Here is a 144179-nt window from a genome sequence, read left to right as displayed (position 1 = left end):
AATCTTGCACTTGATTATCCTCTAAACTGAATCAACATTCAGTGGTGATCAATATGATTTGTTATTTCACAACAGTTCAAGGTGGGTTATTAATCATTACCATGGTCTTTAATTGTTTTTTAATCAGTGTATTACAGGTTACAACCTCCGATTGGTGCGTCTTCTCCAGCACCTTTGATCTTTCACCCTCCTGGAACACTGGATCACTGCTGGTGCAGGGGAAGGCGCAGAGGACTGTAGTCTCCAGCAAAACTTTATTTTAGTCGTGCACTAAACAGCAGTTGTTGCTTCAAGTCAGGGACAAAATCAAAACAGGGTGGCTCCTGTGATCTGCGCACAAAAGAGAGTGCAGAGTGGATCTTCAATCCTCCCTCATCCTCTGGGCTTGTTTCATCCACCCGTCTCAAAAATCTGAGTCTTTTGGGAACCTGAGCAAACTAACTACATCCCTGTTAGATCAAATCCAGCCAAACATCGCTCCTCTGTTTCAATAAATAATTAACATAAAATTGTAGCTCATCATGAAAGTGAAAGTCTGAAAGTGAGAAGTCTGCAGAAACAGGTTCCGTGTCAAAAGTCACATTTGGTCCAGGTCTGCGATCCATTAACTACACGGTGTGTTTTCACAGAAATCTATGTTTTGGCTGATTGTCTTGCAAACGGGGAAGAATTATAAGAAGAAATATCCAAGACTGTCACCCCAGGTGTATTTTTGGGATCACCAGCAGTTTTAAGACTTGAATCAGGAAGGGCCTTTGAGGGTCCACATGATTCAATGACTTTCCACACTTATAGTGGCATTCACAAAATCAGCAAAAACTGAAAAACATCTAAAATTCTGTTCTGCATGAGTTGAGTCACGGAGTTCGGGACAGTGGTGGCCCAGAGGTCAGGAAGTTTGTAAGTTTGAATCCCACAGTGGACAGATCTCTACTGAGGCAGTTCACTGTATCCTATTACTAGGATGGGTTAGTTAGTTAGTTCATCAACTGTAAAGGTTGTCAGTCACCCAGATCAGGCAGAATTTAAATGTCACTGTGGACTTGCATTGGGTTTTGAAGATGTTTCCAGGCTTCATTAGAAGAATACCGTTCAGTGAGATTTTAAGAAGACTTTTGGTTCAATCTTTACTTTATTTCAATCTTTATTTCAATCTGAGGGGTGAGAAAATCTGCGGACGCGTTCATCATAGTTTAACGCAGTGTCAGTAGTTTCTCGTGTTGACAGTGCAGCAGAACTCACTGTGCTCCTTCAAGACCAGCAGGACACAGGTGAAGATCTTCAGGACCTCGGCCACCACCACGGCCGAGGAGGCCAGGTACCGGGGGCCCTCAGCCTGCAGGGTGCGGGAGTACCGCATGGTGAGCACCAGGGAGGTGGTCTGGAACACCAGCACGCCCAGGGAGAGGTACTTCAGCCGGAACGAGGCCATGGCCAGGGGGCAGAGAGGGCAGCTGGACACCAGAGGACACAGAGACCCCGCAGACTGAGACAAGGGCAGGAGCTACAGGCGGGACAAACCTAACGGGGGTATGAACAGAGAGGGGGCGAAGGAGCTTTGTTTTCCTCACCTGATCCTTCTTTTCGCGACGCCTTAAAAGTATAAATCGTGCCGCAGTGTGCAGCGTAAAGCTCTGCTGTTCCGTCGAGAGCAGGCTCAGCCCAGCTGTCAAAACAGCATCAAGTCCTGTCGTCCATCGACACAAACCGCTCGGCTCACAGCGCAACTCGCTCTCCCGCTCCGGTCACATTATCATCATCTGCCATCACGGCCGCCGCAGGCCAGGAAAAACAGCCCCAAACACACCGAGGAGGACCGAACCAGGAGGAAATCCGTGGAAAAATACCCATGCGTGTACAGGTACAGATCCTGGAGGACTTCCCTGTTCGCGTCTCTTCTTCAGCCGCTCACCTTCGAGCCGACACTGCTAGACCCAGCGCCACCTGCCGGGCCGGAGGAGTGCAAGCTATTTAATTTAATTTAATTTAATTTAATTTAATTTAATTTAATTTAATTTAATTTAATTTAATTTAATTTAGTGCAGCACTCATTCTGTAATTCTGTTCTCAATTGAATTATGACATCAAAAAGAATTAATGATTGCCATGGTTCAAGAATTCAGCCAATCATAAAGGAATCCTAAGGCAAAGTGCCACAATGTGAGTAAATAGGATGTATAGTTGTTTTTCAGTTATCACGAAAAGAATTTCCATCTGTTTTCTGTTCTACTCTATGAGCAAGTGTTTTGTTCTATGAGCAAGGGAAGCTATATTGCTCCATTCAGACACAAGGCATTTACAGTGCTTTACCAGGAAATAAAGGAAATATGTTAAAATAAAGAAATGAAGAATCTTAAGAATTAGACTCATGACACATACTAAGATAAAGTGATCAAAGAAAGGCATGGTAGGACAAGTAAGAATTCTATTAAGATAAAACAAATAAAATAAGTGAAAACTATTATATTATTAAGTTACTGGAAAACGTTTGACTCACAGCCCTTTGGCACACAGGTAGCTTGCACAGAGATGCACAGGTGGAATCTCCTCCACCCTCTCTGGATGAGGTGCAGCTGTCGAGCAGATTTTTCTTAAATTTCCGAAACCTGTGAACATACCACGGCAATACAGCATGGAGACTGGTTCAGTGCTGTGACTCCAGATGTTGTTTAAAATATATCTTTGAATTAAAATGTTTGTTATTTTTTTCTAATTAGTTTTATCATTTTCTTGGTCCACCGAATCAATAACAGTGACTTTGTGCATAGTGATTGTGGAGCCGCAGCAAGAAAATCTTTATGTTCTCTGTTTGGAGTTTGCATGTTCTCCTTGTGCATTAATAGGTTTTCTCCAGGTGCATCAGTGTCTTCTCAGTCAAAAACATGTATTTAATTACTGTATGTATTTAAATTGTACATAGTGTATTTGTGATGAGAGCATTCCAGCTGTTTGTTGTGCAGTGGATGTGTCCGATAAATGTTTCCTCTGCATTAGGAGGAACTGGATCACTTTCCTCTACGATCAGAGGCTCTCCATCCCTTGAATCCCTGCAGAGCTTTAGAGTTCTCACCCCTAGTAATGTCCAGACCCACATCTCTGTATTCACCTTTCTGAAAGGGTTTGTTTACTGTTTGTAGGTTAATTTCATGAGGACCCGATCATTTTTATCTTTATTTTATTTTTACTTTACTGAAAGGCTTAATTGGTCGCCTGTGTCTGCTTTATCCACTTCGTCACTGTAACAGCTGAGCAAATCAAGTGCAAAATATAAATAAAATCATGAACACAAAATGACACAAATTGATTTTTTTTTTTAACCAATTTCAAAGTTTTGCTTCATTTTCTTCCTGAAGTTCACCTTGAAATCCTCCCCTCTGTGATCCAAAATTTCTGAATCCTTCTTTTCTCTTTTGAACAACCCATGTTCAAGATTTGAACCAATCTGATAACCACAATCCACTCAGATTCCCTTTGAACTAATGGCTCTTGGGAGATATCAGCGTCAGATGGAAAACAGCAGTTACAGTTTTGGCAGTAACACTTCATTCTCGACAAATAAAAGTTTGCATAGCAGAGCTGACTTTGGGAGTTCCTCACACAACACGTGTTGAGTTAGTGACTGCAGGTCCTGACCTGCAGGTTATTCCAGTCCAGTGTTCCAAGAGCATGGTGCTAAGAGCCGCGCAGAGAGAAAATACCAGTATGTTAACAATATTCAGGAAAACATGGCTGAGGACTTTTTTTGTTGATGTACAGTAGATAATGAAGATAGCTGTGTGTTTAACCCACCCAAATATATTTACAACAATTGATGTAGATGTAGGAGAAAGAAAGCATTACGTTCATGTAAGTTCAGACAAATGTTGAATCATCTCATGATTTTTCACAATTGGAACACACATCTCAACAAAACCTGCAATCTTTTAATAAAATAAAAATTAATTAATAAAAAAAAAAAAACCCCGCTGAATTACTTGAAAGAGAAATGAGTAATTACTTTTCTCCCTCTCTCTTCACATCCTGTAGCTGTTTGGCACTAAACACAGTTTGCACATCTGGTCGCCACACTAACAGGACACAAGTACCAAAGACAGCAGTGCAGGTATTTCCTCAAGTCGTTGATGCATTAAGTTTATGTGTGGGAAATGTAAAAAGCATCTGTGCATTATCTGAGTCTGTTCTAGGGGATCAAGTGGAAAGAAGCTGTCTCTTCTCATGCGTTCAAAAAAATTAAAAAATTTTAAAATTCTCCTTTTTTTTCTTTTCATTGAACATTTTCAATTGTATTTAGATTGTTTTTCTTTTGCACTATGGGTAAATGACACAATTTCTGTCCCCAGTATGTATGTTTTTATGACAGTTCACTTAGCTGACATCAAATTCTGCTGTAAGTGGCCAAAGACTGAAAATTAGATTCACTACTTTGCTAAAACTCCCAATCCGATTTCAAAAAGTCCATCACTGTACAAAAACACTGTAAATGCACATTAAATACAAGCACAACATAAAGATCTGTTTTTTATTAGAGGAAACACATTTGGTTGATCACTTTTTTTTCCAACAAAATTTATTTATCAGTTTTCATTCTACCGTATACAAACATGGTGACGACTACTCTATATTGCATGTATATTAGAGGCTATTTGGTTAACAGAGAGAAAGTAAACATACAATATATATATATATACTGTATGTGTGTGTATATACATATATATATATATATATATATATATATATATATATATATATATATATATATATATATATATATATATATATACATACACACACACACACACACACAAAATGGACTCATAGCTTTGCTTATAGATGGGAGCTGACACAGTTGATGTGCAGCACTTGAGTGTAAAACTCTAGGGACATTTAAAGATGTAGAACAAAGTCCTGAAGCATTACACGCTGGGTCTCAAAAAAACAAGGACATTTCAGCTGTGTCACACATGATTCTTTCAAAGACAGTCTGTTTCTAACTTATGATACATGAAAAAAACTTTTGCCAACAAGAACAACAAAATTTGGACATGGTGTAAATATTTGGCTGACGTTTTAAAAAAATTGGTCTTAGAGACACAGATGTTTTCTTTTAAAAGGTTATGTGATGAATGATTGTCTGAGAGCGGTCACACAAAGCTATGCTCGACATCTACAACAAATAAAGGAAGACAGAAAAGCCTTTTTTCTCACTAACCTTCAGAACTTGGTTTATGAATTATGATCATTGCAAAAGTGCGAAAACACTGTGATTGTAGCAAAGCATAGGCGGTTATACAATTCTGGAAGAAAGACTACTTAATGAGGGCAGCTGAAAGGTAAAGGCTGCCTCTGTAACATTCAGAATCACCCAGGAAGTGCGAACAGTATAAAAACCATTAAAAAAAAAAAAGTCAATGTCATCTTCGCAAAAATGAAGCTCAGTTATAACATGCAGCATGTGCTCTAAGTGTATGTACAGTTCATCATACAACATAAAAAACCTGACGATGCTATAGTAACAAGTGACTCACAAATGATTTGTTTCTTGCATAAAGTTTATGAATGAATTCCTCAACAACTCGCGGTCTGTCTCTGGACAAACACCCACACAAGACTTATTTGGTTTTCAAATGATTTCTCTAAGAGGAACTGCTGAAAAACACGGCTGCAACCACAGCGTGACAGCTAAAAGCACTGCATGTCGGACAGATGGTGTTTAATTAGAAACACTATCAGTTATCAGCTGGAATCAAAGTACTAACAATATGTTTAAAATGTTCACACCAGAAGCTCTGACCCACATTGTAACACTCTGCCTCGCTGTGCATCTGTTCTTAATGTGTAGTTCGGTTGGTGTTTGTCGTACAGCCTTTTCTAATGCAAATCCCCTTTACATCAAGAACAAAAATACAAGGGAAAAAAACACAGACAGGCAACAAATGGGTAGTTCTGCTTTGACAATGACTGCACCAACAATCTTGACCCATCATAATAAAACAGTAGAGTAAGTGGTTTCAATGAGGAGTTAGTAAAGGCTGGTTTACCACACTGAGCAACGTGTGAGGATAGCATTTAGCACGAACAAGCAACAACGTCGTCCACAGCTCCATCTCAGTGTCCGTCTCCACAGTCTGTTTCTCTGAAGCAACACCAGCTGAGCACCATCTGGTCTGCAGCTCCTCCACGATCCGTCGATAAACAGTTTGAGTGTTTGGTGCCGCATGAAAAAGAGAAAAGTCTCGACTTGACCATCAGAGATCAGAGGATTTTGGGCTGGGATCAAACAAGCAACAATGCGAAGTGGCGTCAGCTGGTGACAGCCAGCTCTGAGCTCCTTGGTTTAGGATCGTACTCAAAAATGTTTAAGTAACTATACAAAGTTTCTTAAGTGCAAAAAGGAAAATATAAAAAGGGAGGCGACTGATTATTATATGGTAGGATAAACAAAGAGAATTAAAAGGGGCGGCGAGAAAAGCGTGGAACGTGTTACTATGTCTCGCTATTTAACTACACAGGAGCTCCAAACTCAGTCTGTTTGTGCTTTCCTCGGGCAGGCCTACCCAAACACCTGCATGTTTCCAGGCTGCGGCTGCTGAGACGCCTGCTGCATCTGTTGCGACTGTGGGTGCTGCTGCCCCTGCTCAGGAATGTGTGTGTGGTGGGACGACTGCAGTGCATGATGGGAATTCCCCAGCGGAGTGGGGCTGGTGGTGACGTCGGACCAGTCCGAGTTGGAGTGCGGCGAGGACGACGACCAAGGGTCAGGGGATTCGGGCGACGGGGTGAGATATGGGTGCTCGCTGGGCGGGTGGGCGGAGTGGCCAGGCGTGGTGCCCTCCGAGCCGGCGGTGGTGTAGCTGTGCTGAGACGGGGGCGTTGGGTATTTATCCACGGGGCTCTGCATGGGAGGATAGGAGGGCAGCGGCCGGGACTGGCCCTCGATCGCTCCGTGCCCACCCTGGCTGATGTTGTGCGGGTGCTGCAGGGTGTGGGGGAGCCCGTGCGTCATGCTCATCTGCTCGGGCATCTGGTACATCATGCCCTGGGCGCAGTGGAGCTGGCTGGGCCCCTGGTGGGAGTGGCTCTGACTCTGGCTCTGGCCCCGGGACTGTGTGACTGGCACCTGGCCCGGCTGCGGCTGCTTCATCATGGCCTGGCCGGCTCCGGGGGCCATCATCTGGAACGTGACGATGGGCGGAAGCTGCTCCCTGCTCATGGTGACATTCATGGGAGTCAGCATGGGGCTCTGGCCGTGGTGCTGGCTCATGCCGGGGTGGGATCCTCCCATCTGGTGCGGAACAAGGCCAAACATGTGGCTGCCGTAGCCGTGCTTGGTCACTCCCACCCAGCTCTGCTGCTGTCCCAGCATGTGGCTGACAGGGGGCAGCATCTGTCTGGAGGTGGGGCTGCTCAGGAGGGGAGGAGAATTTGCTGTAGTGGTGGCAGCTGCAGACACATCGCCCGTGTACGAGTGAGGTGACTCCAGCGAGTCGACAGGTGACATGGTGACGGAGCTCTCTGGAAGTCCTCCAGCTGCCTTGCCACCGTTACTGCTCCCTCCTGCTGCGCCTCCACCGTTTGCTCCTCCGACTGCCGCAGGCAAGCCCGGCGCTTCTCCCCCGGCGGGCTTCTTTCTTCTCTTTGCTTTCATGTCCTTCAGCTCCTTAGCGCTGCCTCCAACACCTCCCACCTTTGCTCCACCTCCACCCCGCCTGCTCTTTTTCCCCTGCGGTCCGGGACGCATGCCGATGAAGCCCGCCCCGTTGGCCCCGCACATGACCGAGGAGTTCCCTCCTCCACCCATATGGTTCGGCCCGTTGTGTGGACTGTGGACCAGGTTGTACTGGTCCAGTAGACGGACGATGTCGTGATGCATGCGCTCTTGAGCAGTGTCGCGGGGAAGCCGGTCCAGGTGATCAGTAATGTCACGGTTGGAGTAGTGATCGAGGAGAACCTGAGCTGCCTCGAAGCTGCCTTCTCGTGCCGCCAGGAACAATGGAGTCTCCTCCTGAAGGGAGCAAAACGAACGACAAACATTTTATGCAGCAGCGTGACTGAAGCACAAACTCAACAACACTCATATCAACATGAAAATGATGTTTTGGAGAGAGAGTATAGGTACATGAGTGAACTGAAGGGGCTTTTGCGGCTGTATATGTGTACTGAGAGACAGTGTAAACAGATGTATAAAAAGATATGAGAAATGATATCTGTCTGCATGGTATGGGCATTTTACCCTGCAACTACCACTGTGATGCTGAGGTTTTATGATCAAAACAACTTTAAGTCTTACTGGAGAGACTGAAAAATAACCAATGAATAGGTAAGAAAGTGTCCATGGGATTTGCTGTGTCGAATGCAGCTTTCTAGTCAAGCATGTCAAATATATGTACTTATTCGCACAACAATTAATTTTATCATTCCATACAGAGTAACATCAGAGACTGCTCTCAACACATAACCACTTTTGAAGGAGCAATAACAAAGAAGCAATGCTCAAGATCGCAACCTAGACAACATTAAAATCCACAGCCTACTCCACTGGTTCCTACGATTGGCATACAAACTGTGGAGCAGCAATTTGGGAATGGCATAGTTGTGTAAAATCAAAAGATGAGCATGCACCTTGTTATCTTGCATGTCACGGTTGGCTCCATTCTTCAAAAGCCCAAGCGTGGCCTCCACATTATTAACTGCAGCTGCCCAGTGGAGAGCGGATTTACCTGCAATGGCGAGACAATAAAAAGAAAACGGGAACAGTCACATTAAGCAGGAAAGCATGACTACCTTTAGCAATTTTTGGTGTTACAGCTTGTAAAAGCACAATAAATCTCTTTTTTAAATAAAGTAGAAAATAATGTATTACTGAAGGGGTTTCATGCTTGCATGCTTTACTAGAAGTCTGAATACAAAACAAAATCTTGACGACAGTGGTTTCCTGACCGTGGTCATCGACAGCATTGATGTCAGCATGGCAGTGTATCAGCTCCTCCACCATGCCCTCCACAGCCAGCCTGGCTGCCAGAATCAGTGGAGTAGTGCCATCATTCATCCTGGCATCCAGTTCTGTTGCACGGTTACGGATCAAAATCTGAGAGAGCAAAAATAAAAACACATCACACGATTTGATAATTAATGAGCACTTGATCCAATTATTCTTCGTTAATGACAATGGCTGTGACTGCTACAAGCGTCACCTTCATGAAGAACCTTGAAACCTCCGTGTGGTCAGACAGTGTTCTCACCTGAAAGACTCCCTGAGCATCAGCCGCCACAGCAGCGTGCAAAGGAGTTCGACCCATGTTGTCGTGGGCATTGGGATCTGCTCCAGCGTCCAGCAGCCTCTTGGCAGCATCAGCCCTGGCGTATCGCGCAGCCAGATGCAGTGCGGTTTCTCCGGTACGATCGGTCTGAGCCATCAGAGAGGCACCTTGAGCGATCAGGTCTGAAATAACGCTCGGTCCTGGTTCATCTCCTCCACTCTCCTCCTCCTCTTCTCCATGCAGGCTGCAGTCCGGGCCTCCACCATTACGCAGAGATGCTAGCATCAGAGGGGTAAAGCCATCTAAGGGGGAGAAATGTATTATTAGTTTAGATGAAGTTGTTAAAAACCTTGTCAGATCTAAAGATCTATGAGTAATCTTTTGCTCACCTGGTCCCTTGACGTTAACATCCAGGCAGTCTGCGTCCAGGTCGGCCTGCGGAGGCGTCAGGGTGATGTCTGCAGCTTTTCGATGCTGGAGGGTCCACTCCCTTCGGTCAACATCTGCATCCACCGGAATGGGAAGCAGTGGTTTGTCTTCAGTCTGCAACAAGCGACAAAATAAACAGCAAGTGAAAAAAAATCCAAAGGTACAAAACATTTTTTTTTTTTTCCAATTCATTCTAAAAAAAACTCCCACAAATGGTCATCTTTATTAGTCACTCACTCTTGGCTTTTTGAATGGCACTTCATCTTCAAGCCACCGCTGACTCTGACCTCCATCAATAGATCCATCCTGTGTCTTGAAATTTCTGATATGGGAACAAAAAACAGCAATGATTTTAAAAACTGAACGAGTGTTCCACAGCAGCTGTTTCTGGAAAGCACCTACATGCGCTTAACACAAAGTCATGTAATGATGACCCTGTGTTGTTCTTGCAGTGTAGTGTTGCAGTGAACTATCCTACAGCTTTTGAGGCAGTCCATAGGCCAGGAGGTCACTTACTTCATGTCAAAGTCGTCCTGTCCAACAGGCTCTCTCCTTTTGTCATTTTTAGTTGGAAAGAAGCCATCAGGCAACCACAGCACACTGTTTTTATGCTTTCTTTTGGCTGCTAGCATCCCGAGCACCAAGATGAGCAGAATAACAACCACGGCAACTCCAACCACATACATCAGAAACGGGTTGTCCGGTATAGGATTCGGTGGCTCGCCTAGACGATAAAAATACAGCTTTAAGTACTTCAAACTTTGATTTTGTTTTTTTGTTCTTCCTGAGAACAAGAAAGTAAAACTCCATTTACTTTTGGGTGCACTTACTTCTAACAGACACAAGGGGGTACGGCAATTCAGCCTTAATGTGTGCAGCTGCAATGAAGGACGCAGCCTCATCGGTTTTGGAGAAGCAGTGGACAGAGGTCTGGGAACATTCACGGTTATCTATCTCCAGGTACAACACAGAGCTGCCGGTGTATAAAAACGAACAAACAACCAAACAAAATCAGTTACTGATAAGCAAAATATTCATGACTCAACTTCAAATGACACATGATGATCTCAGAGACAAGTAATATTAAGAGTGTGCCGTTATGCATTTTCCCCTTACCCAATAACCTCTCTGTCTAGTTCCCGCCTGCTTCGACTCCTCCGCTTGTGCTCCTCCTCTTCTCCGTAGTAAGGGTACACCATTGGCTTCTTGTTGTCATCCAGCTTCACCTGCAGATTCGTGTGCAGCAGAGCTCCCAGGGCACGCAAGAATCCCCTTATGTCTCCGAGCAGCTCCACAGGCTGCAGCCGAACGACCAGGATCAACGTGCCGCCAACAACTTTCGGTGGAATCTCAAAGGAGCAGTCGAGGCCATCCCAGCCGCAGGCCTCTGTGTAGCAGCTCCGGTCACAGATTTTGTTTTGGTAATGATCTGCGCAGTACTTGTCATACCTGAAGACAAACGGTGCACAAAGTGGATGTTTAAGATTTGAAAATAATTTTGCAACTGTGAAGACAACATGGAGTGGAGAGTCACATACTTGCATAAGGAGGGTTCCTGACACTCAAAGCCATCAAAGAGGCACCCGGAGTTGTCACACTCCTTATCGCATTTTCCATTTTTGAAGCGATCCCAGCAAGCAACGCTGGCAGTGCAGTTCTCCCAAGGCTTCTTCCAGTTAAGCGAGCAGTCTCCTCCATCCCACTGGCATTCATGGTTGTTACACTGTTCATCACACACTCGATCTCCTGACTGCCCCTTGCAGTCCGGATAGGGGCAGGTTGGAGGGGGTGGCGTAAGCAGTTTGTTCTCACAGTATCGTCCGGAGAAGCGCAGAGGACAGCGGCAGCTGAACTGGTAGGGGTTAGATGGGTCTTTTACACAGGTTCCTCCATTTTCGCAGGACCAGGGGCATCTCTGTTCATTCTCACAGTGTGGCCCACTGAAACCTGGCTGACACTGACAGTACAGGTGGCCAGCGGATGACTCCACACAGCGCCCATTATTCTGGCAACGCAGTTTTCCACAGTTGTAACCCTCAATTTCGCCACAGCTGAATCCAGTAAAGCCCTTCAAAACAAAACAGGTTGTATAAATGTGACATGGTAATACAGCTCTTCATACAGTCCATAAAGAAGTTATAATGCTGGCAAATTGAACGAAATGTTTAACCGAGAAAAGAAAAAAAGAAAAAAGAACTGGTAGAGTAAGTTCACATCAAGCAGATCTGTTGTTAGTCTACCATACCTGAGCCATCAGATGGCCTTCAGAAGCAAGCATGAGAATAAATAGGGAGCAAGATGTTAGTGGAGAGAAAAACAAGCACAGAGTAAAAAACACAGGAGTGCTAGCAACGGGAAAGAAAATCATGTGTTGTGTACGAAATCTTAATCCCTCACTACAAACACATTCCGAACTTTAAGGCAATTAGACTCATGAAACACAATATCACTGTTAATAAGGATGATATAGAACCAACAACACTGTACAAGTGGCAGATTTTTGTAGCTACATGCGATTGTGAACCATGTTTAGCATTAGCGATTAGTTGTCCTTGAAATGTGACAATAACTGCCAGTCTCGTCAGAGTTATTTCCTTGACGCAACCTTTTGAAGACTTCAGTCTGCATACAAGCCATGCCTTGAACTTGCTGCCATATGGACAATGACAAAATAAAAATAAAAAGCAAAGCAGTACAGGCTAACTGTGACTTCAAAAACCAAGCAGAGCATGGACTTTAAGGGAAAGTGTTCAAATATGAGCTATAAGAATGGAAATGTAGCACAACACTGCATGCAAGCAGATGCATTTTGATGCTCGAAAAAAGCAATTATAGTGGGAGAAGAACGTGAACAAAAGGAAAAAGAGGAATTGGATTCTTAGCTTGACATGTTTAATGATAAATACTTACAGGAGGACAAGCGCATGTGTAGCCATGTACTGAGGACATGTTCATCGAGCAAACGGCCCCGTTATGGCACGGTTTAGACAGGCAGAGATCCACCATTGACTCACAATGACGGCCTGAGAAATCAAAGGAAAAGCACAGAAAAGAAAGTGTCACAGACAATAGTGACCGTAATCCTAAGTAAATATCAAAATAACAGCGACCGTGAAACACGGCTGAAAATATCCACAACCTGACTATCGGTGTAGCTTTCACATGTCCCTTACCTGCGTATCCAAGGCGACAGCGGCACTGGTAGTCATTGACCAGCTGAACGCAGTCAAGACTGCCCGGAGATTGGCAGGGTTCAGACAGGCATTCGTTGAGATCCCCCTCGCAGTGTTCTCCAACAAACCCGGGTGGGCAGGAGCACGTGTAACGGCCAATACCATCCATACACTGTCCTCCATTCAGACAGCGAGGCTCCAGGGAGCCAGATGTCGGGGTGCAGTCATCCACGTTCACTTCACACTGGAGACCTGTGGAGGAGCACAGACAGCAGAGGGGTGTCAACTCATGTAAGTAATACACATTTTACAAGACAGCCTTTTCTGAACTGAAAAATTAAAGAGTTTTTTTTTGGTTTTTTTGGTTTTTTTTGGATGTTTTTTTTTTGCCTCTCTTGGGTTTGAAACTGTTTTTTGGACATTAGAGGAACAGCTGTTAGACTATTCCTACTTCTTCTGGACTCACCATGTGTTCCAGGTGGGCAGGCACAGGTGAAGTGATTGATGAGGTTGATACATGTCCCTCCGTGCAGGCAGGGCTTCGAGTGGCATTCATCAACGTCGTACTCACAGTTCACTCCCTGGTAGCCCGGCTTACACTAAAGAGGTTCATAAGCGATGAAAGTTACTTCACCAAGATTAGGATTCGCCAGAACATGATCAAAGCGGGGAGACAGGAAAAGTGGCTTGAAATACTCACAAGACACTCATATGTGCCCTGATAGTCTTTGCATGTAGCTCCATTGCGACAAGGGTTTGACTGGCACTCATCAACCATCTCTTCGCAGTAGCTGCCCATATATCCAGGCTGGCACTGACACTGATGTGTATTACCGACATTTATGCATCGTCCCACATTCTTACACACATTCTCCACTTCCAGGCCTACAGGCACAAGAAAAGATGGACGAATTAAAAATACAGAAGGCAGTCTTTCCAGTTTTATGTTTATCAGCTTGTATTCACAGTGAATTGTTGTGAAAGACACTTATTTAGTCATTTTGCTCAGTAAACAGGATCTCCAGCTACAGGACACTTTGAAATGTTTTGTGAAAAGTAAAAATTTGATAGGAATCAAGCCGTTACCATTTCGGGCAGCATAGTCCTGGCAGGACATGTTGGGGACATCACAGTAACGTCCTGTCCAGCCCATTTGACAGCGACATGTCCATGATGTTGCAGTCTGAGAGCAGGAGCCGCCATTGTGGCAGCGGACCTGACTGCAAAGGTTCACATAGTTCTGCAGAGAAATAAGGGAGTGGAACAAGTGTTAAAAGTCCCTGTAAACACCTGGTTGTGTGAAATGTTCTCAGTTGGATGCACATAAAAGAACACTGGGATTTCATTAGGCTTAGATTATTTCAAATCGGGCAAAGGCTAGTGCTATCATTGAGGTGTTTTTTCTTTACCTGGCAGTTCTGTCCGTTGTATCCCACAGGACAGGTACAGCGGTAAGTGCCCACTCCATCAGTACAGGTACCTCCGTTCTTACAGGGCTGCGAGTCGCATTCGTTCTGCTCGTACTCACAGAATGCTCCATAGAAACCAGGGCGGCAACGGCAGGAAAAGGTGTTGATGCCGTCAATGCAGGTCCCATTATTCAGACATGAACTGGACAGAAAGGGAAGAAAAAATGCACACATTAAATGCTGTCTCATGATAACACTAAATATGCCACATACTAAGTCTAGGTTTAGGCAGCTATCTTCTAAAAAAGGATTCATGTCGAGTTTAGCTTGTTTTCCAATCTAGAAGCTCAAAGGAGAACTCAACTAGAGAGAATTAATAATGGAAGAAAAACTGATGAACAAAAACAAAGATGGATTGATAACTGAATAATTGGCTCACCTTTCAGTACATTCAGGGATGTTACGCTCACATAAGATTCCATAAAATCCTGGCTGGCACATACACACAAAGCTGTTGACGTGGTCCTGGCACACAGCGCCATTTTTGCAGGGCTGGCTGTCGCACTCGTTCACCTCAGTGTCACAACGCAACCCAATAAAACCTGGACGGCAGTCACAGGAGAAACCCCCAACATCATCCACACAAGAGCCTCCATTCAGGCAGTGGTCTGAAAAACACGACAAGAAAGAGAACAGAACCCAAACAAATTACTCATCATGGAATGACAACAAACTGAATCTTCAAGTAGGATTGCTGAAGTTGGTGTTAAATTCATTTTGAATACTTCTACTAGTTTCTTCATCCATCAATGATTTTCCTTCCCAGAGTGTGAAGTGCTCCTGCGCCGGAGAGTAGTGTGTCCTCCAGCCAGCTGATAAGATCATGGCTTGTCCGTCACCATGACTCTAATGTTACACATTTTGCTCCGTGGGCTTTGCAAATGGAGTTCAGCCGGTGATCTCAGTTTGAACATTTGATTTGATTACGTACTCGTTTACAGTCAGTGACAAAATTAATCACTTCTGAACAACATTTGGCTGAATTAGCTCATTGATAAGGGTCAATGAAACTGTTTCAAGAAACAGACTCATTGTATGCAGGTATCAGTGTAACGGTGTCACATAGTCATAACTTGAGATGCAGTGGGATTTAAGAATTCCCCGAAACTAAGTAAGTGAACTAATATCCAACACAGCCACAGACTGAGACTTTGAAAAATTGGTGTTAAAGTGGCACTCACTCAGTGAACAGTCGTCAATGTCAGTCTGACAGTTTTGTCCGCTGTATCCAGGCTGACATTTACACATGTAGCTTCCCGGGCTGTTGATGCAACGGCCGCCATTTTTGCAGGGATTCTTTTTGCATTCATTCACATCCTCGTTGCAACGTAATCCTACACAGGTGTAAATAAACAAAACAAACAAACAGAACCATTTATTCCAGCATTAGACTCAGAGACACATAGAAACTTAAAAGTTTGTGGACACACATGTACCTTGCCAACCAGCAGGACAGCGACATGTATAAGAGGTGTAATCTGCAGTTGGACGGCACACTCCTCTTTCACATGGATGAGAAGCACAGGGAACGAGCTCCACCTCACAGTGTTTACCTATTAAAATGCATTTAAAAAAAGATTAAAGTATGTAAAAAGAGGTTTTTACTAGGATAAGATTGACCCGACCCTAATAAAGTGTGGCTCTCCATTCTTATGAGTAACTATAGTTGGTGGATTCACATCACGCACCTGTAAATGGTGGATTACACTGGCAGGTGTAACTGTTGACTCCATCGATACAAATGCCTTGGTGCAGGCAGGGTCCAGACGCACATTCATCAATGTTCTTCTCACAGTTCACGCCTAATTAAAAAGAAGTGGTGATTAGATTATCTGACTGTTTTTGTATTTTTTTGGGGGGAAAAATCTGCAAAAACGTGTTCAGACAGTTTTTCTCTTGCATGGCGGAGTGTAAACTGTCAAATTACTAGACCAAAATACAAACTGCACCAAGATGACAGACACTATTTTATAACAACTGTCTATACACAAAACCTGTCCTGAAAAAGGGTTGCCAGATAGGTGCAAACATTCCGGTGAAAAGAACGTTCAAACCTGCGATGTCACCCATTTGTACAAATATTCTGGGAAAAGGTAGAAGTAGGGTCAAAGTTCAATTAGTATTAAATTGAAGTCAAATTGCAAAATCTGACTCAGACAAACATTACAAATTTAGGATATTTATTTTTACATAATGCCACAGACTATGTAGATAGACTTTATAAAAAACTGAAGTAAATGCAAATGTTCTCCTTATATTTCTGTGAGCACACACACTTTCAGTGTGCATCTTCTGCAGTGTTTGAGGACCGAACTCTCTGTAACTTAAATTATCCCTCTAATAGAAATGGGCTGGATGGAATCTATGAATCTGGCCAATGTTTCCAATGTTTATTCAAATAAGTACATTTATTTAAAAATATATATATTTTCTTCTGGGACAGCAACATAATTATGACAATGGTCTTACCTCTGAATCCGACTTGGCACTGGCAGGTGTAACCATTATGGCGGTCCACACAGGTACCACCATTCTGACATGGACTTGGCTGGCACTCATCCTTCTCCTGGTCACACTGCTGCCCCACCCAGCCGGCTTCACACTCACAAAGGTACCTTCACACGAAGGAAGGGAAGTTTAAGTGTAAATCTGACGCACTGCTTTATCAGCAATACAGTGTTAATTAATCTATGAACTTGGGTTGTCAGTGTTATTAGGATTAATTAATGTAGAGCTGTCAAAAGATTCATTTTTTTAATTGCGATTAATTGCAGAACTCGGGTTAGCAATTGACTCAAAGAAAAGAGACAAGAAAAAAACTGTCAAGTCTAATGAGTGCATTTTTTTCATTATACTGTCACTAAAACGTGTTTTCACTCCAGTTCAGATGAATTAGGAATAGATTCTTCATTTGAAGCTTGAAAATGTTACAAGTATCCTTCTGTGGCTGTCTATGTTTTGGACTGTTCTGTTATAAGCAAAGTACAAATTTCTCAGCAGCATTCCTGATCACCTGTTTGCTGTTATTTCAAGCAAGGATTAGCATGAAAATTAAGCAGTACGATACTTTGCAGTACTTTTTGTAGTTTCAAGTAGACCAGTGGGTCTGCATGCCACTTTTTATTTGAAAAATATATTTTATGTTTGTTTCTTTGGAACTTGTTTCATGCCTTTAAATCATGGTTTCACTGTTGTAACATTTTGTTTAAGGTGAATTTCTGAGGGAGATCAGCAGGTCTGCACGGCGCTTTCTTTTTTTTTTAAGTGAAAAGAGCATTTGAAGTAGACTGTATTAACCTGATCTACATGGCACTTTTTTGAAAGGTCTGAAAAGAAATTCTTTGTGTTCATCTGATTGTCAATTGAGACATTCTGGTAAGAAATACTTCACATTATGGGCGCAAGACTGTCTTGAAATACAAAATAACAGAATTTTAAATATGCAGTTCAAAATGCGATTATTTGTAGTAAACTCTGGAAATTATGTGATCAATCATGATTGAAAAAAAAAATGTTTTGACAGCGTGAACATAAATATATGTTAGCTGATGTTAGTCAGTATACTGTTGAGCAGCAGGCAATCTGGAAAATATGGTAGCCTGGACATGTTTTTAAAAGTCAACCCCCACAATTAGCTGAAGTGAATGGAAACACTATTTATATAAATAGTGTTTGTACTCGGAAAGTCCCACTCCAAAGGTTGCTTTTTCAGCATACACTGCAAAACCATAGCAAAAAAGCTTGCACTAAAGTATTTAACGACACCAGATGGATCTCAGAACAAGAAAAAAAAAAAAAGCTACAGATGAAGAGTTGGTAGTTCACATACCCATGTTGTTGTTCAATACATTCTCCATGAATACAAGGTTTTGGCACACAATGGTCAGTTCCAGAAAGGCACAGAGGGCCATGAGTGCTGGGTGGGCACAGGCAGTGGAAGCCATTGACCTGATCCACACAGGTCCCTCCACTCATACAGGGGTTTGAAATACATTCGTTGATTTCCACATCACATTTAGTTCCTAGTGGAAACAACAATTCACAGGAGATTAGGTTCACTGCATTCCTTTTCAATGTGACATTGTAGTCATTAACAAACACATACCTGTATATCCAGACGCACACACACATTTGTACTCGTTGATGCCATCCTGACACTCTCCATATTCACAAGGATTGCTGGCACAGTCATCTTCATTGATCTCACAGTTCACCCCTGAGAGGAAAAAGGTAATTTCTCAATTGCTATACCTTTTCATATTTTTGTGAATGTTACATATTTGCTACAAAATAAAAAAAAGGAGAATACAATTCTATCCTTGCCAAAGCACAACCTTAAAGACAAACATATGAATTCAGAAGCACCATGTGGAGAGTAGCTTATTTTTACCACCAGGGGGAGCGTGATCTCAAATAAAGGAAAAACAAAATCAGAAAATGGACTTAATACCACACATAAAGGAGTGCCACCACAAACAGTGATAGTAGGAATAAACAGTGAACATGTGAAGTTGAAGAGACAGAAGAAAAGGAAGAAAGGAGAAAACCAAATTCCAAAAAGCAAACTGTGAAAGGCAGATCAGAGGAGAGGAAGTGAGGCATGAAACCTGAAAGTGAGACGTGACAGCGACACCAATTTTGGCAATGTGCGTAAAGTACAGACTTCAGTACCAAGTCTCAGGGTGGCACAACCCACTGAAATGAGCTGACTAATCCACAAAGCGAAATGGTGTAGCACAGCTCAATCCAGACGTGTGACTACCTCACTGATGTGTGCATAAAGAGTGTACCACACGTCACACTACACAGAAAACGATTCAGGAAGCTGTAAATGTGGGGGATGGGGGGTCCCATACAGTCACTTTCAACAGTTCAACACTGAACTTCAAAGAGATATGGAATTATTCACGATTCTACTCTGGGTGACAACCGCTGACACCGACAATGCTTGCTAAGTGGATTATTTTCAATCATTTATACTTAATAATTTTATATTGAAAGTTCAGAATTTTTTTTACAAGCAATAAGGAAACATTTTTTGAGCAATCACTGACAAACGATTTTGAGAGTTTGATTCTTTCCTATATTTGACACTGGCGTTTGAAACATTTCTCCCATCTGTACTGCTCAAGATTTTCTTCCTCCAAACATTAATAAATGATGGAGTTCAAGACATAAATTTGAGGTGAACTTGTTGCATTATGAGGGTTTTTCTAAGGCACAATGATTATTTACCTGAGGTTCCCGGTAGACAGTTACACTGATAGGCATTGACCAGGTCAATACAGCGTCCTCCGTTCTGACAAGGATTGCTGTAGCATTCCTGGACCTGGATATGACAGATGGAGCCTATGTACCCAGGATTGCATTCGCAAGAGAAGGTAGAAATGCCATCTTTGCAGACGCCATGGTGGCAGGGAGCTGGTATGCAGTCGTTGATGTTCTCTTCACACAGAAGGCCCGTGAAGCCTGAGAAGAAAATTCTCTTAGAACAACATACAAAACTACTGTATCATGAATCAAGTGACAGCTTGAGATCATTTTCAGGGTCAAATAGAACACTGCGTTCAACGTGATACTTCCTTTACCTTCGGCACATTCACAGTCATATCCGTTGGGTCGGTCGATACACTTGGCGCCGTTCAAACAGGGCGTGCTGGAGCACTCGTCTATGTCTATTTGGCACATTTCACCGCTGAACCCTGCAAACGCAAAATAGCATGAGAACAATGACGACACGAGCACACGAGTACAAAGAAATGCTTAAAATTGTTTGATGTGTACCAACCTGCTGGGCACTCGCAGACAAAGCGGCTGACATGGTCCACACATTTACCCTGGTTCAGACAGGGGGAGCTCATGCACTCGTTCACCTGAATTTCACAGTGTGTCCCTTCAAATCCTGCAGAAATGTTGAGAAATGGCATGTTTTGATTGCCAGTGTAACTGTCAGACTACTGCTGCAGTTTTGCTAGGCACTACCAGCGATTTCACTGGTAGTGAATAACAACTCTGGGGAAGTGAAGCATGATGATCCTGCGATTGATAAGTTGTCACTTATCAATGTAAAACGGAGCACCCTCTCCTGACACTAAAAGGTAACTCACAGAAAAACTTGACCAAGTCAAAGGCTGCAGGTTTATGCTTAGACTCTTTCAAATGTACTGTAATTAACAGGTTTTCATCAAATTTACCAGGCATGCAAATGCAGGTGTAATCCCCAATGCGATCCAGGCAAGTTCCATCGTTCTGACAGGGGTTTGAAGCACATTCATTAACGTCCTGTTCGCAGCGTGGTCCAGCGTAACCCCGAACACAGTTACAGGTGAAGGAGCCATCAGTGTTGACACACTGGCCACCATGCTCACACGGGTTGGTACCTGGAGATAAAGGACGATTGAAATGATGTTTGTGACGTAATTGAGATACTAATGCCTGCTGAGCTTCGATTCAAACACAGTGTCTCACCAATACTGCACTCGTCTCTGTCAGTGTTGCAGGTGTTGCCCACATATCCAGGTGGACAGTTACAGTTGAACATGCCACTGATGGGATTGGTGTCGCACTGAGAGCCCTCTCTGCATGGATTACTGATGCAGGCATCATCGAGGTGGCAGAGCAAACCTGAGGACGCGCAACATCGAAAGAGGAGACAAAATCAGGCAAAATGTCTCAAAAGAAGATCCAAAAAAGGCAAAGTTCTTTCAAGGACAGAAAAAAAAAAACATATTTGATGCCAATTTTTTGAGCAATAAGCAAAACCAGAAATGTGCAACTCAAAAACTGGGTGAAAATACAAATATTTCAGAGGAACATCAACTAGATGGGGAATGAAAACAGATGATAAAAATATTTCTGCTGTTTTCATCAAATATCTTCGCAATAACTAGACACATGCATTGTGGGGATTGGTGTATAAGTCTGTATCATCCCACCTGTTTTTCCACGAGGGCAGAGGCAGATAAAAGATGCAACGCGGTCGATGCAGGTGGATCCTGGGCTGCATGCAGCTGTAGCGCAGTCATCTATATTTTCAGAGCAGTCTGGTCCACTCCAACCATTAACACACACACAAACATAGCTTCCAATGACATTGCTGCAAGTGCCACCATTCTGGCATGTGTTTGGTTGCAGATGACATTCATCCACATCGTCTGTACAGTGCTGGCCTGTGAAGAGGGGAAAAAGGATAACAGCATGTTAAATGCATGCTATGTTCCCAGAACTTAGAACTTAGGGGCAAAGTACAAAACTTATTCAACTCCTTCCATGGAGAGAATTTCAATCTCTACCAACACATTAACTTTTCCTCTTGCTAGATTAGAAAATATGATGGGAAAGAAGAATCTTTTGTAAATGTCATTTAAATAATTTTGAATTTAATTATTAACTGCAAACAATGGGAAAAATGAAAACTATGTGACAACGTTAAAAATACAAAGCTGTGAGTTTTCTTTGTAGGTTGTTTAGGAATGCTTTGGTAAAATATATCTTTTAATTGAACCCCCGTTAGAACAGCCCTGATTGTTGTGCATTATTCTAAGAACACGACTTGGTGACTCTGTAAGCTGATCCATCATAAACAAAAAAAGAAAAAGGGTGAACCAATGAGTAGAACAGTGGGTACATTAAACAACAGCACAGTTCTTCAGGTCTTACCAGTCCACTCTGGAGGACACTGACAGTTGTAGGTGTTGACTCCATCCATACAGGTTCCTCCATTTGCACACTGGTGGTCAGGGCAGTCATCAATGTTGTTCTCACATTGGCTTCCATTAAAACCTGGTAAACAAAGAGAACAGAATCTGTAAGAACTGTGCTGGCATGATGGATTACAAATCCTGATGGAGAATAGGCTACAGCTGTGTGTACACTTGTTTGTTGTGTCTACTGTCGAGTCCTCACTGTAGCAGTTTGACAGTACTGTGTGTCTGATATAACACACTCGGGAGGATCAGTCTGTTTTCACCTCAAACAACATAATGTAACAACTCAAAAACTCAAAACCAAGTTTATTTATCGTGGTACTTCTGTTATAGTGGCTGTCATGTCTTCACTTTTCATCTGCTGAGTCTCTTATTGTCCACGCTCCTTTTTTCCATTGTCAGACTTTTAAAGTAACAAGAAAAAGCCTAATTGTTTCAGAGTTGGGAAATCCTACCTGGCAGGCAGTGGCATGTGTAGGAGGTTTCTGAGCTCTGGTAGCAGGTGCCTCCATTTTGACATGGTGATGGTGAACAAGGAACATATGAACTTTCACAGTGTTGGCCCGTAAACCCTGGCGCGCAGTTACACCTGCAGCCACAGAGTCCTTTATGTTAGTTTCATTTCTCAACAAATGACATTCATTCACACTTTCATATCTGGTCAGTTGTGAGTGTATTCTTACTTGTAGGAGCCAGGGGTGTTGACACACACTCCTTCATTCTGGCATAAAGTTGGCGTGTCTTCACATTCATCTGTGTCATTAAGACAGCGAGGACCTTTGTATCCCTGGGGACAGGAGCAGGTGTAGCTACCACCTGAATGAGAGCTGCACTTTCCACCATTGGCACAAGGACTAGAGAGACAGCTGTCCTCATGCTCACAGCGTGGACCTAGGGAGATGGAAGAGACAACGTCAAGCTGAGGCCAACGCTTTAGCTATCCTTTTGCGTCATTTGAAAAAGCAGCTGCTGCGATTTAAAACACCTAAAATGAGTTCAGAAACCAGAGGTTTCAAACAACAGAAAACAATATAATTGTTCTACTAAGAAAAAAAATACTTTGGCCAGTAAAAACCTGATCATGAAGTGAAATTTATGACCAACTTACCTGTCCATCCTCTGGCACATTCACACTTGTACTTTTCAAGAGACAGCAGGGTGCAGACACCTCGATTGGTACAGGGGTTGTTTGGATAGCAAGTGGAATTCTGTGGAGTTTGGCAGTGTTGTCCGGTGAAGCCAAGAGGGCAGGTGCAGCTGGCGCTGCTTGGCACAGGCACGCCATCCGACATTGACACAGAGCAGTTCCCTCCATTCAGGCAGTAGCCAGGGTGACATGGGTCTTTGTGCTGGCAATATTCACCCAAGAAACCTGAAGCACACCTGAAAAGACCCGAACACACAGGAATCAGAAGGAGAGCAAGCAAAGGCTCTCGGGATTCAAGGCTGTCCACCAGCTCAGTGCAGACAATAGAATGGACAGATGAACTGAACAAGTAGACAAATGTGAATGTGTGTGCCAACAAACAAAATAAAAGAGTGAGTTTCAGTCAAGTGGCTGTAATCTACCACATCAGACAGCTACTACTGAGAGCACTGGTTGACTGTTCAGGGTAACATTTGCACAGTTGTAGTATACACACACATCAAAGCGTCAAATGAACCAGCACAAGTAAACACTACTTCAGAGCTGCATATTGATCTATACAACAATATGTGGGGAACCACATCACGACGTAGGAGGATTAGCCAAATGTGTGGTTATGCAAAAAAACAAGTCACTGTTAAAACTGCTATGGAAATCTCATACAATACACTTCATTTATGTTTTCCCCTTGTAGGTGTGTAAAACTGTTTCTACAAATCACGTGCTCATCCACGAACATTATGACTCAGATAGTCGCAAACTTCCTGACAGAATTAGGGATTTTGAGTGTTTCTTGAGATCCTTTAAGATGAGCTGTTAGGACGAGGCCAGCTCTGTTGCGCTAATCCAAAGATCACTAAAGGAAGTGTGCTGAACCTGGAGCTGTTGCCCCATAAAGCCCCCTCACTGGGAAGGTTATACTGGGGTCACTGAGGACAAAGCAGAAGTTCAGAAGCAGAAGGATGTGAGGTGGAGTTATCTGGAAGTTATTGACCTAAGCCTGGCAGAAACTAAAAACAAGCAATAAGCAACAACACAAATCGTGGTTAAGTAACAGATTGAAAACACTGCTTGTAGCAGATAAAACTGTAAAAACTGTACATCGAACAATCAAATGAAAAACGTCTATTTGTAGACTAAATGACTAAAGTTGACCTACAAATGGTGTTTTCCACCTACACATCACCACTTTCTGATAACTGAGGTGCTTTTTTGTATGCTTTTTGTTTTTGTTCTATTTTCCAGAATCAGTATCATGTCGTCAGTGAGGGGAAAACGAAATCTTACACAATGATTAGTGGCAGTGTTCCCTTTATCACTTTCTATTCCTCAGTCTTCCTCAGTCCCTCCCCCTCTCAATCGTCAGTTCTCTATATGATCGGATTCGGTCAGAGTGGTATTTTGTGAGTGACTGAAAATGTCATTTGTCAGGTGATTTCCTGTACATGCTATTTTGATGTGTAGTCGTGTGTATGAGTGTGTAAGGCACATGGCAGACACACTGTCTGGGGGCTGCAAGTGACAGAGAAACCTACTGTCTCTTACAAAGGCCTCTAAACCTGCTTCCCTAGAGGGGTTCAGGTAACACAATAACACAGTAGAGAGACTCACAGTAACTAAACTATGAGATACATACAGACAGACAGACTAACAGACTTCTATTTTTTTTTACAGAATTTAACAGTGTGTCGCCCTGGCGTTCAACAACACAACTGTTTGAAAGAAATCGTGTTTACTATCGTTTTATTTACTGCTGGCCACCCCACCCCAAAGCAGCTTGAAGACATTAAGTTATGTTCCTGGGAAAGCAGGAGAGGTATGAATCACACAAAGTAAAGTTTCACAGATCAATCACATCTGTGAAACGTCTGTCTGGTATGACGTCTGACTCACCCAATGTCTTCTTTAAGATGAAAAACAACATCTAAGAACAGATTCTCATTTTGCCCTAACAAGATCACTAATGTGTTGACCCTGACAGACACGATATGAACATCATCAAACTGAATATCAACAATAGGCTATTCACACTATGCTGAGCAATTCTTCACTTACTTGAACTGAACTTGTGATTTTCTTATAAACTAACAAATGGATGGTCAAACAAAAGTACCTCCTTAAAAACCCTAAAGTAGTATCCTTTTCAGTTACTTAAAATAGTCAGCAAGAATTATCAAAATACATTCTGAGCTTTTCAAACATCAGTTTACAGTCACTGTCTGTTTCACGAGCTTTGTCTTATTAAAGTTGAACAATCTATAGTGATCCTGTACAACGAGTCTGCCATAATTAGGATATCTTTGAAAGTGATGCTGTCCAGCTCAATGATACAGCAAACCACAACATCAACAAATAGCTCATTTGAAACTTATCAAACGGACAATTTGTAGCTAAGTGTCCTTGAGCAAGACACGGAACCCCAAACTGTGCTAAACCCAGTTTATTGTTTAATAATGCATTAATACAGAAATCATCAGATTGATGAAGTTTAAGTAGACCTGTATAATTTGTATCTCATCATAGAAACATCAGAGACCTTGCCTGGAACATAAAACAGACTACATCTATACATTCTTTTTTTCCCCCCCATTTGGATGGATGCTATAATTTCATTTTTTTCATTTATTTCCCTACTATGCCAAAAACAAAAGTGCATGGTAGTGGAGACAAAAAGCGTGACAGATGAGTTACAGACAACCTTCAAAGGAAAGGTAAACTGCATCCATCTTTACATCAGATTAGACATGGTCACTTTCCCTTTTTTCATCTTCTGTTGCTGTAGGAGCATTTCTGCAAATGCAGAGAGAGAGAGAGAGAGAAATGCCCCTCTCCTCATTCTCAACATAAACACAGCTTGGTCATGATATCACAACAAAAAGTGACCATCCTGGGAATTGGGACTGCTCTTTTTCTCTCTCTCAGAGTAATGACCGAGCCCTCTGCCCTCACATTAGCAGTCTGTCACACAAAGTACACCATGTCCACATTAAAGCCAGGTTTATGTTTCAGTGTGAACATTTTACACATTTCAACTTTGAAAGCAATGGAGAATCTGATACACATATTTAAAGAACAGATACTTAATACAAGTATGTACTGACATAATGCTTTGCCTCATTTTTAAGCTACTTTCTTTAGGAATGAGCTGTTGTTGTTGCTAGAGTTGGCATTAGTGTTATCGGGACTGCAGGTTTGAAAGAAATGTGCTGTATGATCCAGAGATTTGGAAAGAGGGAAGACACAAGGTGAACTCTATTCACTTCAGTTGCTGCTATTTAACCACTGCTGACAGTACCAAATGAAATGGCATCAGGAAACGATACCCTGTCCTTCAGGTTTCACTGCTAGATAGAGAGCTCATTATTAGCCGCTGGCTGTATCACTAGAGCCGGAGGCAAACAGACAAGGCTGTGCATGATTCACATTATTTTCAGGGAGTGGTGTCTCGCTGAGAAGTGATAACCCAGCACACCGACACAATAGTCTGTCACTAGAAAGGACGCAGGCTGGTTCTACTGAAAAAGTTATGATATACACTGTAGAACACAAGCAAGAACTGCACACACACACACACACACACCTCCATTTTCAGGAATAACACAACAGAAAAACATTTTGCTGCCAAATTCATGTATAGGATTCCTTTTTTTGTTCCATGAGGACGTTTTTCCTCTCTTTTTCTCCATCCTTTTCTTACTTTTGTGCAATTTCCTTCAGCCTCTCGTTCCCCCTCTTTCTCACTCCTCCACCTCTCATTGCTAACCCTCTCTCTCTCTCTCTCTCTCTCGAGGTGTCAGATTTCTACAGCTGGTTCACATTAGCGCCCCCATCGCATGCACACCCCATTCTCTCTTTCCTTCGTTCTTCCTCCTCCTCCACCTCCATAACTACCTCATGCTGACCTCTGCCTGTGCTTGCTGGATGTGGGGTTTTTTAATGGGCAATAGGGGTGGGTTTATTCTCACTTACTTATACGATGACCCCCAGTCTTCTCATTCCTAATTCCTATAGCTTATGGTCTCCTACTCGGTGACCACCCCCCCCATCTTTCCAACTTTAACTGCCACAACCCCACCTCCCCCTTCACTTTTAGCCACTGTTCTTGTCTCAGCTACGCTTAATAACTCCATCGTGATCTATCCCTGCGGCTATCATAGAAAAACAGCATGAGAGAGAAAGAGGGAGAGTATAAACCAGCTCACATTTCAATCCCTGGATCATTCCGCATCTTGGCTAGAGCATAGGTGGTCTACTGACGGCACTATATTCCTGTGTATGCATGCATCGACATTGTTATACAACTGCAAAGCAGATTACCAGCTTTACTATTTGTGCAAAGAATCCTAACTTAATTAAAACAAATGCTAAGCAAGATCTCTTGATTTGTTTGTTTTAACTCTAAAAAAAAAAATCTGCTGCCAGTTAAACTGTCCCAGCAACTTCACCAGATGAATAAGTTTTAAGAAAATTAAAGTCAAATCACAAATATGCACAAACAGCATCTAACAATATAATGATAGCACTTAGATATCTGCATTTGAAAAGCTTACATCTTTAGGAAAACAAAAACAATCCTTGGAGCAATGATGGTGATAGTTGCACAAGGTCACAGAAATGAGCAGACTAAATAAGTAAGCATTTTGGGATTCGATATAGTAGTTGTTAATATACTAAAAAGGGCAGACACATCTAACATGTATGCTTGCATTCTATTTCTGTGCAGCCAGGCTAGTCAACTGCTGCTGCTATTGTACACACGAAAAGACGAAAAAAAAAAAGATCAAAAGCATTTCATGCGGGTGCAGCTGACTCGTCCTTCCTACTTCCTTTCAATTGTGTTTGCAGTCAAAATTTGAACTGTAATATGCACCATAATAAGTGAGAAGTTCAAATATCTTCAGTACTGATGAAAACAAAAACTTTCATCTTAGTCTAAAAGAAGTCATTTGTCCTGACATTGAATGATAACAAATTCTGTTCGCTTTTTAGTGTGAGCTTAGAAGAGAAAGGTTGCTGTAAAATGTAAAAAAAAAAATGCTAATAACTCTGGTACTCTAATTTAATATTGTAACTTTCAGGACATTGTTTGTTCTTTCAAGAAGGATTTTTAAAAAGCTGTACGGGAAAAGAAGAGAAAAAGAGGAAGACAGACAAAATATAACGAGTTGCAATGAACCGGAAATAAAATCAGAAAAGTAATGAAGGAGCAAAATCAAAAAAAAAAAAAAAAAACAGAAGGGAGACAGGGAGTGAGACCAAAAAGTATCAGTGTAGAAAAAAATCAGGGCAGAGCAGGGTGGAGTCCACAGTTGGGTCATGTGGTAAAAACACAGGCCACGTTTAGAAGAAACCTAAAAAGACTAATCTGCGTGGCTGTGGCACACAGCACAGGGCCAGTTCTGTTTCTGAGAGCTCCTTCTACCAGTATGTTGTTCTGTCATTATCCTGTGGTTGGTTTAAGTGGATTCTCCAACAATAGCTCCGCCTGCCTATAAAAGGTCAACATCTAGGTCCACACTATGTATAGTTCATCATCCGCTTCTTTAGAAACATATTCCTCTTCAAGCAATTTCACTAACTAAACTGTAACTAAATCAGTATTGTTACCTAACAGTGAAAAAATGGCCGTGGTTCTCAAAAATAATGGTAGAACATGGCGTCATCTTTCCCAAGTATGCTTAGAATTTTGTATTTCATCATGACAGTGCCAGGACAAATTTAAATTTCTAAGTGCTTACAGGTGCTGTAGGCAGGATTCTGCATCTCCGCCATCTTGCTTAGGGTTACCTAAGCAAGATGGCAATTTGACCCATCTAAGATGGCCATTTGAAACCCAGCACAGCCAATCCTGTCCTGTTTTCTCTGACATCACGCCCTTACGCAAGTTAAGCCCCTCCCAGAAGAACGTGCGACGAACGCCCCTTGACCAATCACGGTTAGAGCCTCATGGGCTCCTCTGATTGGTCAAAGATACCTGGAGCTGTCGAGATTCCTTTTCAGCTCAGAACAGAGACAGATGGAAACGCTGCGCCCTCGCGGTAGTGCAGTTATGCTACACTCCTAAAGGATTATCAATGGATACTCTAACATTTAATCCAAAGAAAAGACAGAAAAATTAGCATTGACTAGCAAAATCCTGCCTACAGCACCTTTAAATCTATTTCATATTAACATAAGATGAAGTGAATTTTATTCAAAGTGAATCGACGATATCTTGCTTTCTTTCATAGAGCATTTTTAGAAAATATTCACAAGGTAAAATATTACTAAGGTGAACAGTTGACATCTCACGACATGTACGGAGAACATGCAACATTAAGACCGAGTGAGATACTTTCGACCTCCCAGTGTCACATTAGTGTGTTACAGAGAGCCACTTGTCACCATACTGTATGTGGGTTTATGGTCTGGTTGCTACATTCCCCACTGTTTTGAAAGCCTTCCTCTTTGTGAGCGAGAGCTTTTAATCTCTTCAAGGGCTCCAAGCAACCACACTCTGCAACTTATTGCTTGGTTTTTGCTTCAAATTTATTAAGGTATGTGAAAGGGAACCTGACAATTCATGCTGCCTGCAAGCATTTAAGCAAGCTTGCATCAATCCTTTAAGTTATTATATCATTTCACCAAAACATCACTTAACATAAAAATAATAATAATAGTAATATCAACAATTTTTCCTGTTCTTTCCCGCATGATGATTGCATATATTTGTCGTTTATTTTCAAATTCTGAGTGTGTTGTATTTTCCAAAAACACCGTTTAGGATTTTAATTTCCTCATTTTGTGCCAATTGCTCAGACTCAACAGCACATTTAAAGACTTCACATCAGTAATGAGAGTGTTTCAAAGTTTATATCAATATGATGATTTCACGTTCCATGCTGGTACTGATTGACAGTCTCTTTGTTACCTATGAGGAACTTAACTCCATGCTTACAAATCACAGAATTATATTTTCGCCATCTCAATATTAAGTCTAACATTAAATGAATTAACTGCAGGTCTCCCTGGGCCAGCATGTGAACTTGCCCTGGGCTCAAGGTGTCCCTGACTTTCACACAAACGGAAAGAGCACATCCACCAGATTATGGACAAAGAAACTCTTATCATTGTGGTTCCTGCTGCAACCACATCTACAATGCCGTCAGCTGGCCTGTGGGAAGCAGATAAATCTTTGGAGAGCTAACGCGGGAAATCACTGCTGTGGGTTTCAGTATCTTACTCTACTGTTTGTTGACTTTAGTTTGGATCATATGCCTAACCCAGTTAAACTCTGTGTGACTTTGTGGCTAATGTTAGAGTCAGAGCTGGAGCTGAGTGAAGTAGTGACTGGCTCTGAAACTAAACTGTTGTGCTGTTCGTCTTCTTTGTCCTGCTTACCAACTTTGAAAGCCCCATTTTTAATTCAAAGGTTTAAGAGTTTGATGAGTGAGGCGGATGTGAAATTGCACGTTAGGTTGCTGAGTTAACAGCGAACAACAACAGCCTTTATGTTACCTCTATATTACCTCAGCCATTCAAGCACCAACATGTGATCTGGACTATAACCATAACCAAGTGTAACCGTAGCTGTAACAATTATAATTTGTCAAAATTATAAAGGTTCTAACAGTAATAGAAATGACAAATTAACGAAGGGTCAAAATTAAATAAAGGAGCTGATAGTAATGAAACAACTGAGAAACCAGGTGAGTTGTGTCCAGAGGCTTTCAAATCCCTGAAGCATAGGGAGGGACGAAGGCACCGATGGATGAGTGACAGTTTGATGAAGGAGGCGTAGAAAGAGGGAAATTACACTCCTCTCTGCTTCTCCTTCGTCTCCCTTCCCCCTCGCCACTCTCTCATCATTAGTAAAGAGTTGTGCTCCAAGGTATTCCTTCTCAAATTACCTGAAAAGAGACATCCTCCTTTGTTTTGGCCCTTTCTCTTCCTCTGTCAGGCCTGCAGGCTAATTCTAGCTGTCAGATCAAACAGGCAGCAGGTCTGCACAACACAGAAACTCCCTCCCTTCACTTTTATGAAAACTTTTTTTTTTCCTTTTTTCGTAAACATAAAGGCAAAACATCTGCTTCAATGAAAAAACAAAACAAAACAGACAGCAGTAAGATTTAAAAAGTTGGCACCACAGCCATGCAAAAGACAAAGAGATCTTGTTCTCTGTTTTAATACGGCATAACATGGAGTCTCACTGTTGCTTGGGCTGCTCGGTTATTAACTAAAAATTCAGACTCACTCTGAGTGTGTGTGTGTGTGTGTGTGTGTGTGTGTGTGTGTGTGTGTGTGTGTGTGTGTGTGTGTGTGTGTGTGTGTGTGGGTGTGTGTCTGTGTGTGTGTTTGGAATTCCTCGGTGGCACATGGACAAGGTTTAAGTTTTTAGTCACTTAGCCAGTATATCAGGAGAGAATGTTCTCCTGATAATATTCACATTTCTCTCCAGCTCAGACTCAGATTCAAGTTACAAATGTCTAAGCAAACTGACAAATCCACACAGTAACTTACTCACACCTTGCACACCCAAAGCCGATGGCTTGCAGTGTCACCGGTTAGACAGCTTCTCTGCACCCTCTGTGAGCCAGCAAATCGACCTCTCCCATTATCTGCAACTTTCTCTCATAACAATCTCAATGTCCAAAATCAAACACTTGAACCCAACGGGAGAAGAAACGATTATTACTTTTTAATTATTTTTGTATTTTCATTTTTGTTTTTCTTTACAGAATAAAAGTAGTAAATCTGTCAAATCATAGAAAATGCTGGCACAACATGGCCACAACTCTTGTATCTCTTGGATACTGAAACTTTGCAGAAGGAAGAAGTCTCTCGCTATTTATGACAACTTTTCCATCATGCAGGAATTTTTTTTTAACCAAAATAATTAATTGCTGCAATTATCTGTTTGATTATCCAATCACTTACCATCTGACCCCAGACCTGATTCATGTGACATATTTAGGCTGGTCTGGGCAGAAGGGCCACAGTGACTGTTTACTTACAAACAAGTGCCTTCAATACACTGAGGAGACTAATAGACACATAATTAGATTTTTTCACACAATGAGTCTTTTGACCAACAACACAGTCCAGATGGATGAGACCAGAGAGGCTGGACAGACGTATGTGCACACAGATCTACTCATTTGTCTGTTTTTTTCGTGTGTGCACGATTGTCTGCATGCTGTTCATGTTCGCCTGAACACAGTAAAAAAGTTGACGGACTATCTAATCAGTTTAACAGTAAGCCTTCTCTCTGTCAGCTGACTTCTCTGAACCGAGAGGCTCTTCTCTGTATGTCCTCAAGGCAACAAGCCTCCCCACACTTTTCATTTTATCGTCTATCACCGTTCAAATCAGAGAACAAAATATAAGAAAAAGACTCAGTCACCACAAAAGAAGAAGCTTGACTTAGTAAAAAAGGTGACAATATGTGTGTGTGTGTGTGTGTGTGTGTGTGTGTGTGTGTGTGTGTGTGTGTGTGTGTGCGTGTGTGTACTCTTTAGATAGTTGTATAAGGAGGGATCAAAACATTAAAGCTCCTCAATAACCACAGCTTTAATAATGAACAATAGAGCAAAGCAAATCCTGTGTGAACAGGTTCCTGTATGAATGGTTCTCTAGACAATGCAGCCATTCTCATCAACGTTTTCAGCATATTTACACCATAAATTAAACTCACCATACAGTTTGGAAAAATGTGAGATTAGTTCTCTGAAGTCTATCACTTCTTACAGGGGATAATAGTAGGATTGTGTTTTGAAAAAAAAACTATGTCATTAAGCTTCAAATGTACTCAGGAGCTCCCGACACCCCTTCACCTGCGTTCTTGTCAGATGTGACTGCTTAGGAATCCAGTAAGGACATGTTCTTGTCTATCAATAATACCAACATAGCTCTAATTTTATGTCACTACAATCTGGTTGTATTTCTTTCATCATCCACATTTCTTAAGCAAAGCCCATTTGATCTTGCAACACATTTATGGAACTGTCTATATACTAACCTGCAATTCTGTGACCTTTTCTAAGCTATGCACATTGTGATCACTTCACATGTTTACTAGGGCTACATAATGACAGCCAAAATAATACTCATGATTACTTTAATCAAAGATGAAAACTTAAGTATTCATCAAGATCATGCATTACTTTAGAGAAAACATTTTTCATTGGACCTAAATTAAATTTCTTTGTAAAAAGTTTACTGCTACTGCTGTTGAAAATATCAAAGTGGAAATGTTTCATCTTCGAAAGGAACATTTAAGGTTATTTTCACCTGTCAGGATGAATTTCAAAAAAGTAAATCACACATGAAATTTACTGAAGATAAAGGCTAATTAAAAATTCTAAAGTGCAATCCTCAGTGCCCTTTTCAATAATTTGCAGTGTTTTAAACATTAGTCAAGCGAATTGCAGCAGTGTTCTGAAATAAAATGAAGTCAAAACCACTGGTTCTCATAAAAGCACTGGCAAGCTCATTAACAATTCAGCAATGACAGCAGTTTCAATGTATTTGTGTTCTAAGAGTAAAAACATCCAAAATTTGTTTAGAAATACAAATCAATTGTTTGCCTGATTTGTTTGCAGTTTGGATATGGAAGGGTGAAGATCTCAGGCTCTGACTGCAGCTGGGAGAGACTGCTGTGTGAGTCCTGGGTCATCTTCGAGTGCACAGAGACAGGAGTGGGGCCCGTTGCAACCCCTGCTGCTTGCCGAGAGGAGCAAGAACGACGCATGCTTTCCTATAAAATCACCAAAAGGCTTCAATAACATTGTAAGTTGCACTAAGTTGTCCTTCGAAATATATTCTGAAGGGTATCAAGTTTTGCAAAATACACAGAGTTGGGGATCACAAAATTGGCAGCAATTCTTAATACATTTGTTCTCCCGTGTTTTGGGATGTTTTTTTCTCAAGTAGTTAAACGGTCAACTCCAAATGTAACTTTATGGTAACCTTCTGCTCTTGAGATGTGATTTTTTTTCTGTAATTTCAATCATCTCTGTTCTGTTGTCAAACATGCATCTTCTATAAACTCATTTGAAACATGCTGGTGTCAGTCAAGTAGTTGTACTTGCTCACCTCCAAGGGAACAGCTGAGTGTTAAGAGTGTTCGTGATTTGATATGCAACAAAGCATACATCGTAAATGGTGATATTATAATCTTGTAAACTTAATTTTGGAAAACAAAATCAGGATTTCAACTAAAATTCAATTAATTGTGAATCACTTTATATTACAAGTCTGTAAGGTTAAAATATCGGTTTAAGATTCTCCAACTTTTTAAGATTATGAATACCACTCATGTTTTTGAGCATTACAAAGAGTCTGTTGAACTCATTAAAATTCTCAACCTTCAGAAAGAGTGTCTTTGCACCTGCAGCAGGATGTCTATCAGACAGAAAAATGTTAAACATCGATGAAGGAATGTGGCTTTCTTCGTCCCTTCTTAAAGAAGTATTAGAGTGCTAAAATTCCACAAACTCTGGGAACAGACACACAGTACAATTCTCATCACGTCTTATGAAATACGATCAGATTCATGAACCAGCGAATGGTGTGCTTTTGTTAGGAATTTGGCAAAGGACTGGTAGCACAATTAAAAGGATGGCTAAGTCTTAATTACAAACTAGGCTAAGCTGTCAGAAAATGGAAGTCTTATATCAAAGAGGTCATTACACTTTCTACAGCCAAGGCTACTTTCTCCCTAGTGGTGCCACAGACAGCACAAGAGCTGTTCCCATAGGTTGTTTGAAGTGCTCAATTGACAGAAACTTGGATATGCCCAAATGAAATGGTCAACAAAAGTATCTGAATGGTCAATGACTAACTGTTTGTCACCCCGGGTCAGTCAGTCAAGGTAGAAATCGATTTTTTTTGCAATAATTTACAGCAGCTACAATCCGTGGGGAGTAAAATACACTGGCCGTATCACAGGCAATTGCTATCCTATAGCACCAAGAGAATAAGAAACAATTTATCAAATTTTCTCTAAATTAAATGCTGGAAGTGAAAGTGTGTGTATTGGTATTGTTCCCAGTACTGATGTGCTCTGTAAAACAGAGCAGTCTTTTATTCCTTCTTTCGTGCCTGAGCGAAACCTCATGGTCCCGTGAAGAGGCTGAGGTTGATCTAAATTTAAAAAAAAAAAAAAGCCTTCTTCTCTATTTTCTCTCAGCAGCCAGAATGCCTTTATGAGGTATTTCTATTGTTGTATTTACTTTTTCTTTGCACTATTGTAAGCTTGTGTAGAGAACATAGTAAAGTGAAATCAGTATGTTTAGCCAACAACCAATCCACTGTGTCTTACCTGCAGTATTCAGTGCCATTGCTGAAAGTCAGGCATGTGGCATTGTTTATACAAGGCTCCTTCTCATTCACACACTGTAGAGCTGCAAGAAAAAGGAGATGACAGTCATACAACTTCATAAAATATGTATCTGCAAAGCATGCAATCACGAGCAATAATCAGCCATTTAATTGGTCATTTACCAGCCAAGAGATTAGAAATGTTATTTTTTCATATACTGCTGACGTACACACACACACACACACATATATATACTTCTTTGTAGGCTTGAAGCCACACAATGGTGGATGTATATATATATATATATATATATATATATATATATATATATATATATATATATATATATATATATATATATGAACACATTTTTCAGTCAGTGGCTTCTTAAAAACAATTCAAAATTACATCTATAAAGAAAACAATCATCCAAGCGCTCATCAGTTTACCCTATCGAAGGGTCTAATGAAAGATTTTATTTGACATCTTGCTTTGTTAATCCTATGCCAAACCGTACAAAGAACACATATATTGGAGAGGTAGCGTGTTTACATGCCTGAACGGCTCCTCACTAAATTGAGAGCTTTGACTGTGGTGTTTTATCAGTGCTGAAGCCCCCTTTTCCTACATATACATACACGAGCACATATAAACACAGCTTTCACATACAGCTGAATTTTTTTCATTTTCCCTCCATTTACAGCCAAGAGACTAATACCTATCTATTAAGCCACAAAAAAACTGGCCTGAAATCAGGCAGCAGACAGAAGCCAGCTGGATGGGCAGGGAGACAACAATTAGCCCTGACTGGGACAACAAAGTCCAACTATCTCCCCACTAGTGAGGCACTCGCAGCCAGACACATCCACCATTGTGTGGCTTCAAGCCTACAAAGAAGTATGACTCAAGAGGTCTTCATGCACACCATGCCAGTCCAACATGCCACACAGATGTGTGCTTTCAATCTTTCTTTATCAATGTGATATGCTGGTCAAATAAAGCTGATATTGAATGGTTGGTTAACTAGGAAAAGTTGCTGTAAGCCATTATGGCTGGTTGGATATATATATATATATATATATATATATATATATATATATATATATATATATATATATATATATATATATATATTTCCAAACTTTTTGTCTCATAGCCTCACACGACTAGAGATTATGAGATGCGGCTCCCCTCTACAGAATAGAGTTTATGTGACAAGGGTGAGGGTAGGTCAGCTGATTTCAAAGAAATACCAACTAAGTCTTTACAAAACAGTCATTGCATTACAGGAAGTGTGTTCAGCAGTGGTGTTGCTTCCTGCGCCTAGATTAATCACTGTGTCACTCGAGCTGAAGAGTCATTACACTGACGGTAACTACAGAGAACCCCACACTGTAAGATTTTACACAGTTACAAGTTGAACACATATAGTGTATTTTTATGGTACTCTACTTTCAGCATCCCTGAACTCACTTAGTAAGAGAGTGAAGGCAGACTAAAGCTTTAGGCACAGGCCGGCAGACATAGTCCATTAGGCATGGGGATACCATACATAAACCACTGTGAAATTCATAATCCCAGCAGGCACGCACGCACACACACACACACACACACACACACACACACACACACACACACACACACAGTCCATTATGTGCACGATTGCACAGACATCTGTAATGAAGTGTTAGTTGATATCAGACTACTGGTGCAGTACAAAAAAAAGCACACACTGAAAACACTAGGCTTTTTTGACACTATTTGTGTACTGAGTAGACACAGGGTTTGATGGACTTGTAATAACACAACAGTGAAATTTTGCACATATACAGTTACATTTGAGAGATATGGGGAACTTTCATACTTTCATCTCAAGTTTTGATTAAGTTCATATTAATACTAAGGCGTATATCATTTAGCTTTATTTCATTTTTTTAATTACAAAATGTAATAAATCTGAGCACAACCACACAAATCGTGACTGGTTGCCAGTCATCTAGCACACAACTGCCAAAACAGTAAAGCTGAGAGGCTGAAGAAATTAGGCACAGTGAAGCCCAATACATAAAGCTTCTTCTTTTATTTATTTGCTGCTGCACAGGTCTCTCTTGTAAATGAGACCCTGGGTCTCAATGGGATAACCTGTATAAATAAAGGCTAAAAAAAAAAAAAAGAAAAAAAAAGCAGAAACAAAGACCAAAAAGACCTGCTCTAAAACCCTCAACTGGTTTGACGAGCTTCCCATGCACACTGTCATAATGTCAGACAATGATTGTAGCAGATATGGGACAACCTGCCTTTTATTATGTGATTTGAACACACACAGAGCTATGGAGTAAGTTCATCAATTCTCATAATAGAAGTTTGGATAATTTGTTTCTCTGGACACTAACAGTCATTGAAACATGTATGAGCATGTTGTTACTTTCCAGAGAAACAAATTATCCAAACTTATATTATGTGATTTCAACACACACAGAGCTATGGAGTAAGTTCATCAATTCTCATAATAAAAGTTTGGAGAATTTGTTTCACTGGAAATTAACAACAGGCTCATACATGGTTCAATGACTGACTTGTGAACTGTGATTCCGACTGGTTACTTCGACAGTACATCCTCTCTGAACTAGCTGTTCTCACACTTCACTATCAATGAGCCACGGACAGAAACACTTCCCAAGAATGAAAGCCTTGATAAGGCTGGATCGACAAAGTCAACAACGAAACTACAGCCAGATGGTGTGAGCTGAGAAGAAACACAGAAGTCACCTGATGAAGTGATGATTGTTTTTACACCCATCCTGAATAAAACTTTTTTTTCTCTCACCCTATATCACCTCATCTTCCAGCTGTGTGTGTTGTGTGAGAAAGTGAACGCAGAAGAGGAGTTTGCGAAGATATGGAAAAGAGAGCAAAAGGGGAACAGTTTGATAACTGGTCAGGCTGGAAAGAGAATGTTGTCTGATCACTGCAGGTGGAAATTGTACTTGCAGACTGCACTATTATATGACTTTGAAAAGTCTGGTTTTTGAAAAATGGTGTCAATGTCTTTTGGCCACCTTGAACTGCATGGAAATGTGCTCGACTCCAGCCCACTTACTGATATCTAGATTGAAAAGACCATAGATGTGAGGAAGTACTATTTAGGAAGTAAAACGAATTTGGGGTAAAGGGTGAAAGTGAACATAAACTGATAAAACTTAAATAATAACATTTCCCATCAGTCAAAGTATTACTATTCTTCTTAACCCTAAATAGCTCATATTAACATAATAATCTAATGAATCTATGCATGATACATGTTTCCAATTTGGCTAAAAGCACTGCTTTGGCATATGAGTGACTCACACAACCAGTTTACTAATGACTCATTCTTGCTTTAATGCTCTTTGTCGCATAATGGGCACCTTGTCTGTTTTGCTATCCATTAACTTGATCACTTTGTATGGCAAGAGGCAATTACTGAGGCAGTGCCACTGAAAGAAATGTCTTTTCCAGAAAACAACCATTGAACACATGGTGACAAAGGTCAAACGAGTATAAATCAAGTTGCTCTTTTAAATTTGGGTAGTTTCCTGTGAAAACACGTAAAAGCACAAAACGCAAAGCCTTAAGTGTCATAAAAATCTAAAAAAAGGGAAAGTCATTGTTGGTCTAGACAGAAAAAAGTGAGAAGGTTATTTGGGCTCATGTCCCTCAGCACTTTATGAAGCCACTGCTTTATTGCAGATACCGCAACATGCCCCAAGAGAACTCCAGCCATGTCATGAGAAGAACAGAAAGACCTTTTAATAGGTAGAATGAAAAGGAGTGAGGGAGGATGAGAGAAAGGAGGACAGGGTTTGAGCTAATAGCTGTGGATTGATATGGGGAAGTAATTATGAAACTGCAAACAAAGACTGCACACGAATGGATGTCCCTGAATCCTGGCACAAATCCATACGACGAAGGGCAGGAAGTTGTTCGCACTGAGTGAGGAAGTAACCCCATTTCCTGGAATTGCTGTACAAGCCTCTATATCCAGCAGGCCAAACTGTTGTCATGGTAACTTGCAATAAAATACCCTTAGCTCAGCATGGAAGGAGGGAAACGAAGCTCAAACTAAACAGTATTACCCTGAGGGAAGCTTTACTGGCCCACACAAACAGTGGACATACAATGCAGATGAGCCAAACATGGGTTTTTAAGATTTACTCTCCAAAGTCAGCTTCAGTTAAGGGTGGCCTCTCACTCAAAGAATTAGGTCAATACCAAAATAAATAGTTCAGTGTCAAGTGGATCTCCCACTTTTTTTTAACAGTAATTGAATGTATATTTAAATGCAACCGTAGATGAAATATGAATTTTTGCATAAATATTTCCTTTTTTATCTCAAACCTAGTGCATCCATGCCTGAAAAACTATTCATAAACCAATTTGAAGAATTAACCACTGATAAGACCAAAAGATGTAAAAATAAAAGGATTTAAAATTTATAAAAATGTGGTAAAGATGTAAAATACTCTTCCTACAGTAATGTTCCTAAGGCCAACACAATTGTTTTCTGTTGTAATTGCTTTGAAAAGTTGGGAGAGTCTCAGCTGAGTGTACAGAGCAGGGCTGAGCTGTTTTGGTACAGCAGGAGAGCAGGATACACCGCTGGCTTGTTGGCTTGTTTTGTGTGTGTGTGTGTGTGTGTGTGTCTGTGTGTGTGTGTGTGTGTGTGTCTGTGTGTGTGTGTGTGTGTGTGTGTGTCTATCTGTCTAAAGGCAGACAGAAACAAGGAGTTCAGTCCAGACAAGACGTATCGAGGGACTTTCCCTTGAATATTCACATTCAGATTGTCTTTCTCTTTCAAAAGTTTTCTTTTTTAAAAGAAAAAAACCCCAATCACATATGTACCAAATAAAAGCAATACCTCTTCTCAATACATTCTACATATCAAAGCATTATCCCCTAGTTAAAATATTGTAATTAGTGTGTCATCCAAAATCTGAGTCAAATGTCTCTTAATCCGTCTGTCAGAAGGTGCAATGTGTGAAATTAATACTTTTGATAAAATTATAAACTTACCCATACCTACAACTGGGCAATAAACGATCAAGATAGATATCACAAAGTAACTTTTCATCAACAGACGTATGAAATGGTCGCATGGTCGATAGACTTAGATTGCAGCCATGCATGCTTTGAAGTAAGTAAGTACATAAAGTTTATTTATAAAGCACTTTTCACAGATAAAATCTCAAAGTGCTGTATAGATTGAGGTAAAAGACATATATACAGTTTTACATATCGCATATTTAGCCAGTGAATATTAAGCAAAAATCTTTCTTGAATAAAAGTCTTTAAGTCAACAGACAATACGAATAGCGAATGATAATGCGAATTTCCCCAAACTTAGACAATCATGTGGTTGGAATCGAATCATGCCAAATTTGCATAAAGCATAGTGGCAGCTAGCTGCAACATTTGTTAATGTTTGTACTGCTTCTGCCACGTACCTCGGCAGTAGGGTGACCACCCAAAACGAGACGCACTGTGAAGCAATCTCTCCTTCACCATCCTGTATGCCGAGACAGTGCCCCGTCTAGCGAAGCCCAAGAATGAACAAATTGAACAAAAACCGGTCAGCCAGCCCGCCGGCAGATAAGTTAACAGATGACCCACCCACACCAGAACGCTGCCAGCTAGGATGCGATCCCAACCCTCCGAGTGGCGTGAAAGAGACCAAAACGCTGTGTCCTGGACAGAACAAGACACGTGGCCACTGACCCAGAATCAGTCATAAGTTGTGAGACAGGCAGTTGTGAGGTAGACTCCCTTTTCTTAAGCCACACATGTCAACTTAACACTACTTTACACAACTTTACAATCACCTCTTCCTCGGCCCTGTCCACACGGGCCGCAGTGCTTAAAAGGTTTTCCATCGACTGAAGAACGACTCAGAACAATGAAGCAAATATGCATAAACCTTTAGGTGCCGCTATAATTCTGGCACAGAAATACACCAACAACGGAGCACACACATTCAGCCTGCCCGCTGTAAACAAGCACAACACAAGACGACATCATCTCATTAAACAAACAGCATCAGGAGCTTCTGCAACGTGATCAACTTGTCCAGTAGCAGAAGCGTTTACAATGAGCCCTGCCCATGAAGATCGCATGAATCACAGTTCAACTTGGTGATTTTTGACCAAAACTGGGATTTAGAGGCCAGAAGCCTAAAACAAAACATTTGGATGCCGAACTGTTTTATCTAATTTCTTGTTAAAATGTGTTTGACACAGCTGACTGAAAGTGCTGACAACACCAAAAAAAACCAAACAAACTATCATTATCAAAAACACCACTATTTCTAAGCCTTTCTATTAGGTTTGTTCAAATAAATTCAGCAAGATGACCCATTTATTTCCAGATGTTGTAGCAACAATTGAGTGCTTTTTTCCTGGCTGGCCACTGAGCTAGCACTCCTGCTAACATTAGCCTGTGACGCCATCACCGGAAGGTTTCTGGCTGAGAAAGGCTGGCAGAGACAGAAAGATTCACAGATTCTTCTTCTTCTTCGGACGTTGAGGATATTTTGGAGGCAGATACGGTTGATCTCAGAGGAGAAAATTCCTCCTTACCGTTTTGAGTCATATTTGGAGGAGTCTAATATAGAAAACATCTATGAAAGAGGAACACAGTCACAGGCAGACAGTCCAGGAGCTCCAGGTAGAGTTGAGAGTATAACAGCTGACAATGGCACACTACAGAATGCTGAATGGTTTGTATGGACAGATATGTTATAATGTAACAATAATTATACATACACACATATACATATGCTATATTCTATTATATGAAATATATCAACTGGTTAAACACTCCGTGGTGATGAGGAATAGGATTTGTTATTTTACAATGGCTTATTAATCATTACGGCAGACTTTCAATTTTTCAGATCAGTTTATTTATTTAATTGTGCCCCTCTCCAGCTTATTTACTCTTCTGCTGCCACTCCCTGGAACATGCTGCGACCGGTCCCAGGTAGGCTGGGGTTCCGTGGCGACCCTGTGCCTGTACCTTGCCGTTCCCAGCCAAGACGCAGTGCCCGTCTTAACAGCACATTAATATGCGATGAAAACAGAATCCCGTACTTCACGTCCGCTTGAAAGTCAAAGGCCGCAGTGCGCAGGGGTGATGTCAGTTGGCTTGTTGTCCAGTTTAGCAGACGTGCTAACATGACCGACGTGACTTTCCAAGGCCGACTTTGGCTTTCAGGACTGCTTCAAGCTTTCAAAATGACAGGGAGATTCAAGGTGTAGTAAGGCGCATGTTATGCTGCATACATGTATCTGCCACCACTGGTGATTTAAAGACCGACCACAACACGCATTGATGGCGTTAATATATTACGTATCATTTGTGTGACACATTGTTAGCACCACCAAAAACATACGCAAGCGAGCGCGTGTCAGACCACCTTACGAAGTAGCATGAAGACGTATTAGAGACTGCTCTCACTTGTCTTTAGTACTCGACACTTCATCCCACAAGCAAGTTAAAACCAAGTATGAACAGATCAATATACTGAACATACTGAATATAATGAACAGATCATATACTGATCAACACCGAATGGGTCTCTGATGGAAAAGGTCCCTGTCTTCCGCTCCGCTTTTATTTTCTTATGGCCTGTCATTGTCCCTGCTATTAGGCTCACTGACTGAGAAAGTTCACACGTCATCCTTACTACTTAACTACTTTTGTGGACTTGATTGTGACAAATGTCCATTACAACTGAAGTATATTTTCATTAAACAATTTATTCCTTACAATGAAGTGTAACAAATAGAACATTTAATATACGCATATTAATATTTTTAAAAAATACTACAAACCTGAGTGCATGCTGTGCTGAGTTATGGGTTAATTGTAGGTATTCACTCTGCCATTATGCACTGAGCAGTGTTTTATGGCATTGAGATCTTCACACACTTTAGGATAAATGTACCCTTACTTAAAAGTATTATATTAGTTACTGCAAAGGTTCCAGCGATATAATAAAAGTGTATCAGTTAAAACAAGAATAAAAATATGACTGATTCAAGAATACTGCACTCGGTATTCACTAGCTCAAGGGATTCTGAGTTTGACCAATTAATATGACTCATAAGTCAGCTTTTTAGCAGAATCAGTCTTAAAACTGTTACAATTATAAGAAAAATAAAAGAGCTGGAAGATACTACCAAATCTGTTTCGCAATGGCTTTGTTGTAGTTGTGGGGAGGGAGAGCTGTTTTATACAAGCATATAAAGATGAACCAACCCATCAAGTCCAACACTCCTGAGATGTCGCCGCTATCGGCAGGTGTTTGGAACAATATAACAGTTTTAGTATGTTACATATTGCACCAATGATGGTCTGCTTCCTTTTACCAAGATTCATTAAGGTGTTGTAATACAGATAAAGGAAAATCATTTTAAGGATTAGGAGACTGTTTAATACTTGTGATCAATCTTCTCTTCGTTCAAATCATGTGAAGCATTTGTAATGGATTATAAATCCACAACAGCAGACTCATCACCTTTCAAGACCCCCATAAATACCGTAGCTCTATTCAATGAAATTCAAACAATAAAATGAGACCCATTACAATGGAAATTTGCTTGTTAGCTGATTTCAATTTCAGAACTTGATTAATGCTGTGAACCTCATTAAAGAGAATTTCTTCTTAAGCATTTCCACGCAGTTTCACTTGTGTTCCTACATAATGTGCCCTGCTTTGCTCATTACTCCATGCGCCCTGCCTGCCTGTCTCCAGGATTACGGGACTGTGTTGGCCAAGGAATGCAGGCACCAGTAATTCCCTGTTAATTTGCTAACCTGTTGAACAGTTCAGACACAACACTTTGTAATCCTCACGACCTTCACAACTGCAATGCATCTCACTTCATTTTTATTTGCTCACTGAGAAGAATTTAAGTCAGCAGGAACAAACTGGTCAAGTTACAACTGATGTTGTATTAACAATTTGCAGTAAAGTATTTACAAGCCCATAATCTTTTCACCTTGTCTATTATACAACTTCAATACCATCATCATCATAATAAGTCTTTAAGGATATAGCTATTCTATGGTGACATGACACACATGCACAGCGTAAATGCATGAATATATCAATACTCACGCTTCTGGAGTGCAGTCAGATAGATTCATACAGTGACTCATATTGTTCTCAAGATTATTTTCTACTTTCTTCCACAACAACAAGTGACTGACCAACACTTCTTAAAGAGTGGAGAAAGTGCAAGTGCATATAATCTGAAACATGAACAGGCTAAAGCACTGGCAAATGTTTCTTACGTAGAGGGTGGAGTGTTTTAAGGAAGGTACACTATAAGAAAGCAAGGATTGGATGGTATAAGAGAGATCTTTTTAGTAAATTTATTAATACCACAGCTGCTAGTAACAAAGCCACAGGGCTGTGGGTGGAGCTAATGGTCTGTTAATAAGGCGATGTTGTCAGCTGGTCAATAAATGTCTTTGTCTTCTGAACACAGAGTGAAGCATGGTGCAGATAAATCACATTTCACACCAGGCTCCAGCTTGGTCAGATGCAAGTAAACCATGGGTGGCACAATTGCTAGTCTTTGTCTGTTTGTATCCGCAATCCATTACATACGCACACGCAAATAGATACGCTCACCCATGTAAGCCGTCTGCAGTTTGCACTGGGCAAATATATGCAACCATCCACATGCCCACACTGCAGAGGTAACACTGTCGTGTGCCACAACAATGGCACCTACGCTTCCTCAAGAATGGCTGAACTGTTTAGGGCTGGGTGTCTAGAAAAGTGTCACAGTAAACCAATCAGCTAGTCATGAATAATCATGTATAAAGCTTCCCATCAAAACCTATAATCAATAGGTCAGGTTTTCATTTTAAGGAAACTGATGCATATCAACTTTCACAATGTACGCATATGGAAATGGTTACAGAAAATAACCATTTCCATAACCAATGCATAAGTGAGTAAGTGAGTGAGTGACTGAGTGAGTTTGTGAGGGAGAGACAGGGACAGAGCGCGGGAGGGAGGGAGGAATGTCAAACACCAACAACATTCCTATGCTTCTTCTTGCACCGCCTGCAGCACTTTTACATTGTCTCCTCTTCTTTTGTGTAACGTCACTGTTAGCAAGTCACCTATAGTCAATGAGAAAACGTGAGAAAGAAAAGCAGGGCTGAACAGATCAACCCTGAGCAAAGCTTGAAATAAAAGTGCATGAAAGAGTATCAATTTCACTGCTTTTGCACCCTTATGTCAAAGCTGAAAAAGCTACAGGCATCCTCATACATCTCAAAAAAGCTACTGATGCAAAAACTGGCAAATCCTGTAAATTCTTAATAAAGCTATGGATGACAAAAAAATAAAATCAAACAGAAACATGAAAGCAGTAGAGCTACTCCAACTGATGTCATGAAAATATGGCTTTATCTTATCTTGGTCAGACATTAGTAGAATATTGTTACATACTGCTAATTACATTAGTGTTTACACAAGCATTTATTTCTTTAACATAAATTCCATTTATCAAGGATCAACTCCATGCAAACATCAGTGAACAAACAAAAGGACATAGTTTTGATATATATACTACTACTACAACTGTATGTATGTTTTTGCTTTTATGAAAATGACCAACACATTGTCCAGCAACAAAAATATGAATGGTTAATTTTAACTGGTCTCTGGCATTCCTGATAGTGGCTTCTATTCTCTGTACATATTTGTTATTATTATTAATTATTATTATTATTATTACATTGCTTTTATGAAACCACTGATAGTTGCAAATTTAACCAATACAAGAAGCTCTGAACTAGAGCTCAATAAGGAATACTTTTTATTAACAATGACCATCAACTTCGTTAGGTACAACTTAAAAAAAAATGATGACCCAGAACAACAGCTCAGTCATAAATACTGAGAGGCATTTCAAACGCTCAACTCCTCTCACGTGCGTTAATGGAGCAAGCAAAGCAACAGAAAGTTTCATCTATGTTGTATTATCAGCTCCACACCACCGCAAACTACACCGCCGATAAATACTTCAAGACAGTAAACTTAAAATAACAGGGCTTATGCTGCAAGGGACAAATTGGTGGCAGAGCTTTTGCGCTGGACCAATGAACAAGAGTAACAAATTAAAAGGACAATCGGTGTGCATGGTACATTAAAGAAACTTGAAACGTAATCTTATACACATCTAAAAAAACTAATGATTTAAAATTTTAAGTTAAATTCAAAACTTCACGAGTTATAGAGTATATTTTTATAACTTGCATGCACTTTTATTTCATCCTTGCACCGTGAAATCAAGCCAAGTTTCCTTTCCCTTCTACAACAAATCATACACACTCCAATGGTAAAAATCCTGTCCTGCTTTCAAGATGCGCTATCAGATACCTGCATTTCCTTATTAAGAGCTTATGTATCAAGAACTCAACTAATTATGTCTCATTTTAAGTGTGACAACATATTGTGATCTGAATGAGATGATTTTTTTGTTGCTAGAATTATATATTTATGTATCGTGCATAACACCTGAGCTTAATGTAACTGGCAGTTTAAAACACATTTAGGCAACCTCTATTATTCTATCTCTAATAATCTCTATCTTTTTCACAGTTCTTTTACATTTTCTGCAGCATGCACTTGTATGGAGTATTCGCTGCACAAATCACGTCACAAAAAAAAAGAGAATCCACTTTCAGTGTTGCTCTTCAAACTTAGTGTCACAGCATTAATATTGGTATATATTTGACCTATCCAAATTGCATCCAGTTCTTCATCACTCAGGCTCTCGTAGTCTTAACATGATTAAGAGAAGTATTTAAACTCCTTCACCACTCGACCTTCATCAACATCTGGGCAGCGGTGTGATGAACTCAGTAGCAGGCCATAACATCCAGACGAATTAGAATTAGTCTCTGGATTTGACAACGATAAATGGTTTTTGCTTCCAGTTAAAGGCTGTGTATCGTTCAGACCTCAATGGAAACACCATGAGCATATGGAAGGGTATGATGGAGAGGTCAAGGTAGATGTTAATCTGACGCTACTGCAACATAGGTTTGGGGTGAAAAGCCAGATTAGTACCTGCTAAATGAGAGAAAGAAGTACTCAAACACCACAAAATACGTTTCAACCATCAGTCTTAAGTTAATTTCGTATCTAATGTCGCCAGTGCTCCCTTTTGAAAGCAGATTCAGCCTTACTTTTCACAAGTTTAGAGGGAATATGCAAAGAGATGCTAGGTCAGGCTCGTGTCCCGCAGATGCAGACAAATCATCAGACATGACAGCAGCTTATGAGTTATGACCAAAACCAAACGCAGGTTTCCCAAAGTGAATAAACTTACCCAGAGAGAGGTGGACGAAGCAGAAGATAAAGACTAGTGACTTTCCCGAGGAGAAACCGGGTATCTTCTCCATATTTTCTGTAAAATCCACATAAGGTCGCCAGCCAAAAGAGTTGAACGTCTCCCGTGGACGGCTAGTTGTTCTCACCCCCCCTCCAAAAAAAAAAAAGTTTCGCCGCAGACGAAAATTTTAAAAGGGATAAACACTATCTGTCAAAGGAAGCTATAACATCTCAGTAATTTGTAAGGAGCTGTGACGTTGAGAAAACTTGTCCAATCTAGTCATAAAATAACTCGTGCTGGTCACACACTGTGCTGAAAAACTCTCCCTCCTCTCAGCGCCGCAGACATTACAGTCACAGCGAGGGAGGGCGCAAGCAGCGTATCCTTCCGCTGAAGTCACACAGGAACTATAACCAGACGGAGGAAAATGGGGCTTTAGAAAGTAACTTCAAAGGCTCGCATAGAAAATCATCGTACTCGCAGCCTCTTTTTTATTTGTTTTTATTTTTTTGAAGAAATATCACCCGGTTCGTATTTACTTTTCTAGACACGAGCACAGGGGAGCAGAAGTTAAAGTTTTCGTTGACCGTGTTGTCGCGGCGGAGGAATTTTTTGTCTCATTTTTCTCTACTTCTCGGAGTCTGGTATGACTCAAAATTAACCCGTTCAATGATGTGTTTTTACACGCCCCCCGTTTGTCTTAAACACCCTCCCTTCGCCACCTCTTCAGGTACCCAATGTCTGTCAGTGCCAGCATGTGTCTCAGGGTTTATAACCACAGTATTGCAGCTGCAGCTTTCAGGTGATTCGGATGGAAGCGTCTCCTCTTGGAAAGCTGTGTGGTGGTACACTGGAAAAAGGTGACTTGAACACATATTTAAAGTCCTCTCCAAATCCACTTATGCATTTTGTTATGGAATAGATCTTGTATGTGAAATTATTTTTAGCCTTTTTTAATGCTGTTAAACACGAAACTGAAGGAAATTTCACAGGTGATTTTTTTCCCCCTCCATTGACTGGTTAGTTTCAAGCTATACATTACTCTTTTTGAATGGTGTCACTGGAAAACAAAGACCATTCAAAATTTTTCAAGTTTAATTTTTCTTCAATGTGTTATTGCCAGACTTGGAAAGATTACTGAAGATGTGTAGTACGAAAAAAGTTGTCAAAATCAGTGCAGAGTAGATTCAGTTTACCTGCATGAAAGATTTTAATTCAATGCACATTTTTCAATGATTGTTTGGTTTTTAATGAAATGAACTATTATTCAGACGTTTTATTGGTTGAATATTGATTAAATTGTGGACATAGTAGTATTTCTATGATTGGATCAAAATTGGCATACAACTATACTTAACACTCATGTAAGTTTTTATGATTCTTTACTTCCACCCCGGTGATCACACACTTGATAAAGTGTAAAATTTGACAAAATAAAAAGTTTCTTTTAATATAGTTATGTATTTTATAAATATAAAGAATAGAATGGATTTTTTAATGCTTTATTAATCCCTGGGGGAAATGCAAACATTGCTTAATAATGAGACCTATGAGTAAACAATGAGAAAAGATTAGATTATTTTTTTATCATTTTAACAGAGGTGATGAGTTTATGAGCTGCAGAATAAATTAAAATCTTATTTAATTAGCTTGTCTGAAGTGAAATAGATAGCTATAAAATATAACTAATTGTTTATTTAAATTTTTCCTTAAGTGTAGTAACCATAACACGCCTAGAGTCATGCACAGACAGGCACACTTCCCTTTATAAACTATTGGTGATCACAGAGATAGCCAACATCCATTATCAAGGTGAATGATGAAGGTGTAAATTACAAGCTCATCACAATAAGAAGACCATGTCTCATCCCAGTGATTTGTTTGTCTTTACACCCCATTAGTGATACATTGCGGAGCCTCCCGCTGCTGCAATCGGCCCTTTGTCCTCTATTCAACCCTGCTGAAAGGCCTGGAACCAGAGGAGAGCAAATTGATCTCCTCAGGGGTCCGTACTGACAATGCTTTTATTGCTGTGGCCAGTGTCAAGCTCTTGCTCTCTATGCATGGCTGGATGTCAGGTGTTGGCACCACAACAAACGCAGTTCAGGCATTTGGTCAGATGCTGTTTTTACTGAGAAATCCAGTCTCGTGTTTGCTTATTCAACTATTTGTTGCCACATTCTGAAGAGATTCTGCATTTGTGTTCAGGAAATGTGTGGTTATGAGGTTATAAATTCAATTCAAGATTTCTCCTCCTGGACTCTGTTAAATATCATATTGCATAGTAGAGCCAATGATCCTCTGAGCCAATATTGATTTATTTCACATGAGAGGATCACTGTCTGCAGCACTGTTTTCCTAATGATGTCAGTCCAGATGTGGGCCTCTGTAGTTTGGGAGAGATGGGGTGAGAAAGGGTGTGGCTGTGCCTTGTAAGCAGAAAATGCTGATTACTTTCTCCTTGCATTGCTATGATTAAAGACTAGTCACAAGTAAGTTAGCATACAGTTTCAGAAACTAAAAGAAAAAAAAAATCATTGAAAACAATGCAAACAGAAAGTTAAATCTCATTGTTTCTAAAACTCTGATTGAAATTTGTGTTAAATTGATAAACAACAGCAAGCTTAAATACCTTGTAATAAAAATGCTACAGAGCACCATCTCTTAATGGTCGATACACTTACAAAGATAAAACTGTATTGTTTCACTCAGAAATAACATATAATATTTATTGGGAACTAAAGAAAAATAAATTAGAGTTAGCAGCTTCAGTTATTAAACAGCACATGACTCCATCATATTGAAATTGTGGGTGTTTCAGGTAAACCACATAGCAGTAAAAAGCTTGGCCTTGAAGCTGTGATATCAGGTGCTGCTGTCATGCTGGTGGGAGAGCTACTTTCATCAATGTAGAGGCTCTTCACACTGATTAGGAGTCCATCAGTCAGGGCGACTCCAGCTGTCAGGAAGTAGATTTATTCTGCAGAACATGGTGTTCAAGAGGCAGATAGTAATGACTGATTACACTGCGGAAAGCGTGCGTGCGTGTGCATGAAGATATTATGGACACATAAACATGAAAACAAACTCACAGTATGGGGACCTGTGTGAAATATGTGCACAAAAATTGAGTGTTAAATATTGAGGTGATGACACGTTTTAAGGCGAGACAAAGTTTAGGGTGAGATAAGTAGTAGTTATGGTTAATGTTAGAGTAAGCATCCAGGAAATGAATGTAAGTAAATATAAAGTCCCCTGAAGTGATGAAAACACAGCTGTGTGTGCGCACGCGTGTGTGTGTGTGTGTGTGTGTGTGTGTGTGTGTGTGTGTGTGTGTGTGTGTGTGTGTGTGTGTGTGTGTGTGTGTGTGTGTGTGTGTGTGTGTGTGTGTGTGTGTCTCTCTCTGTCTGTCTGTCTGTGTCTGTGTCTATGTCGGCGCATGCATATGCCTGCATGGTTTGTGTGTGTGTGTGTGTGTGTGTGTGTGTGTGTGTCTCTGTCTGTCTGTTTGTCTGTCTGTGTCTGTGTCTTGTGTGTGTGTGTGTGTGTGTCTGTTCTTCTTTGTAATCCCTTTAACCATTAACAGCCCATCTTCCTTGCTTGGTAGCCATGAGACCCAGTCACTGCCTTTTTAATACATAAGGACATTTTTAAAATGTGTATATGATGCCTACTATAATTAGCAGCTGATACACACTTCGTTTCCCACTAGGAGCAGCTGACTTTCTCTAAAGTTGGGGGAAAAAAAACAGCGATGGATTTTTGTCCTATATGTATTAAGTCCTTAAAATTCAAGCAGTTCGTACTTTCGATTTGAGTTGTGTGTCATGAAGTTTGAAAATATGCCTTTTAAGGCAGACCCGTCATGGAGGCATTAGCGAGAACAATTTTAGTTCAAATAAACCAGCAGGCTGTTTGCAGAGCTTGTGTTTATCATCCCGTGTGAAGTTTTGATGCCCTCTCTGCCCTCGTCTCTCGAATATGTTGTGCCGGAAGCATCATCTGTCATGTGTCGTCTGTTCTGTGTAAGCAGATATGGCAGCCAGGAAGCTAAAGGGGGTATATTTAGGGTTGATTATCGCCTCTTCTTTTTACAGTGAACTGTTTTGACTGCTGCAGAAGAAGCGGCCTGCACAGCTTTACATTTGCATTCTGTTTCAATTACTATAGTATCAGATATAAACAGTTATAACAAAGTAGGTTTTAAATATATATTGAAGGAATAAGGGGCATTGCTTTATTCTTTACCCAAAATTATTGCTTCAGTTTCAGCTTGGCTACATGTCAGGACTACAAGATGAGAACTCCGTGGTATTTAGTTATTGAAGGAAAGATATAGATCTGATGCTTGGTTTTTCAAGTATTTAAGTATCACAGTAAAACATTTTCCTATGTGAACTCAAGGTTATATGAGCCAAATGTAAACATTGAGTGCAATAATGCTCTCATAATTTCAAAAGGCTTACAGATCAGCACTAAATCAGTGTAATCATTTACATGGTTTGACATGGCATAATCTGGAAAGAAAGTAAACAAGCCTGCATTTCTTTTTATTGACTTCAATTTTATTGTAAAACATTAAGATAAGAGCTATGGTGAGCAAATACAAATCAATATAAAGTATGATCCAATGGCACAATCAAAGCATCATGATTTATATTCAAGATTTACCTGAGGGTTTTGATTGATGTAGTTACTATTTGAGTAGTTGCTGATAAATTCCTTCGTAAGCCCACAATGTGTGACCAACAATGTTGCAATGCAAACATCACGTAAAACCAAAAAATAAAAAATGAGGTGCGGTGCTATTTCCAGCTTACACTGTGGCTGTCCTGTGGCTTTGAATGTGAAGTGTATGTTACACTAATCTACCATTTGGCAGTGGTCAGCTTCCTCAAGGAAAACACAGATTTTGTGAGTGTGTTTGTGTGAGAAACCAGCGTAGTGTGTGTGAGTGAATGCGTGCGTCATGGCGTTCCTCGGTGGTCAAAGGTGGGGGGAGTCATTGAGTGCGAAGGCATGATGTTGCCAAGCGTGATGTGGGCAGAAATCTCAGTGGAGAATTCCCCAATGAGGAGAAGTGGGGTGCTGCCAGAGAGGTGAGGAAACAGGTGATGAAGGAGCGAAAGGCGTGAGGATGAGGAGGGGTGTGTGTGTGTGTGTGTGTGTGTGTGTGTGTGTGTGTGTGTGTGTGTGTGTGTGTGTGTGCACATGCGCACTTGTGTGCGTGCATGTGAAGAGATCTTGTAAGTTGACCTACAGTTCTGGCAGGGCCAGGTGGACAGGAATGTGCTGTTGTGTGTAGATGGGATCCTCCCTTGAGCGCCCCAGCATGCCCACCATCACCCCACACTAGTGGGCTATTTATATTGCACTGTGGGAAAATAACTACTCAACCAGTGTCATCTAGATCTCGCAAGGTTTATATTCCCCTCCCACGCAGACACACATACATAACACCACCACATTTGCAACTTCCTCAGTCAAAAACAACGTATAGCACATAATTTTACTTCCATATTAGCTTCACACGCTGGTTTGCTCAGTTTTCCTCGAGTCACCCTAAACAACAGTTCAGCTGGATTTATCTCAGCACAGTCTAAGTGTTGACTGAAACATTGGAGCAAAGTAAGCTTGCATACAAAATAAATTAAATGAAAACAAAGTGCAGATAATTCATGTTTATTGTGTGACTGTTTAGGGAAATGGAATCACATAATGAATTCATAAAATAGATTTGTAATGAATGTAACATGTGCTCTGCATGTGCACTCATGCATACTGCTCATTTGTGTTAAAAGGCTATTAATCCCTTTTCCAAAACATTATCTCTGGGCCCTCTGTGTGGCCTAGTGTCCTTCCTGCAGTGTCAAAACCTGATCTCGTCGCGATGCGTGGCTGTGCCATTGGTGCTCCCCCCCCCATAATGGAACTCATTGCTCAAAAATGTGAGGCAGGCAGTTTCTGTCTTTTAAATGGCTTCTTAAAACTTACTTTTATAAATTAGATTTCCCTAATTGAGGAGTTTTCATATTTTATATATCCCTCTTTAGGCAGCGTTTTAGATGAGTTTTGATTTACCGTGTGATTGTCTTTGCTCATTTTAGATTACTTTATATTTGTACTTGTGAAAAGTGCCATATACATAGTTATAGTATATATTATAGTATGAGTACCAGCAGAACTCTGCATGCAGATTTTAAAAGATGTCTGCAAAGGTCAAGTATAAAGTTTAGGGTGGACTCCAACAGCCTTCAATTCAGTTAGACAAATCACAAATACAAGAATGATTCATGCAATCTTTCATGGGAAAAAAAAACATTACTGCTCTGTAGCACTTCATTAAACGAACAAAAGAAATGACCACACCGCTGAAAATAGCTCCACCTCTGAAGTATTTTTTTCCAACGTTATGATAATGTAACAGACTTTCGGTGAGTTCATTGCGAAAATGCGTCAGTCTTCTAGATTTCATGATTTAGTAGAACCGGTTTAGAAAAGGGGAATAATAGCAGAGGATCTGAAGTTCATACCATGGCGTCTGTCTGTAACTCGCCATAATAAACACACCTGCTGTAAAGCTGATGATATCTGAGTTAGAGAAAGAGACTTCAAAGTGAGCAAACTGAGTCCCACCAGCTCCCACTGGACAATCTCTTATATTAATACTTGGTATTCAGGGATTATCATCTTACTATCCTTGTCTCTTCAATCCCCAGTGAACGCCAAGTTGCTTCCAATTGTGTGTGATCAGTTTGTTTACCAATCGGTAATACCAATCAGTTACTAATCGCAATAGGTAGGACTGGTCCTGTCGAGTGCACTGAAAATGCTGAAGTAGTGTAGGTAAAAGTTCAACTACCATCAATTCTATCACTACAAGCACAAATCAGTCTCAAAACATGCTGACACATAACATCTAGTGCCTCCTCCACCATTCTGTGGTGTTTGAGGCCCAAGGTTGTGTTTATCTTTAATTAATCTAACAGCTGGTAACACAAGAGACGAGATTGATGTGAGAACGTATCAGAAAGTGTTTGAAAACAACATCTGCGTATAAAACAGCAGATGCACAAATATAGACAAGTTATTCAGGTAGTATGAGCTGTGAAAGGAAAACAATATGAACAAGATGCAAAATGTTTATGTTTGGTCATAAATTTAAACAACTTGTCTGATCAGCTGTAAAATAAATTGTGACAGGACTGAAAACCAGCATTTGTAGCCGAGTGTAGCCAAAATTGATGCATCCCTAATCTTTCTTCATTTCCTTTTATAAATGATGTTTTGACCACACATTTATGTCCCACAACAGTCTCTCTGTCTGCCATCACGTGTTAATGATTTAATGCAATATTTGCAATAGATTGAGCATGTTTTCTGAGTGTGTTGAGCTGTCCTCACATTCAGCTTGGAACATATGAGATCCTTTTTGTGTCTTCATCTGACAATGTGGAAGTCAGAGAGTGTAAAGCGAGGGTGCTCGGGCTATCTTCCAGGGTTAATTGTATCATAATTTCACAAGTTGCAAAAAAGAACGGGCATGGCATGGCAGGAATTCGCACTTCAGCCACTTTCTCACAGTCAAACTCATTTTAGTGTGTATGTGAGTGTGTGTCAGATATGGCACTATTAATAAACCAGAAAAAATGGTTTTGTCAGTTATTGTTACATTCACAGCATATAAATTTAAAACATTGTTTCAATAAAAAAAATACATTGGTGGTGATTATACTTAAAAAAATCGTGAATATTATACTTTGAGTGTAATATTTTGTCATGACTGAGCTAAAATTGCAACAGTTAGAAAACAAGCTTAAAATATGCTGTTTATGTGGAATTAGTTTACCATTTATGGAAATCAATTACTATCAATTTTAATGTTTTTGGTTATGCCCATATTGTTTATGCCTTTGTGAAAAGCTCACTTCACATACGACATTTATTTTTATGAATATCTGTTTGTTTTCCTTTTGTCACACATTTCCCTCAACCCACTCCATATGCCCATTTCGTAGAGACCAACTTTAATGCTCTGTGTAAGATATGGATAAATATTTTGCAATGAGACAAGCTAATTTACAAGACTGGATTTATTACATAGGTAAAGGTGTGTGTCTGTGTGTGTAATAAACATGTAGCCTTGTGATGGGAAGGTGTGAGTGGCTCATCATTGGCCTGTGATAAACTATTCAGGGGCTGAGTGGGTCCAGACCTGTGCCAAACACTCTGCATAGACCCCCCCTGTGAGAAGCTACCGGTTCCCAGGCCCCGGTGTGTACGTTTGTGGGCAATAACTCATCAAGTTCTTCAACTTCCTCTTTCGGCCCTCTGCGCTTTATGACCCTCTCTTCTGCCATACAGCTGCTGTCTCCACCACCACTTCTCTTTACTCTTATTGGATCTTTTAGAGTTTGAGGAAAGAAGATGAGACAGACGATCGGGAAGCAGCTGGGATGAAATGGGAAGCTGATTTGATGGACCTGGTTTTTATGGCATCTCTTATTTGATGGACACATCCACAGGAGTGCATTGGACTGCATGTTGCTTCCCACCTCTGTGTGTTTAGTGGGAAACTAGTTGATTCATGATGCTGAATTTCTTTTTTGCCTTCTCATGATTGCACGGTTAGTGTAATTCAAATGTTTAAAAAGAAAAAAAAGATTTAAACCACAAATTGAATTTCCTTTTGAAGTCCAATGATGTGTGATTATTAAAAAAAAAAAAAAAAGACCAATGCTGTGGTCTTCTAGTGAAATCTTGAGTTAACATCTACTGACTTTGAAAATGTTTTCAAGTTTCTGCCTATTTTATTTAAAGCGTATTTAAAAAGTCTTTGGCATCACTTGTGCTGCTACAATCAGGCCAGCATTTTACCATTTTTGGATAATTGAACCTTATCCTTGAGAAGAATAATTTAGTATCTTGGAAAGGTTGACCTGCCCCAGCACACTTCAATGAATGACCCATTATCTGGCTTCTGCAGAGCTTGATAATATATTAATTGGAATTTCAAAGGTCCTTATGAAATCAATATGAATGTAATAGTTGAATTCCAATATTTGTAGAAACAAATCGAAGTCAGTGGCACTTTGACCAGGTTTGACTGATATTGATAGTCAGTTGCTCTTGTGTGTGCAAAAATATGGCCTCCAGTCTGAGATATCTTAAGGTGAAGTTCATAAAAAAAAACAACCATGATGCTGTTTATAGTTTTATTGACTGCAAAAAATAGGAGACACTTGTTAAGTGAAGAAAGGGTTAACAACATTTGAAACTATTTTACATAAAAGGAAATGAGAAAATTATTTTTTGAAGAACTTGAGTTACTTTTTTTTTAAATTATTATGTAACAGTGATTAAAAACTAAGTTATTATTATTATTGAATGATTAAACCCGAAATAGTGTTTTCCATTTTGAGGATTTAAAATAGAAGATTGAAAACGTATGCCACTTATCCAGCAGGACTGGGACTACCAAAGCGTCCAGGCTTCTGTGCCACTTTATCCTGTTCAGAGTTGCGAGTTGTTGAAGCCCACCCCAGCTAACTGCAGATAAAGGCAGGGTACTCCGTGGGCAGGCTATCAGTCCATCATGGGATAAACACAGAGAGCAGGGCGACCATGCACTGTTACCTACATTCAATTTAGGCTCATGAATTAATCCCACTGGTAAAAATGGCCGAAACAAATTAAGGCTGCAAACATTGTCAGTGTACTTCCTCTTTGCGAACCTGTATGCTACCATTTGTTTGTCATTCTCCAACAACCAAATGTGTATTTACTCTATAGAAACTGTGTCTGTTCCCATTTTATTTAACACAAACTGAATTCTACAGGAGAGGAATCAAAACTGCCTCTGTAGCAGAACAAAAACCCACAATAATCAAATGCAGATAAGCAAATATCAGACCCATCAATCAAAACCTCCAGTAAATATTATAAATATATTATCATAAGTGTCAAGAAATTGGTTGAGGAGAGGAGTAGCACCCATCTATGTTTCTGACCTTACAATCAGTCTCAGACCTAAACAGATCAATACATGGTTTCAGTCTGAGCCTTATGCAGTCTGACTGAAACATAGAGAAACCAGTTTTGTTTGCGTTATTCTTCAGCTCAATACTTGTCTGAATACTAATCTGAATTCTCAGACCTTTAGTCTGCTTCAGTTCTGGAAAAGTTATTGCAATGGGCGACTTTTAACACTCGTGTAGATACTGACATTGACAAGCCTCAACATTGCATTTCATTCATTATTAGACACCATTATCTTTTTAAATTAAATAATTTAATTCAAACCCTTGACCTTATTGTCACGTGTGGCATACAGATTAAATAATCAACAGTTTTTCTTTACAGTGTTCTTTGTCAGTGGGTTATATTGTCTGCTGTTGGACTGAAAGCAATATTTGCATAATTGTTGTGCAAGTAAAGGCTCAGTTCCACTTTTAGGAAACTTACAGTCTGCGTTTGTCTTTTGATGAAGCTCATGGTACTTTGACAGTACTGTTTCTTTAAGATTAAAAAACACTCAAAGTCAAGTGTGGGTCGGCGGCATTGTGGTTCAGTCGGTGTCTTTGACAGGAAATTTGATAAAGATAGAGTAATATGAGCTGGCAAGAGTATACAGAACATGCTTGGCTTTTGAAAGTGATATATGTGTACATGGTACCAGCTTTTATACCTGTCTCAGTCCAGAATAAGTATTTGTGTGTGTGTGTGTGTGTGTTTAAGCCGGGCTATGTGTGTTTAGTACATGCACCATATTCCTGACCTCTGATCACACAAAGTATTTTAATCCAATCAGCTTCGTTTTCACATGACTGTCACACACTCGCTGCTGCTATGGTGACCTGCAGAGGAAGGAGAGACACGCAGAAGGAGCCGTGTTGTCCTCTTTTAATCACTGTGACTTGAACCCAAACATATACAATCACACATGTGGGATTTTACACTTCACTTATGTGTCACCAGGTTTCCTTTTCACTATTTTTAGTCAGAGGTGTTTTTTTTTTCTTAGTAGAATTCAAATATTCAAGCATTGGCTTCTGATTAAAAAGACTTAATGTGGACTAGAAAATTCAAAAGTCATGTATTTGTCAGAACAATATTGAAAAAGATTCAGTAAGAAGTGGCCAGCAAGTTAGTGATCAGCAAGATACACAACAAAATTACTGTTAGTGTCTGAGTAAAAAAGAAAAAGATAATTATATGTAATGCAGAGTGGTGATTTACAAAAGGGCCGCAGAGTCTTTCTGTCAGTTTTATTTTACGGTACAGTTATTTCTACTTGAAGTTTGATGGTATGAGAACTTTTGACTCAACTGAAACAAGTTGTTGGATTACAAACAGGCAAAGGTTAGCAAAGTTTAAATGTAGAAAAGTGTGACAAACAATGATTTGACCGAAGCTGACAAAAAACAGACCAGCTTGATGTTGAAAAAAAAATGTACATAAAGTGACAAATGCAGTCGTTTCCAGTTCATGAAATGAAGTGCTCGCACAAGAACATCTTATTTCTGTTTAACTTGATTATTAAAACAAAAGATTACTTTGCTCACCACTAGAGTAATCAGTCACTTCCCTTGAGAGGTGAAAAGGTTAGCCTGTGCCCTGTGGTTTGTTTTTTGGCACGCTACCCTCTCTCCTGCTTCTCTTTTTTTTTCTCTGACATTTCCTGTTGTACCTCAAGTTGAACATTCAGACTGCATCGCTCTGTGAAGGTACAGTCCTCCCTGCTTCTGCAGCTGAACGTGATACAAATCTACAGGGGACAATTTTCTCTTCTTAATCTTAAAGTCTCATTTGTTTTTTTTTTTTTACCTCAAACGCTGTATTTTATATATTCATGCCCTTAAAAACTTCACCAGGACCTAGACCTCAGCCAGCATTAGACCGCCAGTAGGAAATCAAGACGAGGAAGATTTTGAGCCCATTTCCAACTGGGTCAGTGCAACAATGAGAAAAGCGCGCCCCCTGCTGGTAAATAGAGGCATTGCTGGAGCGCGTGCACTGTGGCGAAACACCGAGGAGCGCCTCACAGTGGTGTATTGATCAGCACTGTCATTGGATGGACTCATGCAGAGATGCTTTTATGGGTGTAAATGTATCTGTGATTGTCTGCCTGTCTTTGTTTGCCATTTGTTATCCTGGTGATTTGTCCAGCAGTATTAAAGATAGATTATTCCACCGCGGCTTTTATGTGTTCAAAAGAGACGTCATGTATCTTAACAGTGATTCCAGGTGGCTGTGGCCCTTCAAACTAAAAGCTTTGACAGATTGGGAGGGAATAACCCTCATTAAAACAATATGCTTCCACTCTTGAATCACAGTCTTCTCAGCCTGAATTTTTTGTTTGAATTTATTTTGCTGTCTTTTTTTTTCTTTTGACTTAGGGTTAGGTTTTGGCAAATGAAACTAATCTAGCGGATGAAAAATCTTTTTTTTTATTTTTTTTTTTATAACTAAGCCTCAAATTTAAAATCTCACCCTCCACTTGGATGTCCCTAAGGTCCCTCTGTTAACCTCTTTTAGTGTCCAATTGATTCAAAATGCTGCGGTGTGAGGACCAACAACAACCTAACAGGAGAAACTATTTTTCTCCTATATTGACTCGTCTTCATCAGCTCCTTTAAAATCTTGGAATATTTAAAAGTCTTCTCTTAGAGTGCAAAGTCTTAACAGCCAGGCTTGACACTACTTACATAAATTTGTTAGTGCAGACCTGACCAGATGACTTTATTTTCAAAATGCTGCTCAATTTGGGGGTGTATATTTTCTGAAAATGGGAGTTGATGGGCGTCAAGGGTCCTGCTCAGGTCACCACTGAGGGAACACATCAGCTGGGAGATTCAAGCCTGCACACTCCTGACCACTGCCCCCAAACACAGATGCAGATACAGGACCTGCTATTATTTCTCCCTGCTCTCCATGAAATCATGTAACCTTCGCATGTCCATAATACAGGGTTCCTACATGTTTGCCATTTCAAAATTCCATACTTTTTCCATACCCAAATTTCCAGACTTCTCGCCAAAAACATCAAATAATTTGTGACATTTTAGTAAGCATAGTGCTCCGCGGAAGGATATACCGGCGCACAGCGGCTGAGTCTATGGCTGCTACTGCTGTGCTCCGGTATATCCTTCCACGGAGCACTGCGCATGCGCAGGTCTGTGTATCAAAACGTTATTTTAATGGATTGAAAAGAAAACACGTCTTTTAAAATGTTTTATAACCATTCGGATTTACTTCACGTGCTAATACGCCATCCCCTGGACCACTGGAAGGAGTATTTTGTCCACTTTCGTCAGTCCGGCTCTGATTCCTATTGACTTCCAGCAATTGAGCTAAGCTAACTACAATGCTAACAGCTGGGAACCAGCCACAAAGACACAAAAAAGGTATTTATGAGCTTGTCTACCTTTGTCAATGATAGGGAAAGGGTGTGGGTCCAAAATCTTTGGAGTAGTCATTTAAGGGGGCATTTATCCAGCAGCTTTGTCACAGCTGTGACAAGGAACTCCTTGGTTTCCATCCTGAGCTGTGTTTCTTCCCCATCATGTGGCTCAGCACCGCCGCCTCCCCCATGTTGGAGATGTCGAAGGACTTTATGCAAAGTCTGCATTTTGCTTTTCTTGTCTGCCCAGAATCCTTTGCCAACCAGCCTTTGTATTTGGGATTTTTTAGCCACTCCTCTGTAGGGCTGGGCACCGTTAGATATTTTTCGGGTACAAGTACTTTTTCAATACCTCATGTACGGTACCAGTTCCTGAACGGTACTTTTTTCGGTACCTGCCTTTACGGCGCACAGACGACACCATGACTGCATTTGCACTTCATGCCACTAGGTGTGCTGTTTGCATGTTCAACCTTATTTTACACAGACATCACAGAGGAAGAAGGGCTGCAGGCTCTCTGTGAGGCTCTCTCTGCATGTTGTTAGAAAGAGTGTGAGCCGGTAAGACGTGGTAACATGTTCAATGATGGATGCACCATTTTTTTCAGTAAAAGAGAAGAACTGAACCATCGTTTCCGCGCATGTTTATTGACCACGCAGCCACTTTAAGAACCAAAACTGATACCCGTACGCACGTCTCTTGTTCGGTACCAGTATATACCGGAGTTTTTCGGTCGGTACCACTGAGGTACCGTTAAACGGTACCCAGCCCTACTCTTCTGAAAATTTACATCTTCCCATTTTAGCTCGCTCATGAGCAGTAGCTAGTTCACCTGCCCTATTTCTTCTTCTGTTGGTTTTGCTTAGTGGTTGGCATCCATAGATATCCTATAAGAACTAGATGCCTTAAGGCCTCAGTATGCTTCCCCGTTGCAGCGACGTCGTTCCTACGCCGGCAACTGAACATATCTTGCGTCTGCGTCAATTGAACGCCCTCCTCTGCAGTTTCACCGCCAAGCCGCTAGGCAGTCACAACAACAATGCAGCTTCCGTAGCTCCGGCTTTTACCTAGACATAGATATCTAGACACGCGTGCACTGACTGAACATATATCTGCATATATGACATATCTGGTGACACCGGGCTGTGGTGAAGAGAGGCTGAGCGGACCATGATGAAATATTGGTGAAACTAATGAGCTTTTGGACGATTAAAGCCGTTTTAGGAGCGGCTATACACATAGCCCCGTCTGCTAACAGTGCTAACACTGCTAACAGTATAGGATGTACAGGATGTGCGCCGCTCAATTTTGAATCTAAACTTCTCCCAAAGCACTGTTCGGATCAGAAAAGCATACGGGGAGAGTTCTACTTCATTCTATAAACAACGCGAAAGCGGACCAATCACAGCCCTTGACGTTCACGTCACCACTCGTCGCCTCGACACGAAGTCAGGATTTTTGGCAGCTTCGCGTCAAGCCTTAGCATAGGGCCAACATAGGGCGCGTCGCAGACGTTGTAGGAACGATGTCGCGGTGACGGGGAACAATACTGAGGCCTTCAAGGCAGAGTCAACAACATCGTTCACTGGCAGCCATCTTTGGACAGTGGGCCACTCCGGGGCGCTCTGTGTAATCTAAGGGAAGGTGAGTGATTTACACTAAAATACTCGGAATTCTTGACGGATTTACGGACGGTTTGATTTATTACAAACGTTATGCTGCTATGATTCAGACTAAATGTTAAAATCACAACTTTTCTTTTTGCATGCAGTTAAATATCTACTTGTCTGATGTTTATAACAAACCAAGTCATTTGAAAATCGAGCGAAAATTGAGCAATCAACAGCTATTTCAAAGTTGACGCTCAATTGACATTAAAGGGCAACTCCGGTTTTTTGATACCTGGACCTTATTTATAGGTGTGTGCATGCTCATATACTCACTCAGACAAACATCGTGCAGCTCGGAGTCCTTCAGAAGTTATTTAGATCCAGCCGATTTAGCGGGGGCCACGGCAAGGGAGCTTCAGCGCGGGACATAATCTCTGCAAAATCGTTCATTTTGGCTATATTTTTTCATCCATCGCCAGTGTTATAAAGTCAGCTTGTCTACTGTCTTCAGGTGGGTCAGCTGACAGTTTTCGCTTACTTAGCCACAATTAGCTTGGATGGGAACGTTGGAGCTCCTCTCCCTAGCAGAAAGGCACTGAGTCGGCCTTGCTGTCACGGCGCCCGGGTGTCTGACTCGCCGAGAGGCTGCATAAAGTCAGTTCGTCTACCACCACAGTCGGACAGCCAGGGGTGGCCGGTGCGTGGGTCCAGTCGCCCGCCTGCGGAGCCCGACCGGGTCTGGAGGCTGGGCCGCTGGGTCGGGGGAACCATCCGCTACGGCGGCGGCGCTGGGCGCCGTGCAGCGCGGGGGGGCCCATGGCGGCCCCGGGTTGCCTTTCGATCCGGGGTTGGATGCTAAAGCTCTGCTCTGCTCTGATAGGATCTGTTGCACTTTGCTCTTCTCCGACACTGTGCTAAGTTAGCCACAATTAGCTCGAATGCTAGAGCCTCTCCCATCCGCCGTGCCGCAGCCCGCACACAGTGCTCCTCGCCCGGCATAGAGACCTCCAGAGACTCTCGGTGAGGAGAGACTTCCAGGAGTGCCCCGCAGCCCGCACGCAGTGTGCCTCCGCTGGGCTAACTTAGCCACAATTAGCTCGGATGGGAACGTCGCGGAGCTGCTCTCCCCAGAGAGGCACTTTGAGTTGGCCACGGCTGTCACGGCGCCCGGGTGTTTGACTCGCCGGGAGGCTGCAGCCCCCCGCCCGGCACGGCAGCGACTTAGAGTGCTTCTCTGCTGGGGAGAGGAGCTCCAACGTTCCCAACCGAGCTAATTGTTGCTAAGTAAGTGAAAACTGTCAGCTGACCCACCTGAAGACGGTAGACGAGCTGACTTTATGATAACACTGGCGATGGATGAAAAAATATAGCCGAAATGAGCGATTCTGCACAGATTATGTCCCGCGCTGAAGCTCCCTTGCCATGGCCCGCGCTAAATCGGTTGGATCTAAATAACTTCTGAAGGACTCCGAGCTGCACGATGTTTGTCTGAGTGAGTATATGAGCATGCACACACCTATAAATAAGGTCCAGGTGTCAAAAAACCGGAGTTGCCCTTTAATGTGATGAGTGAGTGAGCGGCCCTGTCCCAAGATGGCCGCCATGTGACGACGCTAGTCCCCACTGGGTTACAATGGGCATGAGCCATCTGAGTTTGTATATATATCTATGTTGGCATCCAGTTTACAGGTGCATTGCTGCCAGCCTGCCACCTACCGGACCGGAGTGCAATGGCAGCTGAGAAATCTGCCCAAATGTTTTCCAGGACCATAACCGTCTGTGTGCTCTCACACAAACATTTTTAGCTGCTACCAACAGATCGATGCATTTCTCTTTTTTCTATATTCCTTTTCTTTCTTTCTTTTTTTTTTTTTTTTCGAAAATATAACAATGATAGAAGTCTTGGAAACACGAATATTTTTCCATACAATAATTAAAATTTTCCATACTTTTCCAGATCTGGAAAATTATAAAATCAAATTCCATACTTTTCCATACTTTCCATACTGTGTAGGAACCCTGATAATATTTTGTCTCCCTCAGTCTGTGCTGTCTCTCTGGTCTTTGTCATTTTTTTGCCTCAGTGTGTTTGCTGTTCACTGTGTCAACTTATTTTTCGCCGTCTCTCTCTTTATATCCTGTAACTGAAACCAGAACAAACCTGGACCTGCTTCACCAGTAGCTTATTGTTTGCATTTTCACTAAAATGTTGATATATTGCGTCGGCATAGTTATGTTGCAATTTACAGTGTACTACATAAATAAAGCTGGATTGTAAACAAATGCTATGCTTTTATGTCTGTGACAGCGTGATGACAGAAGAGTATATTGTCTGCAGTCATACAAATGTGTTCTCACAGACTGAAGAGTTTCAGCCCAAATTTGGTTATGTTGACCACATACACAGATATGAAGATAATAATGTCAAGAAGGAAGTTGTTTTTGTGCAAATGATTTTATTCAGACAGCAGACAGAAAAATTAGGTGGCGTCCTATCCAACTGAGGGCAGACCGTGGCTGCCTGTAACACCTGTGACCCTCAGCATGAATCAACATTTAAATTTAGTCCACACCTCTGTAAACTTCACACAAGGTAAAGGATGAAGGACCCAACATGGATATCAATCTATCTGTATATAACTGTTTGCAGAAAAGTGCTGGTCCACACAGTCACGGTGCAAGAGCATGGATACACTGCTGTGAAGGGGTGAAAGTCAGTGGGGTTTCACACCGTCTGCAGATTACAGAATTCTCTGTCCCCAAAATGCACACAGGTGCATAATGATCAAACAATTTGAATATTTTAGCCACTCCCTTAAAAAAAAAAAAACGCAGTAAAGGTTGAGTTTGAACCATATACCAGTATAAAATCAAAAGTGATAGTGAAGACGTTAGAAGGGAAACGGATCAATCTCCTAATGTGTTGAATGCACGAACTGAAACAGCAGACGGTCCTGCAAGAAAAGCCTGAAATGTAAATTAATGTTGAGTGAAATAAATTAGGCTACCTTGGTGATCTCAGTAATTATTTTATAATCAATTTACAGACTCACCGAGATCCATTAATGGCTAAATAAAAAAAAAAAGTGTCAAATGAAGTGAAAAGGAAAGGCTTCACATACATTATTAGAAAACAGTGAAATCATTTTTGTATACAGGAGCATCTGGGAATAAAAACAAATACAATACCAACAAAAATGAATTGCTTTGTTAGTTTTTCTTCCACTCATAAAACAGCCTAAAATTTTTCATACATTTTTTTTAATTTCAATTGCAATAATTACTCCAACTGAGATTAAACAGAAAAATCATGATTTTATGAAATACTTCATACAACTTCATAGATTTCAGGGCATTTCAGTTCATGTAGAATAAATGAAAACTATACGCAAATTTCACTGCTTCAAATAAACTATTGCAAAAGTAAAATTTCCCATTGTATTGCAATATTCACAGATGCTCCTTTATGTCGGTAAGCTGACTTAACACCCCACTGAAGATTAATGCATTGTTTTCAAATCATTTCCAACTATGCAATATACTGTATGTTGCACTATGAATATTATGGTAAAAGCACAGCACTATCCATATGATGAGCTCAGGGTAAATAAAGTACTGTAATTTGTTTGTTTGTTTTTTTGTTTTTTTTTTAAACTTTTTTTCAGTATTATGAGATGTTATACAGGATTAAATCAGCCACCTTTGTTACAGTACAGCTTTGGAAACTCAGGAAAAAAAAGAAACTTATTACTTTATGAATCTTTGCCTTCATACTCAGATCACCCCTGAAAAATAAAATCAACAACAAACACAGGCACACACATTCACTCGTATCTTATCCAATCCAGGGCAACTTTCTTATTAACAAGCCTACTGTATGTATTTATGACATTTGTGTTCAGGTCACACATTGTTGGACAGATGGCAACAAAAGGAGTGGTGGTATGTCAGTAAAGTCTTGCTCTAAGGAGGGATCCTGTTTTGAGTTGAGGGTGACAGCTTTTCTTTGCAACTGCAGGTTTTTCACTTCACTGCCTCCTGTTGCTTCTGCTTCTTCCCCATTCAGAGCCACCAGAAGCGTACGTAGACAATGAGCATGATGAAAAAGACACCGCCAGCTGCCAGTTTGGCATAGGTGGAGCGGGTATTCAGATACTTGGCATCACTCCTGTACTTTTTAGACAGGCTGGACAAGTTGCTGGCCTTGGAGTCCAGTGCTACGAGACGAAGAAATCAGAGGATGGGGCATTCCCAACAACCAAGGGCAGAGGAGACAAGGGGGAAAGACATAAGGATGAGTCAGTTAATCACCAGATACAGAAAAATACCCATTTAAATTGTTAATTTGCATTAATAATAGACAAAAAGTCAATAATGTTTGCAGTTATTTCAACATATAGAACAAAAACTACCACACTTTCATCTCTGTTTTTTAATTATGATGACTATATGGTCTCCACGTGAAGTGAGAGGAAGAAGAACTGTTCAAGTGGAATTCACCATTTTTTTAATTTTCATGACTCATAACCTAAATTTTTAGAGTAGATGAAATTTTCCATGGTGGTAATTTATTCAGGTACAGACGAAAAACAAACAGACCTACCAGACAGAGTTTCTCCTCTCTGCAGTACTTCTTCTATGTTAGCGACCATGATCCTCTGTACGTCCTGCAGCTCTGTGTTGATGCTTCCTAGATTCCTTCGTGCTCGGCTGTCAATGTAGGATTTCTTGGTTTTTTGAATGTAAGTGTCTTTTGAGAAAGAGAAAGAGAAAGAGAAGTGTTACCATGATTAAAAGCAGCCTGTAGATTATCTACAAACTTTTCAAAACTCGAGGATCTCTCCTTTTCTTACCAAATTCAATGAATGAGTAGGGGCGTGACACAGTGGGGACCTTCTTTCCATGCTGCTCATGAAACTCTGCCTGCAGGTCTTCTAGGTAAGCAAAGGCTAGCTTCTTAGGAAAGCTGGCCTCACAGAGCACAAGGTAGCACACTCCCTTCTCTATGCAGTAGCTGCAAAGAAACCACACAGACCGACAACATAAACGTAAGGTAGAACACAGGTTGAAGCATACTAAAGGTGTGGTTTAGAAAACTGAATTTTGTGGAAGACAATCTTTGGGAGCTAAATCTGGATTCTTCTGCAATCACTGACTGCTGCATACTCACTGAAAAGCCATTGACCCTGCCTCTAAAGTGCAGCGAGTGGGACTTTGGTCATTGAGCTTCCTGAAGAGTTGCTTTGCTTGACTTTGATACTGCTGAAGATCTCGACCCAACTATAGAGACAAAAAAGCAATGGTTATCTCACTAATTTCACTGAAATCTTTCACTGAAAATGCAGCCTTTAATCAGGGCAAGAAATCAACTTTTGAGTGAACCTTGATGAAGCTCAAATTGCTTTATCCGCAAGAGATAAAAATTAGATTAACCGAGCGTATTTGTAGTTTGTGAACAAGACAGACAGAAATTGCAATCATATGCAGTCCATAATTCCATAGTTTTTCCTTGATGTTAATTGCTTGCCCTGTAAAATCAGCTGAACATAAAATTAATTTACATCAACGTAATGTAGAGTTGAAGATGGGACTAAAGGGCCTCTCTCCCCTGTCCCTAAAGCAAACAGTCACTCTGGTACACTCTTTATGACCACTACATCATTGTGTTGAATGACGGAGGCTCAAACAGATGAATGACATGATATTTAAAACATGGCAGGTGGCATCACACAACATATATGGTGTTAAAGAACAGAGCAGAGACGCAACAAACCTTTTCACTTCCCTTTTTGAAAGCAAGTGAGAGAGTGCAGGAGAGATGTTAGAGTACTTCTGAGTCATGCACAAATGCAATAAAACAGCTTTTATTCTAAAAACACAGACATTCTCATACACTCCATTTACCTTTTTTTTTATTACAAACAGAAACTGAAACATCTTCGGAGCTTTCTGAAGCTATTAGGTCAGGCATGTCATCATGCTGAGGTTATCTTTGCCTCAATGTACATAAAAACCAGTTGGTTCTCTTAAGAATATCCAAACGTGGCTTGCTGAGCTGTGCTGAGGCAAAACTGTGATCTATGTTTCAGAAATAGGTTCATAATAATTTTATTGTACTTTAAAAATACAGGCACAACAGGCATTTTGAAGTCTATATCATTACAGTACAAAGAACTTTTTAAAATTTTTCCTTGGGTTTTGATTTGGCTGCGATTGACAATGATATACAGGTCACAAATTACAGGGAAAATTTGACACAGCTCGGGCCCCTTGAATAGTTTAAATACAAATGGATGCTTATTCCCAAAGTCAGGGAAACTGTGAGAAGCACACACACTTGTATTGTCAGTCAGGGGTGTCAAACAGCACATGAACGACTCCCACCCAGACAGCAGAAGACTTCACAAAATATAAAAATGACAAAGACAACATTAACAACAAAACCACACTGGTATTAACTCAAGGCAGAAAAAAATCCTGTTTTGAGAAACAACAGGCTGCTGTACTTTGTTTTTTTTCCAGGTATTTTTGGTTCTTCATAAACGTGTGTCGAATGTGCATAAAATGTGAATATTCTCAAGATATAGTTGTATTTTGTGTGCACTAAGGCACATTTTGGGAGGTGTTTCCTTTTCTAATTGAGTTGGCTCTCATTTTCTTGATACAAACCAACTGAGATAAATTTGGGCTGTGCATGAACTGAAAGGAGTTTAACACTTCTGTTCTGTTGTGAATGGTAACTGCAGTTTGTGTTCTTAAGGTGGTGGCAGAGTGCTTTACAACATCTCCCTCATGTCATCTGTATAAGTATTGAAGTAATCTGTTTATTAGACAAGTGATGGTACTTGATTACTCAATACTTATTTCTTTCTAAATCAATTCCAAATTCCAGATGACTCAATGACAGCTACGCATCACATGCAGAGGTGGATGACCTGAAGCACTGAGCTGGCTGGAATTTTGGTATTGTTCTGGAATTTCTAGGTTTGCAAAAATCAGTGACAACTGGAGAATGTGTTACAGTTCAAGAATGTCTCAAAGAAATGTTCCCGAGGTTTCAAATTTGTTTGAATTCTCGAATGTCTTGGAATATCATAAACAACACTGCAGGATGGATATTTTCATATTCCAAGTACCCAAATGAGTGTCCTCGGTAAGGGTTAATCTATGTAACAGAAGAGGATGTGTAAATGGTCTAAAGAAAAACATGCTTTCTGATGCAGTGGATAGTCTTTCTGTCCAGTTACATCAGGTGCTTGTTATTTCTTCCCTTGGCTGGTTATCAAATAACAGATAATAGATAACTTATCTATCAACCAGAATATACCGTGCATTGATGAGCTCTGAATTCACTGATCCATCACTGACTTTGCATGATAATTTGCCATTGTTCTGTTGCTTTTGATCAGATTATGCATCCATTTAAATTTACATTATAGCAACTAATTATAATGCAGATGAAGCAGATTTTTGTGGATTTAAAACTAAAGTAAATGAGAGGCTGCAGCAAAGCTGGACATTTCACCACAATGCTGCTCGAGTTAAAAGACAGAGCTTATTACTCACAGTCTAATGAATGACCTGATAGCCTTTGGTAAATAAAAGGCTGGATGTGTGCAAAGGTGCGCAGGGCCGCTCGGGAAAAGCCTCCACGTATCACGGAGTCTGACAGGTTAACTTTCTCAGCCAGCTGATGAAGGGTCGGTGTCCTCCAGGGTCCACATCTGGAGGACACTCGCATCGATTCGCCAGCGTGTCCCATCCAGCTGCTCACTAACACGTCCCTTCAGCTTTAGAGTAACTCGGACGTTTTATATGACCGTGTAGTTAGACAGATACGGACCACAGAGGCTCCAGAAAGGCTGGAATATTCACCTGCTCGTCCTCCTGCATGGACGCGGCCAGCGGCAGTCCATCGGCCAGCCGAGCGATCATCGTCAGCAGCACCATCTCTGCGAGCTCCGCTGTTTGCCCTGCAGATCGTTGAGGAACCGGAGACCGTCAGCCTGTAATCCGACAACACCACAGCACTGACGCGCTGAGCTGGCCGGAAACCACACGGCTTTGAGTGTCACACCCAAATCCTGCCGGGGGCCGAAGGGGGACCAGAAGAAACGTTCCGCGTCACGTCGAGTTTGCGACAACCAAATTAAATTTCGATGTTTTTATTTTCCTCGTTTGCACTTTAATGACGATTTTTTTTGTACACATTCAGCTGGTTTATATCTAAGAAAAAAAACTGTTGACTTCTGAAGTTATTTCAAAAAAATATGAAGCAGAAACCATTCTGTGCTTTTCCCTTCGTTCGCCTTAACGACGTTGTTTCCCAACATGTAAACCAGAAATAAACTAAATGAATAATAATTATGGCATTTACTGTTGTTTTACTGACGTGTTTTAGCGATTTTAAAATATCTAAACCAACCAGTATATGTAAATTAGTATGATGTACAGTGGCTCTTGTTAGGCAGCTTACGTTAAGAAGAACCTCTATTTACAGCACTAAAAAATATGTAAACATGTATGCTTCAATCTAAAAAAATCAAAGGTTTCAAATGGTCATTAAGGCCGAGGTACAATTCAGATTTACTGTAGAATACGAAACGTCCAGGCCCCTGGGGTCCTCGGGAGTCAGAGTCAGAAACAAACACGATGAAGCAGCTTTGAGTCGCTCTGCGCCTCAACTGTGGAACAAATTTTCTGAAAAATATGCCTTAAAACATTAGTTCTTTATATTTTCTAATAAATAGACTGTAATAATCCCTAATTATATTTATTAATGAAAGTTATTACTGCCTACTCGTTTTTCATGTTTTTCTTATTCACTTCGTTTTAATGTGTTTCTTCTTTTTCCATGTAAAGCACTGTGAATTGCTTTACGTCTGAACGGTGCTGTATAGATAAACTTCTCTTGCCTATTGTAAATATATTTTTCTCCCAAGCCGGAATGTCCACAGATTCAATACGAAGTGAATCCAATGTCCGGATGACGTTGCTGATCTGAGTCAGTGTCCACGTCAGTGATGCTGACACTGTTGCACCACCAGTGGTATGATAGCGCCCTCTCCTGGCAAGGAATTAAATGAAAGAATGACACTAAACTAAATAATTAAAAGACTCACTTAATAAAATTATTAATACATACATCATGAAAATAAAATGGGAAATATTGCTTTATTTCTGACTTAATATCAGTCTGTTAGTCCTGTTCATGCATCCGTAACATGATTATGATAAACTGTGAGAGAAAAGAAAAACCTATGTTTTCCTTGTTTGTTTGTTTGTTTGTTTGTTTGTTTTGCACAGTGTTGATGTGCTATTCCTGCTAGATAAATCATTATGTAATCATATGTACTTGTGAACTGTCCATGAGTTGGTAACTCACCACCATCAGGTTGGATAAAGGTGGTATTTTGCGACTTGGTACAGAACATTCTTTCCCTGCTGCAGTTGTTTTTAAAGTACTATATAAATAAATAAAGTTGAGTTGAGTTGAGTATTTAGAGATTACTCATTTTGAACACTACATACAAAGTTCGTTATTCACTGTCCTACACAATGTTCTTGTTTTTTGTTTTTGTTTTTTTTGGCTTTTTTTGTTCTTGCTCATTTTGTTTTTTGTTTCATCCTTTATTGTCTTATGTTTCGGATCACTGGCAGAACTCAACTGCAAATTCAAACAGCGCATATAGTTCAAAATGTTTGTTTTGAAAGACAGGTTTTACACAAACCAGAAGTTCAGAAACATGAGCAAAGAGTCCAAAAACACTGGAAGGGCACATGGAAACTCAAAGAGAAATGTGAGCTGTCTAGACATGAGCGTACTAGATTATTAAACATGCAGAGAGTTTTTATAGATTTTGTATACCATCCATTTTCTGCCACTTGTCCTTTTCAGGGTTGCAGGGGGCTGGAGCCAATCCCAGCTGCTTCAGGCAAAGGCTGGGCACACTGTGGACAGGTCACCAGTCTGTCACAGGCAGACAGCTAAACCATTCGGTTGCCAATTAACCGGTCACCATGCATGTTTTTTTGGACCATGGAAGGAAGCCAGAGTACCCTGAGGGAACCCACACACGGGGAGAACATGCAAACTCCACACAGAAAGGCCCCAAGCCCCGGCCGGTACTTGAACCCAGGACCTCTTGCTGTGAGGTAAGAGTGCTAAACACTACACCACCATGCAGCTGTTTCTGTATACCATCAGTGGTTAATGGATAATGGGGAAGGGAAGACACAGGCGACTCAAATTAGAGAGGAGGTGGGCAATCACACACTGAGGCAAGGCAAGTAGCAAGTCATATGCACCGAGGCAGATACAAGGGAGCAGGGAGTAGCGCTGCTCATTTTCAGGAGACCCTTATAGAAAACAATTGTAAAAATTCTAAAAGATTTTGAACAAATTCCTTAATGTTTTTCATGTATGACTTTCTACGTCTCATTTATGATTTGCTCTTAAAATTGGCCACTTTTGCATACAAAATAATTATATACGAAATGAAGTAAAACTCATATAAGTGGCATATAAAGAAAATGCATGCCAAATCATATTTTCCATACATCCTTCACGTAAGCTTTTTAGTTTTAAAAACATTGCAGGGCCAACACATAGGGACGGACTACCACATACACCTAGGGGAAATTTAGGGTCACCAATTAACTTCACATGTATATTGGGATCATGTGGGGAAGCCAGAGTTCCCACACAGGGAGAACATGCAAACTCCTTAAGGAAGATCCATGGGCACAAGTTGGAACTTGAACCGAGGACCTTCCTACTTTTAAGCAATAGTGCTAATCACTGCACCACCAAGCAGTGTTAATGAAAGGCTTTCTGCATTTCAAGTGCAAATAATTTGCAGCCAGATCATGATTTTTTTTTCTTTACGTAAATTCATTATATGTCATGTGATTAAAATGACCTAAAACATACAGTATATGGGTCATGTGCAATTACATACACTTCTGTTGTATGCTGCAGTTTATGAAAGCCTATGAAATTTACAATAGCAGCATAAAAACAACATACGTTGTGTATGAATTTTCAGAAGTTTGGTGTGGGAGAAACGAGCTACCTGATTTTGAGGAAATACACACCATACAGCAAATTTTTGGCATTTCAAAAATTATATTATGTAATCTCTTGTGGGTTTCCATTTGATTTTGTTGAAAAGTTATGATGTATCATATTTGTATGTATCATGCGCCAGTGCACAAGTGTTTTAAATTTTTTTGCAAGATTTGCAAGAGCTTGCAAGATTTCAGTTTTCCTGATGGTTGTCTCTCTCATGTAAGTTTCATATTAGACCTGTTTTCAATGGACTCTGAATGTGGAATTACTGTCAAATATTGTTCGTTTGAGTTCAAAAATCATACATGCCATAGATTCTTTTCATACACATTTTATAAGGATCATACGAGTATATGTGGTTTGACTGTCACATACATTTCTTAAAAGTTCCATATAAAACATATTCACACTTTACAAAAATATATCTATATCTCTTCCATATGAGGATGGATCCAACAGGCAATTTTATTTCAGTGATTTCTGTTTGATGAGGCTCCATGGGGAGTGATAGATGCAGATTTTGAGGCTGCGAGTTCAGGGGAGGCATCGACTGAGGAAGAGGAGGATACTGTGAAAGAAGCAAGGCCTCATCTATGGGCCAAAACTAACACGTAGCCTTCTGAGATATTTGATTCAGCATTAGGAAACCTGGACCACATGGTGGCGCAGTGATTGGTGCTCTTGCCTCACAACAAGAAGGTCCTAGATTCAAAGGCTAGGGCCTTTCTGTGTGGAGTCTGCATGTTCTTACCATGTGTGCGTGGGACTCTGGGCACTCTGACTCCATCCCACGGTCCAAAAACATGCATGTTTTCAGGTGAATTGGTAGCTCCACATTGCCCTGGACAGGTCACCAGTCTGTCACAGACAGACAGGCAAGCATTCGGTAGCCAATTAACCGGTCACCATGCATGTTTTTTTGGACCATGGAAGGAAGCCGGAGTACCCAGATGGAACTCACAAACACACACACACACACACACACACACACACACACACACACACACACACACACACACACACACACACACACACACACACACGCACGAAGAACATGCAAACTGCAAACTCCACACAGAAAACAAAAACATGCATGTTTTAAGGTTAATTGTTAACTCCACATTCCCCCTTGGAGGCAATGTGAGAGTGAATGGTTGGGTGTCTGTATGTGTTGGCCCCGTGACAGACTGGAGAACTGTTCAGGGTGGACCCTGCCCTCGTTCACAGCAGCTGGGACTGGCTCCAGCCCTCTCTGACCCTGAGAACGACCAAGTGGGTCAACATAATAAATTACTTAACCTTCAAGGATTTCCACTCTCTGAGTAACATTCCCTTTTTAATATTTTTAAGTAATAGCTCACCCAAAAATGATGATTTGTCATTTGATTTCTCACTTTAAAAATTAGTCAAATGGCAAATTCTATTAACCTTTTTTACAACCACTTTAAGAGGACAGAATTATTACTATATCAACTATATTCATTTGTCTATCTCTAAAGATTCATGCCTGTGTTGGAAGACTCCAGAGATGTCGTAATGGCCCAAACCTCGTGAACTGGCCGCCATCAAAATATTTTTTAGCAATACATTAACAAAAAAGTCTTAGAGGATTGAAAATTGAGGAAGGAAAATTCCTTGCACCAAAAACTAAGGTTCAGAAGAGTTCAGTTTTAAAAGTAACCCTAAATGTTGCCAGAGTTCAGATGTAAACATAACTGATCATATCTGAGATAGCAGAGTCCCAACGTCCTCTCCAAAGGACATACTATAAACAAAAATAAAAGTACATTTTTTAAAGTTATTTTGTTTTGGTGATGTTTTTTATACCCAAAACACATTTGGAATTAAAAATTCAAAAACTTTTTTCTTCAGAATAGTTTAATACCCACAACTTTCCATGATCCATTCACTGGTTCAAAATTTTCTTCTTGTTTTTTTAATACACATGTTCTTCCAAATTGTCACCCTAGCCATCTTCTTTCCGTCATGAATGTACTGTCCTGTATCACATTTCTTCTAGTTTGCACCTCGATCTCCATCTGTTCACGTGGCCTCACTCCAGCTCCAGGCTCATATGGCAGGAATTCAGGTTCAGTGACAATACAGTCAGTGACACCAAAGTGAGGAAAACAGAAAGGCCTGACAGGTACAGGCCTGAAATATTTACACCCATCAGTCAAACATGATACTGAAACCAAGAAGGCTGTGACGCACTAAACATTTTTGTGTCTCCTTTGCAGTATTTCTCTACAGGGCTTGGATGATTGCTTCATTTCTTCCCATTGTTGTCACCTGAATGAAAGATATTAGCCAGACTTCACATTTTCTTTCCCATTTCAGTTTTGTGTTCGTTAACCAGTTACTTCTTCTTCACCAGATTTGATGGAATTGACACTTGAAGTCCATATTGGATCCGTTTCTCACTCATTTTCCTTTTGCTTTTACTAAATTCCATTTGTCATAAATGAACTGATAGTTAGTTGATAGTCTACGTCTGAGTACTGCTAGCTGTCCTACTCTGGGCTTGTATCAGCAACTATAACCTAAACCTGCTGTTAATGGTAATTTGTCATTTAAATTCACTTCAATAGGTGTAAACATAATGTTTTGAAAGCTGGATACATGGATCAACATGTATACAATCCTCAGTTTAGCTGGCTGCTGCTCTGTCCTAATCCAGATTCCCTAAGTGAACAAAACATGTCATATATTTTAGACGAAAACAGTCACAAATGCATTGGGCTGCGTGTGAGTAAACAGTACAAAACTCATCCACGTGAGACAACTACTGCATCCAAAAGTGGATTAAGTTTGTCTCAGTGGGTGGCATGTTTTTTTTCACAAAAGTAATCCTGTTCCCACATGTCGGTTTGAGTGGGCTGATATTGTGTGGTGAACAATGTAATTATGGATCTTTGAAAAATTGCTTCGAAAACACCAATGATGGATCAAATTACATATTACTGTTGGTGCTTCACAGAGCCATCAACAAGCACAAGCATTGTATAATCTGCAGTCTCATCAAGTCATACACAGGCAAGTTTGTCAATTTATGCTGTTTAATATAAAACAGGTCTTAAAAAAACAAGTATCAGATGCACAAGTCTGAGTTAAATGATTAAAAGCAAATATTCTTTTTAATAAGGAATCAGTGAGACAGTAGGGGGAAAGTTCCCAGTATTAGTCACTTAATACATATTTTTATCTTAATCACACACTAAGTTGTTTTACATTTGTTAATAAGGTTACTTTTGCCCCCCACACCCACCATGAACACTGACATTTTTTTTTATAAATCAGTCTTTCATTTCATCTACAAAGTTTAAAATTAAACCACAAAGAAATGATTTTAAACACAGAACAATACAAACACGTACAGCTCAAAATGTATGCTTGGTGACAGAGGCATTCTCGACAGAACCAGTTTAACTTAAAGGTTTGCATCAAGTAAAACTGATCCTTGCAATTTTGAGTGAATGAATGGAACAACTCTCAACCAGACCTGCACTGATGTAGTGAAGCTGTGATGCTCTGCCCTCACATCACACAAGTAACTTAAGCTGCAGTAAATTTAAATGTTACACGCCATCTTCACTTCTCTTTAAAAAAAAACAGAAATAAAGGAGTGCATTCAACTAGAATAAGAGTCATGATTTTTCAGAGAACTTACAAAAAAGCTGATACTGATCTCAAAACAAAACAACGGAATAGGTAAGAAAAGTTCACAAGAGCAAACAAAATATAATTGAACAGTTCACGAAATAAAATTTCATATTGAAATCAGTAACATAAAAATGATTTTCATTGCATTCACACTGAAAGAAAATTTTAGTATTTAAAAAAAGAAACTCTGGTCTAACATTGGTTTCTTCTTGTAAGTGTATTTAAAAGTTCTACGCATCTAAAACATTATTGTTAAAGACAAATATACTTAATCACTCTGATGGAAAATTGAAAGACATCCGATGTCTGTGTATTATATTGGTAAGCTTCTGTGCAAAGTGTAAATGTCTAAACACAAAATTGTTGGTGTTGTTGTACAGTGTAACACAGCTGACAACTAGATTGCTAGATGACTGGCGCATGTCCAAAGCAGTAACAAAAAACGATGGTGAATGCCGAGTCCAATGATATTTTCAGGCCTCAACAAACTGCTGTGAGTGAACACTATGCAAAAATGCTGATTAATTTCTGTTTTATGGACTGAGCATGAGCTGAACTGCATGGCTCCACTGGCAGGCGAGGAGGTCCCAAAGTTAACCCTGATATCTCAGACATCAATTGCTTGTTCACTCCCACATCAAATCCTACCAAAGACAGAAAAGGAAAATTTCACAAATGTGGAAAGACAAAGAAGAAAAAAAAAGAATAAGGCTTGATTATGTATTAATATCATGAGGTATTCATCATCACTCACCAACTTGTACAGCATACTTCAGAAGCTCTTGCAGCTTAAACTGCGTTCAGAAAAAAAAGACAAAGATATAAATACGATTTGCATTAAAAGGCTAGAGGACTCGGGAAGGGAAGGCAAATAAGTTATACCTGTATTGCCTTGGCTTGGACAAGATCACCATTTTCAAATGCAGACATGAGATTCTTGATGTGGCATCCCACATAGTTATATGTGCTGTGGAAAGAAAAATGCATAACACGAAAAGGTTTTCAGCAAATCTGAGAACAAGACTGAACATAAACGCAAAACTGCATGCAGACCTTCCAACTGCTCCATTGGCTCCAATGACCAGAGCGGACAGCAGTTGCTGTGACAAAACGAGAGCCAAAAAAGAGTCACGAGGCATCATGGCATAATATAGCACAGGAGACTGTTGACATTTGATAAACACTGACCTCATCTACACCATACAGGAGAGACCAGGAAGGCTGGCTGTAGCTGGCACACAAACCGAAGTCCATCAGGTCATTCCCAGAGAACTTCACACCTCTGAATGAGGGAATGAGCTGCTCTATACCTTCCAAAACATCTCTGGCTGGAACTTAAAAAAATAAATAAATAAATAAAAAAAGGGAAAAGAAAAGAATTGCATTATCTTAAGTCGATTCCATGAAATAAGTTTGGCACAGTTTCAAAAGTTAGTGTCAATGTTACTAAATCCATCATGCTCTGTGACACTCACTGTTAACACCAGTAAAAGCTGGGAGATGATAAAAATAGAAGGGTAGATTTGGAGCAGCAGAAGCCACCTCCTGGAGAAAGGTTCTCAAAGCACCTGAAAAAACGACAGGAGAGCAAATTACTCTCACAGGTACAGCACCAAAGCCCTAATGTTACTGTAAAAGTGGATTGTAAGAGGTAGCATTCAGTACATCTGGGAAGTATTCAATCTTCTTTACTTTTCCCCATTTTGTTATGTTACAGCCTTATCCCAAAATACATTAAATTCTCTCTTTCCCTCATTAATCTACACACAATATCCCATGATGATACAGTGAAAAAATATTTTTTAGAAATTTTTACAAATTTATTAAAAATGAAAAACTGAAATATGACGTGTGCACAAGTATTCACTCCCTTTCTAATTTTAACTGTTGTGACACCATATGAACCGTACACACCATTCCATTGGAAAACTAAGAATAAAAGTCCTACTTGAACAACAACATACCTGCAGTCTTGGGTTTGAAGAAGGAGGGGCTGATGACTGCTATCCCATCAACACCAATCTCAGCTGCGTGGCGGGCCTAGAAGAAAGAAATCACCACAGCACGGAGGATTCACTGTGAAGTTCGACATTATTTCAAGATTAAGGCCAAGCTGAAAATGTTGACAAAAAAAGAGTTTTATTTGCCAATAGATGCAACAGAAAACAACTTCAGTAGAAAATGTTTTTCATAACCTTTGTGTGATCTGGCAGTGCACGTGGGGTGCAAACCAGGCTAGCACTCCTCCATGCTCTTACTGAAAAAGGCTCGTTTTCTTGATATATATTGTAAATAAGACATATCATGTCCTTTTGCATCTTTTGTCTGAAGGTATATTTATCAACACACTGAGACTAGGTGAAAATTTAAACCCTTTGTTTTACTGTAACAAGAAAAACACACCTTATGAATGTGTGAAAACTCACCAGTTCTTTGGATTCTTTAACACTCATAGACCCGACATGTACAATCACCTGTTCCAACCTGTAGAACGACATAATTATCAAACAAATAATGTACCTGTGGTATTGTTTTTTTCTGAAACCAAAAAAAGAAAATATGTGACGACTTACTTGCCGTGGCCTCTCTTACACCACTCTTCTGCAAGTTTCTTCCTCTCTTCAACAGACAAAGACATGCTCTCGCCAGTTGTGCCATTCACTGAAAGCAAAATCAGGTTCTCTTATTCACACTGAATTTGTTAATATTTAGGGATGACTACACAGTGGTGAAATAAGAAAAAAAAATAACAAAGAAAAAAAGGGGGGGGGGGACATGGAAAAATAAATACAAGCACATTATAGCACATCAGCAGGCATCACAGATACTAGCATAGAAATGACTCAAGGCCAAAGCATAAATTGCTTAGTAATGACAGTATGACTGGTGGAGTTCTCACAGTAAAGAGGCTGTTGCAATAAGCATGTCTTCTGAAAACAAGGCAGCAAATTCATCTTAACTGATAATCAACTGGATCCTACTTTTGTGACATTCCTGATGTGATAAAAACCTGAACGCACACTTTTAGTAACATGTTATTCAAAGCATAAACTTAAATCAACCAAGACACAGTTCCAACAACTTTGCTAGACAAACAAAGATTTGTTTTATCAGGATTGACAAGAAGAAATCTTAATGACATTTTTTTTGTATCTCAGTGACACAGTCAGCGTAGCAGGTTGAAGGTCTAAACAAAGAGAATCAATACTAAGACGACTACACAAAACACAGCAACATTAAGAAGAACAAATTGGACTTTGAGTTTCAGGCTGAGTGATTTTGAAAAAAGGATAAAGTGGAGTTGCTGACAAACACAAATATCTGATTAGATACGTTCACTGTGGTGCTGAAATCAAAGTCTGTCATTTCCTTTTTTCAGACTGTCATGGAAAAGAAACTAGCTATGAGAATGAAGAAGTTAAGTTTATGACTGATATCTTTTTTTTTTTAATAAAAAACAAAATTAGTGAAAAGTTAAGCATCATATCACCTGGAAGAGTTTATGTTCTAAAAAAATGCTCACTAAAGTGGAATATTCCAGCCACTTTCGAAACAAAACCACGTCTGCAGTGGGAGGGTGGCAGTGGAGTATCAAGTCAACTATATTTCCAAAGCAGCACAGAGAATCATGAGATGTCCTTCATGGCTGCTGACTCTGGTGCAACACAGCCACTGTAAGAGGGGGAAAAATCCACTTGAAAACTTACCAAATACATTGCATACACCCTGTGTCTCTCTCAAGTAGTCAATATAATCTCCAATCACCGGGAGGTTGATTTCACTGTTTTGAGAAAATGGGGACAAAAAAATAGATACATAATAAAAAAAAAAAATGTGAATTTACACATCCAGAACAGAAAGGGGGAACAGGCTGCAGTACTCCAGGAGGACGAGTGTGTGACTGTCACCTTTCCCACTTCGTACAGGAGAAGCCGACACTCACACTCCAAGCACAACCAGCCAGCAGCGCGCGCGCACGCAATCTACAGAGGCACGAGGGTGGCATGCACGACCTACCCTTGTGGGGTGAACGGCGTGAAAGTTGCGGCAACAAGTCCCGTCAGTTTCTTCTCAGCAGCAGAAGCCATGATTTACAGTACCTGAGACAGGACCGGGGGGTGTCCGACATGTTAGAAAGAAACAAAGAAGAAGAGAACAGGAAGTGTCAGACATCATAAACAACACGACACTACAGAACAAAAGCCTGTCAGTGAGCTGGTACTCTATGAATGACATACCAGTTACCTCCTCGGAAATTTATTTTCAATGTGCAACTAAACGCGGCAGACAAATAAAACAACACATGAGCAGCATCTACAGAAGAAGACATTGCCGTGACAGGTCGGAGCTTTACCTGCGAGCGTCCGAAACTTCCGTGCGCAAACTTTTACGATTCTTTATGATGAGCTGTTGCGGGTTTACAGCTTGCTGTCTGGATCGAAAGCCCGCATCAACCTGCTATTTGTTATCATATATGTCACGTGAAAACACCTCAGCGTCAAATGACGCCCCGCAGACTCATGGGAAATGTAGTTTTCGGATAAAAAGCCGAAAAAACCAACAGGGAAGCGGAACCGGTTGACATAAGCCTGCCGGTCTATAAGCTTATTTCTCGGCTGTCATTCTATTACTTCTAGGAAATGCTACATGAATCGTTTTCTAAGCCATCTTGGATAAAAATGTTATCAGAAAGTTCACAAACGATCTCATGGGATATTTTGACCCCAAGGGCAGATATGCAGTCAAACAATACCTTTTATGAGGTTATAAACACAATGTACAATATTATCTGGCAGAATGACCTCTATTATGACAACTATATTAGTTGTGATTCAAACAAGAGGTTTTGCAATAATTCCAGAGCATTCTTTGACCCAGAAAACAGGAATCTGGACTATTGACAAAATTGTGGTCCAAAAGGAAAAGAACAACCACTTTTGACTTCAAAACCCAACAACATTTGAATTCAGCACCCTGACATTTGACAATGTCAACCAGTGTCAATCAGGAATATGGTGGGGCCACCCTTCACTGGGGGTAATTTTCACTTGTGCCACTGTTTGATCTCCTAATAATTACAAATAAAAGGTGCAAACTGACTTTTAAGATCACTCATGATAAAAAAAAATAATAAATAAATAAATAAATAAATAAATAAATAAATAAATAAATAAATAAATAAAACTTGTCATATGGAGCTATTATATGATCAATCAGTGTGGGATTTTAGTCAAATTATGCACCCCCCCCCCACACACACACACACACACACTCACACACATACACAGATTTAGACAATTTAATTACCACTATACTGAGATTATGAAGTAGGATGATGAAACCTTTAATCAATGACTTCTTTGTGCAGCAATAAAAGTGGTTCTTCATCAGGTTTACATTTCTTTATATCCCAGAATGTCCATGTCAGTCAGGAGCAGTTTTTGCTATCAAGATTGCACAAAACATGATGTAACATTGTCAGATGAAGAAACAACAGAAGATGTGTTCCATGGAAGGACCTCTTAATTTCAGAAGTTAAGGAGTCACAGTACAAGAATGCATTGTGAAATATTCACCCTAGGCACTACGCTGTGAGAACACGAGGCTCAAAATACCTCAGTTTAACATGTAATCCAATGGAAGATGTTTTTGACTGATTCAAAGGCCTTATTTTGAAAGAGCCATTTCATTGAGTCAAAATTACTTTCCCCATTTCTTCAATCTATGGTACATAAAAAGTTCATAAACCCAGCATCATTGAAATGTGAGACTGGCCACATTCCACTCAACATCTGATTTGCTTCAGACCAACTAATTTCAATCCAATCCAGAGATATTTCTATACTGCCAAGTACAACACAGTCATTTAACCCAACAATCCCACATGAACATGAACAGTAGGATACTCCACTATGCTTTCCTCACTCAAGTTCAAGTCTTTAGGATTGTGGAATGCTCGAAGCGACCAGCTGACGGTAAGCTGAAAGCAGGCTCACTTCTGGTAACATCACCAGTCCAGTGCAAGCACAGATCAATAATCAATAAATAAAACATAAATATTATTTATATAATTGACTAACACCAGTATAAAATTAGAAAACATTGTATGAACTGTAAAAAGTGAGAGAGAGAGAAAACAAATAATCTGTATAATGTAATTTTGTAATTTTCACTTTGGTAATAAAGCATGAAGTGAAACATAAAGAATCGACAAAATTAACAGCTATCATCAACTTAAAATTTGAAAACTGACTTATGTAACTCCAGTACATGAAGGAGAAAAACTGAAGTGAAATTCTAGTGAAAGCCAATGGTTTCAGAACTGGGAAATGCCAGTTGCTGACTGTTCATCACTGCATGCCCTGAGCAAGGCCTTGACCTCCAGCTGACTTTGCACAATTTTAGGTGGGATATCATAATATTATGCTATTCTGATGTAAAGCAAATGCAATATGCTGTGAAGTGAAGATACACAGGTCCACATGGACTCACAACGCTGCCGCAGCTCAACAATATGCTGGTGTGTTTTTAAAGCAGTCTTTATTTCCATAAAAATTTTCATACAAAATTACTGAAGCACATGCGATTTCTACTATAACACCTTCAAACATTGATTAGATACAGTTAGATACTGGCTCCTGATGTTAGTTTACTGTACACTCAGAGCAATTCCAAGAAACACATCAAAAGATGAGCTGAAACAGATGAATAGCATTTGATCCCACTCAAAATTACAGTGAAATTTACTCTGAAGACAGTTTTAGCTTTTCGGGGGTAATTTTACTATTTTAAAATAAAAATCAACAATGGACTGTGTAAAGACATTTAACAGTGTTCAGAGTAAAATGATTACGCTTTATAGAGCAGAGTCCCCTCCAAAATCTTGTTAAAAAATTACACTTTTAAGTGTATTGTTTGATTTAAATTTTTTGCAGCATTACTTTATTATTCATGATATACATTACTAATAAATACTGAAGTCTAAATACAGATATAAAAGAATACAGTAACAGTATAGATACATTAAAAACTTTTATTGTAGCATGACACATTTCAATGCAAATAGTCAACAAATACATATGCTCACCAGAGAAATCATACTTGGTACAAACCTCACCTTGAACAATTGGAGAAGGGAATTTGACCATCAGGCCCGGCCCTGGCTTGATTTATGCCCTTAGAAGAGCGTGTGTGTGCACAGACAGAGGGGGGTTGCATCGTATGTTCCTTACTACATTTGATTTCCCCTTTCCCCAAATTCTAGCTTTACATGATAATACACTGTGGTACCCCTTCAGGATTGAATATAAACCCAGAGAAGAACTCAGTGTTTGATTTGCATGCGACAGCTGACAGGAGCGCTTCTTTTAACAAGCCTATACCTAGTGAAAATAGTGATAAATTAAGCTGAGTTGTAAACCACATCAAAACAAAAGCATAAGAATCATCTTCAGTTTTGATGTGTTTCATAGAATTGCCTTGAACATAACTTAAAAACAGGAACCAGTGTCTCATCTTTGTTTGAAGGTGTTATAGTAGAAATCGCATGTGCTTCGATAATTGTGTATGAAAATTATTATGGAAATAAAGACTGACTGAAAAACACACCTGCACATTGTTGTGCAGAGGCAGCATTGTGAGTCCATGCGGACCTGTGTGCCTTCACTTCAGCACTACATATTACCATAACATTATGACAGCCCACCTAATATCGTGTAAAGTCTGCTGGGGGTCAAGGCCTTGCTCAGTGACACACGGTGGTTAACCATTTGAGACTTAAGACCCCAACTTTGGTTCTCTAACTTTTATTATTTAATTATATTTTGTGGGTTATAATTAAAATAATTATAACCCACAAAATAAATGAATACAGATGAAAGAAAACAATTAGTAATATTTTGCTATGTGAATAATTTAGTCAGAAGGAACTTGCTACTGAAGCCTTGTGAGGCCTTCTGACCTCTGAGAGAGTTCCAGCCACCAACCAGGAGTCCCAGCAGGTTGCCTCTCCCAAGGAGATTTGTTCTTATTCAGTGATGTGTCATTACTTTACAACATCCTGGGGCTTCAGGGGCGGGGTGGCCATCGGGAGGTTTCGGGAGGTTTCCCGAACGGTCGGTGTGTTCCGGGCCGGTGGGGTCTATTCTGGGCCGGCGGCCACACTCACGGTCCAATCTCCCGGTATTTTATATATTTGCTCCTGCTCTGCGAATTGAAGCACTGAAGCACAAGCCAATCAATCAAAATTAACAAATGAACTAAAGGAAAGACAAAGCATACTTGAACATGTGTTCATGATACATCATGGTCATGGTCATTTCAACACCAGCTCACATGTCCACACTCACACTTTACGGTTAAAGGGGCTGTATCATGCAAAATTCACTTTTTGTATGTTTTAACCTTGTTATATGGCTATGTACTCACCAAAAACACCCCCAAAGCGTTTTTTTTCCTTCGTGCCTATGTGTTTGAGCTTTCCTTGCATTTGTGCTGCTCAGAGGCAGCCCCTCCTGCACCTGTGAAAACACTCTGTTTCCCACGTTCACGTCACACTGTGAAGATGGCTCCCCTGAGCCCTCCTCCCGCAGGCCCTCGGCAATCAGCGTTGCCACTTTTTATATCTTCGATTACGGAGACAAACTTTAACCATCGTCTGAAGGCAACAGTCAAGCAGGAGCAAGAGTCTGAAGGGTCTGCGCTTGGTGAGTTTCTCACAGGAAAAGACGTTTTCGCGTGTCTTTCTGTGTAGAGAAGCTAGAGCTAAAGAGCTAAACCTAACTCTTAGAGACGCTAACGAACCAACGCTGATTGGTTGAAGTACGCTGTCAGTCAAAGTCCACAGGAGGAGAGGCGGGATTTTCAGTGAAACAGAGCGTTTTCTCTTCCGGGTTTCAGAATTAGCCCCAGAAAATCTTTTATTTCACACAAAATGACTTTTCCTTTGCGGCAAAAATAAACTATTACCATGTTAATGCCATTTCTAGGGTTTGGACTAGCTAAAAAAGCATGATACAGCCCCTTTAAACTTTTTCTGCAGTTCATCTGATTTTAGGGTCATTTGTGCTGAACTGTTGCTTGGTCATCAGTATCATGTACTGTTTTGCAACTGACATTTCCCAATTCTGAAACCATTGGCTTTCACTAGAGTTTCACTTCACTTTTTCTTCTTCATGTATTGGAGTTACATGAGTCAGTTATCAAACTTTAAGTTGGTGATAATGTTAGTCAAATATGATGATGATGGTGAAGCTGAAGATGACAATTTGTAGTTGTTGTTGAAGAAACAGTGATTTTCACATGTTTTTAGCAAATTTTTTGAAAACATTTTTTATTACGTTTGTCTTACAGTATTCTAGAGAAACACCTTCATGAAACAGTAGTATTCATGTTAAGCGCGAGGCGTTCAGAGTGAACTTTCCACGTTTTGATGAGCTGCACCCAAAGGTAATACAGTCATAAGTTGACAGACGCGTGTGTGTGTGTGTGTGTGTGTGTGAGCCAAAGAGAGTGAGAGAGAGAGAGAGAGAGAGAGAGAGAGAGAGAGAGAGAGAGAGAGAGAGAGAGAGTGAATGCAAAAATCTGAGAAAACAATTAAGGAACCTGTCAAACCAAAAACACAGAGAACCTCACAACCCAAACACACGCCGGCAATATAATGAAACATTAAAACAGTATAAAAACATGGTGAGAAAAAAGAGAGGCCAGCATGTTAAAGACCAGCTCCATGCCATTGAGATGTCCATAAATACAAATAAATTCTGGGATAATTGGAACACACTAAATAAACAGAAACATGATGATCTACCCACTCAAAATGGCGACATGTGGGTAAATCATTTCACAAATCTATTTGGACCCATAGAAACAAATGAAGACCAAAAACACATTATCAATAAGCTGCACAGTTTAGAATTGGCTATAAAGGATTACCAAAACCCATTAGACTCCCCCATCACACTCAAAGAGCTACAAGGCCAGAAAAATTCCCTAGAAACCAAGAAGGCATGTGGCACTGATGGCATCCTAAACGAAATGATTAAATTCACAGATCACAAATTCCAACTAGCCATTCTGAAACTTTTCAACACTGTCCTCAACACTGGGATCTTCCCGGATCATGTTTGGAGCCAAGGACTAATAACACCAATTCACAAGAGTGGAGACAAACCGGACCCCAACAACTACCATGGAATCTGTATCAATAGCAACCTTGGTAAAATCCTCTGCATGATTATAAACCACCGGCTCCTTCAACTCCTCACACAAAATAATGTCCTGAGCAAATCCCAAATTGGCTTTTTACCAAATTACCGGACAACGGATCACATATTTACCCTCAGCACCCTGATAGAAAAACAAACAAGTAAAAAGAAAGGCAAACTATTCTCCTGTTTCGTAGACTTCAAAAAAGCATTCGATTCAATTTGGCACCAGGTTCTGCTGTACAAATTACCACAAAGTGGAATAGGAGGGAAAACTTACGACATTATAAAGTCCATGTACACACACAACAAGTGTGCCATCAAGATTGGCAACACACACACAGACTTCTTCCCTCAGAGAAGGGGGGTCAGACAGGGATGCAGTCTGAGCCCAACCCTCTTTAACATCTACATCAATGAGCTGGCAGAAGCTCTGGAACAGTCTGCAGCACCGGGCATCGCCCTGGCAGACACAGAGGTCAAATGCCTGCTGTTTGTTGATGACCTGGTGCTGCTGTCACCAACCAGAGAAGGGTTACAACAACACCTTGATCTTCTGCACAAGTTCTCCCAGACATGGGACAGGAAACCAGTCCAAAACAAAAATAATGATATTCCAAGAAGGACCCAGCCCACTACATTTCAAACAAACATTTCTCCTAAACAAAAGGGTCCTAGCACACACTAAAAACTACACATATCTCGGTCTAAACATCAGTTACACCTGAAATTTAAACAAAGCTGTGAACGATCTGAGGGACAAGGCGAGACATCAAAAAGATCATCCAATCAGACATCCCAATTCCAATCTGGCTCAAAATTCTGAATTTGGTTATAGAACCAATTTCTCTTTATGGTTGTGAAATCTGGGGTCCAATTGCCAACCAAGATTATACAAAATGGGACAAACACCAAATTGAGACTCTGCACGCAGAACTCTGCCAATGTATTGTTCGTGTTCAACGCAAAACACCAAACAATGCATGCAGAGCAGAATTAGGACAATACCCTCTAATTATTAAAATCCAGAAGAGGGCTCTTAAATTCAATGAGCACCTTCAGGAGAGTGAGCCCAGCACTCTCAACTACAAAGCCCTTACCCACAGACGGGCTGGAAACACATGCCCCCTCAGCCAGCTGGTTCTAGGACTCTGCCCACAAACACAAGCAGAGCCACCAAATTATAAAGAAACAAAAAATTGAAATACCTGAACCACTGGACAGAATCCATTAAACATCAGGGCAAACTGGATACATATTCGGCCCTAAACAGAAAATACATGGTGGCAGAATACCTGAGCACTGTGACCGACCCACAGGTCAGGAGATCCTTGACCAGGTACCGGCTCAGCGAGCACAACCTGGCCATCGAGAGAGGCCGACCTGGACCCCCCGAGAAGAGAGACTGTGCCCCCACTGCACACAGGGTCAGGTGGAGACTGAGCTGCACTTCTTGACTGCCTGCCCCTTGTACCAAGATCTCAGGGACACCTACTTCCCCCTCATCACAAACACACATATTGACTTTCAGAGCATGCCTGACATGCCCAAACTGCCATACCTGCTCAGGGAAGTACAGCAGTGTGCAAACACAGCAGCCAGGTTTGTGCACGGCTGCGACAGGAGACGGACTGAAAAACTGAAACCTCCATGAACCCGAGGAGGAGGACAGACCGGGACCAGGACCAGAACCAAGACCATCTCATCCTGTGAATGAGGCTGTGTCTCAGCACATGAAACTGCTCCTGCATTTGTATAATAACACTGTGAAGACTTTCCAGCCACACTGCACATGGGTAATTTCAGCATGTATAAAGTACAAAAGAGACATTATTTTTTTTCTTTTAATTTTTATTCTTATTTTATAGTATTTGCACAGACTTGCACTGTTTTCACTTCAGTGAAGTATGTTAAAATGTTAATATTGTATGCTTTTTTTATGTAACGCTTTGGCAATGTGAATGTGTGTTTGTCATGCCAATAAAGCTTCTTTGAATTGAATTGAATTGAACTGAATTGAATTGAATTGAATTGAGAGCGCGAGCGAGAGAGAGAGAGCGTGAGCGAGAGAGGGACAGAGAGAGAGAGAGAGCGCGAGAGAGAGCGAGAGAGAGAGAGAGAGAGCGAGCGAGGGACAGAGAGAGAGAGAGATCGAGAGAGAGAGCGAGAGAGAGAGAGAGAGAGAGAGAGAGAGAGAGCGACTCTCTTAGCCCGTGATTGTGACTGTCAGGCAACTCCCCTAAGACGCTGTCAAGCGCAGTAGAACTCCAAATAAGCAAACAACCTTTGCAGTTGTTTTTGATTTTAAATATTATGTAGTGATTGTTATCAGATCTTAAGTCACATTTGCTCATTGACGAGAGCAGCTCGTGTTTGATTGTCGGTTTGGAGGCTGGACTGTTGCCTTCCGATCTAAACTCAGGGTGAAAACACGCCTCACCGGGAAGCGGATGTTGTTGACGTTTTCATCTCAGCCGCGTCCGGTTTTCGGGGCAGCTCCTTTCGGTGAAATAGCGGCGTCGGATTAATTCATAATTTTTTTATAGCAAAAGGCGCAAAAAATATTTAAATAAACAGACAAAGCAGAGTGTTCAGCGATGGAGTTGTTTATTTCTCGGTTTGTTTTGAGTTCTCGGCCTGCGTGTCGTCATCAGCCCGGGTAGTTAGCACGGTGGGCTAACTGGCTAATTAAATCCTGTCAAGTGCTCGGCTGCTCCTTGGACTGAAGACTCAGAGGTGTCAAGAGGAGGAAATAATTATCTCTGGAGTGAAACAGGGTTTGCAAGTGTCGCAGGGTGATAACAGGTCAAGGTACGAGCTGGAGCCACTGTTGGTTTTTGACTTGTTAGTGTGCTTGGAGTAAGTAAATGGTTCTGACAGAAGGAGTTGAAATGAAGTAATCACTCAGATCATTTTGATTTGTTTAACGCTAATAAAAGATGTCCGTGGATATTTTTTTCTGGAAAGTGCCCGAGGTTCTCGCGTATTGGTCGCTCGGTTAAAACAGCCTTGTAGCTTCTGTATGTAGATGGCGGGATCTATTTTAATTCTACATGTAGCGCTAGTCTTTTGGATGACAACGTGTCACATGTACTGTGTACAGTGAGTCCATGTGACATGGGAAAAGTAAATAGGTGTGACACATTGGCCTGCTCTCACGACGTGGAGCAAACCTGCACTGCAATAAATGCTTGCCACATCTGCGTCAGGTCCCTCTAGATTTCTGGTTACTTGAAGAAAGGGCATTCCTAGAGGTTCAAGCTGTGGATGCACGCAGCTCATTCATCTCAACAATCTGCATGCTTTGGTCCAACAGAGATGGAGCTTGAGGGGCTAAATGTGTATGAGTTATAAACTTGAATTTATTGATGGGCATATATTTTTAGGAAAAGCTATCGTGACTAAAGATGATCTCAGAAGAAGAAGCTACTAGTTTTGGTGAAGTTAGTCGTTCTAGTTAGTGTGTAAGGCACTGGTTATGTCCACGTATTTAGTCCGTGACACACCGATAGATGAGCTGTAGTCGTACTTCTGTTGCTGTCACAATGCCACCTGTGTTCATATTAATGCTACTGGGAGCATTATGCAGCCTTGGACAGACCATGTCTAGGGATGAGAAGCACAAGTTAAGGTGAGTTCCTGAAAAATTGTGTTTGAACCGCAATGTAAAAGGTGAATACACATACTGATGTTTGCTGTTTGTTACTGTCTTCACAGGAACCAAGTGATTGAAATGTTTGACCATGCATATCAGAATTATATGGTCAGTTCTACAGAAGTTTATCCTCTGTGCTGCTTTCTTAATGTTTATTTTTGCAATATGTATTTATTTGACCTTAGCTGCATGTTCTTTCTGCTACTGTTTGATTCGCCAACATCCACCCTTTCCTTGACTTTATTTGTAGCATTACATCCTCATTCATGTCCAGATTAAATTGTCAACATTTGCAAATCAAAAGAAGTAGAAAGTGGGGTCTCAAAAACCTTGTTTGTGTTTTCCAGGACCATGCATACCCAGCAGATGAGCTGATGCCTCTTACATGCAGAGGGAGAGTACGAGGCCTTGAACCCAGTCGAGGAGATGTAGATGATGCTCTTGGCAAGTGAGTACCATTCTACTTTTGGTCTTGATGTTTGGAACATTTCATTTAGCTTTGTGGTTTATGTGTGTCATCTAGGAAATGAAAAAAAGCAAGAAAAAAATAATTTTAAATTATTTAATTAGAATTCAATTATATAATAATTTCTAAATGATTATAGTTTTGTTTGTTGACTTTGAGGGTGAGGCTTTCTCACATTTCTAACAATGAAGCAAATTAATAGCGGAAAATTAGAACTACTAAATGTAAAGAAAATTGTAAAAACAACATAAGCAGTTGTTGAGAACCAGAATGAATCTGTAAATAAACTCATAAACAGGAGTATGCAATGTTAATACAGAGCTAGTGCAGACTGGTTGTTGTCTAATCAGAAAATCTAATTACAAAATTTCAAAGGAATTCAAATTGTTGAAGTTTTTTTCTGTGTAGTTAACAATATGTGTCTGCATTAGTTTTCGGTGAGTTTTCTTGCTCCTTCAATCCATGGCTGTTTTGACAAATTTGCAGAGGGCGTGAATGTATTTGTGATTAATTGTTTTTCTGTTTTTGCCATGAAATGAGTGCCTCTCTCTGGTGTGTATCTGACATCTCCTTGAGCCTCTGCAACTCAAATTAGTCCAGTTAAAGTATAGAAGCTTGATGGAAGCTGGGAAATATGTCAGTTATCAAAAAGTTTTTTATTGAACAATTTTTTTTTCTCTTTCTCTGTTAGATTTTCTCTGACTCTTATTGACACCCTGGATACTTTGGTGGTATGTACTGGTAATTTATAAATATGACTCGGTTGTTGTTTTTTTTTTATGACATGCCAAAAGATGCCATATTACATTTTGGATCCTCAAAATACTGGAACTACAAAATAAAGCATGAATGTCACAAAATAACTGTTAATTTGATCCTCATTGGATATTTATGGGGACATTTTTCCCCACAAGTGTTACTTAATACCGGGTTTTGATTTTGATTGTGATGCATTGTTTCTTCCTGCAGCTTTTAAACAAAACAACAGAGTTTGAAGCTGCTGTGAGGAGAGTACTGTCAGATGTCAGGCTGGACAATGACATTGTTGTATCGGTCTTCGAAACCAACATTAGAGTGCTCGGGTAAGATTGGACAGCATTGTAAACATACACACTCTTGAGAAGTACTTTGCTCCATTGAATTTGCCACAGTATCAGAATTTCAGCAGTCATTACTCCTTCAACATCACCAATACATTTGCAGCATTTCCATCACTCATTCTACACCACCATTAAAAAAAAGAGTGAATCACACGCACTTTAAAGTACCTTTCTTCATTTAAATAAATTGAAGGTGCAAGATATAAGAGCAATGTGAAAACAAAAAACATACTATGTTTGAATAGATGTCAGGCTTGACATGTTTGAATACTGAAACATTTTTCTTTGTTACAAAACTCTGCAAATTACGCAGGATTTAAATTACAGAACCAACATCCAGTGACATGAAAAAAAAAAATCAATAGGCTTCCAAAAAAAAAAAGCAGGTGTTTCCAAAACTCTGATATGTGTCTTACTAACAGTTCTGTGAGGCTCCATCACATCACACTATTGGAAAACTTTTACTTCCTGGTATTTTGGATGCCAAAACAAGATACGCATCACAATATTTCTCTCAAGGTGACCCTGTGCTTAATTCCTGTCACACATTCAAGTTTATTTCTTTCGTAATTGGTAGAGAGATCTGGTCCAAAACAAAAAATAAAAGAATCTGTGAATTTTTATTATAAAAACATATTTTTTTTTATTGTGGCTGTCATGTTTGTTCAGAGGTCTGCTGGGAGGCCACTCCATGGCTGTAATGTTGAAGGAGGGGGGTCAGAACATGCAGTGGTACCAGGATGAGCTCCTCCACATGGCCAAAGACCTGGGGCTCCGTCTGCTGCCGGCCTTTAACACCAGCAGCGGCCTGCCTTATCCCAGGGTAAGACACACACACACACACACACACACACACACACACACACACACACACACACACACACACACACACACACACACACACACACACACACACACACACACACACACACACACACACACACACACACTGTGAAGCAGCTTTATAATACAAGTGTCTATGTTGTTATGATTTTATGGTAAGGAATTAGAATAGTATTGTTACATGCTGTAACTGGGGGATGCTTTCTGCCAGTCTTTTGTAAGTGTGTTTTAAATTTGTGAGAATAATTTTCCTTTATGAGACTTTTATTGAAGATAATCTGTGTTGACAATAGTGACATTCCCTTTTCCGCTTCTCTCACAACTGTTACTGTTTCCAGATGTAAACTCTGTGACTGCCTTGTTTCCACGCTCAGTCTGCTGTGAATCTAATTTGACAATATTTGATTTTTTTTTTGTTTTGTTTTTTTATTAGGTGAACTTGAAATATGGTGTCAGGGGCCCTGAGACGAGAACAGGAACAGAAACGGACACCTGTACAGCTTGTGCTGGCACCATCATCCTGGAGTTTGCTGCCTTAAGCCGTTTCACTGGGGACCCTGTTTTCGAGGTGACACGTTGCCGTCACACATTTAGATCATTGCATTGACAGGATATTATTGTTTGGCTTTGACAGCAGTGGTTTAGAGGTTGAAGAAGGTAGCTTTTGTTTGGTGGTTCAAAGGTTTGAATCCCACTAGTGACAGGTTACTGTTGTGGGTCCCTCAGTGATTTCTCTTGATAACATCTGATTGTAAACTCCTAAAGTTTGGTCACACCTTTACACACCTTGACTATTTACATTGTAGAGCTCTCTGAAGACTTCAAAGCTATGAATTAACACATATGGAATTATGTAGTGAACAAAAAAAGTGTGAAATAACTCAAAACATGGAAGTAAGAGAAGAAAGCAGAGCAAGTTCTATCAGCAATGACAGGACAGTAAAATAGTGATCAACAGTTTATTTTCTGATATTTTAAAAGGGTTTGTGTCTTATAAGCCTCAGTACTCATTCTCATATTGCTCCCGGCAGGGTCCAAACAGACACTTGCTGTGGCTCAATCGCCTGCCTTCAGAAGGAGCTAAACCTCTGCAGTACATTTTCAATTGTAAAAGTGCAAAGTTTTAATTGCAAAGTCCCAGTTTGTTGTCATTTGTCATTTGTCTGTGAACAAGAAATGGATGTTAAAATGAGATGCCTTCAAGTGCCTTTGTTTCATTGAAGGACTTCATCAGTTTGAGATTCAGTTTGCTTGGCACTTGTTATAAAGGTTTGAATTAAAAATCAACTTTTTTTTCTATAGCAGACAACCTAACAGGTGTTACACAGTGTGTTTTTTTAATTAAATCATTCCGATGTATAACGTGCAGCTGGTAGTGATTCAGCCAGCCTTGTTTTGCTAGTTACACTAGTACGTTTGCCACTTGAAATCTCTTCTAAGAAAATGCCCACTCACTTTCAAAAATAGAAGCATAGACACAACCTGTCTCTTGTGTATGTAAAAAAAAAAACCCACACACAACAAAATCCCCTCAATATTTGATTTATTATAAAATATTGATGTGTTTTGCAAGTATTAAAACAGAAATATGCAGCTTTCCTTGAGCTGAGGAATGTTTCATTTCATGTCAGTGACGGACTGCTGAACCCAGTCAGTCACTACAATCATTCAAACAGCGCAGAGTTACTGCAGATGGACTTTTACTGTATTAAATCAATAATGCACCCTTCTTCACATGCGCACACATACAGGCCCATGCCCGGAGAGCCCTGGACTTTTTGTGGGAGAAGAGACAAAGAAACAGCAATCTGGTGGGAACCACCATTAATATCCACTCTGGAGAATGGGTCCGAAGAGGTGAGAGCACGGGCAGAGTGGACCTGGGGTGGGTGCAGCTGCGTGGGGGTGACGAGGTGGTGAAGCAGGACTGAAGGATTCGCAGGGCAAAAACAAAAGTAATATTCTTATATGTTAAGATGCAGTCTTCATTTTTGTCTGGTTGTGTGAATGGTGTCTGAGTACAAACAGAGCGTTCGTCCAGTTTCCTCCGGTTTTATTCAGGGAGGATTTGTTTTGTTTGTGTCCAGACAGTGGAGTGGGAGCTGGAATTGACTCCTACTATGAATACCTGCTGAAGGCCTACATCCTCTTGGGAGACGACCTGTTTCTGCAACGTTTCAATATTGTAAGCAGACAGACACCTGCACACACTGGTGGTTCAATACCTCTCAGGTTTACTTAATAGCATTTTTGTCTTTAAGCATCTCCCACGTTAAACAGCTATACTATTTTAAATGTTTAGCTGTTTAATCTTCTGTGCGGATGGTATTGTTAATGTTTTCTCTTTTACAATATAAAAAAGTAAGTCAGTTGTTTTGAAGATTTTGAAATGTGTCACTTGATCATTTTATTTGAGTGAATGAGAATCGTTTTGTAATGAAAACAGCTTTTAAAAAAAAAGTTTGTTAAAATCCACTCTTGTAACTTTCAGAACATAAAAAAATCAATTTTATATTTGATACAAAGGAAACAGCTGAAATACAATACAGAACATCATATACAGTCACATACTGAGATACAAGTGCTGATTATAATAAAGAAATTTTGATCTGAACTCTTATTTTGGGGGGATTTTAGTCTTGGAGACTCTTTATGGCCAAACACCCTGAGTTGTTAGTAAATTAGGTCTTCAGTATCTTTACTGGTCATGGCTGTTTGTTAACATAGCGATGGTCTCAGTGTTTTGTTTTCCATGTTCTGTGCAGCACTATGCATCTATTATGAAGTACATCAGTCAGCCTCCTCTCTTGTTGGACGTTCACATCCATAAACCTCTGCTTCCTGCTCGCACCTGGATGGACTCTCTGCTGGCCTTCTTCCCTGGACTGCAGGTCGACATGCGTCATATAAACACATGCAGTATTTGCTGTCTTCAGGCATGTTTTTGTGACCTCAGTGACTTTATGTGTGTTGTGCACGTTGCAGGTGTTGAAGGGAGACATTCGTCCAGCTATTGAGACTCATGAGATGCTGTACCAAGTTACCAAAAAACACAACTTCCTCCCTGAGGTGAATGCAGTTTTTGTTTTGTTTTTTGTTTGGAAATTAACACACATTTATTGTGACATGGCTGCTTTCTTTTGTTCTTTACTGGCAATTTGTACATATGCTGTCTGGAATAAGGATTGAAGAAAGCTTGTCTCTGAAAGTTTATTGAAGCTTCGTCATACAGAGTCCTAAGTGCATCCTAAGACGTCTACCGGAGTGTGCGTCCTGCTCCTAAGCACAGCTGCATGCACATACACACTCAGATTTAAGGAGGATTTAACTCATCTTCGCCTTTACCCATAAAGTTGTGTTTTACTGCTCTCCTCCCCTCCTCCAAGCAGCACTCTGCATTGCTCTCTCCTGACCTCTGCCCTCTGGTGCAAGCTGGTACCATGCTCCAGTCTCCAACAAAACATGTCTTGAGCAGCCATGAAACTCATAAGGCAGTTATTTCCCTTTGTAACCAAGAGTAAACAAGAAAGCACTCGGATTACATGTAATTGTACATAACTTTGTGACCACAGTTCTTTCTGGTTGCAGTGTCGGGGTGGAGGGAGAAGTCACCTGATTGTCTTTCTCTGTCTGTCCTCAGGCTTTCACCACCGATTTCAGGGTACACTGGGCCCAGCATCCCCTGAGGCCTGAGTTTGCTGAGAGCACCTATTTCCTTTACAAGGTAATTTATCAAGATGCCTGACAAAATGCAGATGTTAATTTTTCTTGCTGCCAACTTAGAACTGTATTGCCACAACTCATATCCAAATTAAACATTTTGTAGACAATTGTTGATTAAACACATTTGACATTTTTCAAAATTCTCAGTTTACAAGTTTTGGTTTCAGTTTGTTTTAAACCTCAACTCGGTCGCAGTAATGAAGCAGCTTCTTTCATACAGGTCACTAATACTTGTTCACAATCATCTGTCCGTGTTAAAACGCTTGATGGAACATGATCTGTTATGTCAGCAGGACTTTCATTGTGAATCCCTCTTTGTAGTCGCTGTGTTGTCCTCTGTTATTCTCTCAATGCTGCTCTCTCGTTCTCCCAGGCCACAGGAGACCCCTACTACCTGGAGGCAGGTCGTACCATTCTCGACAATCTCAATCGCTTCGCTCGCGTTCCCTGTGGCTTCGCAGCAATGAAGGACGTCCGCACTGGAAGTCATGAAGACCGGTCAGACTATAGACTCAACACCTATCTGATTTATTTTGCGGGATAATTTCTCACTAACTGCCAAAAGTCATTGCTCCAGTTTTCACTAGCGAAAAGAAACGTTTAGAAAATTCTCAGAATAACTTAAATTTCAATTTCAGAACTACTGACATTGGCTAAACTTTCTCAGTTCGCCACTCCGGTGCTTCAAGATTTGATGTAAATGTTTCCTCAGGATGGACTCGTTCTTCCTCGCTGAGATGTTCAAGTACCTGTTCCTGCTGTTTGCCGAAGCGGAGGATCTTCCGTTTGACGTGGAGGACTACGTCTTCACCACTGAGGCCCACCTGCTCCCCCTGTCCCTCTCCACCACCCCTCACTCCTCACTGATCTCCTCAAACAGAACGGTGACTGGCACCACTCTGCTCATTCCCAAACACCGACAGAGTCATGACAGTATTCCTGCATGCCAGCTCGTAGTTAAACTTAATGCATAATCCTCATTTCACAGTCGGAGGAGGAGCTGGATGACTCAAATTTTGATTGGACATGTCCAAACACTCGCCTCTTGTTTCCTGATCCTGCCTTCCCTCGAAACCTGAGAGAGCCGATCCGCAGTGCTGTTGACAAAAGCTGCCCGCGCCCTGCTCCGTACAGGTCTGTGAACGTACAGAAGGAAGCTCGAGGGTGTTTTTATTTACCGTCTGATAACGCTGACAGCCCGTCCTCTGTCCTAACCTCCCTACAGAGAGCCGGGCATGGGCCGCCCTCCCCTGAGGGCTCAGGACTTCATGGCAAACAACCCTGAACATCTTGAGCTGCTGCGGAGAATGGGAGTCAGTCTCATCCACCTGAAGGATGGCAGGGTGCAGCTGGTGCAGCACGCCACACAGGTAAACATTTCAGCAGCAAGGATACACCCTCAGGTAGCGAAATTATCATCAAATTAAGCACAAATATTGCTGTTTCTGGAACGAATTAGAACAAAAGACCTTCATATGTATATATTCTCATGATAACAATCGGTTTGAATTGATATATTGATGAGCTTTATGCTCATTGTGTGGAAGTCAAGGGTATTTTAGTTTTTTACCCCATGTGGGAAGCAGTAGGATTAAAATGTTTTGGGAAAAGGTGAGATATTTATTAGATATTTCTAATTTCAGAACAGTTTTCTCCGGAACCAGAGATCTATTTGTTTAGCTAATAAGTTACCTTAAACGTAAAATAACACAGTCGTTAGTTTGCAGCTGGCCCAAAAAACATCACACATTTGTGGAAAAAATAAAGTATGGATAAAACCGATGTTGAGAAATTTTCCATTAGGACGAATAACCCTTTCAATAAAAGATAAAGACAAATTAAGAGCACATGGACACTATCAATTCTGACGATATTTGAGTCTGAATAGAATTATGTGGTTTTTTTTTGTTTTTTGTTTTTTACATTTTTTAGAATGGAATAAAAAAAAAAGTTATTTTCCACTATAATGTGAAGTGAGTGATAAAGCAGTAGTAGAACATGGTTTTTGTATCATTTTTAGATATACTTTTCTGCCAAATCCATTTTTTTTCCCCCATTCTTTTTGAAAATGTTCTCTTAAAGGGCTCTCCTCTCCCACTCTGTCATGTCTGCACGCAGGCCGTGAGTGCAGTGGCAGCGGAGGACGGCGTGCGTTTCATGCAGGAGATGATGGAGCTGTCCAGCCAGCAGCAGAAAGAGCAGCTGCCTCCCAGAGCAATTCAGATCGTCTCCCACCCGTTCTTTGGCAGGGTGGTGCTGACCGCCGGCCCAGCCCAGTTTGGCACAGACCTGTCCAAAAGCTCCACAGGGGTGAGTGGGATTTGTGGCTTTGCCAAGCTGCCAGGTTATAAATGGGCACTTAGCTGTTTTCTCACTTGTTTTTTTACTCAGGGAGATACTCACTTTTGCCTTGTGTTTTTAAGAGGAAACTTTCTCTTGAGGAATATTTCGTAAATGATGGATGGAAAATGAGCGCCTGGTTTCAGTGTGGAACAAGTGAGATCAATTGGAAGCTCTGCGCTGTGTCAAGTCAGTATGTTATTTGTTCTTGCCTCCTGGTTGCAGGTACGGGGCTTTGTTGCTGTGGCCGAGCCCTACAGCGGCTGCAGTGAAATCACCAATGCTGAGTATATCCAGGGTCACATCGCCCTGCTTCAGAGGGGGCAGTGCATGTTTGCAGAGAAGGCCCGGCACATCCAGAAGGCTGGTGCCATCGGAGGCATAGTCATCGGTAAGCGTGAGCCATCAGTGACACAAGACGGAAGATGACTACGCAGCGACCGGATTAGTGCTGACTAACTGGATTACGTTGGAGACAGCAAGTGCAAATGCAGTCCTCCTTTCTTATTTTTCATTTCCAGAGTTACAGATCTATTGACAGTAATGTATCAAAATGATTATTATGCCAGTTATCATTATTTATTATTATGGTTTTAAATAGATATATATAAAATCAAAATTCTTGATCTTATGGCAGTGCAGTCATTTTCCATCTGATTATTCTAATTTCATGGGCCTTTTTTCTTATTTTAACTTGAAAACATTGTAGTCATCGTAAACAAATCTTTTATTGCATCCCTCACGATAGTCTTCTGCAAAACAAATCGTTGTTTTTGTTGCCTCTCTTTTTTTATGGTCTTCTGCCCCACTGTTTGATTGGCCCACATTCAGGAAACTTGCGAATCGAGCCTCGCCTCATTGTCTTGTAGGTTTAGGATGGAGCAGACAACTGTTCACCAAAGTCTGTGGCTAGCCTACATAAGTTTGTCCAGAGTGAACATTCACAGCAGCCTGGTTACTTAAAAACGTTTAATCATTTTGTTATTAGGTCAGGTTTGATGTGATACATGACAAATAGGACAAAGAGCGATTACATACACATACATAATATTTTTGGCCAGTAATAGTATTTTCCACTGAACAATTTCTGATCTCTTGTCTCCTTTTACGCCCCTCTCTTCCCCCAGATGACAACGAGGGCAGCAGCAGTGACACAGCTCCCCTGTTTCAGATGGCCGGAGACGGTCGCAACACGGATGATGTCACCCTGCCTCTCCTCTTCCTCTTCCACAAAGAGGGCAACATCCTGCTGGAGGCGCTGAAGGAGTACAGAGAAGTGGAGGTGCTGCTGAGCGACAAAGCCAGAGACAGAGGTGTGTCATCAACTCCCTGCATGTGTTTCTGCTGATCGCCGGGTCTCCTGTGCACTGATGTCCCCTTAAAAGGACTGATCACATCACTGTGCTTGCATCACTGCTGCGACTGAGCCTCATTATGTACCTGGCCTCATGAAAAAAAGATGCCGGGGATTTAGACGTTATTTGAAGTCTCAGAGCTCGTGACTCATTCCAAAGCCACCCACCGGTTGTGGTTATAATTGGGCGTGGTGGAGATTTACACTCCAGTTAATTTTGTGTCCTCGTTCTTTTCTTCTTTTTCCTCATTTGCCAAATCCCTTTATTCCCTGTAACAGTGCCTTTTTCTCCTCTCTTTCTTGGTCACTTTTTTTCTTAACCCTCTCCTCTTTGGATGAGCAGCAGCGATATTCAAAGGTAAACCTCTTCCTGGAAGTCTGATTGAGGGCAGTAAGTATCGTCTTCTTTCCATCATTCCCTCTCTGATAACCTTATTTCTTTTTTTACTCATCCGTTTCTCTTAATCTCTCTTTTCCTCCCTATAATAACTCTTGTATCTCTTTATCCTTCTTTCTTTCGCTGTGCTGTGTAAACCACAGGATTCACTTGGAATTTGCTAGAGAAGCTTATTGCTGTCAATTTCATGCTATTCATCATTTCCTCCCCAGGAAATGAAGACATGATAGCTTTATATTCTTCACTGCAGGAAGTCAGTAATTAAACCTTACAGTTTAATGGTACAGTAAGGTCAGACTACGCTTATCCCTCTGTCATGTAACTGCCTGCTTGTTGAAAAATCTTAAGTGCTTAAATTTTGTATTTTACTTTACTCGCACTGATAGTTGCTTTCCATAACATATATATACAATCCCACAATGTATAACATGTAAATAAAAGCAGGTTGCAATGATTTAAAAACCAAAGTATGATTTTCCAAAAGGATATGGTCAGCTAAAACTGTTCAGATGTTTTTGAATTTGATGGCAGCAACATGTGTCAAAAACTGGGCAAAGGGATCAAATTCACTAGGAAATCAGGTGGAAGGGCATTTTCACCAAGAGGGAAATTGGCAACACATCATTAACATTACTTGGTGAAAAAAAGGTGGATATTAGAGAGGAAGATTGTCTCAAAAGTAAAAATGGGCAGAATAAACTGTTTGATAATATATACTGTAGGTGGTGGCTTCTTCAAATGATTGAGAAAGTTTGAGTTTTGTACCATCTGTGTCACTACCATTAACATTGCATACAATTTACACATCAGACCAACCTTTGTGTGTGTTGAGATTTTATATATACCTGTCCGTAGAGGAGGTATCAACTGGACATGAGACTTTAGTTGTCTTGGATCTGAATATTTCAGCATCTGCTCCACACTCCTCACCCTGACTGCTAAACAGACACTTGACCGCTGTGCCTTTGAATAATGGTCAGTTTCGATAACTTCACAGCCACCACAACACTGTAAAGCCAGATAGCCTGTGTTTGTCTGTTCTGAACTATGCAGGTTTTTAAGTTACAGCCTCCCGTTGACGTTGTTGCTGTTTGGTCTCTTAATTTAGTTTAAAAAGTACCAACCCTCTCTTCAACACATTTAGAGTCTGCAGTCAAGGAATCAGATGAATTTTTGAAATAACAGATTATCTTCACCTCATTTTCAACCAGATCTGCAGAAACTGTGCAACCTTCTGCCATATTCTTTTTCTCTGTTGACTCTCAGCTTGTTTTTTTTGTTGCTATGTGTGAAAGTTTTCATCCTGTGGGAAAAAAAAAATAGTTACAATTAGCAACATGCTGTTATAGTTAGCAGCATTTTGATGAAAACTATGCTATTTATGACCATCAATGGCAAACTGGAAGCATGCGTATAGGTTTCTCAGTGAAGAGGAGGTGAAAAAAACCCAAAACAATCTCGTGCATATTTTTTGTTTAAAGCCCTTACAGTCTCATGCCTTTGCTTCTGTTTCAGGTGTGGATGTCCAAGAAGCAGAGGAGGACTGCACAACTGAGGCAACGACACCTGTCCCATCCGAACCCTCTGGCCAGCAACCGACGAGCAAGGTGGAGCTGGAGGAATCTGCCTCCGAGGAGGTCTCTCCTTTGCAGGAGGAAGTCAGCCCTGCAAGTGAAAACACAAGTACGGCCGAAGAAGTCGGTTCGCCTAAAGAGGAGGTCAGTCCCGTGAAGGAAGAGGCAGATCTAGCTCAACCTACCGAGGAGAGAGACTCAGAGAAAAGAGAAGAGCCCGAGGGTGACACAGACTCGAGCAGTCAGTCGGTGGATGAACTGCTTGCTGATTGGCGGGAAGACTTGGAGGCGTTCCAGCAGATGGAGAAGGATGAGCTCTGACAGTTGTGAGGCACCTCGTGCCCTGTGACTGGTTTGATCCCATCGCGGGGAGAGACCTGGAGAGAGCGCATCTTCACACACCACCGGCCTTAATCTGATGGACTTTAAAGGAGGCTGGGAAGATGTCTCTCCTTTTGGTTTCTTCTCCGGCCCTCTGTGAATGGTGTGACGTGCCAACGCAGCCCTGATACTGTATCTCCACACAGTCGAGCGATTCGTTTTCAGGTAGATGATCAATGAGACCAGATTTCATTTCACTGGACTTTCTCCTGCAGTTTCCTGTTTATATGTCAATTGCTGATGGAATGACACGGACCAGACTGTTTGCATCCATGTCTCTTATTCCTGTCCAGATTAGTTCTCACACTGTTGTTCACTCTATGCATTTCTGGCTACATTTGTTCAGTTGAATGCCGGTCCAGTGGTTCTCTCCCATTAATTCATCGACCAATTTTTTTTTTTTTTTTTTCCAAATCTTCCTAATGATTATATGTGATGATAGTTTGACTGTTCTTTCAAGATCTTTGTTCTAATCACATGTCCAAATTAACAGGAATCAAAGACTTATCAATGAATTGCGGTGGTGGTGGTAAATAAGCTGCACAGTCTTTAAATGGCTTTATGATACACTTTACACCAAACCTTGTCTCTCTGGAGGAAACATGAAAATCACATGTCAGTGTAAATATGTATTTGTGGAGATATATGGACTGAAATATCCTAGTGCCGTTCGCTCAGGTTCTGGTTCGCTCCACCTAACAGCCTCTTCTGGACCACAGTTGGGTGGAGCACACATTCTCAGCAGCATGATGAGGTGGATTTTACAGCCACAGGCCGCCACAGGAGGGCACTACGTGATCTGCTGGTCACGCTAGATCTGCTGACTAAATCAAAAGATCAGACATGACTATTAGATCTGATTCCATGAATTTGCAATATTTACACAGAATGAGATAAAAAGTATGTAAAATGTAACTAGATTTATAAACGTGACTGATTCAGATGTTGAAGAGTTTTTATTTAAATTTTAAATTAATTCTGGTAATGCCACTCTGCTGATTTAACCCTTTAACATTCTGTTTGGCTATTCGGTAAAACATTTTTTGCTGCTGTTTTCATTCTAATATTTGAGAAACTCAAAAAAGTATTCAGGTTTAGTTTTCAGTCTGTTTGCTTGAACGAGTGCAGGCCGAAGAGTTCTGGGTGTGAAATGAAGAGTCTGTTTCTGGTTTGAATGATCCAGCTCTGTTGTTATTAGTCCTGTTAAAACAAACCTAGTGAGATCTAAAACAAATCCAGCTGGAGTTTTAAGACTCAAAGTCAAAATTAAGAGTCCAGCTCATATGTGGCGTATCCAGGTCTAGCTCAAAGAGTCTAGTCTGTCTGGTTTTGAGGAGACTGGGTCTAGCTTAGAGTGTGTCAGTGTTCTGAGAGGGCTGTTCTGATTTAACAAATAATTTTCCCATTGCTGTTTTTGTTAAGATGTTGAAGGGTTAAACTGAGTATTTGAGCTAAAGGCATGTCTTTCGAGGAAATGCTACACACATGCTGACAAATAAAACAAAGGTGAATGTTTGGGTTGAGAGTATTGATTTCTTGAATCACTTTTCTATTCTTTTCTTTTCTTCACAGATTCTTTGATAACAAACAAGCAGACACACAACAAATCACTGGAGTCAACCTGAGAGATTATCAATTGGAACATCCTTACCACGCACAATTACTGATAAAAAAATAAAGCAGTGGGTGAGGAAATTCTCATATCAAGAAGAAATTTGCTGGTATGAATAAAAGTCATGCCTGACTAGTAGGCGATTTTCAGAAAGAGCATAATACAAAACTTGAGTGATAAAGGAACTGTGAGGCGTGGAGCTTGTTTCACTGCATTAAGAAGTAGCTATAGCTGTCATGTATAGATATTGATGCTGAAGAATCTAAATTTCAGACACACTTAAGGCACAGTATAGAGAATAGCATGCACAAAAAAAATGTGTCTGTTTTAACTTTTGTCTTCTGTAGTTCAGTAATTTTTTTGACAAAGCAACAGTACAAATATTACTTTAACACATCTGCATGTCATTATCTCAGGTCCTTTTCATGGTTGGACAATTTTATGAATAAAACCTCTAATTTATTGGTACAAAGTTGCAATAGTGAAATAAATCACATGAGTCAATTCTTATTTTAAACCTACTTGAAGTATGGTTAAAGAACACATTTGCAAAAGGTTTCATATGAAAACATTTATTTGAATATACATTTCTATAAAATTGTATCACATTTAAATATTTTGTTTTTAAGAAATGTGAATTTAACACACAAGTGTATACAAGGGAAAAGTCTATTTTTTCCATATTTAATTTCAAACTGCACAACTGATTTTAATTTTATTTTGGTTTATGATATCAGTTTATACATGTCTTTAAAGCAAGAGAGCAAAACATTTTTATTTACAGATCTTTCCAAACCCTGTGTCACTTGCCCAAAAGACATAGAATCAGACATACTCACATTGCCATAACTCAACAGCATACCAAGTATGTGATCTTACTCATACTTAGCTACAATTTACACCAAAAGATTGCTGCAATGCCAAAATATACTAATTTACAGCACTGACAATACCGTAATTTAGTAGTATTTTGGGTACTTGCACTCCTATGAGAATATATCTCAAAATATGTAATCTTGCTCAAAACTGATTACAATTTACGCGATGAGATGTAGTCAGTCTTTACTGAGGACACCCGCAATTTGTAACGAGTTTCATTCCTTTTAATCTGCATTTTTGAAGTCCACACCATTTAAATTTAAAAATGTTTTCTTGTATTTAAATAGATACATATCTTAGTTATATATTTGTAAAAAAAAAAAAAAAAAAAAGGAAAAAGAAAAGGAAAAACACTGGCCAAGTGCAATTGTAATTGATATGGGGCCAAAATGAACAGAAAAGGAAGATTACATATATATAAAAAAAGGGGGGGTGAGGGGGGTTCAATTTGCACATCCAGAAGAAACCCACACACCTGAGACAAGGTGTGCGTGTGTCCGCTGAGTGGCTGGGTGCGTGTCAGTGCGGGGTCAGGCCAGCTGCTCGGGTCCAGCAGTGATTGGTGAGCTCGTGGGGGCACTCCTCAGCAAGATGGCTGCATAGCTGCGCGCAATAGTGGCATCCTGGTGAAGTGACGCAAGCCACGGTTTACGCTCGGCTCACGGCTCTCCAGTCCTCATAGCGCAGATCCCGCCCGACACGCAGCCGGAAGACCGACCGGTGCGACCCTCCAGTGGACCGAGCCCACCCGGTTCATCTGAGTAAGTACCGGGGGGGATCGTGTCCTGGACGTGCGGTTCGCCCTCCGGTGAAAGCCACGCTCCTGCTCTGTTTCTCTTTTTGTTTCCCGAGTGCGCCGTGATTAACCCGGCGCTCTGCTTCCTGCACACGGGGCTCCGCATCTGTCGGCGTTTTGTTTTGATGAAGCTAACACAGCTCCCACCTCATCGTTTTCATTTTTCTAATGATTTTTTTTTTTTTTTTTAAGACGAGTCTTTATTGGCGTTATTGAGCGCGAGACGAGTGGACATGTGGATGTTTCCGGGTCTCGTTCGGAGCGTGAGTGTGTCGGCTTGGACAGCGTTGGCTCAGCGCATTTCAAATTTTCCACACATCCTGTTTGGCTGTGCCACCCAGTCCCGCTGCTCCCATCTCCTCCTGCTGCTGCTGCTGCTGCTGCCGCCGTGTGTGTGTGTGCGAGAGCGTGCGTGTGTGGCCGTTTGTTTTGAGAGAGCTCTCAGCGGTGGGAAATAAACGGGATGGCCGGGGGAGACACACCGGTAACCTTGTGCTTTTCTGTGGGAGTCACACTACGTGCACACAGGGAGACGGCTTTGCGCTCCTTCGCTCCCCTCCCTCCTCCTGTGGGGAACAAAGCGCACAGTGTCTCCCTTGTAGCGCAGCTGGACACAGCTGTTGAACCGAGCAGCGGCTCCAGCCCTGGGACGGGACCGGGCCCGGTGGCCGGGCCAGGAGGGGCTGCTGCCCGCTGCCGCACAGCCTGCAACTTCTCCGGTGTAATGGGAAAAGCTGCTGCCAGTGTCAGCGGGCTTCCTGGCGTGTAGTTAGGAACTACTGATTATCCTCCTCCTTCGTTGCCGCTGTTGCACGAGTCTGCTTCTGAGGGGAAACACCGGAGCTGTTGGGAATTGTTCGCAAACTCTCAGGATTCAGGCTCATTTGCAGAAAGGAAAAGAAAGGAAACTTAGCCTGAGTCTATTTAGAATGCATCACACTGCTCTTTCTGTAACACTAACACACACACACTGTAATGTGACACAGAAACTCACTCAGTTCCCAACTGCCTTCCTGGCTGCAGTGGTTAAATGTGCCATATGGTCATCTGCTACTGTAGATTTCAGCCTGATCATGACACCGGACTGTCTGTTCAGTGGATGTGCTGCACTTCGGCGTGAATCTAGGTTGTTGTGATCCGTGCATTTCAGCGCATAGCATCCGGTCAGCAACAGCTTACATCAGGGTTATGTAGGTTACAACCAGCAATCCTGTGAGTGGCTGTTGCCAGCGCTCCCCTTTCATTCTTGATTTATCTGTCCGTCTTCCTCTATCTGCCTCCATCTGCCTTTGCCTCCCACCCTCCCTCACTTGCTTGTTGCACTGTGTGTGTGTGTGTGTATGTGTGCACGCTCTGCTCAGTGCTCACATATGGCTTTTGGTTCCGGTGACTAGCAGGAGAGACTGAAATACAAGAGTCTCACTCCTCCTCTTCCTCCTCCTCCTCCTCCTCCTCACTCATGCCTATTTCCTTTCTGTCTTTCGTTGAGGGTTGGAGGATCTATTCTTAGTCCTCGTCCCTCTCTTGCTTCCCCTCAATCATCCTCAGCATCATCCTCTCCACCTGTGGCCCTCTTCAGCTCGTTGACAGCCGTTCAGGTGAGCGTTTGGCGGCCTCGTCAGGGTCATCATATGCGCCGCCTGTGATGTCACACTCTGAGGAGGTGGGTGGTTTCCATGGTTACCAGGATGTCCATGGGCATTTCGGGGAGTTCCCGTGACCGTGTCTTAAATCCAGTTTGGATTTGCGCTGCGGGTGTTGCTCTCCTGACGAGGCCGCGGTCGGCGCTGTCAGGTGTGTTGAGCTGCTGTGCGTTGCAGCGCAGAAAGCACTAGACCAGCACAACACGATCCACGCCGGGTCCTGCCTGCCTGTCGGGTTGACCGAGGGCTTTGCTGGCTGATTGGTTCGTCTACCTGACTGCGTAGTCAGAACCGAAGTGGTGAGCGTTGCAGTACTGAGCTGGATTTGTGTCCTCTCCTTGTTGTTTCTTCTCCGTGCGTTTTGTTTGTGTGTCTGTGATTTGCACACCGGTGGACGTGGGTCGTTTCTGCAGTTGGTCCTGCTCTTGCTTAACCGGTGTTTGTGTGCAGTGTATGCTTGATTTCTGTGCTTATATCAGTCACATGGTGAAGTAGTGTCTCTCTCTCTCTCTCTCTCTCTCTTCCTCTCTCTGTTCTTGACATTGTCGGGTTTGTGTTGTTGGGATAGGACCCGGTGACATGCTGCAGTATTGATCATAAAGTGACAAACCTTTAAGTGATGTATGTCTGTTTCTCCACTGTGCATAAAGTGGTTTCTGGTGGACTCTTTGCTGGCTCACCTCACAATAATGGCCATGCTGTTGGACGACTAAACTTTTTTCTAAGCTTCAGCTAAACGTCAAGCTTTTAATACGAAGACGAATGATGTGAAAGTAAAAAGTAACCCATTCAAATGTCCTGAGTATAATAGCAATGTAATCTGATTTTCAACACTGAGCATTAGCCTTTTCCAGGGCTGTGCAGTAACCCTTTTATCATTCACTGACATTCTGCTGACTCATATTTTGATAAAATGAACAGTTTCAAGGCTACGATTGACATGTCTTTTAAAACAGAACAATGAAAAGGGCCTTGTGTATTGATCTCAAGGTGATGGAGTAATCGGACGAGCTTTCAGCGTTTTTTTTCTTAAACTAATTATCACAGTTCAACATCATGGAAAAGAATCAAACAAATTTTAAAAGCTGAGATCAACTCAGACTGGTAGTAGTTAACTCTTATTAGATAATTGCTGGCAAGTTTAACTATCTCATTTGTTGCTTTTTTATCAGGTAAATACGTTGTTGAGACATTTGCAAACTATAATAATAGTGGGGTTTTTAATCATTATTTAACGACTGGCCATAATCGTAAAAACGTATACTTTTATTACACTGTTAAAAAGAAATATCTCAGTCATAAACTTACCTTGAGTGGGAACACAAGAAGGTCGTATCAGATCTAAACAAGTTTCTCATCAAATCATTGTTTGGTGGTCGTTGCTTCTGTTTACGTTGATATGTAAGAGGACTTTTCTAGTCATTTCAAAAAAATATTCTGAGGAGAATACCAGCTGTATCTGTGGCATGGCAATTGCCAGCCAATCTAGATCTGTAAGGTGTGGGAGTTGTGTTGGTTGTCATTATACTCTGGGATCGCTAAATGAAAATGCTGTAGGGTTTACTTACTGAAAGGTTCGCTGGCTGTTTTGTGTCTCTGTCTTCACCGGATAATAGATGAGGTTTTCTGGTTTGCATGTGAAAGAATAACAGACCGGCTATGATGCCGGCCGTGTTGAGAGGTGAAGCACGGGCTCATCTGCAGCTCCTCTCATCTGCGAGGGGCTAAAACAGGCAAACGCTTCAATGTGCCTCATTCACACTCAGATCCTCGTGTGAGATGGCTTTGCCAATTATTCTGCAACATGCTTGCCAATTGTGCATATATTTCTATTTATTTTCTTCAGCTGGTGTAATTTCTAATGAATATTAATGTGGGTATTCTCTTATTTTGTAGCCTGTGGGTTGGTTTGCAATTCAGACGGATTTGTGTGTGAAAACATAAACATGTTTGACCTTGTGTGGCTGCTCCGTTAGAGTGGGCTGGCTTCATCAGCTGTGCAGCTGTCTCTCCGCAAATGTGATGAAAAGGCAGTCTCACAGAAGTGCTAAAGTTGAATATATAAAAGCACTGATAGTAAAAGCATAAAATAATATTGTGAGAATGTTCAAAAGTCCACAATCACCGCATTGCTTGTGCCCTTTTATTTTGCATTGCAGGAAGGATTAAAAACAACTTTTTACTACCATAGGAGTAAGTATTTTGTCACTATTTTTTTTTAGTTTGCAAATTAGAATAAATCAATAATTATGCTATGAGTATGGAACAACTGTGCAGCATTTGGTGTGAAAGCTGGCCATAATAGCTCACCTCATACTTGTGTAACTAATTGCAGCAGTTTTCTGTCACACAGGCATTTCTTCAGTTACTCTCTCCTCTGGAGTCAATCACCTCAGGCCTTGACTTGCTTTTGCCACCGACACAGTTGCAAACATTCGTGAAAAGCTCGAGGTGAAACATACATATCTGCCCGCCTTTCGTTCTTTTCAAATGATCTGTGCTACTGTTGAGGATACATTGGCAGTAATTGCCAGCCGTCAGTTGGCTTTCTCTCATTCAAGCCTGTATCAGGTCCAGTTTTTTAATGGTTTGGTTGTACCTGCATCAAGATAGAGCCAAATGCAGTTCAATCTGTTTTCCTGGATCCTGACTTTGGCCTGCAAATGCTTCCAGTCCTGTTTTTTTTTTTTTTTTTTTTTTTTACCCCTTCTCTCAAGTATCTTTGCTCTTTTGGAGCAGAGGTGAAGAGAAATGTTGAGGGACACTCAGCCAATGCAGTCCCAGATAAACCGTGATAAACTACTCTCTTTTTTGGTGATGCCATCTGAAAACATGGGTATACGGGGTAATTTTGACCTGTCCAGGACAAAAGATGATCAATTGTGATGCTATCACTTGTTGAGGCTTAAAACAGTGTCTCATTTTGTATGTTGACAGAAGGTCATTATCATGGTCCTGTGACCAAAGACAACCTGAGTTCATGATTGCTATCTGGCCAAATCTCTGTCTGGCTGCAGCTGCAAGCGACAGTTTGTTGCAACCAGTTTAAATGCAGCAGAACATTTTGCAGCGATCAACGCTAGCAGTATGATTTGCAGATTCCTCTGGAAGTGAAAGGTTGGACCCTGTCCACTTTCGCTTTCTACTTTGTTTGTCTGCAATCTAGCTTTTTCCCTTACAGAGTTGCAGCAGTAGATCATATGATCTGGATTTTTTGTTTTTGCAAGTTTTATGCCGAGTTCCCTTCCTGTGCAAAGGCACTTGCAAATGGGATTCAAACCATCTAACGTCCATTTATAAGTTTGCTTTCTTACGCATATATCATCACCCTCTCAAAGCAATTATCTCATTTTTATATAGAAATGATTTTTTATTAATTAATTAATTAATTAATTACATTTTTTCTTTGCCTAAATCATCCCCTCATGATGCTGACCAGCTCTGGTAAAATTGTTTTCATCCTCAGTTAAACAGATCACACCACTCCGTCCCATTATAATTATATCATATATTCAACAAATGGTTCAGTTGTTTGTGTTTCCTGGAAAAATCAGAAAAATTACCTATTTTAAGAAGGCGTTGATATCAAACTTTCCCCTGTTTGCTACTACTACAGCCAGATTTGTGGAGTTAGCTTCATTTATTTATCTCCTGATGGTAATGGCGATGTACGTAGAGATGTGAGTTTACCAGGAAAATGTCTTATTAGATTTATAAAATTGTCCAGTCTGCAGGGGCCTCAAAACCTGCTCTTTTTGTTTATCAGTAGCACATACCGGAGCTATGCACGCTGTTTGTCCATCATTGTCTGTGACAAGGCCAGGCTACAGTTTCACTCTGCAGAACAGAGGAGCTCCTGTATATGCCTCCTTCAGGCCCCCCTGTTTCCACGCCTCTTACTTCCTCCATGATCACTCATCCCTACATCAACAGTGATGAAGAAGACAGGCTCGCTTAACACTATGCAGCTAAAGGAAAAGTGAGCACACGAACACTATTTTAGCAAACAGTATGCCATGCCAGCGAGACCTTGACCATCTACTAACCTGTGTGTGTGTGTGCGTGTGTGTGTTGGCATGGATTCCCAGGCTTGTCAAGCTGATGGAGTGTTTAACCTGGGACAAGAGGATAGGTGCAGCCACTGCTGCCTGGCTAGTGTAAATATTATGGTGCGCTGCTCCAAGAGTTGTACTGAAACTGTTACAAAGGGCAGCAAAGAAGCAACACTGCAGCAGAGTCTCAGGTGTTCCTCGCTTGTGTCTTTCAGCAGCATCGGCTTTAACATTTCAGTGAGCAGTTAACAGTATTCAGTTTTGTTTAAGGTCAGCAAGGCACAACCCTGTACACTCCAGCACCTTTGTTATCGCCTCTTGTAAGTAAGATAAATTTGTCTAACCTCTTCAGTTGTGTTGAGGTATCTTTCAGCACACGAGTACGCTGTACTGGTCCTGGAGAGCCACTGTTCTGCACGTCTTTGACATCTCCTTGTTTAAACTTATTTGAAAAGAATGAAAGGCTCATTATTTTTCTCATTTAGCATGTAGACACAGAGCGCACACAGGACTTTACACCTATGCACTGGCACATTGTTTCTCGGTACATTTCTGTGAGTATTCAAGCTTTCCATGCTTTTGATGACTTCCCACATATTCAGCTTTTGAATAACTTGTCAAGGACTCATTTGACTGAGGTGTGCAGGAGCAGGGAAAGGTGTGCAGGATCTGTTCTTGAAAACCATAATTAAGAAATTCTGCAGATCAGTGGAGTTCTCGTTTGCAGCAGGCTGCTGTTGTGCTTGCAGAGTGGGGTTCAGCACTCGGTAGAGGTGTGTGCTCTATCACAGGTTATCGTGGAGATTCATCCTGAAGTTGCATATATTGACTGAGGTCATAGCTTGTTGGGACTGTTTATTGTAGCTTTACAATGGGTTCTCATCAGCACTAAACAAAATCACATCTTCAGTAGAACCTGTTGTGCAAAAACTTGTTGGAGCTTCTTCCCTTTTTCACTTTTGTTCAGCCAGTTTTTCAGGCTCTGTGGTCCCTCGTGCTCCCTCTGGCACAACCCTGTGTTTGAGAAACCTTTGCACTGCACACAGCTCGGCCTGTATGAAGGCTGTGTGTTTATGCAAGCATGTACGCTCACATCTCCCTCCACAGGCCTTTTTTTCAAGTTCCTCCTTTGACAAACTGACTCGTAAAGGAGGCTCATTCAACGCACTGAGAGTAGGTCACGTCTCACCTCCAGGTATGCAACCATTGGTAAGCCTCTGTGTTTGCCTACCCATATTCGTTTTAAGAGTTTGGGTGTTTACCGTGTGTTAAGAATGCCTCCGGGCCTTTACTTGAATTTTGGAGCGTTGGAGTTCTTTGTATTGCCCAGCCCTGCAATATTGCTTTGACGTACTCATGATTGCTAATGGGGTGAAACATTGACAGGAGCGTCTGTGCCAGATCAGTCGTAAGTTCATCTAGAATGGCGCAATAGCCGCTATCTGACATCATGGTATATTTATGTCTTTAAATTAGGTTACTACTTTGCTTTGGTGCATATGCCCACTGTGAATGTTGTAAAAGCATCTGGACCTGGCTGCTCAGATCCTGAGATGGGTTTTCGCCACTTAGCATTAAGAACTTTTATCCCTTCCCCACATCGGCTGTTTATCAGATCATGTTGACTCTGCGTATGTGTGTGTGTGTGTGTGTATGTGTGAAACCAAGGGAGATGGCTGGTATGAGTGCCTTTGCTGACTTGCCAGACTAAAGCTTGTCCCATTGACACACTTCAGCGTCTGCAGGAGTAGGCGAGCTCCGAGCTGCACGGTCCAGCTGTCTTGTGGGTTAAATCAACACAGAGCAACGCCCCGCTGTGGTCTTCCATGTGGCACAGAGCGACTCATTGGGTCATGCTCAGCACTAACTCAGGCTGACTCTGGGTGAAGTTGCCAGTGCTAAATGTGTACGCGCCTTATTGCATGTGTTTCGCTGTGCAGCGAGGAGGATGCAAACAAGGCACAGACGCAGCAGAGCATTCTGGTCCTGGAGTGTCCTTTAATGCCTCTTTGCATTTTAAACTGCTTAATACAAACTGTGTAAACTCTGCTAAATTAAGCAGTGTTTTTCTTTTTATTTTATTTGGAAAGTTTAAAGTGATTAAACCTATTTGAACTTGACACACACAAAAAAAAAAAACATACAAAACATGGGACAAATTTGAAGATAAAGCATGAAAGTTTTGATTCCTTTAAAAAAAAAATTGCCCTGTTTTGACCATTCAAAAGTTTGTTTTGAAATCTTTGAATGGTCTCACCCTACCTTCCCTGTCTGAGCTGCTTCACCCTTATGCTCATGCTCGGTCTCTCCTGTCAGATGAACAACTGCTCCTGTAGGTACTGAGCTCTGAAAGGAGGCTGTGTTTGGACAGGGGTTTTTCTGTTGCAGCTCCTAAATTGTGGAATGAACTACCACTGTATACCAGACAAGCCTCCTCACTGTCCATTTTTAAAAGTAATCTTCAAACCCATTTCTGTTTTTTGGCTTTTAAACTGTAGCTTCAGAATTTGCTTGGGTTTTATTGTTGGCCTTTTACTGTTTTCCTGATACCACTTTAGGCTGTTAGGTGTTTGTCTAAAAACAGTCACCGCTGACACAAAGTGCTGCATAAAGATAGATGAGTAGAATTAAAGAAGTCTTCACCCAAAACTGCCAAAGGAACACCCCTCAGATAATTTAGTGATTTTAGTGTGTGAAAACATGTCAAGAGGCTGCTGGAGATGCAACTAAGTCTGATTTTGTACATTGCCCCATATTTTTTTGACATCTTAAACTTTTTTTTTTAAAATTTGACTGACCCTTTGCCCTTGTCCAGGCCTCGCTGTTATTTATTCATAGGTGTATTCAGCCCAGTAATGGTCTGCCAACTAACTGCAGCTTTTATGTATAACCCAAGTAATAACTGCTTGGCTTACAGACCCTACATAGCCTAGCATTATCCCCCACACAACAATAGCTCTGGGACTGCGTGGTCTATTTTTAGCTCGCTCCTACTTACAATTTGATGTTTCAATACATGCAAATCAAAGCCCTTCAAACATGTGCTGCCCACACACTAGAGAGACCCCATTTGAAATTTAAAAAAAATCGATTTAAGGCTGCTCACATTTCTCAATAAACTCCCTCCTGTGGTTTCCAGAAGGGACTTTCTCTACTTTTCTAATCTAATATTCACTTCAGTTCAATGCTAATAGCTCAGAGTGAGGAGAGGCCGCACTGTTCCCTGTCTGTATCGTCTCTCTTGTTCTGTTTGTTTTCTTTTCTCGCGCGCTTTCTGAAACCCTGTCTGGATTTTGCATCTCGGCTTCAGTATGAAGTCCCTCTGTGACAGCTAAAATGCTCTCCGATGGCAGACTCTTCACATGCACAGCTTGTCCTGCTTGCTCACAGTCTTCATTTATGCGTCTCTGTCAAGAGGCAGATTATGCCGGATGGGATTATTTCTGTGTCTTTATGACAACGTGCCTGAGACGGCATTAAGATCCTCCAGCTGTTCTTGGTGTGTGTGCGTGCGTGCGTGTGTGTGTGCGAGACATAATTGAGTTGTTCCAGAGCGGTAGTTTTGGTAAAAGGTGGCCCAGGCCGCCTGGAACAGGGTGATAAGCTACTCCCCAGACTGGGACTCGCTCTCAGGCCACAGGTGACACCATGCACAGCTGCACACACTCATCCTAAGCCTGCAAGTGTGAACGTCTCAATTCTCGCTCCTCAGGCACACCTCCTTTTCGCTGTGGGCCCTTTGAGAAATTCATGTACAAGCCTTGCTCAGGCACCAGGGATTAATGTCTTTCCACCTGGCAAGTTGAGAAAGAGATTAATTCATGAATTCCCCCGTCCTGTGATGAAGTTATGCTCACTGCACATTCAACGCTGTGTAGGGACTAAATGGCAACCTAGGAGTGTGAACCTCCACCTTTGTTAGCCAATTACTCTACCCTGGTATGCAGATCTCCATCACCAGCCACATCTAAATGTGTGTTTTCAAAACTTCTGCAGTGATGTCAAAACACACAGCTGTGGCCTGCTGGTACCTGTGCTTTGGAATATCAAGTTTTTGTATTAACAACAAAATCTTTTGTGTTTTGTCAAGTGGCAATATCAGTGCTGGAACAACCTTTGACTGGTTAGAAAATGCATGAATGCAAGACAGCGTGCAAATCAGCAATGAATTTCACTTGAAATTATGCTGCATTGGTAGTTTGAATATGTTGTAAGAATGAGGAATTTTCATGTAAGCTTTAGGATACTAGGTTTTCATTTGCATGATACTTGAGAGGTTCAGGGCGGGTGTGAAACGTCCGTGATGAATATATGGCTACGTTACAAAAGCTGCTAGAAAATCGCGTGCGCAGAGCGCTGTTCACAAACTCGGTGTATCCCGCTGCATGTTTACTGAGCTGTGTTAAATGAAGTTCTGCTGCTTTCTCCTCTTGAGACTGTGGCTGTGCAAATATCACAACTGGCCGTTGAGACTATTTTCTTCGTCTGGATTGCTAATGCTGCTTACGGTGTGGTTGCTATTGGTTCGTTTATGGCAGGTCGGACATGTGGCTCAGTGACCAGCAACTGGTGTGGAAGAGACTGACGGGGCGATCACCTGGATTTGCTCATAATGGATTAAACAAAAATAGCTAATATCTCTGATGTTGCATATGTTAGCTGGTTATAAATTGTGTCATTTTTTTTCTTTTTAGCAGTCAACCTTTACATCTTGGAATATTTGTAGCATAAAGGAAAAAAAAACAATTTGGAATCTAATTTTGATGAATTACAAAAATGTGGAAATTAAGTTATTGTTGCATTTGCAGTGCTTGAGAGAATTATCGGTTATTGGACTGTGTGGAGGGAACTCTTTTCTTTGCGTCTCTGTTATTTTCCAACATGTGCCATTAGGAGGCCAAATGCCCTATCTCCAAATGTTAATGGGAGTGGAAAATGAAATTTGGAGCCGCCCCGTGAGCCAGTAATTTTCCTTTAATTCTGTTAAACTATGAAAACACACCAAACTTCACCTCTTAGCAGAGGCAGCGATTACCTCAACGTTGACTCAAAGCGTCACAGACAAGTTTCAACATCGATTATTTATTCATCAGGGTTATTTATTTTTAGTTTCCACTGTGTCATTAAGTTCAGCACGTGGAAGTAAACCTGTAGTCACAATAACATTCAGGGTTTTTTGTGTTTTGTGTTGTCTTCCCTGATTCTACTGTAACAAAACATTAACAGAGCAAAAATATGACATTTTGAATTGAAAAAAATCCAACTCTGCTTATTCATACTTTAATTCCCACAAACCCTGAGCTTTTTGAGAACATCTCCCAAGGTGTAACTTTTGCAAAATGCTCTGCCTCCATTTCCATGAAGACAGTCAGAATTAAACTTTTCTGAAATTCTGAGTGTTGCACATGATGCTCACTACAGTTGTGAGAGACACTTGTTGATGAACCACTTACATGTGCAGAACGAAGTGTTTTTGCTGTTCACTCTTATGAATTTAACAACTCTTCTCCAATAAAATATACATTTACAGACCTTCATCTGGATCACATGTGGAGACATTTTTTCCGTAGACCAGAATGAGTGGACCTTCGCCACACAGAGTTTAAACACACTTTAATGTTTGATACTGTTATTTGCATGGATGCATGTATTCGGACACACAGCAGCACCTTGTAGCAGAACATGCAGTCTGCCGTCTTCAGTGTTGATCACATTTGTTAGTTTAGGAAGGTTGTGTTCAACCAGTCCATCGCAGGTCACACACCTCGGTAGCTCTCAAAGTCATCTTTCATTTTTCATTGAGGGAGGAAACTGCATCACTTCTGGAAAACCCATGCCCACACATGAATAACTTTCAAACTAGGATTGCCCCTAACCGGACCTGGAAAATCTTGCTGTGAGGCAGAGTTAGTCATGAGACGTCTAGCTCAGTTATCTACTGAACATATTTGGCCGATACTTTTTCTTTCTGTGAAATACTTGCAGCTGCTTTTTTGTATCCACTGTCGGCCATCAGATCAAGACACTGTGCTGTCCACTGTGAGACCAAATTAGCTTTTAATTAATCCTAATTATGCAGGTTTTCTGTTGTCAAAATGAATGGTGAAATGTTTGACTGTGCAATGGGGCCGTAGTTGCTCTCCCCACAGACACTCGGCCTGTGAAGGTGCTGCCTGCTCCTCGTACACCTGGCGCTTTGTGCTGTGTCCAGAAAGATGAAGGCCGGTGGGCCGCAGCCTGAATGCAGGAGTAAACACTGTCCTCTTGTCAGCTTCAAACACTTTGAAGGAGGGAGGAGGGGCAGGCGGCACTCTTTTGAAGCTTTCTCCTTGGTTTCTCTCTTTCTAACATAATGTCCATCCTTTCCTTCACCCCTGTGCTCCAGTGCTTCACTCCTTCCTCCCGTTTGGAGTATTTTTCTCACTTCAGTGTTTTCTGCCTCTTCAAAAACATCTCCTCCATCCAGCACTCCTCGTCCTCCTCCTCCTCCTCCTCCCCGCACTTGTTTACTGGCGCTGCAGATTTAATTTGGTTGATGGGTAATCATCAGATGTCTGAGTGTGTGTGTGCGCGCGCGCGCGTGTGTGTGTGCGTGTGTGCATTTTTGTAACTGGCAGCAGTCGGATGTACTCTGTCAATGACAGCATATGGCATGTGTGAGCGACACGGAGACTATCTATAGTGTAATGTGTGTGACGGTGTGCGAGGCCTCCACTGACGGTGTGTGTGTGAGTGTGATTGACTGACGGTGCGGTTCACAGCTTCATGCTGGCTGTCCTGCTGAGTGGGAGGGTTTTACTTACATCTCATTCCTGATATCGAACTACAGGTAGTGTTAAAATGAGCTGTCAGCTTCGTGATGTGATCAACAACAATTTCCACATTTTATTTTGAAGCTTTTCGATGTTCAGGGACTCATTGTTTATTCTCTTCTGTATTTTCGTTTTGCAGTGATGGGAATGATATATTTATGATTTTATCTATCAAAAAGTTTCATGTGCTGAGCTTCTCTCTGAGCCTTGACCAAAAACAGTCTGTTTTATTTGCATCTCTACCAATGTTGCTGCTTTTCGTCCTTGCACCTTTGTAGCTCCACAACCACAATTTTTACCTTTCTCTCTACATTGCTCCCTTGTGGAGACAACAGTGACATTTCATTTAGAAATTTACACGTTAAATGCAAACTTCCCATGTTTTTCTTTTTAAAATTTATATTTTCATTCAGTAGTAACTAGCAGCTACACCTTAGTGTGTGGCAGGGCCTCTTTTTGCCATCAGTACCTCAGTCATGGATTCAGAAAGGTGCTGTAAATACTTAGAGACTTCACAATATTCCGAATGTGCTGTATTGGATTGGTATCTGGCTTTTGGGGTTCAGTGAGCTTCATGTGAGACGATTTAAACATTTTGGACATGGTGTGTTACTGCTGGAAGAACCCATCAGACGATGGCACATAGTGGTCATAGATGGTCATGGCCAGTAACAGTTGATACTAAGGGGCCCAAATGGTGCCATGAACATGTCCCCTCACACCATTACACCACCCGCAGCAGCCTGATCCACCCTTACTGCAGGGCAGGGTGGATCGGTGCTTTCATTTAGTTCGTTTGACCCTACTGTTAAGTTCAGATCTCGTCAGACCAGGGAACATTTTCCCCCAAGCTTGTATTGTCCAGTTTTGGTGATGCTGTGTGAACTTTAGCTCAGTTTCTTATTCACAGATGGTCTTCAGCATAACTTTGTTATGATCAGTGGTTATTTCAGTCACTTTTCTCTGATTTCAAACCAGCCTGGTCATTCTCCTCTAAACTCTGGAATCAACAATGCGTTTTCCACAGAGGATTGCAGCTCACTAGATGCTTTCTCTTCTTTGAACCCTGCTTTGTAAACTCCAGAGATGGTTGTGAAGATTGTAGTAGATCAGCGGTTTCTGCAGTGTTGGGATGAACCATTCTGCCGTCACCCATCATCACTGTTCTTCTCCATTCTCACGCTCGGTTTGAACTTCTGCAGCTCATATTGATCATGTCTGCAAATTATGTTGAGTTACTGCCACCAGATCGACTTATTATCAATTTGCATTGACAAATATTAGAATCTGTGTCCATGTGCCTGCTTGTTGCAATATACATGCTTAATTGCAGAACCTTCCCAGGTCACCGTTGTTCCCGGAGCTTTGAAACTGTGCTGAATGCAGACAAACAGCACTGTGCAAAGATTTCAGTCAGTGGTGAAACAAGTGTTGCAAAGAAAGAACGCTTTCAAAAATAGACATAATGCATTTCAAACTCACCACGTTCTTACCTAAGTGCACCGCTTTAGGTGGAACTTTTATCCTCACCCTCCTGAAATTTTACACAATACTACACGGCTGAGGCGGTCTCAGTGAAATCACAATGTTTACAAAGTGTAAACAGCTCATTCACGAACGCGGTCTGTGTGTATGTGGCTGTAAATAGCAGGATATTCCCATCGGCAGTGGATGGAGACGTGAGCCGCTAATTGGAGGGTGAATATTGGATTTACATCTTGCAGGTAGCCGGAAGTATGACTGTAAATACTGTATGTGCCGATGTTGTATAGTGTCTGTTAGATGGTTGCATTAGAGGTGCTTTGTCAGATGTGTGGAAGCATTGTGAGTCTGTGCAGTAATTAAACTTGAGTCTGCTTTTCAATCCACTTTTAGGGACAGTGTGACTGCATGGAGACCACATCGTACATTTAAGCCATTGGCATATGCTCTACTGTGTTGTGTATGTTTTGCTGTTGTGTATCAATTATATCATGTTGTGGTTGGAGGTTGGTCAGCGTGTTGGACAGAATATGCTATTTTATGAGGTTTTGCTGTTCTGTCTGTTTCTGGATGTGTTTTGTTAAAGTTCGTGTCCGGAGTTTCCGTTCGTTTCCAATGTATGTACCATTTTTTAACAGAGATTAAATGTGTTAGTCTAGTTCGATACAATAATATAATATTATCATAAAGCAATATAAAAATTTATTTATGAGCCCAGCCTTTGTCTCATAGACCCCCATGTTATCTGAAAAAGCGCCTGTCAGCTTCAGCCAATAGATTTCGAGCTTCTACTTTGTCATGCTGTCAATCAACGTGTGCGCTCAGCCAGAGAGCACGCGCACTCGCCCAGGCAGAGTTGAGTTAGCTCCGCAGCAGCCGCCCCGCTTACCTCGGATATATCCACTGTCTGCTGAACATCCACCATAAACAGCTAAACATGTAGGATGCTGTAGGACTCGGAGGCTCTCATTTTCAGCCCACGGGTAATGAGCGTGCTCAATTAAAGGGGCGTGGCTTGGTCTCTCATTAAAGCAGAAGGAGGGCGGAACCTCGAGACGTTGGATTTAAAAAAAAAAAAAAAAATCATTTTTTCAAAATTCCGGACACGAGCTTTAAGTGTAGTCTGCTATCCTCATGCAAATCAAAGACTCTTTTTTCCAAAGCGAATGTGAGCTTTTTTTCCTCAATTTTGCTGTACATTCAAGTGGAATTGATATTTCATCTCATTTTCCCTCCTACGGTAGAGACATATTACCGATAACATGGAGATGATAGAAAAAATAGATCACCCAAAATATAATGAATACAAGAAAAAGAAGATATAGTCAAAAAAATTTAAATTGAAGTTATAAACAGAAATGTGCAATATCTATACATCACTGAAATTTGCTATATACTCCTGATATCTATCTCCTGAAATGTGCAATATCTGGTACAATATACCTCTGAAGTGAGGAGTATACGATTCAATATACCCCGAATTGATTGATGTGTAAATAAAATAAAAATATATTGATTAAAAAAATGATCATCCACAACTATTAAAACACCCCAAAATTTGAAATATACATACATTGAACACATGCAATATTCAGTATAATCAGCCTCAGAATTTTTTTTTGTACCGGTATGTGTTTTTATCCATGTATTTGAAGGTGCATAAACCTCACAGAGGTCAGATAATGTGCACATCAGGTTAGTTTCTGCCTCTGAACGTAGCGTTATTGTGGGCAGCGTGATTCTTCAGCTCTCCTGTTAGATGTTTGGAGACCTGAAAGGAGAGATATCTGAGTTTTGACCTGGAACAGCGTAGTCCTGATCCTACAATGTAGATCCAAGCCCAGTGACTGCAGGAAATATGCAACGTGTACGAAAACGAGTATCATAACAGATTGACATGTGTGTCATGGCTAATTGTTTTGGAAACCTATTAGAATAAGTTAAGCATTAGACAAACTGTCAAATCACTATTAGCTCAAGGTTCTAACTTCGATGCCATATCAATCCATTAACTTTTATTGACATCAACAGAGATCTGTATTCATAAAACCTCAAATCTGCGGCATCTTTGATTGTTCTTCACTTCAGTTGCATAACAACATTGTGGCTGCTGCAAGCTGCAATTTGAGCAGTTGTAGAAGTTTATTACTTGATGCACTGTGAGAGATGTATTTCATAAACCACTACGACGCACTTCTTTCCCAAAGAGTACCACCGTTATCCCATGATCCTGTTATATGATTTTATTTTTGGTGTATCTCGTAGCAGCAGTGCTGGATAGTGAGGCAGTGGATGTGAAGTTTCTAACCCTGTTGGGAAAATCATCTCTCACCAAAGGCCAGACTTTATAAGCCACGATCAAAGCCACTGTTCTTATGTCTGCTGCAGGAAATTCACACTGTGTATAACTGCATTTAGTCCTGTTATCTTTCGTTTGCCCTGCTGCTGATTGTGTTCACTACATAAATTATGTTGTTTGGCTGAAAAATTAACTGAAAGAAGGAAGAAGCAATGATTTGCGACATGTTTAATATATGCTCACTTCACTCTGGAATATGAGGTGAAACTTGGCACCATTTCTTTTAATTGTTTTTTTAATCAAGTGGATAAAATATGGCTTTTAATGCTGCACATTCAGACAAATTGCTCTCATAGGCAGATCTTGGTCTATTTAAAAAGTAACAGCTAATCTCAGAGAAGATACTGTGAAAAGACACCATGGAGAAGATCTTACTACGAAACACCGGAATGCTTTTTCAAGTTGTGCTGTAGAAATTGCTCTGCACCCTTGTTAATCTGTGTTTGCATGGGCGTGAAAAGTATCCTCTCTGTTCTTGTGCAGGTGAGAGTGCGATGAGGAGAGGTTTCCGAGTGTGAGGCCATGGGCTGCACCTCGGCCAAGCAGGTGTCCGCCGTGCCAAACGATGAGGAGGGACGTGGCAAGGCCTACAGCAATGGGGACCTCTTCACTGGTCAGTTCACACACAGATGTCAATAAAATCTTCACAGCTCCATTTCACTCACTTAATTGCTCATTGTAGACCAATTACCCTTCCTGCCCTCTCTATATATCCTCTTCATAGTAGCTCAGAGTCCTCTGGGAGACTGTTAGGTTCTCCATTTAAGACAATAACTGTCAACACCAGCAGCTTTATAGGAGCCATCCGTGTTGACAGTACATGTTAGAGAGAGGAAGTCACCATTTAGTGAGATGATGGTGTGAACTGGTGTCCCGAACCTTAATATTTTTGTGGGAGATGGGAGGAGCAAAAAAAAAAAAAAAAAATCAGTGACAATAGATACACTGTGAAGAGAAGTGAGGCTAGAATGTGAAAGGAGAAAAGGGAAAGATGGGTGACGAATCACATCATTAACAATGTGACGGGTAAAGTCAAAAGGGCCCTCTAATTCAATTTCCCACATAGAGTCTGACTGAACGTTCACCGAGAGGTGGACTCATGCCCTGAGGGTGTGTGAATGGTGTCTTGTGGCTCCGGAGGAAGTTTTCCAAAGTTCAAAAAATAAGTTTGATGGTATCGTCGGGGTCTTCTCCAGGGCTGAGCCTGTTACGAATATCTATGACATTCTTACTCTTATCTGACATGTAACAAACTTCTACAAGTGGAGCAGTCAGCTGTAGTCATTTGGATTCCAGACTGTCTTTCTATGCTTTCTTCACTAAATCTATCTGTTATTAGTTGTTTTAGAAAAATAGATCTTATTTTTCCACATATTTTTTCAACAGAGTTGTCTCAAACAGGCGCAGACTGTTTGTCATCATAACTTCCTGTTTCACAAAAATATTCTTTGACATAAATGACTTCTCTTGTGGGAAACATTAGTTGTCTGTCTTCTGGGTCCTTCGTCACTGTGGAAGTTCAGGCTCAAAATGCTCTTCTTTCAGAGTTCAAGTTCTTCATTGTTTCACGAAAACGGATTACAAGGTGTGCAGAATGAAACCTCTGTAAAAGTATTCGACACAACCTGAACACTGAGACAACCACTGACTAATGCCGGACCAACTGACTGCTAGCCAGTTAATCATCGCCTGTCAAACCAATCACTTCAGTCATTACATTAAAAAATATAGCACTCATTAGCACAATTAGTTTAGCACTCATGTTAATTAAGGACAAAACCCATGGATACTTGGTTCAGAAATAATTTTAGCCAATTTCATGTTGGTATTCCTCTGATACATATATATAAAGCTCCCATTTAATTCAAGGGCATCCTCCGTGCTCCTCACTGAGTCATATTCATTCATCTTTTAAACAAGAACCGCTAAAATTCTAATGTAGTAAGTAATTACCGTTGTGCTTGCGTCCTCATTCAGAGCAGCTTTACTGACACGTTGAAGTAATCCTCGTCTGCATTCAGGGTGAAATAGTCCCTGACTCAGGATGGTTTAGTGTGCAGTGAAACGGCAATGTTGTAACAACAGAACAAGATCTGGTGTTTCCTCTAGAGATCTTTAATTATACCTCTAGATATGATCTTGTGTAGAAGTTATTTCAAGCAATAATGATTATAGGTTACATTCGCTTGTTTTGATTTGTGTGAATTTTTGTCTCAAAGTGTCAAATTTCAGCTTGTCACTTTGTGCTCTTGCTCTTGTTGTGGCCACCAGGTAACCAATATGGTTCATTCACATTTTCAGCCGAATTATTGAGGAACAGAAACACTATTTTATCTATTGAAACATGCTATTGTTAATTGAAGCTTTGCTTTGATTGTGTTTAGCTGACTGTTGTGTAATTAGTGACGGGAATGACGGAGAAAGCCGGAGAGTGAGCGAGCGAGAGAGAGAGAGAGAGAGAGAGAGAGAGAGAGAGAGGGAGTGATATGATGGGTGCTTGAGGGATTAACGCCGATTAAGAATTAGGAGCAACACTCTAACTGCACGCGGGGGGATGGATGTGGCAGATGACAATCCACAGGAGGTCCCGTCTTTCTGTCCTCATCATCCTCTCGCTCTCTCTCTCTCTCTCTGACCTGTTTCCCTCCTCTTCAGCGGCTCACTTTCTCTCCGTGACCTTTCATTGACTCTTCTTTTTCCTGTCCCTTCCCTGACACGTTCCCATCACCCTCCGCCCCGCTCTCCCCTCTGATGTCTCTGCACTCCCTCCTCGTCTTTTAAGGAACAAGAAAAACTAGGCAGAGGCTGGGAGGGAGCAAGATGTGAGGAGTGGAGCGTTTTCCTTGAGAGAGGAAGAGGGAATGACGTGTGACGCCCCAGCTTTTTTTTTTTTTTTTTTTTTGCTCTCGCTCACTTTAACTTCTCAGTGTTTTGTTTAGATCGCCTTGTCCCTTCCAGTGTTCAAGGCCTCATTCTTCTCTTCCTCTTTCTCTCTGTCCCTCTATTTTGGGTCTCTGTGCCCCCCCCTTCCCATTCTTCCTGCTCCCATGTCCCTGTGTTTCTCCTCTCCAGCCTCTTTCCTCTCTTCTTTGGCACAACATTAGGTCAGAACCTTGTGTCCTTTCACATCCTCTTCTCAATCCTCCCTCTTCCTCTCGATTTATCCCTTCGTCTCACTGTCACTTGGTCAAAGGGGGATCCAGAGCAGTCCTGGTTGATACTGTTTGAGCGTGTGGAAGATGGAAGTGACCTGAATAACGAGGATTAGAGTTATCTCAAGACACAATCTGAACTCGCGTCTCCTTTCTTAATGCAACGCCCTCCTGTTATTTGTCTCATTTTTGTGAGCATCTGGCTTTCCGTTTGTACAGCCTAATTGTTAAGCTTTGTTTAGTTACTCTTTTCTCTGTAACTTGCTACCCTTTTCAGTCTGGTCAAACTGGCTCACAGCATCCAGTGTGTTATTATAATCGGAGCAGGAAGCATTGGTTGATTTTGTTCAATCGCCTCACCTTTGCACATTATATTTTGCTGAAGTGAAGAAAAAGTTTTCCAGTTCAGTTGCAAACATGTTTGGGCCTGGGATGCCACACCAATCCTGACACAGCTATTCAGCCGATGGTTAACTTATTCTGCTGGGTTTCTGTCAGAATTAGCTTTGACACACACCCCAATGTGTTAGGAGAATACGATGAACGGTGTGGGGGGACACAAAAATTACAACTGTTGAGCAGCATTTTGGTGCCTGTGCAGTCACATGCTGCAGTGTTGTATATCAGAGCATTCAGTTCCACAGCGAGTCTCCTCTCACTCACGCTGATCCCACGCCAACAGATTGTCTGCTAGTCAGTCTGCCCTCGTGTGCATGAGAGTGTGTTTGTACATGTGTGTTTGCGTATGTGCGTCCCAGATATTTTGGCTGCCCGCTCTGCCAGACTCCGGCCACTGACACTAAACCTCCCCCACTGCCTCGCTCCCTCCCTCCCTCCCAGCCTGACCCTCTCTGGGTCACCCCTCTCACAATAACCGGAAAAGGCTGAGCTGCATTACACAAACACAGAAGGCCGGCGAGGAAAAATAGCAACACTCACCACAACATTATGCTACTGATGTCTGTTAATAATCACAGTCTGAGGAGATTGTAGTGGAGATAGCGGATGTACTGCAACATAATGTGGAATCCCCGCAATTATAAAATGAGTTCTGGTCTAGATTTCACTGTTTACAAAATGTTTGTGTTGTTTTCAGGCAGTGAAACAACTGAGGCTCTTAACAAACAATACCAAATAGAAATATGCACCGCGGCTAATAGTCCAAAGGAATGTTTCATTTTTCTCCTTATCTATTTAAATCGGTTTAATTTCGATATACTTTATATTCATTGCAGAAATTTCAGTTAAAAAGTGATGAAAATCAACAGTATAGTCTTTCAAGATATTGTATGTCATGAATCTTCAACAAAACAGTAGACTTTTGAATGATATTCACTTTTTTCTTCCCGATGTAGATTTATTAACTATAAATATATATTTATAGGAATAAATTGGGACGGGCATTTTTGTGGTTCCAGGAGAAGGTGGCTGGTAGATTAAGATCTGGTCTGAGAGCCTCTCCACCCGCTGCAGGTCCTTCTAGTCCTCCACCATGGAGCTGGAGAACCCCACAGTGCAGCAGCAGGTCAGGGGGCAACCTCTACCTTATTTTTCAGTTTGAGGAAATATTCTTGAGCGTTTTTAAGTGAGTAAGAAGTGTGTTTAGTCCCGGCGAGGTCAGAAGAGATGTGGGCATGAAGGGATTTGAAGCTCTTCTCCCTCCCCGCCTCTTTGCAGCGTGTGCACAGTGCAGTTTTCAGTCTGCTCTCATCCCTCTGTGTCAAATGCCGAGAAAAAAAAATGGCAAAGTAGATCAGATACATTTCTTCACTCACTGATTTTTCTTTCAGGCCAAAACACCTACAGCAGGATCAATACTTCAGGGAGAAAAACAGACTTCCTCAAAACTGATTATTTTATGAGTGCTTCGAAGAAGCGCTGGCACTTCAGTCAGGCCGACTCTTCCTCTCAGCGAGCTGAATAGGCGCTCAGACCTTGGCAGTGTTATCACATACACCGTTTTTTAAAGAGGGCAAAAGAGCAGTTACATATTTGAGTGAACTTTTTGTGCTGTCACATTGCAGACAATTCTTCCTGTTCCCCGGAGCTACACTAACTGCAGAAGACACCTCAAACTCATAACAGAACGCTGTCTCTGGATGCATGGCATGCAGGCTGAGGGTGAAATCAATTCAGCTTCAGGGCAGGAAAAAAGGAAAAAAAAGAAATCGAGGAGCATGCTGGCTCACCTGAAAGTCACTGGTTCAATCCCTGGGCTTGCAGGGTAAATATGACACCAGGGGGTGAGAGCAGCACTTGCACATCCCTCATTATCGCTGCTGAAGTGCCCTTTAACGAGGCGGTTCAGCTTCTCCAGCAGAGCAGCGCAGCAGTCGACCGTGGCCAGCTGTGGCTGGACTGGGCCGCTTCCAGGTGTGACTGGGGAGAAGGGTGTTTCTGGGAAGAAGTGTTCATGAACAGAGCATTAATTCTAGTTCAAGAAGAAACAAACAATTAATACAACTGAGTCTGTAATTTCAGAACAATGGATGAACTCAGAAGTTGCTCCAAAAGAAACAAAACGATGACAAAGACACTATCATGCACAGACGATATGCACAGACTCTGATATTAACCTGCGTAATGTGCAGACATACTTATTTGTCTGAGGTGTAGGCCGGCCACATATCAGGACGGTCTGTGATAGCACTTTTCACAATTTCTAGAATGATGTGATGTGTTATAAACAAATTGACTCCAGCTTAGACATCTGTTGATGATCCCACCAATCTTCCCAACTACACGTCTCTCACTTTCTACTTCATCAACTTCCCTTCTCCTTAAGCTCAGACTTTAACACTGTTATTGATTATGGTGAAGGTAACTCATGGCTCACTTTCCAGTGCCCGAACTACCATCCGCCCATTTGTTATGGAGATTTTAATGTTAAACTTTGCTTTTTGCTATACCCTTTTATTAAGAATAGTTGTGCATCCGTCCATCCATCCGTCCATGTTAGGAATCAGTCGGTCTGAATTGGTTTTATGAAACCAGATCAATTCTGCAGTGATGGGTCGATCATTAACGCTCGAAACGAATAATTTCTCCCTTGTTTCTGTTAGAGTTACAAAGTTTGCCTCTGCCAGAGGTTTTTCCAGCTGCATGATTTGATGATATTGCAGTTAAAACAACTTCAGCACTTAAGTGCTAGAGCAGCCTAACTCATGACATATTTCATAAGCGAGAGAGTTGCAGTTTACGTGTCTTCATAAGTGGTCGCTGGCTCTATAACAAGAGGTCAGTGTTTGGCCTGGTTGTTGCATGGTTAATACAGGTTGTACGGCATTTTCTATCAACAAATAGTGTGTAATTTCAGCTGTGGGTCGTCACATCAGAGTGGACCATATTCATCTTGATATGACCAGTTATACATCTGGATTGCATGCCATCAGAATAGTTTAGCATTTACTTCAATATTGATTGTAAGCTGACAGGAACATTTCTGCTCATTTAACTTCATAATTTAGCTTTAATTATGATTGAATATCTGATGCTTCATAGAATAAATGAGACAAAATAGACTGTTTGACTTTTACACGGCAGTGCATTTAATTCCTGCATTTGTTTGATCATGGCTGTAAAAGTAGAGATAAGTATATTAAACTTGCTTTTCTCTGTAAATGGATGGAGGAAAAAAATGCAAGCGAAGGCTGGCAAGTAACAGTGAGTCAGATCACATCATTTTAATACCATCTCTTCTAACGTCATGTGGTTTCTGTTCAGCAAAGTGTGAATAAATTTTAACCAAACTTTACTTAGCTTTGCAGCCTGAATGCAAACTGGATTCAGTTTTTAATCATTATAAACCTTTACTTTGTGTCCTCAGCTATTATACTTTGAACACATCAAAATGTTTTTGCATCAGTGCTAAATGTATAAACTATGGTCACTGTGATTTACCTATTGGCTACTCAGTTGGTTGAAAAAACCCCCAAAGCAATTTAGTAGCAGGAGAAAAACATCACTGAGCCATTTAGGTTAGATCCAATAATTAAGATTTCTGTGTCATTTAATTCTGTACTAACTCAGTGGGGTCATGTGGAACTAACAAAGGGCCAGCAGCATTGTCAAACAGCACCATTCAAGTTGGTTCTGCAGCATTATTAAATAGAAGAATATCTCAAAATGTACTGTCTGATCATCTGATCATCAACTTTTCTTCGTTTCCTGCCCAGCAGCTCCAGGCATAACGCTCACTCTTTGTGCAGTCTACTTGTCTTTATGGTCTTTCTTATTCAGAGCTGATTTCAACTGTCTCCGTCCGTTTCCGTCTGTCTCTGTGCGTCTGTGTAAGAGAGGAGACTCTGTGTTCAGGTGTAAATGTCATGGCCGGGCTGATGATGGCCTCCAGCCAGACTATTCCAGAGGGAGGACACACAGCAGGAAGGACAGAGTAACATAGCCACAGGACAGGCAGGCCAGCTAGAGCTGTGAGAGCGCACACACACACACACACACACACACACACACACACACACACACACACACACACACACACACACACACACACACACGGCTATTTAAATGAGTCACGCTCATACAAATGCTGCACTTGCATGAAATGACAAACAGGCTGATTCAAATACACTGAAAGAGAAACACATTCTTGCATTTGCACACGTGAACCCGCGCACGTGCGTGCGTGTGTGCGTGCGTGTGTGGCTGTCTGTACCTTAAGGTCAGTGCTGTTTCTCCCTCTCTAATCAGAGATGAGAAAGACGTCCGCATCATAAAATCATGGCTTCTGAAAATAGGTTTACTCTTTCATCTTCCGTCCCTTCCTCTGACGATTTCCCCGCCTCTCACCCTGAGCGAGCCCGGCATCGGCATATCGAAACATTTGTTGTGTCGACGACTGACACACACACACGCACACGCACACACATACACACCACGACCAGTTTTTGCTCCCATCTAGATTGAGGGATGGTGCTTGATGTGATAAGTCTTGATTGGTGTAAGCTGGGTCACTTTGATCTATGTATATTATAAGCTTCTTGACTCTCCCGTGACAGGAGCGCAACATTCAGACACTTTGCAACCTGTCAGATTGTATATTATAAGATGGCTCTTTTTCTCAATTCCTCCCAGAAAATGTCAATTCAGATTTGTTAGTGCAGCCTGCAGCCGAATCAAAATTTTTACCCTTTCTTTTTATCTGGTGTTCAGGTTTCAGAAATTTTAGAACCAAGGAAGTGACTCTTCATTATGTGCTGCTCTTTCACTGTGTGCTGTTTGCCTACAGAAGAGATCTAAGCCCGAGATGAGCCTGTCTTGTGTTAAAAAGCTGTTTGTGTGTGTGTCGGCATGTTCAGACAGAAGCTGCTTTGCACCAACTTGTTTACATTCCTGAGACAAACAGCAGAAATGTAGACAGCATTTGTTTCTGACTTCTCTGTCTCTTAATCTCCGACGGCTCCTCGAGTGAATTACTTCAAATCAGCAGTATTTTAATTCATGATATTTGACTCTGTAGTGCCACACGTTGAAGGAGCAGAGACACACAGCTGATGGCGCACGTGAAAATACACATAAGTAGAAACGCAGGTGATCCAGGCGTGGCAGAGGAGGGACGCTCCAGCTGGGTACAAAGGGGCACGGACGGACGGACGCCTGGATAAACAGACAGATAAACGGATACTGCTGATAGAGCAAGGGCAAAATACAAAGTGTGCGACAACCAAAACAAAGCGTTCTGTATTTGTGAGAGTGCCATTTATCAGCATTTCAGCAACTTTATCAGTTAAAACCTCGACAGCCAGGCTGTCAGCAGAAACGTTCGCAGGCTTGTGTTGTTCCGTTCAAGGTTAAGTGGAGTAAGTGTTGCACAATCTTGCTGTATTGAAAGTTTTTTGAAATCACTTTACCACAATGCCAGATTGATTGTGATTGCCTGGCAGGAGCACTGATGGGCCGTCCTTCAGTCTCTGATTGCTTTTTTCCCCCAAAAAAATTATCACATTATTTTTACTCAGTTTTTCACTTGTGCTATATAATTACATTTTCACACTTCTTTTTTTTTTCCTGTTTATGTTGGCAATCAGCGTTATGGCCGTTTGGCTATTGATAATAATTCATAATCATTAAAGGTAGTTATTAATAATTAAAAGAATTGGATGACATTAGATGCCACCTCCCCTGATAAGGGGCAATGGTAGCCAAATTCGTTAATCAGTCTCATTACGTGACTTACAATCTCCAATGTTAAACCTGAAGAACTTCGGCGCTCTTGACGCAGAAGAGGTCAACCTTTCATTCACATTTGTGCAGCTTCAATAAGAAAGCAGATATGATTCCAAAAATTATATTTATTCACAAAAGAAAACAAAACACCGATTCCAACTCCTAAATATACAAGCTTGGTGCGTGTGTGTGTGTGTTTGTAGTGTTTATTAACATGTGTGACGTTGTCTTTAGTGTGCCGGTTGTAGGATTATAAGTTACATGTTGGTGAAGTAAAGATTAGCATGCGTGACCCTGTGTCAGAATGAGGCACAGCTCACATTAGTTTACAGGCCGTCTATCTAATCCTGGGATCATCCCCAGTGGAACTCAATCACAAGTAATCAAATCAACACGTCTTCATGGCAGTAAAACAGTGCTGTACACAGCCTAGCGTGTTAAACTCTGATGCCCAGCAGTTACCGGTAGGCTTTAGTGTCGCTGCTTTCCAGCTGCAGGACTTGGAGGTTGAAGAAACCTGGTGGCTTCTTTGTCAGCTGGAAGGAAAAGCTGAGGAGGGCTGTGTTTCAGGAACCATCCCCGCAGCGTCGTGCCTCTCTGGTTCAGTGTTGCTTTGAGGCTCGGTGCCCCCCCCCCCCCGCCACGAGCAGCTGAGCTCCTGTGTATCACAGGAGGGCAACAGGAAGAAGGAAGGCCGGCACGTGGCGGCTGGAGCCGGTGACGTCCCGGAGGGGCACTTCCTGTGGACGACTGTCCAATCAGCTTCCAGCGTGCTGGTGACCGCATCGAGGTCCTCGCAGTTCCTGTGGGCCCTGGGAGGCTGGTTTCAGAGGGGAGGGCTCACTGACCCCCAGGGGTCACTTCTTACGGCCGCATGGCAGCGATATTCACATGTCCTGTTCAGATTCCCACAAATGAAGATCATCTGTGTCCAGTGATTCCCGACATTTGAAATAGTTTTGTTCTGTCTAATGCTTTTCTTATTCTCCTCCAACAAACTCTGGTCAGAGTCCAGGTCACAGTAGTTAAAACCAAAACAGTGCTTACACACGAGAGGGTGGCTCATTTTTCTCAGTATATTCTAAACTAAGATTTATTGTGGTTCATAGGCGTGTGAATCATAATTTCTGCGTTATTTAATAGAGAATAGGTTTTTGATTGCTGGTTAGTCCTGACCAGAAATAAATGTGTAAAGATATCACCTTGGAGTCCTGAACATTGATTTACTATTGAAAGTAAACCTGGACAGCAGTAAAGTGATCAGCAGTAAAATAATGGTTCAGTTCAGTCTTTATCATTCAGGCTTGCACGTATAATTTCTGTCGTCATGTGACGATCCACACAGAGCTGTGAGGTTTACACAAAATCTTTTATATCTGGTTGAAAGGTGGAGGAGCTTGTTCTGTGTACTTTGCACTCTTCTGTTGGTTTCAGCTGTTTGGAGATGAGAACAAACTGCATATTTCTGCTGGATGCAAACTTTGTTGAGGCTCGCCAGTGTAGTATACATCATTTGAAAATCCAGCTTTTTGTCTTCTGTCTCTTTTTGTGTACATTAGGTTGGGATAAAAATATGGCTTCAGGGAAGCACATACATCCCTCTCAACTGCCTTTTTTGTATTCATTCTGGTACATAGACTTACAACAGGCACTCTCAGGCACAAGAGAAGCAGTGAACATGTATTTTTCATTTTGTTTTTTTCTTCATTCATGTGACAACAATCTGTCATTGCTTTGATAGTTAATCAAAATTACTTGATTGTGAAAAATCATTGCTTTTTGTCCAGATCCCCTGACAAAACTATGACACAGAAGTTAATAGTTTGTAGTTTATCTCAAATGATGAATAAAAGTGCAAAGCATCACTGTTAAAATGTTCTTGAGCAACACCACACTATAACGTACATTTCTGGATTAAGCAGCATCGCATGTAATCAAGTGTTGGAATTAGTTTCTGATGAATGCAACATAGTGCCTGATATATTCCTCTTTATTAACAAACTTTAATATACATTAAGCTCTAGTTGGATTGCTGGTTGTGCTGATCTTTTTTTAGCTACAGTGAATCCAGACCAGTTCCATTAAGACCATTTATTTATCCCTAACGGCCGGTCATTCGCAGGTTCCATACATTCCTACAAACAAACAATAAATGAAGGAAACATTAAGAGACGTATGAGAGCATATAAAAACAATCAAATCAATGAAGTAAAATGAATGCTTCTTCTAAATTATTGATTTTCTTCTAAAATGGGCGAGGTTTGGGTTTAAGAGCATAATAAGAGAATAAGCTTGTCCATATAGTGTGATAATGCTGCTGTGAGGGGGAACTGAAGCCTGTCTCGAGGACAGCCTCTCATGCCTTGCCTGGTTACTCTGGTTTGCAGCTGCGGCAGGACAAGGACGGCCAGACGCTCTGGCCGAGGTGTCGACACTCTTGCTGCTACCGAGCTTGTCTTAACTGTCTTAACTGTCTAAGCTGTCCGTGTACCCTAGAAGATATTCAGCTGATCTTTAATCCCCCCAGCTTATCACTTCCCTCTTCTCCTTTTTTTCTCCTCTCCATTCTCGTCTCCTGTCATGTTTCACACCCATGTGTTTTCCTTGTAGAATTGCTTTGTCTCTTCATGTGAGGTTGGTTTAGATTGTTGAGAAAGGAGAAGGTTCTTGGCGTCCCATTTCCACTCCTGCTGCAATATCCACTGTTTAATACGCTACGTAGTTCTTCATCATCACATCATCTCGGTTGAGTTGTGACTAGAACAGGGGTCTGAAACCTGTGGCTCAGAGGGCTGCATCTGACTCTTCAGTTGACTCAGTGGCTCCCTGAAGTGTTCCTGAAATTAGGTTAGAAAAAGTTTTCTTTTTTTCTTAAATCTTCACATAAAATAAAACTTATCTTGCAAAAAAGTGAGAAAACGTGTGTTTCAAATTGTAGTTGTGTCACTTTATCTGCAGCTTTATGTGCTGTGCTCCTTCGTTTTAAACCTTCAACGTGTTTTGCGGCCCCAGAGGAATTTTTGGTCAATAGTAGTGAATATTTCAGTCTTAAAAGTTGCAGAAGCCCAGACAACAGCCTGAGTCACCTGTCAAGTCTGAGTAAGGCAGAAAATACACAAATACAGTTTGAATATTTAAAATATGATGGAGAAGTTCATTTTTTTCATTGAAAATCACATATATGTTCGGTTTGTCAAGTAAACTGACACAAGTCAGGCGTATTTCATCTTATTCTCTAAAACTGCTGGATGAAAATCAAAAATGCTGTATCTCTAATGTTAGAATATTTTGTTAAATGTAAGGCTTTTAATGTGTTTGAACTGGAAACTGACCAGTTCACTGTTTCCCTTCCTGTACACAGGTGATTAAGATGCACCCCTTTGTTTTATTACTTTAATCACGTCTCTTCAAATATCTCTTTCCTCAGATGAATACAAGATGAAGGGAGTGGAGGAGGTGAAGTACATGAGAGGGGAGGAAAACCGGGTGAATGTACGCAACCAGGAGAACCTGGTGAGACAGAGACACACACACACACACACACACACACACACACACACACACACACACACACACACACACACACACACACACACACACACACACACACACACACACACACACACACACTCCACTGATAGGACGTCACCGGCAAACAGACTCAGACCTTTTCCTGACAGTCCATCAGCTTTGAGAGAATAGGCTTGTGTTTGTGTCTAAATTCAGCTCCGTCAACCTCACTGGCACACAAACACACCACACACACTATCGTCCCTGGTACAAATACACACATACACACACACACACACAAACATGTTCCTTACACACCGGTAGACCCACCATGTCTGTATGTGGGGTGTGTCGACTCGTGGCTTGGTCGGTTGGACTCCCTCCTGCAAAGCCTTGCAAGAAGAGAAGCACTAAAAATGAGCACAGTCCCTTTTTGCTGCAAAACACGGCAAATAACTTGTCAGTTCAATCCCTCGATAATGTGAATAATTAATAAATCGAGGCACGTCATCTTTAAAATGTCAAGTCTGCACAGATTTGCGGCCTCATGGGCTCCCTAAATGTCTGAACATGAGAATGTGTTTACTCTTCCAGGCCTGTCTGACAGGCCGCTTAGAAGTTTAACAGGGACCATCGTTATAAATGTGCTTCGACAAACAGAAGCGATGTTCCACTCCCACAAATTCTGATTTGTTTCTAAACAGCTGCAACTACCAGTGAGCATCTTGCTGTCATTATCCTAGGATGAGCAGGGGTTTAGCATGAAGTCCTTGGATAAGGGCTTGACACAGGCCGGGTGACAGGGTCATTCACTTTTTCAAATAATTTCTCTTTATCCTAAAATTAACAAAAACTGACCTTTGCTTGTGTAAGAATGCATGTCACAGTGCCATTTTCTGCCATTTGTGACTGTTAGAAAGATCTATTGTTGTATTTCAAAGAGAGTATCAAGGTCTGTTGTGGTATTTGGTTTAGTGACTTGTTGAAGAACTCGGAGCACTTTTTTTTTTTAATAGCCAGCTAAACGTCTGTAGTGCCATCACATGTAGTCAGACAAGTATTTGTTCCTTACTCCATTTCCCTGCTGCTACTTTTTTTCCACACAGAGAACACAAGTAGCGGTTTCAGGCCTTTAAAAGACTTTGCCTTGACTTGCATTCATTTGAACACACTCGCACACTCCCATACATTTTCGCACAGTGAAGAGCGAAGTGTTCATGTTGTTGGTTGATTCGACACATTGCAGCATTTCACTGCAGCCCTGAACTGTTCTGTTTGCTCTTAGAAACGTCAACAATGAGTCTTATGAGCTAGGACTGATAGCTTTATTAGACCAATATACTTGATGCCTGTGACCCCTGTCCTATGGCGGCCATACAGTAGACGCCATATAACAGCCATGCCACATGGCTGGGTGAGGACATAATTTGGTCATCTAAATTTGTTTTTTGTGGTTGGTGTGGCTGATTGCTGATATGCAATGTTTGTTTTTGACCTTCCTCATTCGCTGTTGTGAGGATTAATGGTGTGTATGTGTGTTTTCAGGAGAAGAGCAATGCACAATACAGAGGGAAGCAGCAGAAAGAGGTGGCTGCAGCAAACATCAAGCCGACGTAAGTGTTAACGTCGTGAAAACATGAACATGAACAAAATATATTCCAGGTGCAAGATATTATTAGCAGGCTTATGGGATCAGAACTTAAAATTGAATAAATCTGTCTGATTGAATTAACATTCCATTTTAGTCAGTGTTGTAAGTGTCTTACTAAATAAAGTAGCTCAAACTGACATGTGTTTACCATTTGAAAAAATCATGACTACCTAAAACAATAGTTTATCCTGTAATCAAGACTAAAAGAATATCAGTAATGCGACTTTCACCGCAGAACAGACTGTAGTTTAGAGGAATTTAACATTTTCAGTAAATCAATTATTGACACTGAAAATAATGTGCAGTTTGTCACACCACTCGAACGTATGAACTATCAAAGTGTAGGAATGTGTCACTCTGCAGCTGCCGTTTAAAGACTGCAAATAAATTCACACTCTAAAAAAAAGAAAAGTTATGAAATTATAAGACAAGTCAAGGTTACAAGTCAAACCATTTAAAAGCCTAGCAATATTATATACCAGGCAAGTGTCTGTACGTGTGTGTGTACCTTATTAAACTAAAATCCCTTGTAAGTCAGATGTAATTTGGCTGAACTGGCCCTTTAATGAACTGAGACGTCCATTAAAATGCACCTTCAGTATGTTGATATTACGATGTGTGAACTAAGTGATAACCAAGTGTCTGGCTTTTGTAATGTCGCCTCTTGGCCCACCTCAGACTCAGTGTGTGTGAGCTGATGAGACTTTGTTAATGTATACACAACGGTTGCAGAGCTTTTAGTGTGTTGTATGAGATATTGGGTTAGCGCTCACTAAAATAATTATTTAAAACTCTGTGCAGCCTTCTCGACCCAGCCAGCCAGCCATTTCTCACACTGCAGGGAGGATTGTGCGTGTGGGTCTGTTCCTGTGCGTGTGTTTGTGCTGTGTGGGGGGTGTAATGGAAAATTCTCATGATGTATTTGTTGCCTCCCTTCTCCTCCTCATCTCCAACTTCCTCTCTCTCTCTCTCTCTCTCCCTCGCTCTCTCTCTCTCAGTATTCACACGTCAGAGAGCCAGCAGGAATTTTTCAGGATGCTGGATGAGAAGATTGAGAAGGTGAGGCCATGTATGAGTGTGTTTGCGAAGCGCTGCGTGTGGGAGTGCATCATGGGTAGGTACCAGAGAATCAGGGGCATTTAAAGAAACACCTGGGTCTTAGGTTTTAAAGAGGCAGGCTGTTAGGGCATGCATTTATCCATATTGTCTCTCTGCCTGCAAACTCAACACTTAACTCTTGAGTGAGTGAGGAACAGGTAATGGCTTCAGAGACAAGCGCTTGCTACTTTTAGTCTGCCACTTGAATTACCCAGCAGGCGCGCACACAGCCAGAAGCAGCCGGAGTGAAATGAGAATCGACTTGTTTCGGCTGTGATACAATCCAATTCTTTTTTTCTTTTTTTTTTTTTTTTCCTTACAGCTCAACCTTGAAACATGTCTGTGTACTTTCAGTTCTAGAAAGATCGAGGTCTCTTATCAGAGAAAAAGAACCTGTAGAAAAGTACAATACTAGTGAAGGTTTTTACTACTACGATGCTCACAAATTGACTGTCGCTCAGTTGTTACAGCGGTTTGTCTACTCATCTCGGAATTGGCAATTGGATTCTCTCCTTTCTCTGTTTTTGTGTGGTCGTTTTCTTTGCAAACACAATAAAAGCCGGAGTTGCATCAATTGGAAGCAACTTGTATTGGCTCGTGAGCGTGGATGTGTGTGGGAATGAGTAAATGGGACTTGTCATGTAAAGTGCTCTGAAAGAGCTGAAGCCATTAAAATACACGACATACACCCATTGCCAATAATATTATGCTGACAGTTGTTACACTTACAGTTTGGGCAGCATCAAAACATGAGTATATTCTTGTTCTTCATCGTGCAACTTATTATTAACCCTTAAATTCTTCGATTGTTAAGTTTTTCTAGCATATGTGATGGTAATAACGTACAGTAATATTGCCAAATATTGAAAGTTGAAAAAAAAAAAGTCCATAAGCACTAAAAACAGTAACCATTTTTTTAACAATTCAATACCAATACAATACTGATTCAGCCAATCTTTCCAGTTAATTCCTTCTGAAATGTTGGGTGAATACGAGTTGCGTGTCCTTTGCTGAAATGAAGGGAAAACGATCTTTTGGAAAATTGGTCAGAAGGTGTTTCTTCTGTGGCACGGCCATCAGGAGCCAAATCTTCAGGATTGAATGTTGCTTTCTCATTTTAGTCAGATGGTAAATTCAGTACTTATAACTGATCTTTGGAAAAAAGCTACTGGAGCTTCTCTCAGCTGCATACAGCTTGTATGGATCCCTGAAACTAATTTTCTTGCTTAAAGTCAATTTTTTATTGCTATCTTGGTCTGACAATATTACCTTGGATACACTGAGCAGCCATAACATTATAACTAACTTCTTCTTACTAACTTCTATAATTAGAAGAAAGAGAAATGTTCAGAAGGCCATTTACTATAAAAATCTCACTCTTCTAACCTATGTCTATATTCAGCTTTGTCCCTCTGACATTTCAATTGACTGAATCACAGAAAAATATAAAAACAAATGTTCCAAACATAAAACTCGAGATGTTAGCTGGGATCCGCTCAAGTGCCGTGCGACCCCGAATTGGATAATGTGGTATAAAAGATGGATTGTCCTTGAGACAGAAAGCAAACATCTGGTGACTCTCGGTTTCCCTAAATTCAATTGAAACACAGCTCAATAATATGAAATCCATGATTACTTTCTGTCAGTTGCAAATTATGATGAAAATATGTTTGCCAATTTTCTCTGTGTTCCTGAGTGTCACACAAGTTCCCAGCTATCGGTGTTTTGATGTGCAGGAAAAAACCTTAGGAAAATTCTCAGGATTCAAAAAACGGGGCGCATTCATGCATTTGTCCCACAAGACAGTCAACAACTGAAACGGGCAAGTTTGATTTAAACCACACTGGGAAAAAAGTGCTTGTTATAGTAGTGCAAATATATTGATTGACATTTAACACAGTTTTAAATTAAAAAAATGAAAATCATATGTTGGCTATTTTAAACATATTTTCAATAATGTGGTATCCCGTCAGTCCTGCGTGCTCGGCAGAGGTTCTTTTATCATTGCGTGTCACACCTCTCCTTGCTCTGTTTCCAGCTGCTGCACTCAGCAAAACATCTTGACTGAACGTTGAGCATCGCACAAAGTAGCGACTGAAGCACACACATAATCGTTTTCTCAAGGTTGCCTGGAGCAAAGCTCCTCAACAGTGTAAATACTGCTCTGTAAATGATATTATGGATGTGTCGACTTTTCATAAAGTGATTCCCTCACAAACAGAAGTTAAAGCCAAAAAACAAGGAAGGTTCGTGTTTTTGAATTTATTCAAAAATTGGGTGCAAGAAAGCACTTGACAGCTCTCAATACATTTAGTAAGAATCAACCACTTAACTCAAACATCACACATATTAACCCCGTGCTAATTAACAGCAAATAGAATATAGAAACTTCTGTTTTTTGTTTTTTTTTTTTTCACAAAAAAGTGACTGGATCCATAAAAGCACTATAAGATCCTTGTCTTTTCAGCAAAGTCAGATAAATATTTACTCAAAGCCCCATAAATGTTACACTAGTAGACTGTATAGTTCTGTAATTAAGTCCTGTTCATTTTTTAATGATTATTCACTATGAAGTAGCAAATGTAACTAATTTTGGTTATTATTACTTCTACTAAAGTCATCCGAAGAGATGCAACAGGTGAAATCTCTACATCCATGCAGCAGATGTTAAAACGCACTTCTTCTATACTTTTCTGAGCTTTCAGTGACTAACGATGAGAAAAATGCCAGGAATCCGTGTTGCCACGCACGCAGCATTCTTGTGAAACTTTAAGCAGTGTTTTCACATTGTGCACATATAAAAGTGCCCAATGTGATGCTTGAGGTCGGCCGTGATTGTTTTGTTTGATAATAAAATTGCCATCATTAAAGCAAAGCAGATGGAATAGAAAGCCTTTCATGACAAAAAAAAAAACCAAAACAAACAAAAAAAAAACTTAAACTGATGTAAAAGTGTCGAATAATGCATTTAAATTCTGAAAATCACATAAATTGCTTCAAAGTACCTCTTGGACATCGTACTTGTTTAAACATGCTTTATTTGTAATTTCGCATCTTGAATTATTATCAGGGTTCTCCTGAGGCAGCCTGTCTTTCATAGCTTCAATTAAGACCTGCAGTTTTATCTGCTGTTAGAGTAGATGGCATGAAAGTATTTGAATTGGCACCTTGTCCTGAAAATAACTAAAAAAAAAAAAACAACGACCCACCTGTCGGGAACAGAGCTCGTCTGGTGCTTTCAGTCGCAGTAAAGGCGGAACAGAAGTGACTGCAGTAACAGGTGCATCTGCATGCAGGCAGTTAGGAGTCATTTATCTGAGTATACTGAAGTGGGAAAAAACTAAATTATTCATCTCTCATATTATCTCTCACTTCTCTCCATTGCTTGTCTTTGCAGGGTAGAGACTACTGTTCGGAGGAAGAGGAGGAGGAAATTGGGACATAGCACAGAGGCCCCCCAACAGTCATCCCCATAGAGAGCCTCACTATGCGTGCGTGTGTGTGTATGCGTGTGCGCTTGTTGATGCGTGTGTGTGTTGATGCGTGTGTGTTTATATGCGCCTGAGAATGAATGAAGGAGAGAGTTAAATCAGTGTTTTTCCCAGTGGGGCGTCGATACGACAGGACACTCAGTGGTTGGTATATTTTGAATATAAGGCAGAGATATTACTTTAAACACATTGAAAGAGTTTTTGATGTACGAGAGAGAGAGAGTGTGAGAGAGTGAGAGAATGGGATAAAGAGAGAGACTTTTTTTGGAGACTACGACCCTCTGAGCACCTCGCCCCGTCAGGCCCCTGAGTGGACGGATGGAGGAGCCCGAGTGATGACAAGACGGATGAAAGGAAGAGTTGATGGCGGAGGACGTGATGATGGATAGCGACTCGTCATCATGAGCGGAGGATCTGGGTCAACCGGAGTCATTTCCTCAAACGAGACGAGCGCGGCCTCGCCACCCCTCTCATCGGTCCCCCCGGACCCACTCGGCCATCCCTCCTTGTCTGTGGTCTGCTCCTCAGCGTTCACCTCCTGCTGCAGGAATAAGGAACTCATAGACATGAAGGCCACTGGTGACTGGCCTCTTGTCGAGTCTGTGCAGGACTGAGAGACACACAAGTGGGCAAGAAAGAAAGCCTGGGGAGGAAATAACTGCAGAAAGAAGACGACTTATGTAACACCTTCAGCATTCACACTAAACCTTTTGGCCTACCTACAATCAAGTTGGACTGGGCCATGAAGGCCTGAGGGAAGGGGTACGGGAGGGTGCTTCAGAAGGTTGGCTGGTGTATTTGGGGATATTTTATTAAGAAAGAGTATGGAGTGAGCTGGTGATTTCAAAACTCTAATCTCCTCCTGACTGTCAAGGACCTTTTTTCTTATTGTGTTCTGCAGCCATTCGGTTATTTCTTCCCTCTTCTGATGTCCCCCCCCCCCCCCCGGTCTGTTTCGCTCGCGGCTTCCATTGTGCATCTTCGTCATCATCAGAGTCATTATCATCCTGATCATCACAGCAGGCAGACTGAAGCATTTCTGTCTCAACCCAACCCATCCTCATCGTCATTTTACCAGAACATTGCAAATCCCAGCACACACACACTCACGCACACACACGTACATGCAGTTGTTCATTGTATATATGGCGACGCACTCTCATTCCAGCACACCTCTGCATGTACGCACATACACACACACACACACACACACACACACACACACACACACACACACACACACATTATTGTAAACCCATTCATTTCACCAGCAGACTGCCCAGTTTATAGTGTCGGAGGTTTTTAATGAAACGCCATATTCCTACTACTGTGTACACACATACACACACACACACTCTGGCACTGAAGAAACAAACTGGGCTGAGCTCGAGGGGAGGATTCATGGTTGCTGTGGAGACAGATCTGATCACTTTTTTTTTTTTTTCATCCTTACTGGAGACTTCCTGTATTATTTTGAATACTTTTTTTCTAAATAAAGATGAATAAACAACCTTTATACTTGCACTTTTTTGTGTGTGTGTGTGTGTGTGCGCGTGCAAACTGAGTAAGGGAGCGCCATCATGCTGCCAGTGCACTGAGTGAGTGTGGAGTCAGTCTATTTTCCTGTGGTCATGCTGCCTAAAGCCATGGAGTCATACCAGATTCAGTTTGAGTTTCAAGATTCCGGTCTGCTCCCTGCTGGCATAAAGTCAGAACTGCAGTCTCATTTGGGCCAAGCTCTGAACTTCTCCAGAAGAGAACAGCTTGGCATACTGGGAAGGATAGAGAGTTCTT

The 144179-nt window shown here is 41.1% G+C and overlaps 6 protein-coding genes across 10 annotated transcripts in view; 2 read left to right on the top strand and 4 right to left on the bottom strand.

The window, feature by feature from the left end:
- Positions 1–1896, bottom strand: part of slc35a3a (solute carrier family 35 member A3a) — an 11686-nt gene extending 9790 nt beyond the window's left edge. Inside the window, exons 1-2 of the mRNA XM_030082494.1 lie at positions 1572–1896; positions 1243–1454 (exon numbers count right to left, since the gene is read on the bottom strand). Of these exons, the coding sequence (XP_029938354.1) occupies positions 1243–1432 (190 nt within the window). The 5' untranslated portion in view covers positions 1433–1454; positions 1572–1896. The remainder of the gene's footprint in view (positions 1–1242; positions 1455–1571) is intronic.
- A 3646-nt stretch (positions 1897–5542) lies between these two features.
- notch2 (notch receptor 2) lies at positions 5543–48227 on the bottom strand. The gene is made up of 35 exons (XM_030082493.1): positions 47878–48227; positions 35483–35564; positions 23143–23417; positions 22718–22925; positions 22490–22623; positions 21988–22110; positions 21264–21497; positions 20797–20952; positions 20523–20708; positions 20117–20230; positions 19917–20030; positions 19564–19797; positions 18434–18544; positions 18158–18350; positions 16798–16943; positions 16017–16130; positions 15765–15881; positions 15510–15662; positions 14708–14936; positions 14269–14470; positions 13946–14099; positions 13560–13744; positions 13326–13458; positions 12860–13111; positions 12597–12709; positions 11225–11754; positions 10803–11135; positions 10517–10659; positions 10203–10410; positions 9924–10008; positions 9647–9800; positions 9240–9559; positions 8938–9085; positions 8620–8717; positions 5543–8002 (listed from the first exon to the last, which is right to left on the bottom strand). The coding sequence occupies exons 1-35, from the start codon at positions 47948–47950 to the stop codon at positions 6551–6553; spliced, it is 7506 nt and encodes a 2501-aa protein (XP_029938353.1). The 5' UTR covers positions 47951–48227; the 3' UTR covers positions 5543–6550.
- Positions 48228–66534: 18307 nt separating this feature from the next.
- Positions 66535–70970, bottom strand: sec22bb (SEC22 homolog B, vesicle trafficking protein b). Of its 2 annotated transcripts, XM_030083744.1 has the most exons (6): positions 70769–70970; positions 68667–68678; positions 68064–68173; positions 67747–67907; positions 67497–67643; positions 66535–67110 (listed from the first exon to the last, which is right to left on the bottom strand). In XM_030083744.1, the coding sequence occupies exons 1-6, from the start codon at positions 70841–70843 to the stop codon at positions 66956–66958; spliced, it is 660 nt and encodes a 219-aa protein (XP_029939604.1). In that variant the 5' UTR covers positions 70844–70970; the 3' UTR covers positions 66535–66955. The 2 variants fall into 2 exon arrangements, with proteins under 2 accessions (XP_029939604.1, XP_029939605.1); XM_030083745.1 differs by lacking the exon at positions 68667–68678.
- Positions 70971–77009: 6039 nt separating this feature from the next.
- Positions 77010–82114, bottom strand: npl (N-acetylneuraminate pyruvate lyase (dihydrodipicolinate synthase)). The gene is made up of 12 exons (XM_030083096.1): positions 81982–82114; positions 81645–81727; positions 81335–81408; positions 80201–80288; positions 80054–80111; positions 79592–79667; positions 79103–79195; positions 78816–78961; positions 78681–78727; positions 78510–78594; positions 78382–78421; positions 77010–78271 (listed from the first exon to the last, which is right to left on the bottom strand). The coding sequence occupies exons 2-12, from the start codon at positions 81713–81715 to the stop codon at positions 78132–78134; spliced, it is 918 nt and encodes a 305-aa protein (XP_029938956.1). The 5' UTR covers positions 81716–81727; positions 81982–82114; the 3' UTR covers positions 77010–78131.
- A 3116-nt stretch (positions 82115–85230) lies between these two features.
- Positions 85231–105181, top strand: edem3 (ER degradation enhancer, mannosidase alpha-like 3). Of its 2 annotated transcripts, XM_030082755.1 has the most exons (22): positions 85231–85244; positions 90898–91463; positions 91550–91595; positions 91835–91935; positions 92645–92684; positions 92923–93035; positions 93723–93876; positions 94330–94464; positions 95648–95753; positions 95984–96081; positions 96662–96787; positions 96882–96965; positions 97537–97620; positions 97993–98117; positions 98332–98503; positions 98608–98753; positions 98845–98989; positions 99738–99929; positions 100185–100350; positions 101087–101272; positions 101657–101704; positions 103226–105181. In XM_030082755.1, exons 2-22 carry the CDS (start codon positions 91345–91347, stop codon positions 103603–103605), a joined length of 2766 nt encoding a protein of 921 aa, XP_029938615.1. In that variant the 5' UTR covers positions 85231–85244; positions 90898–91344; the 3' UTR covers positions 103606–105181. The 2 variants fall into 2 exon arrangements, with proteins under 2 accessions (XP_029938615.1, XP_029938616.1); XM_030082756.1 differs by lacking the exons at positions 85231–85244; positions 101657–101704 and having other exon boundaries at positions 90297–91463.
- Positions 105182–106712: 1531 nt separating this feature from the next.
- On the top strand, positions 106713–143897 carry LOC115381413 (uncharacterized protein C1orf21 homolog). 3 transcript variants are annotated; one of them, XM_030082758.1, is made up of 7 exons: positions 106904–106982; positions 121822–121825; positions 123782–123913; positions 136063–136148; positions 137691–137758; positions 138795–138855; positions 142292–143897. In XM_030082758.1, exons 3-7 carry the CDS (start codon positions 123823–123825, stop codon positions 142337–142339), a joined length of 354 nt encoding a protein of 117 aa, XP_029938618.1. In that variant the 5' UTR covers positions 106904–106982; positions 121822–121825; positions 123782–123822; the 3' UTR covers positions 142340–143897. The 3 variants fall into 3 exon arrangements, with proteins under 3 accessions (XP_029938617.1, XP_029938618.1, XP_029938619.1); XM_030082757.1 differs by lacking the exon at positions 121822–121825 and having other exon boundaries at positions 106713–106917; positions 123784–123913; XM_030082759.1 differs by lacking the exons at positions 106904–106982; positions 121822–121825 and adding an exon at positions 112854–112967 and having other exon boundaries at positions 123784–123913.
- Positions 143898–144179: the final 282 nt, after the last annotated feature.

Source organism: Salarias fasciatus, chromosome 23 (genome assembly GCF_902148845.1).
Source record: "Salarias fasciatus chromosome 23, fSalaFa1.1, whole genome shotgun sequence".
Taxonomy (NCBI): domain Eukaryota; kingdom Metazoa; phylum Chordata; class Actinopteri; order Blenniiformes; family Blenniidae; genus Salarias; species Salarias fasciatus.
Note: the sequence above shows the minus strand (reverse complement) of the source record. Positions and strands in the feature narration are given on the sequence as shown.

Coding starts and splice junctions, on each gene's coding strand:
- notch2 (XM_030082493.1), bottom strand. CDS start 47,950: ATGGAGAAGATACCCGGTTTCTCCTCGGGAAAGTCACTAGTCTTTATC. Junction 35,565..47,877: donor CTTCGTCCACCTCTCTCTGG/GTAAGTTTATTC, acceptor TTTTTCTTGCAG/CTCTACAGTGTGTGAATGAG. Junction 16,944..18,157: donor TGTATTGAACAACAACATGG/GTATGTGAACTA, acceptor CTTCGTGTGAAG/GTACCTTTGTGAGTGTGAAG.
- LOC115381413 (XM_030082757.1), top strand. CDS start 123,823: ATGGGCTGCACCTCGGCCAAGCAGGTGTCCGCCGTGCCAAACGATGAG. Junction 123,914..136,062: donor CAATGGGGACCTCTTCACTG/GTCAGTTCACAC, acceptor CTCTTTCCTCAG/ATGAATACAAGATGAAGGGA. Junction 136,149..137,690: donor TACGCAACCAGGAGAACCTG/GTGAGACAGAGA, acceptor GTGTGTTTTCAG/GAGAAGAGCAATGCACAATA.
- sec22bb (XM_030083744.1), bottom strand. CDS start 70,843: ATGGTGCTGCTGACGATGATCGCTCGGCTGGCCGATGGACTGCCGCTG. Junction 67,908..68,063: donor GCAGGGTCAATGGCTTTTCA/GTGAGTATGCAG, acceptor GTTTCTTTGCAG/CTACTGCATAGAGAAGGGAG. Junction 67,111..67,496: donor GAGAGGAGAAACTCTGTCTG/GTAGGTCTGTTT, acceptor TTCGTCTCGTAG/CACTGGACTCCAAGGCCAGC.
- npl (XM_030083096.1), bottom strand. CDS start 81,715: ATGGCTTCTGCTGCTGAGAAGAAACTGACGGGACTTGTTGCCGCAACT. Junction 80,289..81,334: donor GGGTGTATGCAATGTATTTG/GTAAGTTTTCAA, acceptor TTTTGCTTTCAG/TGAATGGCACAACTGGCGAG. Junction 78,962..79,102: donor AGCTTTTACTGGTGTTAACA/GTGAGTGTCACA, acceptor TATTTTTTTAAG/TTCCAGCCAGAGATGTTTTG.
- edem3 (XM_030082755.1), top strand. CDS start 91,345: ATGAGCTGTAGTCGTACTTCTGTTGCTGTCACAATGCCACCTGTGTTC. Junction 93,036..93,722: donor ACCAACATTAGAGTGCTCGG/GTAAGATTGGAC, acceptor ATGTTTGTTCAG/AGGTCTGCTGGGAGGCCACT. Junction 93,877..94,329: donor GCGGCCTGCCTTATCCCAGG/GTAAGACACACA, acceptor TTTTTTTATTAG/GTGAACTTGAAATATGGTGT.